Source organism: Lineus longissimus, chromosome 19, assembly GCF_910592395.1.
Source record: "Lineus longissimus chromosome 19, tnLinLong1.2, whole genome shotgun sequence".
NCBI classification, from domain to species: domain Eukaryota; kingdom Metazoa; phylum Nemertea; class Pilidiophora; order Heteronemertea; family Lineidae; genus Lineus; species Lineus longissimus.
Genome location: NC_088326.1, coordinates 3,682,283 through 3,798,710, shown reverse-complemented (window position 1 = coordinate 3,798,710; position 116,428 = coordinate 3,682,283). Strand labels below are relative to the sequence as shown.

Below are 116,428 nucleotides of genomic sequence, written 5' to 3'. Positions count from 1 at the left end.
TGGAAGGAGGAATGCTCATTTCCCAATACCCCTTTTAGCCTCATCAACGTGTGCGCAGATTTTGATCGTGCCCCTGACCATGCCGATCCACCATCTGTAGGGCATGAGGACTTTATGATCGATATGAGCCGCCAGTAAGTCGGCATGACCAATGACCAGAACACGACCATAGGCCTGCTATGAATGTACAATAGAACATGACTCTCTATTCGAAGGACTATTTTCTATTTACACTGACCTCCCCAATACACTACATGTATGTACTACACGGCGTAAATAGAAAATAGTCCTTCGAATAGCGAGTCCTGTTCTTTTGTACATTCCATGGCCTGTGCACGACACTAGGCTGAACTTCCCTACTGCAACCTCATTAACATAAACAGATATTTAAAGGGACTATTTAAAGGCAGCAGCTGGGCAGGCAAGATTGAGTTACTCCAAGTCCAAGTCTAATGCCCGCCCGCCCCCCCCCCCCCCCCCCACTTTACTCTATTCTAGTCGCCAAAATTGGTCTCTCACGTCTCACATAACGTCGAAATGATTCACCCATGTACTGGTACCGTACCTTGCATTTAGTGCTGCATCAGACGGGATTTGTAGGATGATCCTGGTACTTCATGTAAATTGAACACTACAAGGCAAGATGTTGCACTGCACCTTCATTTAAAATAACATGCTGTAGGAATCGAATCGAACCTACCAAAGTACTACACCACCACCTCAAAAGACTTCACCCATATCGTGCCGCCCCCCCCCCCCCCCCCCCCCCCAAGTTGCTCCATGTATCCCCTCAACAACTCTATTGCATTCCGGCTGGCCGCAACCCACCAACCTGAGATTTTACTTTTAAACGACAATAACAACGGATTGGGCAAGGAAAGTATCGGCGTGCCGCTTGATTCCAACTTTTATGAAAACCCGTTTGATTTTCGTTTCTGCGTTTCGTTTCTGCGTTTCTGTGTTTCTGTTTCGTTTCTGTGTTTCTTGTTTTACAACTACCCATTCCATGCTACATGTACACTTTGTTCAGCGTGTACAATCAAATTTATTGGCACAACCTGGCTGGTCTGTAGTGATAAACTGCTCTAAGACTTGGTGCCTCGTACTGTTGTAGCCATGCAGGAAAATAGGGTGCCCGTCGTGCGGTTGGGGGTCAAATTGTCGCAATGACGACAACTGCCAAAGCAGCGCAGAGGTGCAGGAAGAAGTACATGTAGACGTGATGTGTCAACAAAGTGGAACTAGCATGATTTATAATGTCCAACCACGGCCACAGGGATATCCATGAGACAGTGACCCAACGCTGTCCTAAGAACTTCTTGCAGTGCAATTTTACACCAAGAAAGTGAAACACTGACTAAGTTTACTACATCCGGCATTTTCTATGCCATTTGACATTCTTGTCCCAGGACATGCTATGTCGCCGTCTCAGACTTGACGTTACTGTAGTTGAGAGATTAATCGGAAACTGCCATTTGTTGTAATGTTCACTTTTTCTGTATTTCAACTCTCGTGTGATAAACTTCTCCTCAGTCTTAGTAGATTTAGAGTAAGAAACTATGCTTGTCAAGTCGGCCTACCAGACTGCAAGTTTCCAGCATTATGCAAGAAGTAAACCAGGACGCATTTAGAATGTTTGATATTACGTGTATTAATGTATAACATATATGATTCAAATTGGAGGACTTCTAACATGATAAGTTCCAAGTGATCATACAGTGGTTCAGTATTAGGGGAAATCCATCTGACATTTGATACCTTATGTAGGTGTCTTCTAAGTTTGAAATCTTAGTTGCGATTGCAATATTTTAGTGTTTCAGAGAAAGTAGAAATAGGAAATTAGGAGTACTCTTGAGCCCGCAGCACACTCGCCGCCAACTCCGGCGTTCACTGGCGTTTTTTGCCGCAAGAGTCTATCTATTGTCTATTGCTGGTCATCCGACTCTTGCCCTGATGTGGCTTCTTGTCTAGGACATTATAGTGAATAAACTTATAACATGATAAGAGGATATTCTTAGTCCATTCGAATTCTGTTGACGATCCCAACATGACAGTACATGTGCAACCAATTCAAGGGGTCAGGGATCATGTTTTTCCCCCACCAACATGTTGCCGAATGGTAAATGCATAAAAAAATGGTTGGAAAGGGTTTTTGCAGGCCAAGAGACTGGAAGACACTTGACTCTTGAGGAACACCGGACTGATGAACAAAGAACCTGAGAACATTCGCGCGTTTATCTCTTTTGGCGGCCATTTTAAGTCAAATTTAAGGTCTCATTAGGGAGGTTTTTTTGTATTCTTGCGCGGCCAAGCCCTAACCGTAGTTCCTAAAATCATTGATTTCTCGGTCCTCATAGTATGTCAGTGTTGATTTAGCAGTTGTTTTGGCAAACACATGTTTTTTTGAAATTTCTGAAACCTAGAGCGCTACTCAATAGGCGGCTAACAAGAAACTACGCATTTACTGTTAGTGCCGACGTATGTGTACACTGAACTTGGGATGTGCGTCGGCCCCGTGTTGAAATGCCGTCCAGTGCCAGTTGGTGCGTTTTTCGCTGATTTGTGCAAAATTCAACATATCTCAAAAGTTCAATGGTTGACCCTCGATTTTATTGCCATTTGGGATGGTGAACAGAGCTAGGAGCAAATGCGACGCTTATGATTAATTTAAAGAAATAAAATGCCCGATTTAACATCCTGCAGAATCAGGGGAATCGGGCATTTCCAGTGACATACGTCGATACGACTCATATAAATGGGTTGTCCTCATGCAATCACTTTGGAAACGCATTTTAAAATAGATGTTACGTACTGTTAACGGGGCACGTCATTATCGCGTACATTTGGGGAAAACTCCTAACGAGACCTAAGCCATTTGAATCGAATCCATGGACATGAGAAACATTCTTTACATTGGATACGTATGCACGTTAACTACAGTAGCGCTTCGCAGAAAAGCCGAAGGTTTATCATAAGTTACTCAACACTCGAGAAAAAATGATGGACATTAATTCCTGCGGGGCGATAATTAACACGATGATTATAATCCTAGTCCGAGGTACCGTACAGATCATGCGAACGTTGAACGGTTATAGTACAGCGCATGCGCGATCCGTCGTAGCTGCACTACAGCATTGCGTATAACTGCATTTCTATTTCTCCTGGACCACCAGTGATAGGAATAATAGTACTGGGTTAAAACAATAGACGACACCACCATTTTTGAATACTCGCGGTAAGCTACCAATTCATTCTCCAAAGCAGAGGTGATATTCAAGCTTACTATCTTGTCCGCCCATAGCGCGTTGTCTGGAAGCTGAGCAATGTCAATACATTGAGGGTCAAGATGGCTGCCAATTAGGGGAGCGTCATTTTAGCTGTGGGTATTTTATTCAGATGCGCACAGAAAAATATTCTGTTGTGGTATATATACGGAGATCAATCCGAGTACTTTAGGTGTTGAAAATAATTCATCTTAGTGCTTCCAGGTGGCGTATCAGTTGATACGTTTTGCATTGAAACCAGCAGAAATCTTTAGAAATCCTTGATTTTCGCATCGAGGCCCATGAAATCCAGGTTGTGATGAGCTATTTTACTTTCTATTTCTGAATAGCCCGGATTATCAGATATATAATGAATCTATGGGCGCAGAGCACTCAGGAACGCATATCAGCTTACTCCTTTGGTCGAATGACGTGATTTTTCCACTGTGAGTTACTGTCATTGCTATCTTGCGGCTGCACCACCGAAACTAGGAATATTTGGGGATCTTCCCGAGTTTTTAAGTGTTTTTTGCTCAGATATTGGTGATTCTGTGACAACTCCATTTGACATGGTAAACCACCCCGTGTTCATTTCCGAATCAGTCGTTGATCGTGCATCTATATCTGTCTTCGGTCATTTGGATATGTGTTCGGTGAGAAGTCTCGGGGTGTGTGACAATCAGCAGACCTTGGGCTAACATGACGTCTTGGGTAGTGAGAGTGGGTGTTCAAAGAAATACTCCATTGACAACGCCCGTACCAGTACAACCCGTCCAACAACATCTGTAACCATGCGTAATATAATGAGCAATATTTCAAGTATTCTGATCGACAGTGTCCACAGTATATGGACAGTCTTCTTAGGAAACCTCACGCATTATACGCCCTGGATATCTCATATCATACCAGTCTATTTCATTATCAGGAAGTCAGTAATACTGGACGTGGCGGTGAGGGCAAGGAATTTACTCGTATTCAGAATTGCTGACAAATATTGACTAGTTATCCTGCAGTATGATGGAGATTATTCCAATTTCCTTTTATTAGTAAAATGAATTAATTTGGATACATCTCGGTATAAAGTCTGGTTTCGTCGCGATATCTCGTTAAATTTTATTGCAGTTGTATATCTGGAAAGTGTATTCCATTGATAGTGGTGATTTATTTTTAATGTAATAATATCTCCGTATCTTTATGGAGTATGATGCAGGGATAAATACCGGTCGTTGACGTAGAGCGGCACTCTCTTCGTCGATACTCACCGGCTGTTTCCCGAACATGCGTATCAAAATGATATCAAAAGAACTAAAACATTTACATAAATAATTTTATTGCATTTCATTGTAATAAGAAAGTACAAAAATGTCTTGGACGGAATAGTACATGGTATACATAGTATTTTCCTCATTATTGTATATATGTTTATTCGTCAAGAAAATATTCTGACACATTCTGACAAAAATGTCTTGGACGGAATAGTACATGGTATACATAGTCAACGCGGTGCATTAACAGAGTTGTGCAAGGTGCTAGGTGCAGGTTTACAATAATCTATTTACATGACAATGAAACAAACAGTCCCTCCATATAAGGCTTCGATAAGTGTGCCCTCAAATAAAATCGCTCTAGGTAGATCTAGGTGGATCTTCCGACCCAAAAACTAAAAACTTACTTTTTGACCCATTGAAAGAAATATTAAAATCAATTGAAAAGTAACTTGCTATATTCAACACTTTCTTCAAGCCACGTAATGAGGGTGCAAGCAAGATAAGGTCGTCTGCGTAGGCAAATACACCGCAAAAAAGGTCTTCAACATGGCACCCAAAACCAGCCTTTTTTAAATTCAACACGAACTCATCAATATATATGCCAAAGAGTATAGGAGACAATACCCCTCCTTGTTTTACAACATTAGAAACAGCAAATTCAGCTGAAACACATTCCCCCCATTGGACTCTCACACGCTGTTGGGTATAAAGAGATGCCAGGAACCTTGCCGCCAAAGGGCACAACCCCTTTTTAGTCAAAAGACGGAATAATTTAACCAAATGCACACAATCAAAAGCCCGGCTAGCGTCCAGCAAGACACAATACACTGCGGTGTTACAGCTTTTATAATAATTGATAACCTCATTTACAATTGAATTGCACGACGCCGTAGACACACCAGCCTTAAAACCAAATTGGGCATCCGAGGTCTGTAAAACCGTTTCATACTTTTTAAGAAAAATGTTATCCACAATTTTTCCGATAATACTACTCAAAGAGATACCTCGATAATTATCTGAGGCATTTAAAGACTTTCTGTTATTCTTTGGAATAGGTATAACCCTAGTCTGAAGGAAACCACGGGGACAATAACCATGTCTCATCATAGAACTCAATAAAAGTGACAGATACACATTCAACCTTTGACCCCCATTGATAAAAAGATCTGACATTATTATAGGATTACTGTCCACCTTTCCGCGCTTTAATCGCCGGATCCCACCAACAACTTCTTGGTATGAAATACCATGAGTTGCTTCGCAATGACCATCCTGACAATCGCTAGCGATTCCTAAATCCAGATCCCTCTTCAAGTCATTCATCTCATTTACATTGGGTGAGGTCAGAACTCCGTGTATGTTATGTGTTACGTGTTAGTGTTACAGATCTGTCACAGGCCTGTATCCCCTTATGACATCACTATTTCCCCATCACTCAGCGCCCCATTTCTGGAAATTTCTGGTGTTTACAGCGCTCAGGACTAACATTCATAGTTTGTCATCTCTGCCAGCTAGGTACCCATCTACTCCTGGGTGGAGAGAAGCAAGTAGGGTTAAGTGCCTTACCCCTCCGAGAATCGAACCCACGACCTCCTGATTATGAGCCCGGTGCTCTAACCACTGCGCCACTGACCTTCCTGTACTGACAGGAACCTAGAAATATCTGAGTTGTGTGATTTCTACGAAATTTCCTGAGGGTGTTATTCGGGGAGATGAATATAGCCATGAACAAGGTCATTTTTATTTGAGAACATGTCTGCCCACATCGTGACATAACCAGTGGTTTTCAATATACCGGTACCGCCTGCCGCCCAACACTGATCGAAGAAATAAAAGTGACTTTCAGGTTCCATTTATCAGAGGGATCAGTGGCAGGGCGGTTAGAGCGCCGAGCTTATAACCAGGAAGTCGTGAAAACTGTTAATAAATTAAAAGCACATTTGACGAGACAAGACCACTAATGAATATTCATAGGTTGGAGCAATTAGACGAGTGCATGTTTTTATCTCTCAAGTACATATTTGGAGAGGTATTGAAAAAATATTTGTTGTGGCAAGTCTAAAGATATAAAGAAATTATTTGATGAAAAAATTAATTTCGAATTTTGCTAATTGGGTAATAGGGGGCGTGTTTTGAGTTTTTTCTGCCAGTTGGCTGAAAAGAGTGGAAATATCCAAGTCTGTCTAATTTGTCGATTATCAAAAAATTTCCGTGGTCAATCACCATTTTATTTTTCACCATTTACTTGCCCGACTGTCCGGAATAACATAATCTAAATTTCAGATTCACAACACCACGCGTTCTTTGATGCGTCGCGGTCAAACATTGACAATTTAACTGCTAAAAGGCTTAAAAAATCAATTGTGGTCTTGTCTCTGCACAAGTGTCACTGTGCTGAGAATAATGAAATGGCCAGGGCCATTGTGCTCACCTCATGTGGAGGAAAGATGGATAAAGAGCATGGTATTGTGTCATGTAGTGTTAGGTTTGATGTAGGTCCAAGCAATTACAATTTCCCCAAAATGGCCAATTTACAGTACATTCGACCTCTGTGACCTTGAAAAGTAGGTCAAATCAAAGAAGACCCGGGTGACACATTGAATGGTTGTTAGAATTAGATGTACCTATGATATAAAATTGATGCCAATCGGGCAAGTCATTACTAGGAATAATGGCATTTTGAAGAATTTAGGATTTGGCCCCCTCCCTGGAGGCCAAACGGCAAATCAGATCGCACCAAACTTCGGTACCTGAGATCACCTGACCAAGGGGTACATGTGTACTTAATTTGTGATCAATAGTCATTGCAGTTAAGAAACGTGCCATAGTTACGGCCTGACGGCGAATTTACGTCATTTGACCTCTGTGACCTTGACAAGAAGGTCAAATTGAAAACCTGTGTGACATATACTGTATGGTGGTTAGATGTACCCATGATATCAAATTGGTGGCAATCGGGCAAGAAGTTAAGGAATAATCACATTTTTAAGGTTTTTGGATTTTGCCCCCTGGTGGTCAAGTGGTGAATCATATTGGACCAAACTTTGGTCCCTGAGATCACCTGACTAAGGGGTAAATGTGTACCAAATTTGGTATCAATAGTCATTGCAGTTTAGAAACGTGCCATCGTTACATCCTAACGGCTAATTTACACCATTTGACCTCTGTGACCTTGAAAAGGAGGTCAAATCAAAAACCCGGAGGAGATATGATGCACCTTTGCTAGAAGTACCTACCATATTTTTTTCAAAATTTCCCGACTACTATTAAAGGAGATATTGCAAAGCATGAAACGATTCGGACCGAAACTTGGTCTCCCAGGTGTCATTACATAAGGGTACATGTGTACCAAGTTTCAACTCAATAGCTTTAACTATTACGAAATGTGCCCTGCTAACGGACGACGGACGACGACGACGACGACGACGACGACGACGGACGACGGACGCCACGGTATGGGATAAGCTCACCTCTGCTAAGAGGTGAGCTAAAAATATTAGAGCGACCAGTTGGTTAGTTATTAAATAACTAACCAACTGGTCACACTGTGCTTGTTTTATAATATCCCAAACGATGACTAACATCACATGAAAGCACTACAGTCCAGAACATTACATGACATTTTACAGGAGTATGACATTCGCAAGGGCACCATGATCTTTATATTCACATCACCAGAAGAAGGAATGATATTTACATGTACATCAACATTATTTAATACAAATCCCTTGAGAAGCAACTGTACATATTTTTATATTTTTTGGGCATTTTAATTTTTTTTGTAAGGAGTACAATATCCACACAAGAGTTGAGATATTGGACCACTTTTTTTTCATATTATACACCTCTTAGTGAAAACGCTTTATTAGGACATCTACAGGTTTATGATTGGTCATACTCCAATAACTAAAGTCTAAAACTACTTCAGTGTTATCTCATCACCTTAACAGGAAATGGTGCAAGTTTTCAAGATGCGACCACCAAGTTTCTGGTGTGTGACCCACTCTGGCAAATAAGTGCTCGGGGCCAAAGACAGACATTGAGTTATTGGCAAGGTCGGGTTGTGCACAAAATGACCATGACGCATATAGCAGAGCACACTTCACATCCATGTGATACAATCATACCATTTCCTATTAAGTGATGCGATAAAAGAAGAGTTTTAAAAGATTGACAATATACAAATAATAGGATTAGTGACAGGATAAATAAAGCATACAAATTAAACCTCAACAAAACACTTTGTTCCATAATCTACCAAGTGTGACCAATTAGAAATGTCGATCTTTACAAGTTGGAGTTGAACAGTTGTTGACATCGGTTCAAACCGTGAAGAACATGGCAGCAACTCTACCAAGTTTGTGGGAATGTATACTTTTGATCTTCATTACAGTACTTGCAGATCTCACATCGGAATGGAGCACATCACGTGTCTTCACAACATAACCAATAGCAGCTTCTTCACCAATTTAATGGTGCAGTCCCCCATGTCATTTTGATGAGAAGTCACCATTTCAAAATTTCGTTATGAGTTCAACACAATTGGCACTAACATAAAAACTAACATAACTAAACAGAGCACATAACTGAATTAAATAGAAACTATAACAGAACTTTTAGTCGTGACCAGACACTTTCACACTTGCAAACAATTGCACAAATGAGTAGGACTATTTTCCACATCTATACAAGGCCAAGTTGCAACAAAAATATACAAATATTTACAAGGCCGCAAGTGGCCAGTATTTACAGGTAAGTTGGCAATGAATACATACACATGATTAGGACAGTTGCAAAAGGAGCCAAGTGAATCATCTTCAATTTTTTTTCCCAACAACCATCACAATAGTTACTGTCCTTATTTATGAAGGGCAAGACTGTTAGACACAGTGTTACCACTACTTCTTGCAGACTAATAGTTTAGGATGAATTGCTGTTCTCCTTTTGTACACATAGAGTACTGTTGTGACCATGGTCAGTATATTACCAGACTTCTCCTTTAATGTTTATCAGTCTCGCAGATTAAGACCTTTAATGACTGTTCGTCTTGGCGCCATGCCAGACAATCGACAGGCAATGATTGGTGCATGTCTACAGAATGACTGAACTACACAACCACAACAAATCAGGGTTTTTCACACATGTCCACACGGTGCCACAAGTCACTTCAAAACTGATGCATGAAATATCAAGAAATGTTTTGTTTCTTCAGGCCAGAAAGACAGATTTCCTATTGAGCCATACCAACTCAAGAGGGAAATCTTAGAATCTCCATGTTCAGGGAAATGAATGAATCCCTACTTGTTCAGGCGACAGAGGGAGATCATGGATTCCTGAGCCACAGAGGGAAGATCTACTGATTTACTGAAAAAGCTACCGGACATTCCATTTCTTAGACAAATATTGGAAGAATATGTTAGCCATCATAAGCAGCACATTCATTGGAATCCGTTCACGTATGAACAAAACATCAACGGACGGAGCTTTTCCGATTCGAACATTATAAGGAACTTTCATTTTCTGCTAAAACCAGAGGTCTTTCAATTCAATGCACCAAAAGGGGCTACAGAACTAAAGGACGCACTCTTGGAGATTGGTGTTCCAAGTGCATGGATAGCCTACAAATCCCCAGTTCCAGGAGCTAGTTATCTTCCTCGGACTAAACATAGAGTTGAATATGTAGACGCCTCATCAGGTCATAAAAGAAAGCATAGTTTGCATCTGAGCAAGCATTTACTTATACCAGATCAAATGAAATGGCCAGGGCCATTGTGCTCACCTCATGTGGAGGAAAGATGGATAAAGAGCATGGTATTGTGTCATTGTAGTGTTAGGTTTGATGTAGGTCCAAGCAATTACAATTTCCCCAAAATGGCCAATTTACAGTACATTCGACCTCTGTGACCTTGAAAAGTAGGTCAAATCAAAGAAGACCCGGTTGACACATTGAATGGTTGTTAGAATTAGATGTACCTATGATATAAAATTGGTGCCAATCGGGCAAGTCATTACTAGGAATAATGGCATTTTGATGAATTTAGGATTTGGCCCCCTCCCTGGAAGCCAAACGGCAAATCAGATCGCACCAAACTTCGGTACCTGAGATCACCTGACCAAGGGGTACATGTGTACTTAATTTGTGATCAATAGTCATTGCAGTTAAGAAACGTGCCATAGTTACGGCCTGACGGCGAATTTACGTCATTTGACCTCTGTGACCTTGACAAGAAGGTCAAATTGAAAACCTGTGTGACATATACTGTATGGTGGTTAGATGTACCCATGATATCAAATTGGTGGCAATCGGGCAAGAAGTTAAGGAATAATCACATTTTTAAGGTTTTTGGATTTTGCCCCCTGGTGGTCAAGTGGTGAATCATATTGGACCAAACTTCGGTCCCTGAGATCACCTGACTAAGGGGTAAATGTGTACCAAATTTGGTATCAATAGTCATTGCAGTTTAGAAACGTGCCATCGTTACATCCTAACGGCCAATTTACACCATTTGACCTCTGTGACCTTGAAAAGGAGGTCAAATCAAAAACCCGGAGGATATATGATGCACCTTTGCTAGAAGTACCTACCATATTTTTTTCAAAATTTCCCGACTACTATTGAGGGAGATATTGCATATTTTCACTTTTAACGTTTGGCCCCCTGGTGGCCAAACCATGAAACAAATCGGACTGAAACTTGGTCTCCAAGGTGTCATTACATAAGGGTACATGTGTACCAAGTTTCAACTCAATAGCTCCAACAGTTACGAAACGTGCCCTGCTAACGGACGACGGACGACGACGACGACGACGACGACGACGACGACGACGACGACGGACGACGGACGCCACGGTATGGGATAAGCTCACCTCTGCTAAGAGGTGAGCTAAAAAGGAATTCTGCATGCTAAAGCATTGAAACCAATGATGGTTCACTTCTCCCACAATACTATCAAGTGCATGTCACTGCAGTTTCTGATTGAAAACAATGATGTTATTCAAATGCATGAAAACCTACATTCCTACATGTACATAGGGCCTACATGTACATGGAGTGGACACAGTCACAGGAATGAAACATGACGAAAACATGTAAAATTATTTGTCTATTATGTGGAACCTAGGAAATTGAGGTCCAAAATTATAAAATAAAAATGCCTACCTACCTACCCTAATTTTGGGAATGATGTTACAGGAAACACAAGATTTTTTTTGTTAGGCCTAATAGGCAGGTTTCGCAAGCTTACATTTTACGTTTACGATGACGATTTGACGTCATCCTGTTGCAAAATTTGCCGCCGAAAGAGAACTTGACGTAATAACGTCATCGACTGACGTGAGGCTTCGCATACGGCTGGAAATCATTTGATCTATCATTCTAAAATACCTTGGTACCGTAAAGTCAACTTTTAAATGGAAAATGCATAAGCCTCGTTCTGAGAGCGGAGTGTTTTGGACACGCAACCAAGATGCTCTACCAAAGTTCCCTCGGGTTGCACTAAAATGTGGAACCATGCACACGTCACGTCAATGGAATTTCAGCTCACTTCAGAAGTTTGAGGCTCTTAAAACACTGCTTCCAACACAAATCAGTCAAGGAAGCATCAACCACCCTAAGTTTTTTAATGAGCACTACACATATTTGCCGAGAAAAACGCTCCAAATAGCCCATTTGCGTGGATTTTAGCATCACTTGAGCGAGCCGATGCGGACTTCCTATGCGCGCTGTACAAAATGTACATGTCTCATTTTCTGTAACGTTGCCGTAACATAATGTAAACAATGGCGCTACCGGCGCTCCGGCCGGGCCGGCGATGGATGGAATTTGCCAAATTCGCACATATTCAAGTTATTTTCGTGGCCTATCTTTTTAAGTTTGAGGTTTTTTAGAATAGAAATTGAACCCTCGGCTTCGGACCTTGGTTGAGTTACCAAGACACTCTCGGGTGGAGCTAAAATTTCGTCCAAACCCTCGCCTGTCGGCTCGGGTTTGGACTGTATTTTAGCTCCACCCTCGAGTGTCTTGGTAACTCAACCAAGGTCCTCCGCCTCGGGTTCAATTCCTTAACTCAAGTTTAACCACCGCTGAATAATATATGCGCTATGCATTCCTCTTGACATGATAGGACCGTATAGATAATATACTCATCTAAGAGTGTCTAAAATTCCAATTGTCCACAAGATTATACAGATTTTTCATCGATTCTATAATAGATATATTTATATCATACTATATAGATTCTAGCGAGACGATAGATGTCGCCGAGCATGTGTCCACACCCAAACTATAGGCTAAATTCTGCTCAGCTTCCACGCTCACACGGTCACATAAATGGTCGGATCGAAATCTGAAATCAAATAATACCGTGATAAAAATACAAAATTGAATACATGGCTTGGTTCAGATACTGCGATTATAACAATCACAATTTCTGGCTAGGCCTACTGTATTTCTGATGAGGAATGGACAGAAATGCATCCTACCAAGGAAATTTCATAGAAACTTCTTGATAATATCATGAAGCTATGTTCCCTTCATGATCATACCCAGGCCTTAAAAACACAGTTGTTGATGGAAAGGGGAAAATTAAACTTCAACTTCTATGAATTCATCGGACCTTGTTTTGAATCAATCCAGAAAAGGACACTCTGTTGTAGTTATCGGCATTTTCCGTCCTGCCATCTTTTTGACAATCAGCGATCAATCTAGCTTCTTCTGTGATATGGTTGGCTCAATCAGAATCTTTCAATAAACCCCCTTCTTTCTACAGTCTTTGGTTCAAAAATCATTAAATGTTTTCTTCGTAGGCGCTGTTAGTTGAGAAACCAAACCTACCAGTTGCTTCGATGTCGCTGCCAGAGTTCTTTACTTACATGTTTGTTTCATCCATTCCCTCCATACTGATAGTCGTAGTGTCCCTAAAGCAGCGCCGAGTTGACTGTTCATTATTCCTCAGTAAACTCTTTTCCTCCTTTTTGGACTTTTCGTTTAAGTGATTCTCACGCATGTATTTCTTTCCTGGAGTGCAAATTGATATCAAAGTATTGTTAGACTTGCAAAACCTAAAATATTGAAAATGAAGAATAATGCGGTGGCAAACTAATGACCTTTTATGCTTCCATGATGACCCGGTCATCTTTGACCTTAGCATTAGCATTACTGCGCCTATTGTGTCCCATACCCTCGGTCTTGCGATGGCTGTCCGATCACTATCTTACCATCTTAATTAGTTTACACTACATTTTATAGAGAAATCAATGACGCACTCTGACTCTCATTCTCACTTTCAATGAAAAGCGTTAATGGATAACAGTTACCTCTAGAAAGCCGTATCAGCCAGATTGCGAGAATGATAACAACGCAAAACAACAGCACTAACGCTCCACCAGTCCCACCGATTATGTAATTGAAGTTGAACTGATTATTTGCTGCCATTTTTCCAACCTCGGTGCTGCTTTTGGTACTGGCTAGCATTGTTCCAACCTCGGTGCTGCTACTGGTACTGGCTAAGGTGGTCGTTGTTTGGTAACTTTTGTAACCTATCGAAAAAGGAAAATATCACCGCACTGCTCAAGAACGACTTGCAACAATAATGCGATGAAACTTAAATGCGTGGAATGTCACTTTAACGTTAATACACTGTGTGCACTCGTTCTAGTATTCATCAACTATAAAAAAATGCCTCAAATCCTGCATCCTGATCCTCATGTTCTTTACTCCCTTTAAACGTATTGCCAGCCTCACCTGAAATGGCTATGAGACAAGACCACTAATGAATATTCATAGGTTGGAGGGTCCAGGCCTATCTATTAGACGAGTGCATGTTTTTTACTCTCAAGTACATATTTGGAGAGGTATTGAAAAAATATTTGTTGTGGCAAGTCTACAGATATAAAGAAATTATTTGATGAAAAAATTAATTTCGAATTTTGCTAATTGGGTAATAGGGGGCGTGTTTTGAGTTTTTTCTGCCAGTTGGCTGAAAAGAGTGGAAATATCAAAGTCTGTCTAATTTGTCGATTAAAAAAAAAATTCCGTGGTCAATCACCATTTTATTTTTCACCATTTACTTGCCCGACTGTCCGGAATAACATAATCTAAATTTCAGATTCACAACACCACGCGTTCTTTGATGCGTCGCGGTCAAACATTGACAATTTAACTGCTAAAAGGCTTAAAAAATCAATTGTGGTCTTGTCTCCTATACATGCTTTGTCAAGTTTCAATCGCAATATCTCCCTTATCATTCAGTTCATTCAATCAAAGTAATACTTGATAGAGTTTGAGATAGTGATCTTCTGTCGAGGATGTGGCCTTGCAAAAAGATATAGGCCACAGGAGTTTCGCCGACAAGACGACAAAGGTCCTACAGCTTATCATTATGAGATCCAGGTTTTTGATACTCCTACGTCGCATGAAATATCGAGGAGGGGAGTAAATTGAAAACCACTGTTTATACCTAGTCTATTGCAGTGTTGGTGGTGTGTACTGCTCGAGAGCAGAAAACAGGTTAAAGGGGCCATCGGGTGATCTAAAAAACGTCCCGCTTTTTGATACGAATAACTTAAAGCAAAGATTAATCTATGCTTGATGTTATAACTCGATCCGTTATTTCCCGATTACTGTCATCCTGAGATCAGGCTTTTTTACACCTACGTCATAAACAAAATATCGGGCGGGGTATATATTCATTGAAAACCACTTAACTGGTTATGCCAGGATGGATTACTGTATGGTGTTAGCTGTCAAAAAATCCACATGTATCATATCATTAAAACTTACCATCGCACCCCATGACATGGCAAACTCTACTACTGAGGCTGCAAGGGATACTGCAGGACCGACACTGCTCTATGGCTGCTTCATAATATTCCCCTCGTTCGCAACGCCCTTTGCCTCGTTTTCGTCTCTGCCGCATAGGAAGTTCATCGACGTTGACATCATTTACATGTACTGCCTCACGGTTGCTTCTGGTACTTGCAGCAGTTGTTGCTTCGTAATCTATCGAACGGGGAAATCTTTACACCTCGCGGCACTGCTAGACGACTTGCAAATTAACAATGTAGGCCTACTGATAATTTAATGGGTTGAATGTCACTTCAGTGTTACCAAGCATCCTCTTGCAAGCACGGCCTACAACACGACTTCTCCTACGCATCTTTCCATGAGGGAGTATAAGTATGTATCGAATGAAATTGCCTGATATTTCCAGGATGGTTACAAAGCAAAGATTACTCTATGCTTGATGTTATTACTTGATCCGTTATTTCCCGATTACTGTCATCCTGAGATCAGGCTTTTTTACACCTTCGACATCTACAAAATATCGGGCGGGGTATATATTCATTGAAAACAACTTAACTGATTTTGCCAGGATGGATTACTGTATGATGTTAGCTGTCCAAAAAGTCACATGTGTCATATTATTAAAACTTACCATCACAACCCATGACGTGGCAAACTCTCCTGCTGAGCGCACAAGGGATACTGCAGGACCGACACTGCTCTATGGCTGCTTCATAATATTCCCCTCGTTCGCAACGCCCTTTGCCTCGTTTTCGACTCTGCCGCATAGGATGTTCATCGACGTTGACATCATTTACATGTACTGCCTCACGGTTGCTTCTGGTACTTGCAGCAGTTGTTGCTTCGTAATCTATCGAACGGGGAAATCTTTACACCTCGCGGCACTGCTAGACGACTTGCAAATTAACAATGTAGGCCTACTGATAATTTAATGGGTTGAATGTCACTGCAGTGTTACCAAGCATCCTCTTGCAAGCAGGGCCTACAACACGACTTCTCCTTACGCATGTTTCCATGAGGGAGAATAAGTATGTATGGATTGAAATGGCCTGATATTTTCAGGATGGTTACCCAGAAGTATTAATGTAGCAGGAAGGGGTGGGCGTTGGTGGTTTCTGAGCGTGAGGGGGTATAGTGGTGTCTGTTGATTGTTCTTTATGAGAGACTAGGCATGATGCTTTAAGAGAGACTAGGCATGATGCCAGTCTAGGCATGATGCCAGTCTCTCTTAAAGTACAGTCAACAGACATGTGGTTTCAGTATTAGGTCTTTCATTGTAGCAATGAGAAAATGTAAGCAATTTTGGTTAGGTCCGTCATTCGTTATCACCAAGTAGCTTCTAGAGTGACACCACTCTCTTGATAACAGCGGCCGCCTCAGCGCCACCACGCGGAGCATACTTCCTCATCGAGTTTTCCCAGAATGGTGCATATCGCGCGAAGCTACTCAACCTAAGACCATTAGGCCCCTCGAGTCATTAGCATAATCTAATCTTAACTCCAGCTCGAGGTAATCTTGCGCAGTGTTTCTTCGGCCCAGATACATTGTGGTGGAAAACGTTGGGTGACCTTGCGTAAATTGCCTGAAGTTGCTTCCAGGGTATCTTAAGTATGATCTACTGCACTTCAGAATTGGATCTCCCAAAATACCTTTTATACGCATTGCGAGGAAAACGTGACGTCATTTTGGCCATTCTTCAAACCGCACGCCCTCCCTCTCCGTAAAACTTCCTGAGATGGTGTGAAGTGGGAGGGCGCACAATGGGAACCACACTGCCGCGATGTTAATAGTTTCTATTTATAGAATTCAGCGGTAGAGATTTTAAGCACGGAAAGGTACTCAATGGATTTTACCCAGGAATGTTTTCAAGCCGAGAGAAACATCTGATTTAAGTACTGCGCTTATTAGATTTCATGTTCATGACGAAGATTGGCCTAAAACGTGGACGAAAAAGTGCATTATCGAGTGTTGGAGAGGTCACGTGATTGGACGAGAAACCTGAGCGAAAACAATACTTATAATTACAATACTCATAATTACAAACTGGAACTATGCCTTCTGAAGCATACAAAATAGAACAATAAATGTAATGTTTTACTATCCATTATAGCCTAGTCTCAGTCACAGTCAACAGACACCACTATACCCCCTCACGCTCAGAAACCACAAACGCCCACCCCTTCCTGCTACCTTAATACATGTACTTCTGGATGTTATAATTCATTGTGCCGTCTGGTTAATCAACAAGTGTCGATCGTATGAGCCGATGTTAAATGAGTGTAAATCTATCGATCCGTTCCTTCCCGATTATAATGTTAGCTGTATCAAAAATCGACATAGTCATATCATAAAAACTTACCAGCACATCCCATGGCACGGCAGGCTTTTCTGTCAATTCTGCAGGGGTATACGCATGAACGGCATTGCTTTATAGCCATTGCGTAATATTGCCCTGGTGGGCAATGAGTAGGCCTATTGAGTCCGTCTTCTTCCTCGCAGCTTACGATGTTCGCCGACGTTGTTATTAGAATTATAAATAGCATTACTGTGGCTATTATATCCATGCTTGATAACCTCGCAGCCCGGTCTCAAAAAAGGATATGATTGTTTCCTCGCCCTGTCATCATCTTATAAACACTGGCAAATGGCATCGACATCCTAATATTATACTGTTTCGGCCTCTACCCAGGCAATATTTCACAGGCCGACAACAACGGAATTCACCTAGGTTAAGCCTACTGAAACGAGGCCGGCACTACGAGCCAGAGTTATGCCAAGATAGATAATTATCTATCTAGATAATTATCATAGGCATAACATTAGATAATTATCTATCTAGATAATTATCTAGATAATTATCTAGATAATAACATTAGATAATTATCTAACACTAGATAATTGACATCCTAACACTTGGCATAACATTAGATAATTATCTAACACTAGATAATTATCTAACACTAGATAATTATCTATCTTGGCATAACATTAGATAATTATCTATCTAGACTAATTATCTATGATTATTTGGGTCAAGAGACAAATTCATGAAATCATAACACTGGAATAACAACATCAAGGAGGAGCCAAAGACTATGATTGATTACCCAAATATCTTGACGCTCTCTCGACCAATCATAGATTCATCATAATTATGATATATAGCTTAATATTATTAACCCTAGCTATTGGCCTGTACATTCTTGCTTTACTCTCTGGGAGTATTACAGGTACGAGCTGCAGCTATTCAGCTCAGGACTAATATTCATAGTTTGCCATCTCTGCCAGCTAGGTACCCATTTACTGGGTGGAGAGAAGCAAGTAGGGTTAAGTGCCTTGCTCAAAGACACAAAGACGAAACAGCAGTGACCCTTCCGAGAATCGAACCTACGACCTACTGATTATGAGCCGGGTGCTCTAACCACTGCGCCACTGATCTTCCCTGAAACCGTGAAAGATCTAAGTTGTGTAATTTCTACGAAATTTCCCGACGGTGTTATTCAGGGAGATGAATATAGCCATGAACAAGGTCATTTTTTGAGAACATGTCTGCCCACATCGTGACATAACCAGTGGTTTTCAATATACCGGTAACGCCTACCGCCCAACACTTATCGAAGAAATAAAACTGACATTCAGGTTCCATTTATCAGAGGGATCAGTGGCAGGGTGGTTAGAGCGCCGAGCTTATAACCAGGAGGTCGTGAAAACTGTTAATAAATTAAAAGCACCTTTGACTCATTACCCGATAGGTGATTTTTTTCTCCAACATGCCGAGTGCCTTTCTGTGACCTTTGTTAACGTATTGGTCGCTTTCGGCAGAGGAGGACAAGCAGGTCTGCCTCTTCCTTGCACCGGAAATCATCGTTTTTTCATACTAAAATAAAAAGGATATTTCTGAAACCTAAAAGACTGATTCATTTTAAACATTATTTGTGGTTAAAGTCTCATGGCACTGATTTCTTGAATTTGCAACCACACTCATCTTGGGCTGCCTTATAGGATCTTACTGTTCCATTGTTCATGGCAGACCCCGAATCGATAATAATGAATAGTAGGCCTATCTGTGAAAAACAATTTCGTTTTCACGATCTTTTTCGACTTAATCTAACTTTTAACTTGTGACACTTCAGTAAGTACCTCTTCATCTTAAGTGTATCATATTTCGAGATTGTTGCCCTAGGCCTATTTGACCTGATTGGATTGGTCTTCCACGTGACCCCAAAACCGGCACAACCAGATGGGCAAAATGCCATGATTGTCATACTCGAATAATCCATATCTTTATTTTGCCGTCTGACCCAAACCAGACAAAACCACAACAGATCAGGTGATCTGGATGAAATTGGCAACCTCTTTAATACTGCTCTGCTGGCTACCACATCATGCTCATCAAAGCCCACGGGCCCGCCAATACCCCAATACTGCAACCAGGAAAGTTTTTGCAGGCGTTTTAATTTTGCGGTCCGACCTAAATCACAAAATTGACGAGCACAAAATTTCACGTAGCTCTCGTACATGGCTCAACAAAATATACATCCGCAAAATATTAAGTTTTGCGGTGAAATCTTGGCAACCGCAAATATCTTCCAGGTTACAGTAGTCCTTCCTGATGTAAAAATGTTGTCTCGGTTCAAACAGGAACAATCCTTTCGCTAAAATTGGGACATCGGTTGTTTTGTGTCCTCAAATTCTAGCAAAACAGAATTGTGACCATGACCAGAACTGAACAGAATAACACCAAACAATTGCAGTACAGTTTAAAACAATCTTGTTAACTTTTTTTTCGTAATGAATAACTTAAACACACTTGCATGACTATGACAAGTGGACAATGACAATGATAAAGCACCTACATCTCGTACAAAAAAACTCTCCTAACAATGACCTGTCTTACAAAGCAAAATTACAATATTAGGCATCTTATATTACAATGATTCAGAATTTGGGCAAAACTACTTTACACATTTTCCAAATAGTATACAATAACTAAACATAAAGCTCCAAAGTTTAAAGGGACACCTTGGGCATGAGGTATGTTGGTTTTTCATACAAGAATGACTTCCAGCAGGACCGAAATGTCGCCAAACAGGATCATTGAAAAATCTTTGAACTGCAATAAACAATGCTAGAATGGGGTGTATAAACCAAAGGCCTGCCTGAAATTCACAATCCACGTTCAAAACTGCCTCGCAACACCGGCAAAGATCAGTTTTAGTGATCATCATTGCTGTGATACTTTAAGTGGCGGCGCATGGTGGCAAGCAAAGGCATTATCCTCCAGGCCAGGTAAATCCCACGCCCAAGTTGTCCCTTCAAGCATATTCACCCCAAACTGAAAGGACTCGTGATTTCCTTTCCTATGGCACAAAACTGCAGTTTTACACCGCATGATTCTTACTCGTTGTCTAAGGGTTGAAGGCAAAAACCCTTTAGTTGAAGTAATCCTGTCAGTGGCATCACACCCAAATGTCAATCTTCAGGCACCAAACTTTTCAACGTAGAGCTGTGTGCTGAATTTTTGCATTGTTTGGGGCACTACAGACTGTCTCAACACCATTAAGTACTTAGCTCGTTTTGGCGCGTCTCTTTCAAATAGGCCTATTACACGTAAGGCGACCCTCAACCGGTTAAATAGCATTGATACAGTATTATCAATATTTTTTATCACCAGCAGGTCCAGTGGAGCCTCCTTTAGAAGACACCTCTTAATTAAGGACACTAGTTTTGTTCACAAAGTGGTTGTTTCCATTCAATTTGACCCCTCTAATCAGAACAACTCTCTATAAAGGACAGCACTTGCCAGGCCCATTAGTATTCTTAATAGAGAGGTTCTGCTGTACATCTGAATTGTTCAAATTGATTCAAAACAAAAAGCTGCACACAATGCATCCCTCAGAGATCTTCAACATCCAACGACGAACATCACTGCACAAGCGGATGAAGGAAAACTAGGATAAGACACTCAATCACCGACGGTCCTAGGTTCCATTTTGCCTTTTACAGGACGTCGCCATCTGAACTCTCCGCATCAGTGGAGGTGACATTCACGCCCTCCATTTCGTATACACTCTCGTGTTTCGCCAGGATTCGGAGGAGGGGCCGCAATTTCAACCACCACTGCTCCAGTGGGAGACGATGCCTAAAAAAGAGATCAGTTCACCAATCTTAAAGGGGTACGCCATTCGTAATTACTTGTGGTCCAGTTAAATAGAAATCCACTAATACACAATGCCGTAGTACAGTCATTGTGAATACAAATTTGTTTAAACTTGGTATTCATAGTATTTGTATATCAGTCTACACAATGGCAATGTTGTAATTTATATCTAGTATGCATTTCCGCAATTGGAAGTTTTTACAAATTCAAAATTTTTAATGAACGGCGTAGGCCTTTAACAAAAATTCTTCGACGGCCCGTCAAATTTATTATGGATTCCATCCATGGATCGATGATGGGCCCAAAGTAGATACGACCATGGGTTCCATCCATGGATCTATGATGGGGATTCTCCATCATAGAACGTCGATGATAAATTGCCGTCATAGATCCACATCCATGGATACTTTTGCCTGTGTTTATGAGAACAGTGGAACTTACTTCCAATCTGTCTGCTTCTTTAGTTCTTTCATTGGGGTGAATTTTGACGCCCTACGCACCAACCCGAGAAGACAGGCAGTTTCCTCATCATCACAGAATACAGAACCTAAAGCAGCAAATACATGTAAGACATCGATATTCATCTCTTCAAGGAAAGAGCATCTTGACCAACAAGGTTAATACAACGAAACAGATAATGCATGCCTCTCGACTCCAAGGGCTATGACGATGTATGCAATCTCCAGGCATCTTTCATGTCCTCACAAGCACGGAGCATGATTCCTTATCCATCAAAGCTATGGTGCTTGACATACATTCTCCCCATGTTTTAACCAGGGGTAGTGGTATTGTCTCCAAGTGTTCAGGGGTGGTGGAAGGAGAGACTGTTGATTGATCGATAACCGGCACCAAGAATTTGGAATGCCTTAAAATTGAACATGTTGTTCCATTTTTAAATGGAACAAACGTCGATGACTCACTCACCATCCATATTTTAAATGGAACAATTTATTTTAAGTGAAGTCAAGTCGAGTCAGTATAATTTTGATGACACACTAACACATAATGGTCAGGCACTAGGCCTACCTAGAACCTCGCATAAGCAGAAATGATGTCATACATCTGGGATTTCACTATAAATCATCCGGAATAATAGCTTAACACGGCTTTTGAACGTAAAGATTGACACATGACACACTCACCATCTGGCTTCTCGTACTGCTGAATTTGTGTCATGACACGCTCCACCGCCTTGGCCGCCAGTTTCGTGCCCATGTTACGATCGAACGGCGTCGGCACTCCGCCCTGGAAAAAAGAGAAGATGTACTCATACAGGGACACTATAGGCGGCTGCTAAGTAGGCAAGATAAAGTTACACAATGTCGCCAATAGGGGTCTTTCCAATCTTAAAGTGCGTCAAAACTATTCCCGCTTGTACAATGATTGTATTTAGTGCTGAATCTAACATGACCCAGTGCCCTTACTGTGTATGTCAGTCACCTGAAGATTGCCAATTTAACCCCTCTGCTCCTGCCTATAGTCCCACTTTTCCCTAACTCAGTGTAGCGGCAGAATGAGCTATAGGCCCATATAATAGCCACCTGGTAGGCGTGAACGAGCTGCCATCTTGAAGCGTCATCAACATGATCAACCAACGCTTGGATCCAACTTTAGTCTGCACCCATGCCTAAGATCTGTCTGGCACAGTTGGATCTCCAGGGGTCAGAGCTCCAGCCAGCGTAGCCCTTAGGGTCACAGGGAGGACACCAGGTGGCGTGCGTAAATCACAAATTCTACAATTTACGCAGTGGCATTGTATTGTTTATTTTCATTATGATATCAAACTACAAAACGTTAAAGATGTCACTGCGTCTTTGAGGCACGAACCTGTTGCATGTGGCCCAGAACGTTCTTTCTACAACTGAAAACACCTTTTCCCTCCTCTGAGTAAAGTTGCTGGATAAAGTCGGTGGTATAGTTGTCGTTAGCATACTCATTTCTGAAATCACAACAGGTTATGTCAAGAATTGAAAAAGACTAGTCGTTACTAATTCTTAGTTATGGACCATTTAGAGGAAGAAATGTGTAACTTTATGATGGAGTCGAAGTCTTTGTGGAATTCGTACACCTAAGTATGCACGGTAGACTAACATATCAGTCTGACGTCCGGACGACGCAAGGTGCTATGATGCATCAAACATTACGACATTGCCGAAAAAGACGCCATAGAGATTTACCCCGTAGGCATAATCCCAAGTTTAGAGGATTGAAAGTCCCTTTTTCAAGAAATTCAAGTTTTCTTTAGTGAATAAGCCAAATCAAAGAAGTTCTAGAAATTCAAGGAAGCCAGCTTACCTCAAAATGAGACCTCTCTGTACTCCATCCTCTATCTTGGCCTTCAAATGCACTACATCGCCCTGAAGAAATTAGAATAAATACTTTGTAAACAATGGAAAAGTACATACTTATTTTTAAGACTACGACAATCTCTTTAGAAGGGACAGTAGTTTTGGTCCCAAAGAATAAATACTTTGTAAACAATGGAAAAGTACATACTTATCTTTAAGACTACGACAATCTCTTTAGAAGGGACAGTAGTTTCAGTCCCAAATGGGTCAACTCTATACCATGTGACTTCTGTAATCGAGATTTCTTCTTATAAAGGGCATCATTTCTCGCTCGCAAGGGTGTCCTTGATAGAGAGGTTCTACTCTAACTGTAGTATCCGGTGAGAACACTGAAAACCAAAAACCTACGCACCTGCATGTCCTTGATAGAGAAATGTTCCTCGAAGATGTAGGCCTGGTCAGCCCCTCCAGCGAGTCCAGAGAGGGTGGCTAAATAGCCACAGTAGCCCCCCATGGTCTCCACGATGAACACACGTCGCTTCGATCCGGTGGCCGATTGTTTGATTCGGTCGCAAATCTGAAATGAAGATGAACATTTAGATTTCGGCCAACGGGGTATCATATTCATGGTCTCGACGACATACAAGTGATTTGTTTGCCGCAGGTCATATTTTCATTGTAAACGGTTGAATTTTCCTGCCACGAAACTTTGACGATTTGCTCATTTCCACACAGTGACAGATTATCGTCGCATTTGCTGCCAAAATTTCATGGTTAATGCACTCCATGTAAATAGGGTTGAAATTTTGCGCGTTCATTTCTGCGTTCGATGATGCATGTTTACTTCATAATTGTCTTAAATCGATTTTCTCGAAACACAGGTGTCATGAAAGATACAGAAATTGACAAGGTGTTCAAACACAGCTGTGACTCAAGACATTTTTCGATGTGATTCGTCACATGTTCCGCTGTCTAAAATAAAGTAGCAAGACTGACTTAGTGCAAAGTATCGGTCGTATGGTTCAATTTGACCTCTCGAATCAGGACACCTCTCTATTAAGAACAGAACTTGTCAGTCCCAAGGATGTCCTTAATAAAGAGGTTCTATTGTACTTACGTCGGTGATTTCATTGAGAGCTGTATCCGCGCCGACGGAGAAATCAGATCCTGGCACATTGTTGCTGATCGTCGACGGGACGACGACCATCGGGATACAGAATTCTTCAAAGTCTTTACGGAATTCATACATTTCCAGTACGGATTTGTATGCCTGTAGAGAGAAGAAAAATCATTTTCATTTCACAATTTAAATTTACCGGTACCTTATTTTATTTATTTATTCATCTATTTATTTATTAACTTTCTCTACAGGGCAGGGTTTTGGCAGGGTATAGTTACCCTGGCCAACACTCCGAATAGACCGGGCGGCCTGGATCCCATCTTGGCTGGGGAAAAGTTTAACTGCAAAATAGCTAGCATTACCCATCCTGGACTTGGACAGAGTGCAGACTGCAGTGCTGCCATCTCATTTTTTCAGGCATAACTAACAAATTTCTTTTTAATTAGGGACCGAGGTGAATGATAGAACTTGGGACAAATTTGACATTAGGGATTACTGCAACACCCGGTAAATACTGGCTACAGTAGGTAAAGAGTTAAAACCAAAAGGCCCTGCATGTACTTTATTGACCTTAAAAGTGCAAAATAATGGTTTGAGCAACCAAAAGTGCTAGGGACCTTTGCCATTGTCTTATGTCACTGGGAGATTCCATCAAGTTTTCACCAAGGCCAGCTGTCGTAAGCCACTGCATGTAAAGAACCCTAAAATGGCTGTGAAATTTTGTACCTCGAAACCACCGACCACAATCAACGCATGGATATTGTGCTTTTTGATATGCTCTGCTACTTTCTCTGCTCCCAGATCTTTGACCGTTGTCCTAGACGTGCCCATCATGGAGCCTCCCTTGCTTGCCCACATGTGTACTGTCGACCACCCCAGAGGCTTGACCTGGAAAAGCAACAAGACATTTTCGTTAATTATGTGCATTATCGTTTAAAAAAGTAAAGTTTAATTATTTGTCATTGAGAATCAAGTCCCATGCAAAAAAATGGCCAGGGCCATTGTGCTCACCTCATGTGGAGGAAAGATGGATAAAGAGCATGGTATTGTGTCATGTAGTGTTAGGTTTGATGTAGGTCCAAGCAATTACAATTTCCCCAAAATGGCCAATTTACAGTACATTCGACCTCTGTGATCTTGAAAAGTAGGTCAAATCAAAGAAGACCCGGGTGACACATTGAATGGTTGTTAGAATTAGATGTACCTATGATATAAAATTGGTGCCAATCGGGCAAGTCATTACTAGGAATAATGGCATTTTGAAGAATTTAGGATTTGGCCCCCTCCCTGGAGGTCAAACGGCAAATCAGATGGCACCAAACTTCAGTACCTGAGATCACCTGACCAAGGGGTACATGTGTACTTAATTTGTGATCAATAGTCATTGCAGTTAAGAAACGTGCCATAGTTACGGCCTGACGGCGAATTTACGCCATTTGACCTCTGTGACCTTTACAAGAAGGTCAAATTAAAAACCTGTGTGACATATACTGTATGGTGGTTAGATGTACCCATGATATCAAATTGGTGGCAATCGGGCAAGAAGTTAAGGAATAATCACATTTTTAAGGTTTTTGGATTTTGCCCCCTGGTGGTCAAGTGGTGAATCATATTGGACCAAACTTCGGTCCCTGAGATCACCTGACTAAGGGGTAAATGTGTACCAAATTTGGTATCAATAGTCATTGCAGTTTAGAAACGTGCCATCGTTACATCCTAACGGCCAATTTACACCATTTGACCTCTGTGACCTTGAAAAGGAGGTCAAATCAAAAACCCGGAGGATATATGATGCACCTTTGCTAGAAGTACCTACCATATTTTTTTCAAAATTTCCTGACTACTATTAAGGGAGATATTGCATATTTTCACTTTTAACGTTTGGCCCCCTGGTGGCCAAACCATGAAACGAATCGGATTGAAACTTGGTCTCCAAGGTGTCATTACATAAGGGTACATGTGTACCAAGTTTCAACTCAATAGCTCTAACAGTTACGAAACGTGCCCTGCTAACGGACGACGGACGACGACGACGACGACGACGACGACGACGACGACGACGACGACGACGACGACGACGGACGACGGACGCCACGGTATGGGATAAGCTCACCTCTGCTAAGAGGTGAGCTAAAAACCATCTCCCTGGCCATATCAGACAGTATCAGTTCCATAGCCTTCACGAACAAGTCGTATTGATCAAATGCAATATTAGTTTCATCGTATCATTTCTGGCACAAGAGTTTGATTTCGTATCCCTTGCAGTCAAAATCAAACATGACAACTTCCTAAGGGCACAGATAGTTTGGCACTCGCTCTTCTATAGGCACTACCATTGAAACTTGTAAACATAAATAAAGGGACCCCCTCCTTTGAGCACTGGTATGCTAAAGAGTAAGCAGATTAGAGCTGCACTGCTCTACATTAAATACTGTGGCGCAGTGAGCATTCAAAAGACCAAGAAACAGAGTGGACATCGGGTCTCATATGGCTATATGGACCTATTCATGTTTGGCTGGCCATTCATGGGCCCATTTCCTAAACTTACATTGTCACTGACAAGCCCGTCCAAGCCTCCGTAGATCCCCTTCATTCCATAACCTTCGAACAATCCAACCCTGACAGCGGCCCGGATGACTGCGTTCATACCGCAAGCTGGAGCACCGATGTTCATAAGCCCAATATTGTGTTTGTACTGAAAAGAATTCAAGAGATGTTGAAAATAGGTTTCAGGTTGCTGGCTCAATGACAACTGACATGCTAAGACCAGGGTGAAATTCTAAAACACCTCAGTTACAATGTTTCATTTCTATAATGGATTTTGTAATTTTTAGCTTTATTTTGACCACAGAGGTTTTGGTGAGGCAACCTTGAAGTATAAGTACCTCTAGAGTCCGAATTTTGGGAGCAGTTTGGAATGACTCGTCAAGAACTGATGTATGCAAAACACTGTGCACATTTCGTAAGAAACAGACCCCTTTGACATTTCAGAAAATTCACGGCAACCACATTCCATGCTACATGTACACTTTGTTCAGTCTTTACAATCAAATTTATTGGCACAACCTGGCTGGTTTGAAGTGATAAACTGCTCTAAGACTTGGTGCCTCGTACTGTTGTAGCCATGCAGGAAAATAGGGTGCCCGTTGCGCGGTTGGGGGTCAAATTGTCACAATGACGACGACTGCCATAGCAGCGCAGAGGTGCAGGAAGAAGTACATGTAGACGTGATGTGTCAACAAAGAGGAACTAGCATGATTTACAATGTCCAACCACTGCCACAGGGATATCCATGAGACAGTGACCCAACACTGACCTAAGAACTTCTTGCAGTGCAAAACTACACCAAGAAAGTGAAACGCTGACTAAGTTTACTACATCCGGCACTCCGGAACACAACAGACCTCACACTGTGAACCGTGAAATTTTCACAAGGGTAAACGTTGGCTTTTTTGCTCACTTTCAATAGGCAGTAGGCCAACTATCATGATTGTAGTCAAAACTTTTAAATAGGCATTACAGTTGAGATTTTGGCACTTTTAAAGTTCACATTGAAGGCGCATTTGCAAAAGAAAACATTGCGAAAAATTCATCGTTCACAGTTTGCAAATTCTAAACAAATTGATAATGCAATAACAACAAAGTCAAACAAAATAAGAACATTAACCCCCCCCCCCCCCCCCCACCCATGCATGAAGCGGAAACAAAATCTAAATCTTTCTCAATTGTCAACTTCACTAAGTTTCTAATACAACATTCTGGCCGCTGATCTAAGTAAAAGGACAACAAGGGTTCTGCTTATTCATGCAACTAGTTACATCTGTAGAGTAGTTCTGGGAAGGGGGATGCAGAGCTCTTCTGGGAAGGAGATGCGTCAAAATGTATATACACAAACTTCCTTCCAAACTTTTTTTGTACAGTCACCCTGTTATAATGAGAATTCATAAGTTTAGGCTCCCCCCCCCCGCAGTCATACAAGAAATGTGAATATTACAACTTAGAAAGCCAACACTGCTGTCTATTTTCATACTATTATGTGTGTCTATCAAGCAAGAATATCTAACATGTCTAAAAGATCATCACAAATGCCATGTTATCATTAGGATTACCTTCATATTCAGTGACGCATTCTGAATGTGGAAATGAAATTGTAAGACTCGTTTGTAAGGCTATTTTCTCCAAAGAAATGCATCTCGAAAATGGCCTATCGGCAACACTGTACGCTGTCATACTCGAGCACAAGATGAACACTTATCAAAACCAGATTCCACCAAAAGTCCACGTTGATGAAGACGCATCCTCCCTATATAGATAGAGGGCTTTAGAATAAGTCAGATCAGATGGAGTGCTTTTCCTAAAGTTGTAGTAGGCTGATGTGCTAGGTACATTATTAGGGACGACCCCACAGGACTTTCAGACATCACAGAATTTATACACAATCAAATACAACAAAATGACTTTGACGTTGGAAAGTCCTGACTGAGAAACTACTGCGTCACTCTTTCCATTTCATGACAATTTTCTTGACAACACAACACTCGTCTTTAGACTGAGAAGACTAAGTGACCTGCTCTGGCAAAAGTTGGCTCCAGCTCAATATTGAGAAAACATTTGAACTAACGCACAAGCTGCACTTTGAAATGATACATATGACAACGTGATATTGAAGTCGCCAAATTCAATTTGACAAAAGTTTGCTTGAAGGCATGTTACCTTTGTCGGAAAATCGTGAAATACCGCGCACACGAGCGTTCTAAATCGCTGCGACAAAACATCTCATCTGCAGATAATCACTGGGTTCCACAATGACTGTAAGTCGCAGCAATTTAACCGCTCGTCAGCAGGCCACCTCAGAGAAACCAAGTCGCTAAAATGGCTTACAAACCAGATGAGATTGTGTAAAAAGATCGACTTTGAATTCTTAAGACAATCACTTTACAATTTCCCTCTATCATTTTTTCCACTTTTTGTTACTTTTCCCGATTGCGACACGCTCCTACTTTTGCCAGAGGTCATAACGAGGCACAGCAAGCGAAGATGTCTTAAAGTGAAAATCACCCGCTAGGCAGGTCTCAATATGGAGGTCGAGATCAGTGCCTTCCCACAGATCCTTATACCTATACAGATAGAAATGTACACAAAGTGTGTCGTCTTCTACAGAGGTTTATCCGAACAAGGTTTTTATGAACAAGGATCTGTGACAAGTTGCTATTCTCAACCTCCCTAGTTTTATGCCCATTCATTTCCCGCACCTCAGTCAGTATCAGAGGGAGCATGAATGAAACTCCTAAGTTGATGCATGAGTCATTATTGTGGAATGTTGTGTTTCTGAATGGATTGGATCACTATTTGCGCACATGTTTAGCAGACAGAATCCAGCCAACTACTACATGTATAAGCATTCTTCTGCACTGGCATTTTGAACAGCGCGCTTGAACAGAAATCATTCTTGTGATAAGTTTGCCAAACTTAGGTATTTACATTACATTACTCTACATTACGTTACATTGAACAGGAAATGAGAGGACAATTTCCTGGGCGGTTAAAAATGTAGACTAAAAGCTGGCCAAGCGAAATTCACTTTAAGAGAAAACTGGTAAAGATATAATAGAATACTAAATATGACGAACTATAACGAGGTTATACCTGAAATCCCTGCAGAAAATGGAAAGAGGAAATTTTAAATATCGACAGATTTCAGATTTCGCAGGGTCCATTCACCACCTTTGCAAAAATTTGGACCATAGACGGCAAAATGATGGCCTCACGACAGTGCAACACCACTGACTCACACTGAGTCACACATTCATTCTATATTGCGTCATTTGGTATGTGACGTCACTGAGCGTAATGAGGTTGAACTGATGTCGACGTCATCAATTTGAGTCAAGGCCACACATTTTTCATGTCCAATATGGCAGCGATGACGTCATCTGCATGTCATGTAAAATGTATACATGATTTCTTCTTGTCATTGAGAACAAAGTGGCAAAGGTTAAGCCAGATAATTATTGAAAGATCGTTTTTAGTGAGTGCATCAAGAAATTTCTTTGGCCGTTTCTAATAAACATTTTAATTGAAAACCTTTTAATGAAAGAAGTCACTTACATTTAGTTTGACACAGTCCCCTTTTTTCTCTTGGGGACACTGTGTCTCTGGCAAGCAGAATGACCAGCGCATCATGCTTTCAGTGAAAAGAAATGGGCAACACCGGTAGGGAGGAACAATGGCTAAAAATTAATGGAAGTGCTCACCCGAGTCAAAACCAGAGCCTAAGTAAGTGTGCTGTTGACATAATATAGAATACAGTGGAACCTCCCTCAGTAGACACCTCTCTATCAAGGACACCCTCTCTATTAAGGACACTAGTTTTGGTCCAAAGTTAGTTGTTTCCAGTCAATTTCACCCCTCTAATCAAGACCCCTCTCTTTTAAATACAGTACTTGTCAGTCCCGAAGGTGTCCTTGATGGAAAAGTTCTACTCTGTAAGCAAAAGAAAGATACTGAGTTCTGCTTGAACTTGATACGTACCGGACAAACTGTTCCATCTGGGTTACACCCAGTTTCTGGTGGTTTGACCTTGGACAACTTCCGGTAGGTCTCAAGGTTGTTCATGAATGACTTTCCTCGAAGTTTCCAGGCCTTTTCAAACTCCTTCGCATCCATGGCCAGCTGGACAGCCTTAGTCTGGACAAAGATAGAAAGCAATAATCACAAATTGTAACTTTTAAAATACGCCTCACAAATATGGTAAACCTAGTGAACTTTCCAAAACTATGTTCAGATTTGCGTTCAGACTATTCATGGTGATATGTGTCAGGTTTGGCATTTGTCAAAGAGGTCTGCTCTTTGTGTTGACTCGTGGCTCATTATGATAGAAATGCCGTTATACACAATGGCGTAATGCATCACATATGCAAATTTGCTGAAACTTATAATTCATGGTATTTGTGTATCACTCTATGCAATAGCAATATTGAAACTTACATTCTTGGAAATTTTCAAATTCAATTATAAATTTTTAACAAACTGCAGGGCTTTTAAGGCCAGGACTACCTCAGAGTACTCGTTCAACAACCCTAGTTAATAGTTTACCTTCTCCACGCACTGCATGAGAGGTACCCTGACCGCCTGGTTCCCTTCGAGTGAGACTACACAAGCTGGGGTGTCCGGTTTGGCATCCATCAGAGCCAGGACTGCTTCAGCTCCCATTCGACAACCCTGTAATATCAAAATGATAAGATTTACATATCAACCAACCCGGGGAGCTTTTTACAATCAAGGTTAAACGCAAAGAAAAACAACCTGAGCACCCCAAGATGAGCACCACTTGTCTGGATGTGACCAAGGACTGTCACCCGAGTGTCATACTTACCAAGACACGGTCAAAGGCTGAAGGAGCACCACTTGTCTGGATGTGACCAAGGACAGTCACCCGAGTGCCATACTTACCAAGACACGGTCAAAGGCTGAAGGAGCACCACTTGTCTGGATGTGACCAAGGACAGTCACCCGAGTGTCATACTTACCAAGACACGGTCAAAGGCTGAAGGAGCACCACCCCTCTGGACGTGACCAAGGACAGTCACCCGAGTGTCGTATTTCAAACGTTTGGTTATCAGCTGAAAATGATGAAGTTACGTTTACAACTCCAAAAGAATACTAAGTTTTCCTACAATGAGATATCAGTCTATCAGTCACGCCTTCAGTTTACTATTTTAGACGCTCAAAGCAAAAAAGAAACATTTTGATGTAGTTCTTAGAAATGACCATTCCTTGCAAAATCATCCTCTAAAATGTTTATTTTTGGTCAAATTTCGAAAATGTAAATTTCTACAGAGAACTCAGGAATAGATCTTTCAATATCTGCCATTGAGATACGACCTTTTTACTATTTTAGGAGGAGAAAAATGTTCACATCCCGATTACTGCGGATACTAACCTCTTTCACATGGTCAGCAGTGATGGGTTTACACTCCCTGTCTATGGCACCCTCAGCTACAATGATGATGTTTAGCCTTTGACCCATTTTACGTTCCTAGAAAATCATAGAGTTGGGATAAGTTAGGTTATGAATTTATAATCAAGTTTTAAAACGAAAGAACTATGGTACTACATCATCTGCTTTTGATTACTATACTCATTTGGTTAACACTTTCAGCGCCATCCGACGTCATTTTACGTCTTGCAAGTTCACAGGGTTGAGCCATCCGACGTAATATTACGTCGCATTTTTAAATTTCCCGCTTTGTCTTCGAGGCGACTAGCAGCGCAGTATAGGGGAAAATAATTTAACTATACAGCGCTTGAGGTGATAGTATGATGTTCAGCCAATGTGCTATTTATAGCCAAGATCGTCTGCATTCGAATAGGCGCAATGGCGGGTCGAAGATTGATGACGGGGGCAGATGTAGCCGAGAGTATGCCAAAAAGCGGGCATTCGGAAAGACACCAGATATTACTGTTCTATGTGTGGGGTACCATTGTGCAAAATCAAGTGCTTTGCTGACTATCATTCATTCCTTCTATTGTTTTCATAATTTTGAAAAAGGGTAAAAAGGGGCGTAACCTTGGCCCCTGGGGGAAGTACGCTAAATATGGCTGGGCGCTGAAAGTGTTAAAGGCACACTAAGGTGCTGGAGTGCAATTCAGCACTTTAAATGGGCAAGGCCTACCTGCACCAAACTATGCCAAATACTATTTGGAGACCACCGATCCAACTCCCCAGCTCCTGTCATCACCTTCAAAATTGCGTCCCACGAAAACCCCGAATTTCCGTCACCTATTAGAACGTCTGTTTCTTCATGAAGAACTTGATTCAGATTCGGGGCTACATTCTTACCGTGGATAACTTGTTACAGAGGTCGTCTTCCCAGTCAACTGATGGCGGGCACTCGGGGATGAAGACATAGTCAGCTTCGGTGGCAATGGCGCCCACAAGTGCCAAATAACTGAAAAACAAAACGACGATACACTAAATAAAAGATCTTCAAATCAAAACCCGATCAGATCACTGCCTTGGTTTCTGATCCCCAGGATTTGATCCAAGTCACAAGATCGAACAAGTTGATTTTCTCCACCCGCAGAGAGCTCCAGACTGCAGGTTTAATCAATCATTCATCAATCAAAATGAAAGTGTTTATAGTGCCAGCATCCACGAAAGTGATCAGTGACACTTTACATTATACCCAGCAAAGAGATAGGTTTTTAAGTGACCCGCAAAGACAGGGGTGCCGTTTAGCGTCCGCAAGCTGATTGGCAGTCGCTTCCACAGCTTGAGAGTGACGCAAGAAAAGGCTCAGTCTCCAAAGGTCACCAACCTAGTCAGTGGCTGGTCAAAAAGGTTGAGATTTTCTACAAAAAAAAGTCTCGTGAGGCCGACATGGACGATGTGACTTCCGAGCTAGGGACAGCCTAAAAAGAAAATCATTCTCAGCATGAAATACCAAAGTCACATCCCAATTCCCCTCCATTGCCCAACACTTCCAACACTAATCCCCAGTGATGGCTAAAAGCTGCAGCAGATACAGTTAACCACTTTGACGATTGAATACAATGTACATACCCACAATGTCGGCCCATAACCTCCAGTACAAACGCCCGCTGATGGCTAGAAGCTGTTGTTGATATACAGTCCACCGCCTCGACGATGCGATGGAGGGCTGAGTCTGTGCCGATTGTCATGTCTGTCCCGCAGAAATCGTTGTCAATGGAGCCGACCAGACCGGCGATGTTCAAATGGCCACAGAGTTCACGCTTTTCCTTGTTAATATCACCTCAAAGAAATATATAATACACCCTTTTATCTACTACAAACCACCAAATTTTCATGGGATTTTATTTTTGCTAATTTTGGGAACAATTTCTATAAACGAAACATGGAAAAACTGAAAAAAATTGCACAATTGGCCAAAATAAAAATTATGAAATTTAATTTTTTAAGATATCTGACTCAAATTACAGCAGAACCTCTCTAATAAGGACACCCATAAAACTGAGAACTGCTGTGTGTTATGACGAGGTGTTCGGATTACCGAGGTCAAACTGAATGAAAGCTACCAATCTGTGACCAAAATCAGACAGTGTTCTTAAGGGGGTGTCCTTATAGAGAGGTGTCTGTTAAGACAGTTTCTTCTGTACCATTAACCAGCTACTGAGCGATATTACGCAACATAGAACTCGTTGGAGCCAGACAAGTAGTGTGGTGATTGCTGTCAATCATCTGTGGTAATTGATGTCAATCATCTGACATACCTCTGTTGAAAAGCTCGTCAAGGAGGTCGCCCCACTCCTGCCTAAACAAGTTTGCGCCAGTCAAACTTCCATCGCCGCCAATGACCACTAAGTTAGTGATGTTGTGATTGACGAGGTTCAGGGCAGCCTTCAGACGACCTTCCCGTTCGCGGAAATCTTTACACCTGGCACTGCCGATGACGGTTCCGCCCTGGAGTGAAAATTAAAGAAATATTTTTTAGTCTTTGGAAATTACTGTTTTGACTTAAAGGTGTAGGTAGTTCGTGTTCAGTGTCTTTACAGGTGGCTCAGGAAAATAGAGATACACAATGCACTAGTGCATTTATTATGCATGCAATTCCGCTGAAACTTGGTGTTTATGATAGTAGTACGGGTGTACCAGGAATTGATAAAGACTATCTTGATAGTACAGTACTCATATCTGTCTGCACAACAGCAATCAGTGTGTATTAACACAACAGAAATTTTCAAATTTTATTTATTTATTTTATTATTATTTTGAACATACAGAATAGGTCATCAAGATTTTTCAAAGTCAGTCAACAATATCTTGAGATCACTGAACATGACAGTGCCATGAATTGTAGAAATGAAAATGAATCTTCAACAAGGAAGTGAATTTTTTTGAGTTTTCTCTATTTATATAACGAAACCTTTGATGCTGAAAAAACATGACCTATTTTACAATCTAATGAGTGCATGTATATGACCAAACAAGGAACCAACTGAAGAGTTCTTTATTGTACTTTCTGTCGACGTGCAACCCTGGGACAATTTTGCTTTCATTTTAGCAGAAGGAAAACAAAAGTTGTCACCCGTACAGATGCATGGAGTTGGTAATGGTTTCAGTGTTAGAGCACCGGACAAGTTTTTCGGCCAACCGGAACGACACTGCTCAAATTAAGTCTAAAATGTGCCAAAATATGGTTGTGGCACTAGGGGAAAGAAGGTCAGCGGGGAGAACACAGCTGAAGTGTATACAGTATTTTTCTGTAAACAGGGCCGAGTCATGATATTCAAAATCAAGTTCAATTTCAAATTTCTGAATTAAGAACAGACACGAGAGAGAAGACCGGCCTTGGAGTTTATAGTATAGATTCAGAAACTTTCTGTCAGTCATACCCTCTGCATGATTCCTGAGACACTGGGCCAGCTGGCTTCCACAATGTTTTCTCCTCCATCAACCATACCCTGGTAGCCCTGTGAAAGAAAGAAGGTTGTTTTCGTTTAACCATTTTGTGCCACCGTTTTGAAGTTCGTAAACTGAATTTCTGCCCAGACATCGTTACATCATGACATGTGGTACTACAAAACTAATAACATTTACCTCAGAAAAAAACATCTGATATGTTTTGGGATACAAGGTAGGTCTTGCAACCTCCCTTCAGGAATGGAATTGACCCAATAACTGGAATACCACTACCAGGCCTCACAACCTTGGTTCAACAGATATAACATATGTGCAAGCATGCAGCATCACAGGTAGCATATCAGGGTTGTACAGTAGAACCTCTCTATTAAGGACACCCTTGGGACTGACAAGTGCTGTTCTTATTAGAGAGGTGTCCTAATTACAGAGGTCAAATTGAAAACAACCAATTTGGGACCAAAACTAGTGTCCTTAATAGAGAGGTTGTCCTTAAGAGAGAGGTTGTCCTTAATAGAGAGGTGTCCGCTATCAGACGTTCCACTGTATTTGGTTCAGACAAGTATAATTAGCATACACTTATTGTCCTAATCTTTAAGATACATGAATTTGGGGATGCCTTTTTTAGAATTGTGTCTGTCAAAGATACTGACAAAGTAGAAGTACTAAGCGAATGCTGAAGAATAAGAAAACTGCTTTACCAAAACATTTTGAGATGATCCCTTACCATAACATTAACGAGTGACCACCAACTGACCAAGTGATTTCTTACCTCTTTAATGAAGTAGACTCTACAACCGACGTAGATTCCAACTCTCACCACAGCCCGAACAGCAGAGTTCATGCCTGGAAAAGGTAAACATCACGACATCGTCAGAGCAATATAATTTTGATTAGTTGACAAAACAAACATGACAAGCAGGACATGTTTTTGTTAGTGGTTAAGAAGAGGATGTCTTCCCTCTGTCATGACACATGGTTGTTCTTCTCTCAATTTGACACTGACACAGTCGACAGGTGGATGTCATCATTTGACACTGAAAACTGACATTTCAGACAATGGGTGATATGAATAAAGACTAGCAAATGCTTTTACTCTGGTTTTGTACAGGAAGGCCTAGTGTAAATGTACATGGAGATTTAGATAAAAGCATTTGCTAGTCTTTATTCATATCACCCAATGTCATCCCTCTGTCATTTGACTTGTAGTTATTTTCTCCCACATCATTTGACCCCCGACATAACTGACAGTTGACAGTGACACATGTTGACATGTCAATGTCTTCTCCCTTGAACTGTGACAGCTGACAGGTGGATATCGTCTCCCCAAGGTCTGTCCAATCCAAATATCAGCCACGTGACAGGCAAATTTGACACGTTATTGTCTTTTCCTTTATCATTTGTCACTGGGCACTGATATTGCTGCCAGTTCACACTCCTCATTCGACACCAGCATAGTTGACATGATGTCTTCTCGCTCATCTTTGACACTGACAGTTGTCATACAGATGTTATTCTCTTAGCTCACATCATTTGACGCTGTCACTGACAAATGACACGTGGATATCTATTCTCCATTGTCGTACTTCGCTTCATCTTTGACTTCTACCTCCTCATACAACATGGGCTCATCCAACCCCCATCATCATTTGGCAATCTTGATTCTCAATCTGGAATCTGACAGCACGCCAGAGGCAGACTGAGTGACAGTTAAATCTTAGATCCCTAGGCCTATAACCTTAACAAGCATAAGGCCAAGCTACAGACTGCACATGAACGCATTAGCTCCTTACCGCAAAATAGAGGTCAAAGATAGCAATATGATAGAGCATTCTATCACGAAAACACAAGAAATCTAAAGAAATTGATGCAGATGTCAAAACTGTACAAAATGTACACAAACCTTGTGCATCACCACCGCTTGTGAAAACGGCGATGGCCTTCCCAGAATGGGTGCCTTTGGCAAGATATTTGCCCTCTCTTCCCGGGATAGACATGTTTGTTTCTGTGAATCTTCGCTGAAACACTCTCTGGTGAGGCTCAGTACACCCCGTACTTGCCATTTTTGGGTTGTAGGAGGGACTTTTGCAAGCCGATCAGAAAACGCTATCCACTCAACTTCTTCGACCTCTGCAGTTCCAGGTCAGCTGTGAGGTTCGGTGATTTCCGTGACCGGTTCCCGAACTTTACCGACTCAGTTGGCACTACTTTCACTCTGGAGAATTTCATAAAATACCTCAAAGTACATGTTTACCTTACAACGATGAATGATATTCCTCTGAAAAGAAAAAAATAATAAAAACATTCCGGGGTTTGGAAGTGTTGTAATTCTCCACAGAAGTCATGTACAAAAAGAATTTTTAGAACTATATTCTTCGAACACTGCACTGGCCTCTTTCCCGCAGTTGTGATAATCGCCAGCCATGAGGTTCGTGATCGTGTATAAAACACTGAATTTATTGTATTTTCAAATTGAGATTTGTCAGGTTCTTTCGATAAATTAAAATAATATGATATAAAATCTTGATATACCTTGTCTTTGGTTTGGTATTTGATATGTGTCGTTTGAAATAGCGTTATAAAGTTCATTCTTTTTTCCAGCATGGCTGCCCCGTGGCCAATGCACGGGCAGTTTTGTGTACAGTTTGTGTAGGTTGTATGCATATACATTGTATTGATTGATACACACTTGGGTACTGTACATTTTGTCATGCATTGTCGTGTACTTGTTGTGCAATGATAAAAATGCTGTACTGTAACTGTTGCGGTCTGGTTACTTGGTCAAAATTCAAAATTGTGCAGAAAAAACTAGGCCTACTCTTCTTAAGTTTTAACCTCAGGAAAGTTGTTTTCATGGCATGGCCGCTATGCCATGGCATGGCATATCTTGGGGCATGTCGTGGAACAAAATTGCTACTCTCCTATCAATGACAATGTTGTCACCACCATATAATTTCATCATTTATATAGGCCTACTTATTCATAGGAAGTAGATTCTAAGCCGGCAGCTTCGAATACAGAATAGGCCTCTATTACTTCTAGTCAGATTCAGATACGCAAACACAACCTAGAGTTGGAGAAAACAAACCTTCATGTCAGGTCTACATGGTCAAAAGTCTGGCATCTTTGAACGCGATTTGCTACATTGATGTCCATTTAGCCTCTTTAGCTTGGCCTATAGCCTACATAGCCATGGGGGACGCTGAAAATTGTCATGACTTAAGTGTGCATGATACGAAGAAGTGATTGATTAAGACGGATTTCTAGCACATAATTTTCATTGTCATTTGCATTTCTCTCTTTCAGTACCCTCAGGCTACAAAAGCGGTTGGCTTCGGCCGTGTTGAAATGCGGCAAAAATAAAGTCTGGTTGGACCCTAATGAAACAAACGAGATCGCCAATGCCAACTCGAGTAAGTAAAGAAGAAAATGAGGTTGTGTTTCTCGCTGAACTGTGGGTTAAGGAAGTCTCGCAAAAAAAATTCAGTCGTGCGTGGAGAGTGACAATTTTGTGACGTTGTGACTAAAGTTGACATCCAAAAGTTAACCTCAACCGACAAAGTTTAAATATTGGCAGAAGTTGACCAAGTGAGTCAGCACAATGGGATGAAATAGTGCAAGTTTCCTCGGCCCAAAGCTTACATCGCCTTGAAAGTTAAAAAATTATCATATCATGCGATGTCCATTTGCTCGGCTGTTTGGCTTCAAGATTAAAATAGTCATTGCTTCAGAACATTGTTCTTTTGGTTGCCAATCTGAAAACAATAGCGACAACTTTTAAAATGTTTTTTTTCATTCCTCTTCAGGGCAGAATGTCAGAAAGTTGATCAAGGATGGTCTTATTATCAGGAAGCCTGTCGCGGTCCACTCTCGCGCCCGGGTGAGGAAGAACGCAGAGGCTCGTCGCAAGGGACGTCACACTGGTACTGGTAAAAGGAAGGGTACAGCAAATGCACGTATGCCACAGAAAATCGTGTGGATCAGACGGATGAGGGTGTTGAGACGTCTGCTCAAGAAGTATAGGGAGGCCAAGAAGATAGATAAACATCTGTAAGCATGGGGGTTTCTCAGTTGATTTTATGAAATCGACATTTTGGTGATGTTTTCTGTAAATAGACAGTTGTTTGCCATTCGTTACGTGGGCTTTCTTCCCCTGTCAAGCGCGATTCAATCATTTTGTCCTGGAATTCGTGTATTGCAGTTTCAAGGTGTATCAAGTCTTGTCTCAAAGTGGCATTTGTACATGTATGTCTTTGGTGACGCCCACCATTTTGCTCAATTTGGTCTTGACAAAGTGATTTGTCTTTCCAGGTACCATGCTCTATACATGAAGTGCAAGGGAAACGTCTTCAAGAACAAACGTATCCTTATGGAGTACATCCACAAGAAGAAGGCCGAGAAACTACGATCCAAGCAATTGCAGTAAGTAGTCGCAGTGATTATTGTTGTCCAAAGTTGTCCCCACGAATTGATTCCATAGACTGGGTTGACAAAAGTTTGTTAAGGCTCAGACCAGGCATGCGCTTCAGTTGAAGAATGGGTCAGTGGCTTACTACATTGTTTGAAGGAAATAGGTTTGCCTGAAAGGGCCTCTGACTCATTCGAGTTGACGCATTTCGAAGAGGGGGAGGCATTCAGTCGGGACTCGACTAGAGCAGGACTAAGGGCAGACTCGAGCTCCTTATTTTCAACTTTTGAGGTTGTTTTGGGTCTGATGTAGAAAATCGGGGTCACGTCAGAAAATACATGCGCTCATTTGAGAAAGAAAACGGTGTCATATTCTTCGTAAATAAAAACATTGCATAAGTTTCTTGCGTGTTTTAAACGGCGAAGATTACTATGATTTTCATCTTCTTTTCCAGCGACCAAGCTGAGGCGCGTCGTCACAAGGTTAAGGAAGCGAGACGTCGTCGCGAGGAGCGTATTGCCCAGAAGCGTGCCGAGATCCTCAAGTCGTATGCTAAGGAAGAGGAGGCCACCAAGAAGTAACATGTAAATCCTTTTTAATTGTAAAAAGACCATCCAAAAAAAATAAATTATATGAAACAAACTTGGTGTTGAAACGTTTCTTCATATGAAAATGCCACAGTTTTGAATGAGCTTGTGGTGTTCAAAGGCTAATACGGTTGCTATTTTCAGGCACGGCAAATAAAACACAACCTGTTTGGATTGCTGTACCCGGAGATAAAAATCTTCAGAAACAGGTAGGCCATTGGAAGACTTGGTCTGTGCTGTTTGATAAAAATTCCTCCTGGGATGCTAGTAGAAGATTTTTCTGTCTTGAGTCGTCGTTGGGATATCTTCCATTGAAGCTCTCTGGGAGATGACCCGAATAGTTGTATTTGGTAAAGGAATTAATATCTCGCTGGCTACGACCCCAAGCTGGGACGGCCTTGATTGAAACTCTTGTGAAAATGAGAAATTGATCTAAATACTATGAATTTGTTATTTGCACATCTGACAAATTATGATCCTGTACAGTCACAAATAGGCCCAGTCCTACGGGTTTTACACTTAACACCTTCAGCGCCGAACCACGTAGATCTACGTGGCCCAAATCCCCCCTCTTCGAGCTGGTTATCTGAGTCTTCAAGTCGCGCGGTATCGTCTGAGTCGTGGACTTCATGAAAGAACTACGCCATCGCCATCTTGTGGGCAAGGTAGGAACTGAAAAGACAAGAAGAGGTATTTCCAGTTCCTACCTTGCCCTGAAGATGGCGATGGCGTAGTTCTTTCATGAAGTCCATACGACTCCGATAACCAGCTCAAAGGGGAGGAGGATTTCTATCACCGGGTTGCTCGTACTAGCATGGAGTCTTGTCAAAATATAGTCCCATGGGGATTGCCAAAGACGGTCACAAGATCTTGTTGCTCTGCAAAAATAGAAGAGAAAAATCGGATTGGAAAAAGTCATGGTTGAGTCTCCAAGGGCAGTCCATTGCGACATCCTAATTGGGCGTCAGGACGCAGAGCATGCTCCGCACAAAACAACGAACTCTTCACTGTCTCCATTTTCAGCTTACACAGTAGACAGTTCCAGGACGAGGTCCAATGCGTCCGGAGTGTAGTCATGGTCAGCATGCAAAGCATGGGTCTTATAAGGAGAGTGATAGGAACAACTATCTAGTGACGGAGGAGTTTGAATTAATCTCGACGCTCTCAGTCTGGACTGAAAATGTCAAATCCTAGGTTAATGTCCCTGTGTAGCAGGAGATGCATGGCATCAATGGATGGGCTACAAAACCAGTTTATATGATACTTGTTCAAAATAATCCGACACAGTTCCTGTTTCCCGCCAAAAAGCGCACTCCTATAAAATGCTGTTTCTCACCTGTTTAATCACCAGTTAATCCCTTTTCGCTAGGCTCTGACAGCAGACGCAGACGAGTTGCACGATTTCGATGTTGTTGCATTCAGTGGTGTAGTCTGTCTGATACCGGTACTCAAGATAAAAGACCGCAACCAGCTGAATTGCGGGGAATCTGGCGAGAAAACAGTGGCGGGAAAACCAACCCGATGCAACAGCGCCGCCAAGTTGACTCCAGAGAGACTAATAAATATTTCCGAGAGATGGCGCCTCGATCAAATATTGATATTTTCGAGAGATGGCGCCTCGATCGAATATTGATATTTCCGAGACATGGCGCCTCGATCGAATATTGATATTTCCGAGATGATATTTTGTGAGTGAAGATTTCTTTTCGATATTTCTCGCCTTTCCTCACGAAAATGAGCCTTCCTGCTCGCAGCGATGTTTGGCTGTATGCTCATCCTTCCATGGATAGGCTTGCCACAACGCTCGTGGAAAGATGTAGGGAGGAATCTATGCCTGTTTCGGAGGAGAGCGGAAAGATGATCAAGGTTTGTATGTTATGTATCATCTGCAAACACTGCTGATGTATACTGTAGTGTAGTACAGTGTAGTACTAAGGATATAATGTATAAAACTACATGATTGGGTTTTTCTTTGACGCCAGGTCCATTTCATATTACTTTGTAACTCTTATATACTTTTAGAAAGAGAGCACAGCTGTAGTGCTAGCTAGTACAGCCTACAGCTTTGAGCTTAGGCCTAGGAGGATATGTGCATATATACGACACTTAAGAACTAACTTCTGTCCCAGATATGCTGATGGTACAGTCTGCGCATAACAGACTAATCAGCTGTCAGAGCCAGCAAATGATGTTGCACACCTGATTATGCATGAGTTAGGCCTAATCATAAATCATTTGCTGGCTCTGTAGCTGATTGGTTAGTTAACTTATACGAAAACCGAACTGTGCCACTGTCTGGTGTCCTCAAAACTGCGCAGTTATAAGCAAGAATCTCTTCCTGCCTTAGTTTTTTTCACTGGGCCATTCAAAGCTCCCCATGTTATAAGCGTTTCGCTGCATGTTTACTTTAAGTTTTATTTCCTGTCCTTTAAGTTTAACCCTTTAAGCTTTTCCATTAATCTTTCATTGTGTGCCTCCTCTTCCTTCCATTAATCCTCACTTCAATCTCCACAGTTCCGGCGACGCACCGGTATTTATCTGTTACAGGATTACCAGCGCCAGGCGTCGACCAAATCCACAGATTTCAGCCGCCATGTCGATTACAAGAGAAACGGTATCCAGTGGAAGAAGTTCCGCGACGGATTCCCAGATTTATTCATCGAAGACGTTAAACATATGGCGGGAAAAGATGGTAGGTATGATGTTAATGTGCCTTTGGCCAGTTTGTATTGTGATAACAGCTTATTGCTCAGTGGTTCAGATTAGATTGAGACTTTGTACTACATGATCTCTTTTGGTCTTAGTTGAAAAGATGGTAGGTATGATGTTAATGTGCCTTTGGCTAGTTTGTATTGTGATAACAGCTTATTGCTCAGTGGTTCAGATTAGATTGAGACTTTGTACTACATGATCTCTTTTGGTCTAAGTTGAAAAGATGGTAGGTATGATGTTAATTTGCCTTTGGCCAGTTTGTATTGTGGTAACAGCTTATTGCTCAGTGGTTCAGATTAGATGGAGACTTTGTACTACATGATCTCTTTTGGTCTAAGTTGACCATTTCAGTACCCTTGACCCAGTAGTACATAATAGAAAGTCACTTATACTGTGGAACCTTTTTTAGCGGACACCTCTCTATTATTATTAACAAGTATTCATGTATACTTGATGTCTTTATGAATACTTGGTGTCAAGAACACTCTAGTTTTGGTCCCAAATCGGTTGTTTCCATTCACTTTGACCTCTCTTAACAGGACACCCCTCTATTAAGGACAGCACTAGTCAGTCCCAAGGGTGTCCTTGATAGTGAGGTTATACTGTACTGCTTTTCTTCCAGAGTGTTATTTATTTACATGTTGTGATCAAGAACTTTAAACCACTTTAAATTGGTACCACTACCATAGACAAGCATTCATAAACGTTGACTCGTTGTCTTGTTTCAGTGATATTTTTAGGCAGCTTTCACAGTCCTGAGGTGATCTTCGAGCAGACGTCGGTCATCTATGCAATACCAAGGTGAGTGGGGGATTTGTTCATTCATCTTGACCAACAATGTATTGACATTGCTCAGCTTCCAGACAGAAGAGGTTGCGGAGGAAATACCACTGGTAGTTCAATATGTCATTCATTTGGCTGAGCGGGTGATTCCCGATTCCCGACACACTCCCCAAACATTCTTGTTTACATGCGATATCCATTGAAAATTTGGAAACACACGCAGTACCTGCTCAATTTAGGACCATATTTGACTTTGGTTGGGGGGGGGGGGGGGAGAAGCACCTTAATCTGCATGAGAAACACGTTTTACAGCAATGCCGGGGGGGCGGGGCAGTTGCCCTCCACCTAATTCGTTACAGAAATTATGCTAAATCTAAAATGACAGGAACAGCTAACTTATTTTCACTGAAGGTTGGTGTATGATGAGTGAACTTTCGGCTCATCGTTTTTCTGTATCTTTTTCCTCCAGGTACCTGGCACGATCCTTCACGGTTATCCTGCCTTACTTTCCAACCGGAACAATGGAGCGTGTCGATACTGAAGGTCAAATAGCTACTGCCAAGGTCAGTTCTGCATCAGTCGTCAAACCTTGATAGGTATTTTTAAGGCCCACTGGCCTCATTTATTCAAAAATTTGAAAATTTAAAATTTGAACTTTAACTGAAAATTCCATTAAAGGGATGTGTCGTTTTTTTGGTGGTCCAGGAAAATAGAAATGCAGTTATACACAATACCGTAGTGCAGTTATCATGCATGCAACTTTGCTGAAACTTGGTATGTATAGTATTTGTATATCTGTCTACACAACGGCAATGTTGATATTCATACTCGGTACATATTAACGCAATTGAAAATTTTCGAATTCAACTACGAATTTCAAATTTCTAACGAACGGCGTAGGCCTTTAAGTGGTGAGTCTTGCTGCTGCAAACTTTATGATGCGCGGCCAAGTGGCACTGCTTGCCGTGGTTAGATTTGAGATTGACGCCTAGGAGGTGGGATATTCACCCACTATTTGCAAATAAACACGAGGGTACCTAGACGCGTGCACCATAGACATACTGCACTCAATCTTTAACCAGTCGAACAGCACAAGTAGACACTCATACATGTTTAGTTTTAGAAGTTTATCCAGAACTAAAAGATTTGCCCATTTCAGACTCTTGCCCACCTTCTGTCTTCCATTGCCCTCACCGCCCGAGGCCCTGCCCAGATTATCATGTTTGATATCCACGCCCTTCAGGAACGGTTTTACTTCAGTGACAGCGTCATACCGAGGTAGGTCTGTCCTTAATAGAAAGGTGTCCGGATTAAAGAGGGAAAATGAATGGAAGCAACCAAGTTGGGTCCAACACTAGCAGGGCTCCAGATAACCTCCAAAATGTGTCTTTTGAAGCATGAAACTTCGCCCAGGACCCTTAACTCTTAACTTAAAAGTCTGAAACAGGACTCCTGAGATTTTTTCAAGACTAGTTTGACTCCTGATCAAGGAAGTCTAGCTCGAACACTGCGCTAGTGTCCTTGGTGGAGAGGTTGTCCTTGATAGAGAGGTTGTCCTTGATAGAGAGGTTGTCCTTGATAGAGAGGTTGTCCTTGATAGAGAGGTTGTCCTTGATAGAGAGGTTGTCCTTGATAGAGAGGTTGTCCTTGATAGAGAGGTTGTCCTTGATAGAGAGGTTGTCCTTGATAGAGAGGTTGTCCTTGATAGATAGGTTGTCCTTGATAGAGAGGTTGTCCTTGGTAGAGATGTGTCCACCATGGGACGTTCAACTGTAGAAAAATGATGAAAACCTGCCAAAATATCAATATCTATTTCAATCTCCAGGTTAGAATCTGCGATACCATTGCTACAGCGTGAACTAAAGGTTCTCGCGGAGAATGAGAAGATCTGTATAGCGTTTCCCGACGACGGAGCGTTCAAACGATTTCACAACATGTTCCCGCAGTCGCAGACGATCATCTGTACCAAAATTAGAGACGGGAATAAGAGGATTGTCAAGGTTAAAGATGGTAAGTTAGGGGTGGCACCTCGGGTAAAGCACTTTATATAGGGTTTTGCAAGTTTCAAATTCAGTTACAAATTTCCAATTTTTAACGAATGTAGGCCTTTAAATGCTTTTTACCGACTGTTTACAGGCGATCCTGAAGGCTATCATGTGGTCATCGTCGACGACCTGGTACAAACCGGTGGCACATTGAAGGAATGTGGAAAGGTGAGTAGACTTGAGCGTCCCGCGACCGAGCGCTTGTAATCACTGCGACTTGCAATATAAATCGGATGTGACAATAATCGTAGTTTGTGGTGATCATCTCAGTTTGAAGTCTCGGCACCATTGTTCTATAGTCTTATGAATCATCACCTATGCAAAAAGTTTACGCTTCTAAATTGATTTTTCGAATTCCATTCCAGGCGTTGCTCGCACAAGGAGCCAAGGCTGTCAGTGCCTTTGTGACGCATCCAGTTTTCCCAGAAGACTCCTGGAAAAGTTTCACGGAAGACGACCCAAAGTTTGAGAACTTTTGGATCACGGACTCCCTCCCGCACGCATACGAAATTGCCAAAAATAAGCCATTCAAGTTGTTATCGCTATGTGACGTGATCGGGGACGTCTTACTTGGGTTCGATTTGTTGCAGTAGGTGGTAGTGATCACACAAAATGTCATTCTTGATGGGTTTAAGTGTCTTGCTCAAGGACACAGTGTTACACAGTGTGTAGATTTGAGTGTTGTAGTTCTGAAGTGGCCATACCTGTCGACGAGAAGAACAGTTAGGTTTGCGAGAAATCTGCTTAACTTCTCCGTCTGACAGGGTATGTGTTTCTGACTGCTGACTGCTAACGTTCCCATCACTCATCTGTATTTTTATGACGTCACATGACCCGTGGTCGCCCACTGTGATCTTGGGAGTTGTTGTAGCCACCTGACTTTTGTGCGAAATCTTTGGGAAATATGTGGCAATATCACAATGTCATGTTTTGCATTGGTAAAATGGACATTTCAGTGTTGACAAATGTTAGAAAGCATGTTAGCTCATAACATCATGTTGACATGTTGTTTCATGTACATCAATGCACATGAAATAACATGTACATCAATGCACATGAAATAACATGTACATCAATGCACATGGAACAACATGTACATCAATGCACATGAAACAACATGTACATCAATGCACATGAAACAACATGTACATCAATGCACATGAAATAACATGTACATCAATGCACATGAAATAACATGTACATCAATGCACATGAAACAACATGTACATCAATGCACATGAAAGAACATGTACATCAATGCACATGAAACAATATGCAAAATATCGAGAGGCAGAGTATATTGAAAATCACTGTTTATGTCAGTATGTCAAATATTAAAGGTTTTCAACAGATCATGTATTAGACTACATTGTAAATGTATATGATAATGTAGGTTAGTTTGACACTGTTAATCATCAAAACCTATAGCTCTCCACATACGGTAAAGTAGGTTACACATTGTGTGTCTTCTTGAAGCTATCTAGATCATTTAGACTGGGTTTGCCTTAGTTGTCCAACGATTATTTACAGGGTAAAGTCTTTATACTATACAGGGTATTCACTCAGTATTACAATTGACTGTAGCCTTTTAGTAGCATGGCTTTCATACTGTTTACTGATGCTAGGGGTGCCGTGTACATGTATCCCCATATCTGCAAAAGAAAAAATGGAAAAAGTTGTTTTTAGACGGGTAACTAACCCCTTCAAAGCATTTTCTGCACCGCAAAATGTCCAGTTCTGCTCCAAAATCCTATAAATTGATGCCTGGAGCCACAAAATGTGTCTTTTCTGGTAGAGATATTTGTGGCGTAATTTTGGCCACTAATGTTCCGAATTAAACTTGAGCAGCTTGCTGTGACATAGTGTCCCCCAATAAGGCCCGGGCCCTGATCGGCCAGGGTAGAAGTCCCCTGGCTGGCTTGACATGTCATGGATGTACAAATACAGACAGATAGTTCACCAGTCGGTTGTTATTTTTAGTTTACTAGGTTTCTGATTCCTATGTTACAACTCATTCAAAAACCTTTAAGGTGACACTTCATAAATACTTAAAGGTACAATGTATGTTCGTTCAAATGTATCGGAAAACCATGACCAGTTTATGTGATTCCTGTCACAGCTTTGACTATTCTATAATTCTTTTAAAGAAATCATGTTTATTATGTTTTACTTTTTATTTTGTAATGATAGATTTAAAATAGAGATTACATATGATGTAACTATTCATTTGTGTTCCTGTCAGTGTGTTCATGAGGCTGTAAAAAAACCCTGTAATGAACCCCCCCCCCCCCCCCCCCACCAGAAGACCCTGGCCCAGTCCATCACGTCATGCCCTTGCAAACTCTGCCTGTTGATTACTAGAGGTTTTGCTGTGATTGAATCAAGGTGAGTACAAAAAATCCCCCCCCCACCATTTCCCACTTGCAGAAACCCCGATTGCAGAAAAAGGGACGCTTAATTTGTGGCATTTTACCTAATGACAGTGTGCTCCGTCACAATGCAGGCATAGCATTCTGGGAAGTTGTGACAGTTCCTGGTCGAGTTTACAGTAACCACGGCAATAAGATCAAAGAAATTCATCTGATATGTTGAAGAGCAATTTATTCTGTAGAATAGTAGAAGGAAGTGATTCTTGATGCTCTGTGTGAGCAATTATACTTGTCATTTCTGCAAGCTTGTATCAATCGCGCAGCATTTTATTGAATATTCTCACTAATTTGAAAAATAGAAAAAACTTCCAAGTTGGAGATTTCAAATAACTTTTAGAAGAGGACACAAAAACATCTCCAAGTCTGCGTTTTCTCCAGCAAATATCTACAACTGTCCTCTCCCTAGTCTAACTTTATATATCCATTAAATCGCCTTGATGAAGTTTTGTTCCATTGTTCCAAGTGCTATTGATTGTCATGCATGTACAATAGAACGTCTCTATTAAGGACACCCTCGGGACTGACAAGTACTGTCCTTAATGGAGAGGTGTCCTGATTAGAGAGGTCAAATTGAATGGAAACCACCAATTTGGGACCAAACCTAGTGTCCTTAAAGGAGAGGTGTCCGCTAAGGGAGGTTCCACTGTATTATGATACCAGATTGATTTCAGCCCATTGAAATGAAATTGTACGAAAATTCCTGAGGTAGCAGAGATGTGTATCCATGAGAGACCGGGGAGGGAGGCTTTGGTTTTGCAGTTCTTGTTTGAAAAAGTCCCTTTCTTCATTCAGTTAAGTATTTATACTGTTGCAAGGGTTTCTCAAGGTTGGTTGGTACCCTTGATATTCAACAAGTTTGCCAGTGTGCAACACAAGGTAGGGTGGCCAGCAATGTAAGGTAGGGTGGCCTTACAGAAACCCTTTTCAGAACTCTAGAGCAAGGTAGGGTGGGCCACCCTGACAAATGGATATGTCGAGAACACTGTATCAGTTCCATTGGTTACTCGAAAGTATCCATTCTTTAAAGCATACATGTGATGTCTGATTATGACATCAAGCATATTTGCAACGTCAATAACCAGTCTAGTATCCTAGAACCTCCTTCCTTTTCTTCAAATAGACCTTCCAGCATTTGAGACAGCCCCTGAAATAAGAGATATTGTGTAAGAAAAACGCCCTATAAGAACTCATTATTATTATCATAAATATTATTTCTACACATCAGCAATTGGACATTTTCGAATTCAATTACAAATCTCAAATTCTTAACTGCACATCAGCAATTGGACATTTTCGAATTCAATTAGGCTACAAATCTCAAATTCTTAACGGGTTTTGCCCCCCCCCTCCCCCATCAACCTTGTCCCATACATACCATGGTATAGATAAAGCATCCTCCTTGCTAACGGTAGGCTTGGCGGCTATCACCAGGAGGATGGGAATGTGAACTAACATTACAATCTGAAATTATCGTGGTATTATTCAAATAGTGAAGAAATGGAACTTTTGAAACATGATATTAATTGTAAAAATGTTGATGATTGGAAAATCTCACGTTCAAATTCCAATTTAAAACATTCGATGAACGAATCTGGTGTCTTAATTGATGCTCGTTAAAATAACACAGAATAACACCCATCGCAATGAAGAGTCCAAAGACTACTGGATGGAAACCCATTCAAAATCAAACTTACCAATATAAATATATCAACATTCTTCCTGAGTTGTTCCACATCGTCGTCTGTGACATCACGTGACCAGTTGTCAAGGCGACTCAGTGTCTGTAGATAATCCCTGAGAAACTCCGTCTGGTATTCGACGGGATGCATTTGAGGAAGTTCTGGTGAAGGACGGTTACCGAGACCTGTATGAACGAAAATGCCAAGTTAGTGCAGCGGTCAATGTAAACCTTGACCCCTCCCCTTACCCCTCGTCAGGCGATCGACGTCATTTTCTTGGCATTTTGGCAAAGATTCGACACAGATCAACCCGGAACTTGAAATAAATTCGCCCAGTTCACAACATTTTCAAATATTTTTCACTTTTACGTTAATATGGAAAATTATCCTAACTTGATGGAAACTCACCCAAATTACATGTGCCTGATGGAAATCCATCCATGCAAAAGCACCCCGATGGAAAATTATCCTAACTGGATGGAAACTCATCCAAAATACATATGCTCAATGAAAATCTATTCACAAATACCTTGATGGAAACATCTTAACTGGATGGAAAGTCATCCAAAATCATTCGATGGAAACCCATCAAAAATATCTTTAAGCAAGCATGGATTAATCTATACTTGCTGTAAGTCATGAACACTGATAGACAGCTACGTAACGAAATTCTTGAAATTTTGGTATGCCTTTTCACGATTTGAATTTTCAAAGGTTCAAATTTGAAAGAAAAAGGTCTTTGATTACTTACCAAATACGGAATAAAAGAGGTAAAAGGCCAGGTCAAATCCTGAGAAGTAGAAGGAGCAGAATTCGAAGTCAACTAATGTTGCTTTGTCTGAAAAATAATTATAGTCAATTAGTGCTGTGTCATTTAAGAGAAATCTCACTAATCGACTCCATCAGAAATGTGTGTACCTCATTGAAACTCAACTAAATGTACCTAGTGGATGAAAACTGCATTAACAGATGGAAATCCGTCAGAAGTGCATGTATATGAAACACAGTCATCAGACATCCAAAATACCTGGTTGGAAACTGTATACGGTAAAAAAGGTACAGGAAAAAAGGTATGGAAAGAAAGGTACAGGAAATAAAAGTACAGGAAATAAAAGTACTGGAAATAAAGGTACCGGAAAAAAAGGTTTGCCATTTAGTGTACCTATTTTTCCAGTACCTTTTTTCCGTTACCTATTTTTCCTTTACTTTTATTTCTTGTACTTTTATTTCCTGTACTCTTATTTCCTGTACTTTTTTTCCTGTACTTTCTTTCCTGTACTTTTTTTCCTGTACTTTTATTTCCTGTACCTTTTTTCCTGTACCTTTTTTCCTGTACCTTTATTACCTAGATTCGGTTGGAAACCTGTCAAAAACTTACCTTTTTCCTCATCATATATTGCATTGCCGGGGTGTAGATCGTTGTGGCAAAACACCAAGGGAAACTTCAAGTCTTCAACCATTTTCTTCAAAGTCTCCAATTCTTTTTGGAGATCACTCTTGCTCGGAAACTCTTCAGATTTCAATCTGGAAATAAAAAATGGCTAACGCAACGTAACAAAAGTTGTACAAACTCGCAAGAGGGAATTTATAAATTTCAGCCTTGTGATGTCAGTACAAATTCAACGTCTCCAATGACAAGATCTGTAGTTGTTCCACAATTATCTGTGATTATTAGAGTCTCCCTTTAAATCCATGCAATATCCTTCTTGGTCCTTTAATTTTACCTGTTCGAGTCCAGTCGTTACAGGTACAGTCCACTCATAACTTACATAGGTACAGTCTCTTCCATATATAGAGTCCACTCATAACTTACATAGGTACAGTCTCTTCCATATATAGAGTCCACTCATAACTTACATAGGTACAGCCTCTTCCATATCTAGAGTCCACTCATAACTTACATAGGTACAGCCTCTTCCATATATAGAGTCCACTCATAACTTACATAGGTATAGCCTCTTCCATATATAGAGTCCACTCATAACTTACATAGGTACAGCCTCTTCCATATATAGAGTCCACTCATAACTTACATAGGTACAGCCTCTTCCATATATAGAGTCCACTCATAACTTACATAGGTACAGCCTCTTCCATATATAGAGTCCACTCATAACTTACATAGGTACAGTCTCTTCCATATATAGAGTCCACTCATAACTTACATAGGTATAGCCTCTTCCATATCTAGAGTCCACTCATAACTTACATAGGTACAGCCTCTTCCATATCTAGAGTCCACTCATAACTTACATAGGTATAGCCTCTTCCATTTCTAGAGTCCAGTCATCCATGCATTGCTGCCATATCCCATACAGTCGGATGTCACCAGATATATTGAATTTTTCCAGCGCTAATTTTGTTGTCTTTTCGCAGTGATAGGCAGCTATTTCTCTTGCAACTGCTCTGAAATGAAAACGGATAGTTCTTGACTACTAGAAATCATAAAAACAAGAACACCGATAAAAATTTTGAAAACGGATAGCCCTTGACTACTAGAAATCATAAAAACATGAACTCCGATAAAAATTTTGAAATTGAACTTGATTGAATACAAGTGTGTATTAAACCGCAGTAGAGTACTTTTGGGTTGATTACCTTGATTGCCATCCCGTATTTTCGGATGTTTTCCCGTCCATGCCGCATTTGCCGCTGTGGAATAATGACGCCTAACCCCATTGTTCCATATCGTGATCAGAAGGTCGGACAATGAGATAGGCGTTCGCGTGGACCAGCAACCTCCTTTTCCTAGTGATTATAATTCTCTCCAATTCTTTCTACTTACTTTGCAAGTTTGATATCCGCCTCTCTCTTCCCAGCCTTTACCACAGAAAAGATTTCCCCATTCACAAACTGCGTGCACATCCCATTCTTGAAGAGGCAGAGCAACTTGGGGGCGGATTCGATGTGTCCAAGCAACCTATAGGCCTTCACCTCCTCCTCTTTGTTCAAGTACTGGCTGAGACCATCCCCGAACACGCGCACCACGATGGCCTCATCGAAACGTGTGTCCCAGTACTTGTAGAGGACGTTGACGGTGCCTTCTTCCAGAGGCTGGAAAAAGTTATGGCCGAAACTGTTAAAGGGACAACTTGGGCGTGGGATTAAACTGACCAGGAGGATAATTCCCCCGCTTGCCACCATGCGCCGCCACTTGAAGTATCACTTGAAGTATCACAGTAGGTATCACACTAATGCTGATCCCTAACATATACATGTAATGATTTTCGCCAGTGTTTCAAGACAGTTATGGACATAGCTTGTGAAATTTAGGCAGGCCAGTTTTCCGTTTGGAGACGTCACGGTCCTGCTGGAAGCCGTTTTCACGAAGAAACAACAAATGTTGATCCAAATAGAGCATACTTTTTACCTTTTTGGTGATTGTCTCCGGCTCCCAGTCGGGTTTTACAGTGGCTATGATCTTGAAAACACCTTCATCCGGGTTATCCGTGTCAACGGTTACGTCAAGTGTGATATCATCAATGGCTTGATCCATTTTACCCGGGTCTCTCCTCTTTTAATTGTACTTTAAATGATGTCTATCTAAATAGGGTTTAAGGGTTGATGGCGGAGTTTCCTGAAAAAGACGAAAATACGTTGCCATTTTGAAACAATTGACCGGCTTAGTTCAAGCAATTTTGAACAAAATGAAAAAACCGGTAGCCTCCAAGAACAGATTGAGAGTTTCGACATCTACCGTACGAACTATGCATTTATAACAGTCTATCCCTTATGTGAATAAGGAATAAGAAATAAGAAGCCAACTTCAGGCTGGTGTGCTTTCACGATCAATGAATGGTTCTCCTGATAGATGGCGACATGGTCTATCTGCTCCTGTCAACAAATGCAACTTTTCTCTCAAAATTGCACTTATTTCTTGTTTGATCTCATGACAACAAAATGAAGGGAATGAAGACGACAATAAGAAAAAAACAAAGACATCAAGAGGTAGAGCGATAGATCGCCATCCAATGGGATGGTATTCCATCAAAACGGATGGAATTCCATCCCAGTGAGATGCCATTCCATCCTACTGACACCATCTGAGATGCCACCAAGTAGAGCTACATGTACAACCTCATCAGATGGAAAAAACAACCTTATAGATTGAGGATGTAATACCATCGGTGTAGCTCTACTTGGTGGCATCTCCGATGGTATCAGTATATGGAATGGCATCTCACTGGGATGGTATTTCGTCCAGTATTACGGTGTGAATGGCCTATACATATGTAGACCAAGCTCAAAGATCGATGAAAAACATTAAGTGTTTACAGGAAAGGCAAAGATTATTGTCAGGTGCCTGACCTTGAGTCATACCCACTCGAAATGATTTTATTGCTTCATGAAATAATCGTCTATTGTCCTTTTTTGAGTGTCCTATTACTCAAGAGTCGAATTCCAAGTCCGGCATACGTAGCTGCTATCATAGACCAGCGTTTTCTTGCAGAGCCATTTGGTCTTTGCGACAAGAACCTACATGATGTTAAAGGAAACTATGACTGGCCGGGAAAACAATCAAGAACTTTTAATAACAATTCCATCTGTCTGTTTGAAAATGTAATCGCAGACTTTCAACGCATGCGTGCGTATCTGAATACTTCTAGATCAAGGTGACCGCATTTTACAAGGGCCGTTCGGGAAAGACTGTCACCGGCCGGTGAGTCCTTATTAAGTTGTTCGCACGACCATTGATTTTTTCAAGTTGAAATACTTGGTTTTATTGATTAGTGTGGACCAGATTATCATTGCAGATGAGGATCGTCCATTCAAAGACAATGCAAAGGCGCCCTCACAGACAAGTTTGATTGAATATTATCATTCATGGTCACGCTTTCAATATGACGTAACGGATTTCCTCTTGATAATTGACAAAGTGAGTGATTGGTCTTGAAGGACCGTGACGTCACAGCTCCATTCGCCAAAGACAGAGAACTAGTACCTATAAATCGGAGGCTGTACTTTATTTGCTGACGGGCGGCACCTCATGTGCAAGGATTTTACCAAAGCTAAGGTAAGCATTTTTCATTTTCTCGTTTCTTGTGGTTGCCTCAAGCGTTTGTATTCTTGCACATACTGTTGAGTGCAAAGTTCATTCATTTGTCCACCGCACTGCCCAGGTCACAACCGGACACGGAGCAATCGCATGTCAAAGACAAAAAATTATAAGATGACCTGTCACATTTTCTTTCTGATTATCCGGCGTAGAAGTAAGTCAGTCCTACCTTAAAAATATATCGGTGTTGCTTTTGTAATTTGGAGCTACCAGTACTTTGAAAATATACATCGTAAGAGAACTGAAAACGCTATATAAAATGCACTCTTAAAATTAAATAGTAAAACTAACTATTTAATAGTAACTTTGTCTACTCTGGTACATGTAGTTACTATTGCACCGACTGTGAAATTAGTTGTAAAGTTTTAACCATCAAAATAGTAATTCTTAGCCATTTTACTGTAGTTTTGACTACTTTTTTGAATTGGAAAAACTAATTAATGGTTGGTTTTTACTAATTTCACATTTGGTAAAATAGCGACTTTATTTTGTTTCACCGCTGAATCGTCAAGTAAAAGCGCATACGTTTGCACCCACACTCAGTGTCCCGGCCGCACCGGCGTTCCCGAATATGAGATTTTATCGCTTTAACTATCGGGAACCGCGGTGGAAACACTGTGCGCTAACCGAAGACCATCGACGAATGACAGACTCAGTTAGCGAAACCATTTTGTATTCTAAAGTACTTCTCTCTCATTTTTCAGCTTGGAAAATAAAGCACAATGATTAGACTAGTGGTCTCGTTCTTTCTCGTCCTACTCACTGTAATCACGCAGTCATATGGTGCTCGGATATTCATCAAAAGGAATGCGGCTGGTAAGTCGTTTTGAGATAGAAAATTTTAGACAAAGTAAAGTAAGGTCAGTGGTACAATTATAGATTTTGTGTGCGTCCTTGATGCGCACGGCCGGCTGTTTCTTCACTGAAAGTGCTACAAATATACCGTGGCAGGAGGCAAAAATGGTATTGCTGCACGCCCGCAGCCCGCCCGTACCATATTACCTTAGGCCTATAAACATTTATAATAATACCAAATTAACTCGATCATGACACAAATCATAAATGGTACAATCGAAAATGGTACCATCATAAGTGCTGCCTGCCAACGAACAGCCATGTCAGTTACAGGTTAGACGTGAAACACAGGCGTAAATAGCGAGCTTTCGCAAAGTCCCCCGAACGCCAACGCGAACACCTTTCCCTTGATTGTTCGACATCATTTTGAGAAGGTCAGTCAATTTCTCCCCCTCGAGATTGACTCCTATCAGTCTCGTGCGCCTCGAGGACCGCGCTCGTAAATTTGTTTTTGTTCTGATCATATGTGATTATCAGGAAATAACTCATAAGCCAGTCGTGATACGGCCATTGACCAACTGCGCAAAGGGGAAAAAATACTTAGTCTGAGCAACATAATGGTACAGTCATGTCAGGGGAATTGTCTTACTCCTTCTTCATACGTGGGTGGACTATAAGAGGCCACCAATCGGAATCTAAGATGGCCGTAAACTCAAATTAGTTTGGCACTTTAGACAAAAAGACGAGGCAAAAACTGTTCCTGCTTTTCATTTTTTTCTAGTAGAAGTAATCATGGATGAAGATACAATTTGCATATATCGTTTATCAATGTATATTTCAAATTCTGTGCGAACTTGGGACTGACATATGCACTGGTTGCTGAGAAATAAGAGCACACAGCTTTTGAAAATATCTTGGAGAAAAAAACGTCAGTTGAACGTTTAAAAAGACACAATGCTGTATACTATCAATGGATGGCTTTTTAAATGATAACACACCTGGCCTAAATTATGGACAAAAAGCCTTTGTTTTGGTGACTTCCGCCCCCCCCCCCCCCCCCCCGCATTCAGGTCATCGGGACAAATGAATAACCGCAGACGATAATTCCGCCCCCGCAACACCTACCGGGTGAAATCAGTAGGACCACCCTCCATCCTTAAAGTCTGTAACTAAATTATTGTTATATCATGTTTGTCTGATAAGCTGCAGCGGTGTAGTGGATCGGGTCTCTGTCTATATAGCGCCAAGGAGGTCCCTGGTTCGAACCCGAATGTCGGCGAGAGGCTCATGGCATGGCTATTTTATTTGCCTTAAGGGTTGAGCATGGGCACCAGACCATTTTGGCTGTAACTTGAAATGAAAGAAACTAGAACTCCTTTAGGTTTTAAAGTTCTCGCCGAAATGGTGGTACCTATAGTTAACCCTTTAAGGGCTGATTTCATTCAGCAGTTGTGTTAAACACCGCTCGGTTTTGCTGTCTAAAACTACGCCGCCGCGGGGGTTTCCCGCAGAGGTGGAATCAGTTCATTACTGCGCCCAGGTTTATCGATGCTTCCCGGTCGTAAATGGTGGCAGCGCCGATTAAACAGCTCATCCCAGTTCTATAGAGAGGTTGTAGGACAGACCGGGTTAAAGTGTGAGGTCGGATAATAATGTTCTTGATATCAGACAATAAACCAAAACTTTAACTTTATTTGTTACGACTCGATAATCGAGCCACTCAAGACGAAATCATTATGCGATGTCATTCACCCTGGCTTTTAACCTGTTACAGCGTACATGTAGAACATGGAATTCGCCTGAAAACGAAAAGGGAGGTGCGCGCCTCATGTGCCACCCCTAAATCCTGCCTCAGTGGCCAAAAAGGGCGCCACGCACTTGACAACTTACCCCAACCATAGGGGCACATGAACGCTCACGAGACCGACGGCAGAATGAAGAAGAGGGAAGCTAACATAGAGCGGGTTAAATTCTTCAGAGCACTATACATCAAATATTTACCCTCGCGTAGCTCAAACCAGACCAAATCCGTTTCCCTGCTTCGGATTGTTGGCAGAGCCCTCATAATGTCGCGTACCATTCGAAATCACTTAAGGACCATCCCGGCAGCATCATATTTTAGCTAACCACTTATTAAACAGAAATTGGGCGCTAATTTGTTTGTACTGTCCCGCGAGCTCTTGGACTCGGAGAGGGGGACGATTGGTTGTGATCGCTAATGATCTCATTGTCGAGTGGGTGAGTGGCATGGCGCGTCTAACCTATCATTATCCTCAAAGTAAGCAGTTCCAATGTATTTCAATCTCATCCTCGGACGTCGATACCGAGCACGCCAATAGGGAGTTTTCGCAAATCCCCCAAAACGCCGACGTGAACGCCTATCGCATTGTTCGACCACATGATAGCGATGTCGGACAATGGGATAGGTGTTCACGTTGACGTTTCGGGGGATTTGCGAAAACTCCCTACCATAGCCACCTTGAACCTTTTTGCATGTGAACCTTGCTTGGGACACATCTCTAGAAATGGCCGCTGCTGTAGAATAATCAAATATACGTCATAGATTCATCTTAAAACGTAGGTCAAGGTCAGAGTTAGTGACATTGACCTACGTTTTTAACCTTAAGCATGGGCACTTACACGGAAGTCCTTTGAAATAGGCTCCGATTCCCTACGCTGTACAGGGACGATATCGGTCTACTACTACGGCTGAGGTTGGAGCGGAAGATCACATCGGGCGCCACTTACCCTTCAGTTTTACCTCCAACAAATATACGGCAGAGATCCATCTAGATGTGAAATGACTTCGATCTACTTTTGTTTTCTTCCAGCCCGGGATTGCTACGACAGTTTGCTAAAGTTGGAACGAAAGATCACAAATCCTGACCAGGGACCTTTTTCATTTAGCATTCCATTAAAACGGGAGGGAAAATATCCGGAGTTTATACGAGTCAGCGTGGATGAGGTGTATGATGGTGCTTATAGGTAAGGGGCCATTTCTAGGGATCAGTGTCATGTGATGACGCATCTTGACCCTCAATATTGCTAAGCTTTACAGACAACGCGGTTCAAATGGGCGGAGGTAACGGAGGCAATACCGCTGGAAGTTCAGTAAAGCCAAATTATTCCCATCCTGAGACTCAGGTTTTTAGCTCACCTCCAGAATGTGAGCTCATCTTATGCCGCAGCGTCAGTCGTCGCCCATCGTCGACGTCCGTTAATAGCAAGGCACGTCTTGTAACTGCTGGAGCTATCGACTTCAAACTTGGTACATATGTTCCCCTATGTAATGACACCTGTGAGACCACTAAATATCGGTCCGGTTCGATTCCAGATTTTGCCACCAGGTGGCTAAAACCGAAAACACGAAAAGTACTATATCTCCCTAACTGAGGCTCGATCATCACCAACTTTTTATCAGCCGCCTCCAATCAGTATACTTTCGAAGTCGATCGGGGCTGTGTTTCGTTTATCCTCAACAATTCTCTTGGTAGATCTACGCAATAACTACTCGCCAGAAAATGCCAATTGTTGACTGGACTGGTGAACCCGTTGAATAATTTACGATTTATATGTACATGTAGCATGCTAACAGTGGCGTATTGTTTTCAGAGTAACAGCAATAACGCCCACGGGGAGAATTCTTTCAGAGGCAACATTCGCGACGAAAGGCGAGATGGTTTTCGACCCCCGGTACACAGTCTCAAGAGTCAGGGTGATGTACCTCCATGATGTGATAGCACTGAGTCCAGAAAGCTTACCAAGGATTAAAATCAGTGTGTTCGGGTGCTACTGATGGCGCTGCGGTCGGTTTTATAGGTCTCAAAAATATGAATCGTTCCAACGAATCGACTGTGATGTGGTCATTTTCCGAACCGAGGAGCCACGGAAATGACCGAGATGACGACTGCGAATTGTCTATTACGAACATACTTCAGTGGTCGTTGTGTCGTTAGGTGTTGTGTTCAAGCGCCCTCTTTTGGGAATTGCAATGTCCAATGTATTATTTTAAAGGGGGACTAGACGCAGAAGCTAGGGTTCTCCGATCGGTGGTTTTACGCTGCAAGGTAAAGTTTGTCCTCTTCGATTTATTTATAAAATTACAACATGCAGATTGAGGATGAACTGAGTTGAGAAACCTATCGGTCATTTCTCTAACAATAATCTGACCCACCGGGATTTTGCTTATAGCCCCGCCTTTAGCCTCCCAACTGGGATATTTTGATCCAACCTTAATGCTGAAACGCCCGTTTTAGTAATGGAATGAACGTGGATTCCTACAATGTTCATCGTCTAAAAGGCACCGTGACCCTGTCTGAGACATCGTCTTCTGACACTTTCTAGATCGATAGATTATTCCAGTTCAGCTTTAAGGATTTTCCTCTGACCACTGTCGATCATTTGCAATCAACTTGGCGAACCAAAATACTCCTAAACCTTAAAGGAGTGCGCCATTCGTGTTCGTTTTATTTATTAGTGGCTCAGGAAATTGAAATACAAAACGCCGAAAAAACTTCATATCTCACTGACTGTAGATTCAAATTGCAACATACGGTATGATCAAGTTTTGAAAAAGTGCTACACGTGTAATGAAGTTTATTAATTCCAGACATAATGAATGGTCCTGAATGAACATTCCTAAGAGTCATTTTGAAATTTCGTATATCAATATGTCTACACGTGGTAGGTTCAACTAGAATATAATTATTAATTAGGCCTATATTTCTTTTGTACGCAGGGATGTCAAGTATGTTTAAGTGTTTTGCACAAGTTACTTGATGAGTGCAGAATGAATTCTTTGAATACGTGTATCATACCCGATTCGCTTTGCACTACATTGTATAGGGTGTCGGACATTGTACCATTTCAATCAAGGCCTGAAATAAGTATATCAGTGGTTCCGCTAACATTCAGGCCCGCATTTAGCAGGGGAGGGAGTTTAGGGATGAAAGTGGTTTTCTGCCCCCCCCCCCTCCCGAGCCCAGTGGGCCTGTAGTAATTAAAAAGAAGGTTTGCGTGGTGGTGACCGAAGCGGGAAAATGTGCCTCACAGCATGGTAGGTTTAGGCCAGGTAACATTAAAAAAATGATTCTCGTTCCCGGCCGCCCCGAAGAGATATTTTATCTTCACAGTATGTCACCACTTTATTACGATTTACATGACGTTTATACATCAATAGAATATAAAAATAAAAATAAAAGGTGTCTTCCGCCCAAATTTCAAGAAAAGACACGGACGAGAATCAAAAATTCCACCGGGCCTTACGGTACAACAGGTATCTTATGTCGGGCAGTATACAGAATGTCCCAAAATGTACTCTGAGTTAGAGGTGGCTTTCATTTTCAATGATTTAGTCAATAAAAATGCAATTCAGAGCTTTTTTGGGACACCATGTAATAGAAAAGTATAATCTTGACAACAGCTTGAATAAGGCTAATCGAATTGTTCTGTTTCGTGTATAGTAATTTATGTTTGTATAGTTCTTTTTTACCCGGACCACAACTGCCGATAAATATATCTCAAAATTGGCAAGAATGTATTAATTTTTTTCAAGGCCGAAATATATATGTTATTTATTGTGTTAAAATATTTGTGTCCGGCGTTTTTCATTAGTATTTCCGGGTCACAGTCATGAGATTAGTTCGAATATGTGGAGAAAATACCAGAGAAAATACAACATTCGATTGTGATGAGGCATGCCGAAAACGAATCTGGACTATTTTCTCTAAATTCCGAGCAACTTGAATAACAAAATAAATAGCATACTGTTATAAAAAGTTCGGCCACCCTGTTGTCAATTGAAGTCTCGAAGAGTTTGCTTCGTTTGAAGGAGGCGGCCCTACATAAAAATCGTCCACAACTACAAGTTCAAAAACCGCGCTTTTGAAAATAGACGTTAACCGCGCCAGCTCGGAGAACGACGAAACAAGATGACCTATTTCCAGGGACGTTGTCGCTGCCGAACGAATCGAGCATTAATAAATGCGGTTTTAGGTTGAATTTGACAGATTTAGGGTTTAAAATATAGCTTGATACTCACCTTAATGATTGAAGACAGTTGTTGTTTTATCTTGCAGAATATATTTTAATGGGTCTATTAGAAATCGGAGGTTTTACCGCGGTGAGCGGGGGAGCCAGTTCAATGACCTGAAATGTATCGATGGCGCTGCCGTCTCTTGGAAGTATAGTTAATCAAAATATCGATCTAGATTGGGCGGATCGGAAGAATTAACCAGGCTGATATGCTAAACTCATTTATTTATTTATATATTCATAATTCCCGATTCTGGAACAATTATGGCTAAGGTAAGCATCCTTTATTGCCATTAAAGAATTGTGCTTAGCCCTTATAATGATTTACTGAATCGGGAATGTATAAGAAAAAATAATTGACAACTTCAGGTTGGTGTGAAAGACCTCCAGGTAGTGGCGCGTTCCTTGTGTCCGCTACGAAATAAACATTTTGACATTATTTTGTGGCCAGTGCGTATGCTACAGAGTTTATATGGGTCTCCGCATAATGTGTCTACTAGAAGTTGAGCCCTTTAGGGACTGGCCGCCCGCCTTTGATATTGTAAGGTCGCACCACAGGTGCTGGAGCTGATACTAAAGTTTCAGCAGTGCTTTGAAGTCTTGTGCTTCCCACGCTTGAAAGAGTCGAAACAGACTTGAAACTTTTGGAAAAGCCCGTTCGATTAGAAACGGGGCGTTTACTCGACATTGTGGAGAACCACGAAGGATCAGTCGGGGTACGCTCAGTGTCCAATAAACTTATTCTGTAGGCCTCCCCCTGTGGCCTTCCCTTGATGGTACCCCGACGGTCCAAAAATACAGGCTTGATGGAATTTCCCGACAGAATTTTTGGTGTCACTGAAACTTCCGGTGAAACTTCGGGCGGTTTCGGTCGATCACGGATCCTGATGCCCGTCCGCCATTCCCCGATTCGGTACACGTCCTGTAAATCGAACCGCCGCTTCGTCCGGTTCTTTTCCCGCCTCAGCAGCTCCACGTCATACCTCAACCCCAAGCGCTCATTTTCATGCGCCTCCTTGTTTAGGTTTGTGAAGTCTAATTCTGTTTCACTTGGCCCACTCTTGGTCAAGCCAGGTGTATACATGCTGGCGAATTCGAGAGACTCCGGCAACATTCCCGCCTGTCGGACAATTGGAAGCGAAGGTATCTCCTTCCCGGCCAGACTCGTAACCTCATTGAAATAAAAACCGTCATGCGAGCGATGAATCGTACTTTCGCCACCTGCTTCGTATGAAGCGCTATACTTGGTCGACGTCGATTGGCTGTTTTTCCTACCCCGTGATTTTGTTCTTCTTCCTGATTGGCTACGCCTAGTACATGTAGATGCAGTTGATTTTTCCGATTGGTTGCACCACCTGTCACGTGAGGCTTCTGTACTACCTGATTGGCTATACCGTGATGACGTCTCCCGCGATTTCGCCGTGGCACTTTCTGATTGGCTCATCCACTCTCCTGATGATGTCACCAAACCACTCGAATTGCTGTGCCGATGAAAACTCCCAGTCGATGATTGGCTAAGGTTGTCATGTCTTTGTCGCGGTCTTTCTGATTGGTTGCTTCTTTCATAAGAAGGACGTTGTTTGCGGTTTGATTGACGAACATGGAGGTCTGAGAATTCCCTTTCCATGGTAGCCTCTCGTACCGTCTCAAGTTGGGACCCCCTTCCACTCCCGGAAGATGTTTGCTTTCGGGTCTGCCGACTGTTGGACGAGCGACTGCTCTGCGGGGCAGGTCGAGTTGACATCTTGGATGTAGAAATGTTGGTCAAACGTCGGCGTTGCAGGCTCCCCTAAGGAAACGAAATGGAAGATGGTCGTACACGATGTATAAACACGACAACGTCGACCTTGTCATGCCATTTTGTGCCCATGTTTCAGTCACTAGGTGGAGGCGCGTTAAAGTGGTCGTTTCCCGCCGTGCATTTATTCCTCAAAAGTCTATTTTTGCTCTGTTTCCCCTGTTGAAAAGTCTACAGCCTTTCCAGCTACTTTTTGTGTGGAAACACTGAAATATGCGAAACAAAAAAAAACGTTTTATCGGTTCAACTCAGATAACCCCCTCATACCAACCAACCTATACAGCTGCCCCAAATTGGGACGAGTCAAAAGAATGGAATAGTCTAATCAGCGGGCAATAGCTTGATCTGGCTACGAATCGCATTTTGGGGTCCTTGCCGAAATGGCTGGTCAGTGCAATACATTTCAGCAGCTGGAAAAAAAATTGAGGTCTTACCTGTTTGTAGCTTAAGCAGGTTCATCACGCTTCGAGGCAAATCATGTCTTCAGAATGCCGCACATTATTTGCATTTGAACCTTTATAACGGAATTCAGTATGTTTTCACGATATTTCTTCTTTTTTCTTCTTTTTCGTCTAAACACAGTCCTCGTCTTTAAAATATTGTTTAATCAACAGCTAGGGAACTGGCGTGGTATCTACCGCAATATCAACTAACCTTGACGGAATCTATGGTAAAAGCATACGCATTAACATTTGAAATTTTATTCAACTCATTTCGTATACCTTTTATTAGAATCTTCAATACACTCATCTCAAGTTTGGCTGTGGACCTCATGGAGTCATGAAAAGTGAATTAAAACTTTTGTGCGCTTGTCTGACGGACGACACTTGCTGATGAATTATAACAGTGAACTAGTAAGAACTAGTAAGTAGGCCTATTTCGCAGTTGCCATTTGGTGAATACGAACACTCTCAATTTTGACCAATTAGAACTACATATTAAAGCTTGAATAAAAGTGTTTTGAAATGTCATTGATATTGACGAGAATGGAGATGTCTTTGACACCAAATGGGCTTTAAATTTTTGATTGTTGCATTCGTGAACATTATTTTGTTATTTTGGTAAAGAAAGTTATGCCGCTTTTACAGGGTTTTTCGTGGTTTTATCAGTAAGCTGATATCAATCTCCCTTTGGTGGTCGTACACAAAAAGGCGATCCCTCTACGTCCAATAATATGATAAAATTACTCAACAATTGCTCAAAGATATACATGTAATGTTGCAAGAATTTAGTTTTAATTTGATATTATAAATCTGAGAGTGGCCGCGAGCCACTCGATAAACAATGCCAAAGTCACTACATACAAAAGAGCAGCTGCAGCTATAAATCTTTTATAATTAGACGTTTTTATTCCCCTTCTCATATAATCGCATCCCACGGCCATTATATCGCTATGAGATACAAGATGAACCCGAGGCCAGGCGCTCCTCAACCTCCATACGTGACCTCTGATGGCATTTGCCTTTATCGTCTGCCCACGGTTTCAATGAATCCATTGCTTGCCAGATTCATCAAGCGTTTCTCGCCCTGGGAACAAAATGACGAGTTAAAGGCATATCTGGGGTAGCACGCTTCTCCAACAATTGTCAGCCCCCACGTGTCTCAATGCAAACACTTCGCGGCCAAACACGGCATTCCGTGGCTGCCATTACTGTTCTGGTGGGAGTGCGGCCATGACACTTGTAGTTCACGCGCAATCCGTTTCCAATTTTCCAAGTGAAGCAGGCGCCGGCGGTGGGTAGACTCCCGGGGCAGTTCATTGCATCATCCTAATTGGGTCCACTGCACCCGAAGTGTAGCGGTGGGAGACGTCGTAAATGAACCTGCTGCTTACTGACCCATTGACACCAAAACCATTTTTATGACAACAAAACGCGCCTGTGCGCCAATACGCCTCTATAGCTGGTCTCGCGCAACATGTTCAATGATGATAGTTCATGCAATTAAAATTACAATGCTCTGTGTCGAATTCCCGGGTAGATAATGGTAGGTAGGTCGAGTGTGCAGAGCCAGTCAACGGCTTCTGTGTACACTTTTGGTGCAGTCGATGTGTATGTGCCCGAGCGATATTCCCGAGGAAATGGTTCCATGAACTTCTCCTGTGCTTCGAGTAACCTCGGAGTAACCAGACTAACTTACTCTAAGGAGTAACCACGCACGCGCATTGGATCGGGATCTCCCGGCTTGAATAGATTACAACCAATCCAATGTGCATGTCTCCGTGTTTCTGAAAGTCACCAGGTCACTGCTGTGACCAATCTACAGGCCTTGATCGAGACCTACGTACAATTACAAATCGACTAGTCATTCCACAGGGATCTCAAAAATGGCTGCGGAAGGGGATGTTCCGAAGTTGGCCATCACCATCAACCCTGAAGACCCGGATGATGACGTCATGGCGATAATCGAAAAACTCCGACCACGATGGAAGCGCTCGGACGTCAAACGCAAGGTTAGTGCGGCCACGTGTTTCTCATAAAGCCGACTCAGTAAAGCTACGGTCAATATCTAGGCCAATTACGAAGCCTTGGCCTATGCTTATATACTCAATGTGGCCTCTGTATTGATTTAAGATTCACTGAAGTCATCATTATAGAATTTGCCCAATCAATTATTCTTTTACGTGTGTTGTCAATGTGTGTATGGGGAGGAGGTGGAGGGGGGGGGGGGGGTGAGTGGCTAATGGGCTCTTATTTTGACGTGCCTGCGCCTAAACTGAAGATTTTTTCTTGACTATTATGTGTACCTGTGTAAGCATTGCCAAAAAGTGGGATGAGAGCTGTTAGTGACGATCATTGCCTGTATAGAACCATAACATAATCCGTCTGAGTACAATAGAGCCGGACACTCTTTCCAGATGGACGTTTTTTACTTCTACACCACAGTTTACGGGTCATTTGGGCCTGGAAATATTATCTATATGCAAGCCTACAGTAGTGTTAGTATACTACTTGCTCTCTAATCAACAAACAAAACACATAATTATGATAGTAGCCCAGAATAACCTGAATTACTAGACAACGTCAGCCTATTGTGATGTAAACCACGGGGTCATAGATTGAGTGACAAGGCCTTGACACTTCAGTTAGAAAATGTCCCTGTTTTTTGTGCTTGATCTCGATACGATGCAGTTGTCAATGAAAACCCTGAACCCCCTACACACACCCATCAGTGGTCGACCGCCAAATCGACGTCGAAATGGGGTCGAGTTTGGTCGACCAATGTTTTTTTCCGTAGGATCCCTGTCGATAAGAAAAGTTGAAAGCCAAGTTACTTTCAATCGATGAAGAGCTAGTCAGAAAATTGTGGCCAACACGGAGCCCTTGACGATTTCGTTTGCGGCTGGTGCATACTTGAATCTTTTTTTTCGTTTCAGACACTCGGCGAAAATGCTTCCATGGTCAACAAAATGTATGCGTACTACGTCACCAAAACGTGCGATGTCGACGCAATCGTGGTACGAATCTACGGCACAGATTTTGTAGAATATTCGGACAGAGACCGAGAAATCAAAGTGACTTTGTTGCTCTCCGAAATCGGGTTGTCTCCCAAGGTTTACTGCACGTTTGAGAATGGGATGTGTTTTGCCTTTGCGAAAGGAAAGCCGTATGACCTAAAGGATAGAGCGACATTTAGTTGTAAGAAGTTGGCGATGTAAGTCCCTGTTTCGATTTATGCCCTCACCTCATGAAAGGGCTGGCCTGACGAGACTCCTCACACTGATCCGTCGCCAGTTGTACCGCTCAAAAAAGCCCCCCAAAAAGCCGGCCCGTCTGCCGCCTTGATTTTGGTACTGCACATACATGTACCAACCTTGAGCGCATGGTTATGGACCTTTCGTTCTGTGGCCGGCTCATTGCAGGTGATTATAGGACGGTTCCCCCTGGTTTTGGTATCTGAGCGCTTTAAAATCTGAAAAAAATGGCCGCTGCGACAGCCATCTTGAATTTGGTGTCTGCACAATAACAAACGGCCAAGATCATTGCGGATCGACAATCGATTCCATATGTTATGCTCATTTGTAACTCCATATATATGTGATGCTCATTATTTGGGTGAAATGTTTGAGGGAAAGTAATGTCTTTGCCGCTCATTAACAGACAGCAGATTTTTTAGCTATCTCTTCAATTTGCAGGGCAGTTGCCAAGGAATTGGCGGGAATCCACTGCAAGAACACCGCCAAATTAGCTGCTGAAAAGTACGGCATTCCGGTTGAGGTGGACACCGCTCACGAGTCATTCCGTGTGGCATTAGGAGCCTGGGGACCTGAGATGGACAAGTTGGACCCATTGTAAGTGATAGAATTTACTTCAAGCGAACCACGTGACCTGGAAAGCTTTCTTCGCCAGAGTTTTTCCTCACCCAACATATCGTATCGTATTCATTTTCTAATCCAGAGTCACCACACCAGAATTTCCAACCAAGGCGATGGTCAAGGAGGAGATAGACCGCGTCGATCAAATTGTACGTGACCTTGGCATGCCAGTGGTCATGAGCCACAATGACCTTCACCCCGCGAACGTCATTTTTGATCAAGAGACGGGAAAATGCGTGATTGTCGACTACGAATACTCCTTCTTCAATCACCAAGGCTGGGATTTGGCTCAGTACTTATTTTATGCGGCTTTTGGTGCGTATAGACCTACGGTAAAGCAAATTAGAGAGATTAAGAAATACGTCGTGTACTTCTACGTTGACGTGGACGTGTAGGAAGCTTCCTTATTTGGTTGTATCAATGTTGTGAACGTTATTTCCCTTATGATTGCCGCATATTGAAGTAGGCCTACAGTATTTATGTCTTGGAGCTCATATCTTAAGCCAATTGCGTACTACATGTACATGATGATTCACAATGTGTCACGTAAATGGAGTGAGTGTACTGTAACCTTAGTTATATGGCACGGCTTAACCCGCGATGTCGTCTCCAGATCTAGGAAGTTAAGCAACGTTGGGTGCGGTCATAATTTGAATGGGTGACCGGCGCGCATGGGACATTGGGCCACCACATACCGGCGTTGTTCATCGGGGTAACGAAACCTGCCTATTGTCTTTGCACATTACTAGTATTGGGTTGGGATTCTCTTTGCTACAATTGAACTGGTATTTCACACGTAATTTTTAAATTTTTGTAGGAGTCGGGGTTGAAAAGAATACGCCTGAAATGCACCAAACAGAATACAGGAAAGATTTTCTGCGGAGCTATCTTAAACGCCTAAGTATCCTTGACAACTGGGGACGAGATGTCACAGAGCTAGATGTTGATGAACTCTTAGAAAAAGTTAACAAGTTTACCATGGTCAGTCAGTTGAAAATGAATACTAGCTTCCATCGTGAAACAGGAGGAGATAGCAAGAAAACTTTTGCTGCTCTACGTCCATTATAGTAGTAATATGAGGAAGAAAATCACCCAAATTTACATAAAGTTTACTTGTAATGACTTTAAAACGGACTTGGTCTTTTCCAAAAGGCGCCCTTCATAGAATTCACGATGTCACTTTTTATGTAATTTTTTTCCAGCCTCGGTCAGTTGAAGGTTTTACTCATAACAAATGCTGTGACACGTGAACTTTGACATGTGACCACATGAATCCGATGAATCTATAGGGTTTTGTTGTCAATGTTCACGTTTAACTTTACGAGAACACGACGTGAGGGTGAAATGTGACATCGTGAATCGTATGTTGCCCGCTCTTTGGAAGTGGCTTGTTCGTTCGTCACGCATGAAAAGTGACTCAGTGACACATTACCTGTGAAAACGTGAATTCGATGAATCTTAATGTGAGCCTGGGCCTCAGACTTTTCATTTCCCGTTTGATTTCCAGTTTGTGATGTTATTCCACATACCAATCTCCCTGATTGTAGCCTCGAAACCACCGGAAAACTTCGCTGACGATACCAATTGGTGCAGGTAAGTCTTACCTCGACGCGACTTGAGCCATTCCTCCACATAAGTGTTTCACGCGGCGTATATCACACATGGCCTTGTTCTGTGGGAAGCGCAGCAAGGCCATAGTCGAATCAATCTATGAAAATTGGCCTAACCTACGACAAATTATCATGATTAGGGATATAATATAGGCCTACGCCATCTGATACGCTTTTGTGGAGAAAGGTTGTTATTATAAATCTCAGTTTGTGCTCTTGTGAGTGTTTTGCTGTGTGCCACTACGATTTGGTGCCACTTGCAAAAAAATTTCTTACATTTTTTGCTACATTTTCAGAGGAGCTTTGAACGCCTGGAAACTGTACCTTGCTACAAGGAAAGAGCTGCTCGGATTCTAGTGCTGCCTCCTGTCATCGTATAGCAACAGTCAAGGGGAATATGGTTGTGCGACAAAAAAGGGAGTTCTTGAGTACTACTACACAGTATGCGAAATCATAGTGTCATATGTTGTCTTCAAAATCTGTGAACAGTCGTTTTCTTTACCTTGTGAAATGTGCGAAATAATTTAGAAAAAACTCCAATACACACCCTCCATTGTTTGATTACAATCAAGAAAGTATTTTGGATGTTGCCAGATTTTTGAGATAGGAAAATTGGGAATCGTCGTATACGGGATTTTCTCTTACTGTCTGGCGAACCAAGTCCGAAATTCCTGAAGGATTACAGGGTCTTGTGATTGATTAAATAAAAGGCCTTTTTATCAAGGCCCAATTTTCTCTCTTTGTCTATGAAAAGAAAAGGGACGACTCAGTGATAATTCTCAGGACAGCAGATATCTGTGTCAAAAACATGTTTGTTGATATGTCTGGGGGCAGTTGGTTACATACGGTCCTGGTTAGAATCGGGCAATCAACTGCCGATAACTGACGTAAAGAGAAACAGTAAGAAAACTATGAAAATATTGCGTTTTCATCTTTTTATTCTAAAGCTTAATATTAGCATTTGGTGTGTGCAGTGTTGCATTTTAATTTGCCTTCTACAGACAAGTAATGAATTATAACATCTACAAATAATAAATCTTTAAAAGAAAAACGATTTGGCACAGCAAAATAAATTCCCTTTTCTGTTGATTATGTGTTTTGGTATATCTTTCTTCGGTGCCGAAACTGTGGCCTAAAGTACCGGCAATAGGCAGGTTTCACAAACCGAACGACGAAGTGCGAATGTCTATGACGTCATCAATTCCCGCTCAAAGTTCGGGCACGACCGCCACATGTTAATCGGAGTCGTATCGCGGAATTCGCACTTGGCTTAAACAGATACGGGGAATCGAGAATGTAGCTTTACACATACGTACATTAATATTACGAAACCTGCCTAACATAAATTACAGCAAATACATAAAGTGGCCTCTATCGTGAATATAGATTACACTACGGGAGACTACCAGAGCCACCTATAGGCAATGAACACTAGTGGTGAAACGATATGCAAGTTGAAAACAACATTAAAACTAAGGGTTGTACAAGTGCAATATAATACCAAGTACGGATGTTTATTTTGTTTTACTGTAAAACCACCAAAACTCATTTCTCATTGGTGCATTTCTTAAAAGATAGGCGCCCACGGCAACTGTTGTTCCTCCGCATTCATATCCTTCTTCAAAATCTTATTGAAAATCTCCTCGAACATCTTCTTCCGATACGCGTCTGACCCGCTGAGGTCACTGCCAGGAAGGCCAAGGTCAAGGTCGGGTTTCGGGTCCGTCAAGTTGAAGCAGCCAACTTGCCTCATCATGACTTTCTTCTTGAAAATGGTTGCCTTGGCCACAAGACAGCCAGTGTTGCCTGTGGCTGTCTTGGTGACTTGAGTAAAAATGAGGCAGAACGGGCCAAACAATGGACACTTAGGCTTTTTGCAGATTGGCTTTATGTTATTGGCTGCAAAGAGAAAGAAGTTAGTTAGTAGCAGCAGCATTTATCTGCCTAAAGGTCGAGCTTTCACCTCGGGGAAGCATTTAACTTATTTGGTCTGGTAGGAGGGGGCAGTGAGGCTCTCTTGGGACAGGAGTTTACGTTGGCGTTTCGAAGGATTTGCAAAAACTCCCTAGTGTCACGAACCATCGGTAAATCCACAAAACCCTGAAGTTTTGTCAGACGCGGATGGTCATCACTCTGCCATACCTCATCAAGTCGCGACATTCATATGAATAATATACTTATAGCAAGGTCTCGACCACACGTGCTAACACCACTTGTGTGCTTAACGTCATCAGAAAGGATGAATGGGTCATCGTAAATTATCATTTAGTCCGACTCACCTGGGGTGCTTCCAGAAAGGACGACTCTCTTGCCTCTGGTAATGACCAAAGTCAGGTTGTTGGCGCGCTTCCCAACGAAAAGACAGACTGCAATTGGGAGAATTCTTTATGCAGTACAGTATTGGACAGGTGTTTTAGAATACCGGTATACCGTACTATATTTTTGACGTTTTGGATATCCCAGGCTGTTATACACTTATGCCCTTTGCTGTGCTCTTACCCTTCAAATGTTGAACTACCTGTATTATCCCGTAGCACTTAATTGTAGCCAATAGCATCCCGCGAAGTTACTATTTATAGCTCACAAGGTCATTTGCATAAGATATTGATGACGTTTTAGTCACGTGACAGTCGGACATCGACACTTATTTCTACGAATTTGAGCTTATTTCAAAGTCAGTTATCTTTGACCCTGCATTGTTTTTAGCATGAATGATACCATAGAGTCAGAGAGAGAAATATTCAGAACAATTATGTAGTATTTCCAACACTCGGACATGTGCCAGACTAAATCTAACTGCCCTAGTTAGAAAGCCTGAATCCATTACGAAACCGCATGTTTGTCCGACATTGCCTGTAATTCAGCGATGGGGAAATAGAGGGCAGCAGCTGCAGTGACGTCATCTTCGCGGAATGCTATTAAACTGAGCCAGTACGTAAGTAAGCAACTGCTCAACCAATGACGGCGATGCCTGGCGATTGCATGGAAGGACTTACTCTTAATTTTGCGTCCACGGCCAAACCTCCTCACGGAGAAACACAAACTGCATTTGTTGTTCTTGCACTTGAACTTTCGTGTTGTGTTCCCTTTGGTGCTCTCAAATTCCAGGTCTTGGCTCTCGCCGATCCCCACAATGTTCAGAGTCTCCTCAAGGGCAGACTGGTAGGGCTCCTCTAATTCTGAAAAAGACAATTGAAGTTAATTCAATTTTCTAGTCATGTTCTCAACGAATAGTCACTATGAAATGTGCCCAGCAGACCGGAACAGGTAAAATCTATCGCAACACCCGGGCGAAAATTCCTACATCATCAGGGTACAACAAAACCGTCCACTAGTTTTTGAACCAGCCAAATCTAGTCGTCAGCTGATATTATATCTACATAAAGATTTCAAAGAAAAGCATATAATTTGTGCATTCTTTCATGTGATATTTAGAGGACGAAGTCGTCAATTAAAATAGGCCCGTGACAGGCACTGTGTGAGGACATGACATGCCTGGATAGCGTTTTTGAAAACTTGGCCTATTTCTACTGAAAAGGCCAGGGTTATTTTATAGGACTATTCTCTATAAGCGTCTTTGAGACGCTCAAGAGCCAAGAGTTTGCTCTTACATTATTTCGTGACATGACAAAAATTTCGAGTAGACTTTCGAAAGCGCACCCATTCTGGAATTAACTACAGTTGTATTAAACGGATTTCGCAATTTCTGATTTCAACATTGCTCGCAAATATCGATTCCACCACAATGGTACCCTCCTCTTCTGCTTTTGATGCAAATCAATTATGAATTGTAGCCGTGAAATGTTCACTTACATAAACGTTGGCGAACAATTTGCCCACTTTCATTTGGCGGTGGACTGAATTCAGCGTTTGGTCCCGAGTGATTCTGTATACAATGAACCACTGTTTGCAGTGTATAATGCACTATGCGCCCACTGCGCCTCGTTTTAACGCATCGGTTATGGTCAGACAAACATAACAGCTTGAATTGGTGCAAAATATGCAAGCAATGAAAAGTCGACTTTACATGGGACCAGTTTGTTGCCGCATGATGTGATAATCTATGTACAAGACAACTAACTCTCGTTTGCGAGAGTCTCCGCAAGACCTGCAACAAGAATCAGTCGTGCCTGCCCTCATGACCATAATGACCGCAGCGGTAATTGCCGTAGGTCGCAGCGATATCTCTCGTTATTTGCGGATCGCTTTAAGGTGAAACTATAGTGACTTAATTTTGTTATTCTAAGAAACACCCGAACTCATGCAAAACCCACAAAATGGTAAAAGTATTACTCCGAGAACATTCTGACCTTTGGACCGCACTATGGCCTCCGGACAATAACTTGCCTGATTTTTGGTGTTTGAAAGAGTTCTGGTGTTCCTAAGATAGGCAAAATGGAGTCACTTTAGTTGCACGTTCATGGACAAATCGAGGGTTCAAATCGACAAAAGGGTTCTACCTACCGGTCCCCTCAGTGAGGTAATGAGAGAAACTCTTCACCCGGTCTGCCTCGGTTCTCTCCTCGGGTGTCAGAAGATCCTCGAAACCCCCGAGCTGGGCCACAGCACCACAGACGAACAGAGTCAAAACGATCGCCAAATACTTCATGTTTCTTGCAAGGCTGTCAGCCGAATGACAGGCGAACCTCGGCGATATTAACGATATTAAAATTCCCGCACGTGATCAGTCGTTCAAAGGACGGATGGAATGAAATCAGTCCTCGTTCCCATCGGCAGCTTGCAATCATGTTGTATAGTTGAAGTCCACGTTAGTTATAAAAGCTGTCACGTTATGCAAGTTTTTGATGCATATATAATTAAACACGATTATTGTATGCCTTTTTAAATTTCATTAATTTATTGATGCATATTTAAACACTAGGAAACTTGTTTTTGTTTACAGTGGTTTGGTAATTTTCGAAATCAATAAAACCGTAATTTCTTACCTGAATGCTTCTTCGAGAAATGTTACGGCGAATAAAATGTTCAAATCATATTTTCAATCCCTCCATACACATACGAACGCATACGCAAAATGGACCTTCAATTTGAAAACGCCGCCCCTTTTTACTAGCGTCATAAAGAACACCCTTAAAGAAACATTGCATCATCACAATATTGCTCGTAACAGATATGAAAACGTTAACGTAAACAAGATAGAATTAGCCCAACTACGGGATTCAATAATATTGCACCATAGAAATAGTAGAATATATCACAGTGGTTAACAAAATAACAAAGATATCGCAGAATATAATAGCATAAAGGAATAAACTTAAAGGTCTCACTATCATTTGATCTTCAGTGAGACTTTTATGTTTCATTTACATGTACGATAAACAGCATTATTACAGTACGTGACTTAATAGGACAGCGGTTTCAAGTGAAAGTCTGACGAACAGCCTGTAGCCTAGAGTATTCCGGCCTTACTAACACTGATATATTTTTTACCATGAATAATGTTAGTGAGAGGTCTACCAAATAATTCAACGTTAGTGCACACAATGAATATAATCTTAATCTGAAAATATATATACAAACACTGTACATTTACTTCAGAGAAAAGGAGGAAAACTGCATGCACAGTTTTATTTTTCAATATTTCGACCAACCTCAATCTGAGCAGGCCTAACATCTTACATCTTAGTGTTTTTTTATATTGCATAACGTCTTCCTACCAAACGTATACTTCGTCGAGCCAAATTGATTAGTCCGACATGGTCCGAACAAACCATACCAAGCTTTTATCATATACCATATCCCTATACCGTGGGTGTCCACGCGCCCCTTCGGAAAAAAATTGGTTCCCAACTCATCCGATAGGGTGGAGAGTGGATGCCGCCATTACCAGTAACGTGTGCAAGTATCAGTTGATCAAAATGGCGGGTGATACCGACGCCTTCTATCGAGAGAGTGAGTAACCAAATGCCGTGATTCCCCTGGCCTACTCCGGCTTATCCACGCGATCCTGGAGTAACTTTCGCTCCAAATATCTCCGTTTCATGAAGTTAGTTTCAATGTTATGTAGCTCCTTTTTATCATCAATGAACTTCATATATTCCTCCACACTCTTGACCGCAGCGTCCCAGTCCGTGACCCTTTCGACACCATTCAAAGCCGTGCTCGACAACACGTTCATTCCGCCTTCGCGTTCGAGTTTGCATTTTATAACATACCGTAGGCACGTGCGGAAGTCTTCACTTTCCATGTTTTGAACCAACCCTGAAGCAAAAAACACATATGGAGCTTTTAAAATACTTCATTTGGCTTCAGTAAATTTTATGTAGGAAGAAACTGAACGTCGATATTTGTATTGGGACACTGAACGTGATTAAAATATGCGCTGGAACCTATGGCCAATGCCCCTGGACGGAACGTAAATCTACGTTTATGGCTTCCACTTCTCATCGGCCAAAGGTCCTCTCGCCTACTCACCCATCCACTTGGCCGCCTCCTCATCATGGACGATTGGCCGCACCCATGTTGACCTTCGAACGTCCTTGAGACCGGTTGCCTTGGGAACGTAGATGGTCCACAGGATGTCCATGACCTCGTTCTTGAAGAGACCACGTGCCTTACTCTTGCACTCGTCCGGCGTCACGTAATGGCACAAGGAACAGTTTCCTGTAAAGAGGCGGTGATCAGGGAGGGTAAGGAAAGTGCGTCACGTCAGGGTTCTACATGTGCAGCACATCTTGACATGTTGTTGAATGTACATGTACATGATGTTAGGTAAATAAACGGGTCCAGACGTCAATTGCGTAAAGACAAAGAATAAGTGTATGTTCTTATATACTGTAGCCCTTAGCACTTTATAACGCTCTCAAAGCGCTTTTCATTCATTTTGAAGTCTTACCCAGAAACCTCCGCCCAGTATATGTGTTATACGTTCACATTCACTATCTTGAATCGTAATCTCTTTATCATTGATTGTGTAACTTACGTAAACAAGACGATCTCGAAACGTCTGTCTTTATCTTCTCAATGACGTGGGTGTCGTATATGGAGCCAATGTAAGTAGGGTCCGTTGCGATGTGATGGAGCTCGGCTCGGTTTGCCACACTGCCTACACCTAGATAAAAAAAAAACTTGAGCAGGCTGGCGATATGTAGTTTATTCTAACTCCAGGGATGGAACTCCCTAAGGAACGGAATGAAAAGATCGAGGGGCACAAACAGTGGTATCATGCTGTGGATAACATGAGTACGCTTATTTCAGTTTCTGTGTTCCTTAAAAATGCACCACCTACTGGTGAAATTTTGCACTCTGATCTGTGACCTTGAAAAGTAGGTCAAATCAAAACCCCGGATGTACCTACCTATTGCGTAGAGTTTACAGCCCTCCAGCTTCGCCTTATCCGCCTGTCTGTGCGTGTGGTGCTCGTAGTAAGATCTTCCGTCTGTCAGGACCACGCCTATCTTCTGGACATCTTTCCGCGCATGCTGTGGGCGAGATGGAATAACATGTATGTTCGTTTGTGACGTCATCCCATTGATAGGCGAGGCGATGATTTCTAAAGGAGAGCTCGTTGTAACCCCGGGGGTCAGTTTTAAAGATGTCTTTCAGGATTAGGGTGTTTTTTTACTTACATCGTTAAATGTGGACCTCATGTGTTCTATTGCCAAGTGTGTATGTGTCAGTCCCCGAATGAAGGGAATCTTTTCTAAAACGAAAGGAAATGATCATCAAAAATACAACGGAAAGGACTAAGACTTGTCAAAATATTATGAGTCACAACTCATATCTCCCTGCAAACTGATGATTATTATCGCTATGCTACCGACAACTTTATCACCGCGATTAACGATGAAAGAATCACCCGCCTGTGTCCCATCCTGGACTACCATGCCATACCAATCGCTACAATAAATAACTCGAATTTTTAGTTCCAGCCTCACCCGAAATCAACCCCATTTTCCATCTTTGTTCGTTTTAAAATGACAATGGCGGGAAAAAAGGAGATCCAAGGGGGACGTCCATGCCGACCGCCAGTCGGGTTTTATATCGATTGCAGATCGCACCGATCATCGATTCTCCTCACAGATTCCAGCAATGACTATATACGCAAACGAGAGCTTTTGGTCACATGATCAAACAGCGTGACTTTCCAACATGGACGCTACTACCGGTAGAGAGAATGTGCTTGAATGTTGTTATGTCTGCTCTGAAGAATGCGTCGGTATACCAGTCCAAAACCGAGGTTCAATATCTACCTACCTAGCGCATCAAACAGCGTATCCTTCGAGTTCCACCGCCCAAGAAGAATCGGCTCCACAAGATCGTCGTTGTAGGGTATCACCCCAACCCTCACGTGTTCTTTACCGATCTGCAGCCGAGTCACAACGCTCTTTATAAAGTCCTTCTGCACCCTGAAGTTGTGCTCTCCGATGCTCGCTGACAGGTCGAGGAGGAAGATGATGTCGGCTTGGGAACCGCAACCTGTGGATAGATGTTATTTTGTACATTTAGTATATACTGGAGAACGATTAAAAACAACCTGCTGCATGTGCGATTTGGGTCTTTTGATGGTCGTTACCGCTCCCCACCAAACGCACCAGCGGGAAATGATAACCATATACCCGCAAGTGTAGTTTGCCCACGGCGACAATAGTAGCGGTAAGCATACTCGTCTAGTGGAGTCAGCCTTGGTGTTATTTCGGTTATGTCCCGTCTTCCGCACGGGGTGTTATGGCTCGTGGTGTTCCGCTACGGCGGCGAAGAGACCATATCCATTCACTCTTCAGCAATTCCTTTGGAACTTGTAGACATTACCGCAGCCGCGATTCCCCCTGCCCTTCGCCCCGATTTCCTTCAAGGAATAAAGGGACAGGTGATAGCCTATTGACATTACCATTCCTTTGAAAGGCATTGCCGAGCAATTTCTGTTTACACCATTCGTTCTGGTGGTCGATCCAATACTTCAGGACAAAGACTTAGCTCACTGAATTTCCCTCAAGGAAGGAAATCTCCGAACCTACATGTTCTGACATAAACATTCGTTGGAAAGCTCTTGATGAGCACTTTCTGACTTTACCATTGATTTTGGTTAAGGACCTAATCGAAAGACTAATCAATTTACCTCTAAATACAGTATCAAATGCGGTTGCGATCTCGTTGTCGGAGGGGTACAGGTCGCACCTGCTGAAGAAGGCCTTCAGCATCTCCCTGGGAAGTTTTCCATTCCCCTGCAGCTTGTCAAACACATCCTCGTACTCTGAAGAAAAGGAGGATTTTTGTTTTAAAAAGATAATCTATTCCCTCTTTCATTTGCCACATATCATCCTCCAGCCTCTTCAAACTGGATAAGTGTCGACCCTTCAGTATATCATTCCACGACAACAACAACAGAAGCAGAGGACAAACGGAACCAGAGGACAAACATAACAAAGGCAGACACTCACTTTTCTTTTTCTTCATGTACTCCTCAACCTCCTCGAATTGGAATGGCGTTGATCCCTTCTGGATGCCGTGCCGCTGTTGAACTCTGGTGCACACTTTCTTGTACTCGTCCACGAAGCCTGACCATGATTTGTTGTGCCACATCATCGTCTGCAATTGAAGAGGAACTGTCACTTTGTAATTTCAATTTCGTCGAATCTTCTTCATCTCATTTTCTTTTTCTTCGGTGTTCCGAAGATTTTGCAAAATGTTTGCTTAGCCACTGAAACTCAGCGGTGACGAGGCCATGGGAACTCAGCGGTGTAGATGCCATTAAAACTCAGTGGTGACGAGACCATTGGAATTCAGCGGTGTAGATGCCATTAAAACTTAGCGGTGACGAGGCCAAGGGAACTCAGCGGTGTAGATGCCATTAAAACTCAGTGGTGACGAGGCCATGGGAATTCAGCGGTGTTGATGCCATTAAAGCTCAGCGGTGACGAGGCCATTGGAACTCAGCGGTGTAGATGCCATTAAAACTCAGTGGTGTAGAGGTGATTGCAACCCAGAGGTGCCAGAGGCCATGCAGGAAAATCAGTGGCGAAGAGGCCATTGAGGAAACTCAGCGACGAAGACAACGCTGAATTGGCGGATTACGTTATGAAACGGAGCAAAGAAAACGGAGGAAACGGAGTCGGCATCGCAAAGGAGGAGAGCGTGAGTGAATGCGTCATTTCGTAGTCTAGCTTACTCTTTCATTCGGTAATACCTCGGTTTAGTATTAATGTGTGCGAGAAGAGCTGCATGCAATTGGCCCTGGTATGACATTCGAGGACGCGAGGAGGGCGGTCATTCTGAAAACTGCATTCATTCATACCTCACGTTTCAGCTTTCTCATCCGTTTCCGTACAAGCCAACCTCGTACCCACTTCTGCAGAATCAATGCCGCATCCTTGCGCTGTAATCTGTTGATTTCATGGCAGTGAAAAGACCTGGAGACAAGAATTTTATATCTTTAACTTCGACATGAGGACCATGCACTTGAAGTGAGTCTTGAGATAGGAACCAGGTCGGCCAAATTAAGTTCCTCGAGGTTGTCAATAGAGGTCCCGCCGATCTCACAGCACATCGAAGCTACGTGTACTAATATTCGTTTTTCGTGCGAGGATGTATCGCTGAATCAAATACGACCCAACTTTGTCAACTGACGACCACCAATTCGACCCCTGTCTGCTGCTGAGTCCCCCTTTTAAACGATCTCATTCTGGCACTCTGATTGTGACTTTGTCCTCAATGGTCCCCAAATGAGATGAAAAGAAATTACACGCAACTACCACGGAATACTTTGCAATACCCATTATAAACTGCAATTGCGAATATAACGGATTCACGGAGTTCATCTAAGAATTTCATGGCGAACTTTCCGAATTATTGGTTTCATCGAATACGAGTTTGGTGATAACAAGTGGATCCTGGGTGATTTAAAGGACCACATTACTTACTCCACTATGTCCCTGTGCGCCCGCGCATGTTTAGTTTTTCCTTTCGGCATAATGTGGCGCTCGTAAATCTTCATCCGCTTGTCCGTCTCTCGGGCAATCTCTTTCTCTTTTACGATTTCTTCTCCGGTTTTCTTCTCATACAACCAAACGTTGTAGTTGTTGTCAAACATATAGCTTTTCGGTGGCGGCCCACCTAACCGGGGGAATTGGGAATTCTCTCTGAAATAAGAAGATATAGTATTTTTAACTGAGTCTATGCTTGTTATTACATGCGTACACCATCGGTCAGAACTTGATTGACTCACCTCACTTCGTACTTGAGTCCATGCTTGTGGTTATGTGCGTACACCATCGGTCGGAACTTGATCCACTTTCCTTTCGGGACGTGTGATTCGTAGTACACCTCTGAAATGAAGGCCGGGGAAAAAATGAAAGCTGTAGAGACGTCTGTGAGTCGTCCAATTCAAAGCTTGAACTGTAATCGGTTGAGCCCTTCAAAGGTAACGCAGGTAACGCAGTGGGGAATCGAATCTTGTTCTTTATCTTCTAGTGAAACATGATGGTTACGCCATTAAAAGTGCGAGGGACCTTCGCCATTGACTTCTGTCACTGGCAGCTTCCAACAAGTCTTCACCAAGACCAGCTGCCGCACCATCTCGCTTCAAATACACATCGGGACAACAAAAAAGGCAACGGAGCAATTCTAGAATTCTCCTCTTTCCCGACAAATGCAGGGCCTCGGTCAGTATTGGCAAATCAGAAGCGATCCTGTGCTTCAGGGCCTTTCCTTACCAAGCGGTTTCTCGTTGTCAGTGGCTCCCGGAGTAGTCTGCCAAGCCTTTGACTGCTTCATATTCTTTGTCCAGGGGCGAGTCCGCGTAGTCCTGGAGTGCCGCCGGTCTGCAATGTACTCGTCCAGGGGCGATGTCCCCACAGAGAGCGCTCGCTTGAGGCCGCGGCCTTTGTAGGCTTTCTTTGCGCGCTTTGAGGTCGTCGAGGTGATGCTCCGGTTGGTCTGGAAGTTGTCCGCACTCGTTGGCGTGCTGCTTCCACTCCCTGACGCTAGGGGGATAACCGTGTATTGGTTTCCGTGCGGGTTGCTACGCCAAGTCTAAAATTGACATGCAAAAAATCTTATTTGAAATCATGACTATCAAACAAAATCTTATTTCTCATAGAGCTTTTTTTGTGGTTAGATCTTGCACTTTCAAAGCACTTTTTGAAACATGAGGTCTGAGCCGCTGAGACAAACAGTTAATTTATGTTTTCGAAAAAGCACTACAGATCTGACCTTTGACAGTGGAACTTTCATGCTATGACGGAGGAGTTACCTCTCAACCATTAAACCATATCTGAATGAACTTTGTCTACTGCAATCGAGTAGATAACTGTATTCGGAGTTACTTACCCTGGCCATTCGACATTTGAATTAACTGGCAACAATCCAAAACACCTTCACTCAGAAACGACCGGCGTCTCTTCAGTAAAACATTAACTAATGATGTAGCCCTTAGTAAAGAGTACCTTTTGCGAAAATTCAGTGTCGATATAGCACTTATCATACATATGAGATAGTATAATGCGATCCCTCACCGACTAGGATTTTGAATGACCACTTCAAGCCCTTACTTCCCGATTTTTTTGTCCAGGATTGATTAGATATCTCTATTCCAATAACATTTACCGAATTCAAATGTCCCAAATGGTAAAACGATGACCCCCCAAAGTTAATCATTACATATAGCGAAATAAAGTTAAAGGGAAGACTAAAGGGAGATTAAACATATCAGGCAATTCATGAGTACAATGACCTTCACCCTGAGCTTGACTTTAAGGCTGACCTTGACCTTGAGATTGCTTACCTTGCCAGACGGTGACCGTGACCTTGCAGAGAGGCGTGACCTTGAACCGCCGTCTGGTTTCTTTTCCGAAATTCGCGCATATTTGTCCAACGCCTCCGCAAGAATCTGTTCATCCATGCTCTTGTTCATCTCGCTGATTGATGGGATTCGCAAGGAACTCGTGTGATCAGGCCACGTGATCTGGCCTGTATAGTTATTTACCAACCCACTAGGCGTCGCCAATCGTCTGGTATCCTCAGTGATTGGCGGGAGTTTTTTAGTCGAGGAGATATGCTTTGCTGTGACGTACTGCGGGCTGTTGCAGCGGTCAGGAAAGAAGACCCCCGAGTTTGTGTCCAAGGACCCCCTGAAATAACAATCAAGCATTTCGGTAATCAGCATCTTGACTCTCAATGTATTGACATTGCTCAGCTTCCCGACAACGCGCGTCGGCGGAGGCTTTGGAGGCTACGGAGGCAATTAGCGGCGTGTACAGAAATCCGCAGCGATCACAAACTCCCCGTTGGAAACACATGGCAGGTGGTGCATGGAATACCGAAATTAGAAAAATTCCAGGTTTAATTAACTCCGGGGCAGACTAGTACTCCGAGTACGGTTTTTTACGTCTCTAAGCTAAAAAAATCTTTCATTGTGAAAGACCGCCTCATATAAGAGACTATAACCTCGAGGACTTCCTTGGGCTCATACGATAGCGCAGCGCGGTCACGCCTCCTTGCGGCATGTTTCGAACCTCTTGGTCTAGACTCTGTTCCGCAATATTGCGTTAAGTTAATCAACTGAGCTTTTGCTATCGACTTGGTTGCTCTGTACATACCCTTTAACTTCTCATTATACATACTTCAACAACAAACCACCATCATCATTTATTTACGTGGACATTTTAGTCGAGATTGCGATGACCTAACGTGACCTACTTTCAGGTCAGCTTACTGCTTCCCCTGCCGGTAATCTATTACTTTTCCAAAATGCGGCTGGGATGAACCGGTTCCCGACCACCTGCCGGGCATTCCCGTAACCAATAGGGAGGTTTCGCAAAGCCCCCGAAACGTCCACGTGAACGCCTATCCCAATGTTCGACTTCGTTATCAGAAGGTCAACCAATGAGATATGCGTTTACGTTGGCGTTCGGGGGATTTGCGAAAACTCCCGGCGCGGCGCGGTGTCGCCATTTTACCAAGACACCCGGCCGCCGATTTGAATTTTTAGTTGGTGTGATGAGGGACTAAATATCGTATTCATTATATCAGTGGTAAATAAAAATGAAATTGACTTGAATGTATAGTTGGTGTGATGAGGTAATAAAGAATCATAGTCATTATATCAGTGGTAACTAAAAGTTAACATTACAATGTCGTTCAAGTTGTTCTCTTAAAGATCATTCACTTGGCACAAGTAATACATGTATATGTGTATTACCACACTGAACCACATTAAATATCGAAGATATGAATATTTAACACGGCTTGACATTGTTAAAGCAACAAACCGAATGAATGGCACATTTTTGACATGGTTGTGATCAATGACGGTGTAGAAGGAGAAAATGTCCTTCTGGAATAAGTGTTCGGCCTTATTAATTCCGATGGATTAAGCATATGGTATGTGGCCGTGACTGTCAATACCTCAGAGTTTAAAAGCGCATAATAGAACCTTTTTGTTGGCCGGACCTTCTATCCTAGGACATTTCAAACTTCTACACCCCTGGAAAAGTGTCCGATCATTGTATTCTGACGGATAATAGCATTGGTTAATGGCCCACCCTGGAAGCTGGTGCGAACAAGTGTCCAAAAACGCGTTATCCTAGTCAATACTACCCTGGATGTTGACGGGTTTAACAGCGTCCCAACACTTGATTAATAATCAAAAGCTATGAGAATCCCGCATCCCACCAAAACATGCTTTTAACCCGAATACTGAACGAAAACGCGTATACCTTTATACATTTTTCATCAGTTTCCATCAGTTTGACAACTTGCGCGATGACAGAAGTAGTACTTCAAATATTAAAGTGCACACTATAATTTATAAACAAACCTACCTCAAAAGTTGTCAATATCTCTTCCTTTGATACTTGAATTGGGACAGGAACAGTATCGCATTTGTCAATTTGGTGTTAGCCCCTATAAACGAGGCTGAGTCCAATATCAGCAACTATGAAATATGTACTCAACGGGTACAAAGCTTGCCGAAAAATTGATCCGTCGTCATTGGCAACGGCGGTTGGTTCTAAAATGTGTCACGGTTGCTTTTATCAACCTCTGGATTAAACACTTTGTTTTTGATTGAGACGTTCACTAATGGGTTGATTACCGTCTGAGAAATAACTGTATAGACGCGGGTTCTAATTAAAGGGGACTGTATAGGCAGGAGCATAGGGTTGAATTTGCCATCTTCAGGTGACTAAGGGCACTGGGTCATGTTGGACTCCGCACCAATTCAAATATTTTCCTCGTACATGCCTGTATTGTTTCGACGTACAGTGAGATGCGAGAGACCCCTATCGTCCACTTGGTGTAACTCTATCTTGTCTTCTTAAATGCTGCCTATAGAGTCACTTTAAGTGGTGCCGGATCATGACTCTATTACTTTAGCTAATACCAAAAAGGTTTTGTTAAAACTAAAGTAATGGCATCACCGGCTACAGTAAAAGCAGTCAGCACTTTGGTGCTATCACGCTTGGACTATTGCAATAATATACTTTACAATGCATCTGAGTCAAACTTGAGGAAACCACAAATAGTACAAAATTCAGCTGCAAGTCTCGCCATGAGAGTGGCTAGAAGAGACCATATCACCCCTGTGCTTCGTGACCTCCACTGGCTGCCTCTGAGGGCGCGCACGGAGTATAGGATCAACGTCATGGTCTTTCGGGAACTGCTCCGTCCGCAGAACCTCGCAGACTGTGTATCGGCTTATGCTCCGGCCCGCACTGTCAGATCAAGTAATAAAAGTCTATGCCGGGAGGTCCGCACTCGCAGGGCGATTGGATCTTCAAGCTTCTCTGTGGCGGGCCCAAAACTTTGGAACCAATTACCAGATGTTTTAAAATCCATAGCTAACATCAAAACTTTTAAGTCACACTTAAAAACATATCTTTTTAGGAAGCACTTTTTCGGTGACAATGCACTCTAGAATGTTTTATATTCATCTTGTCTCTAATTGTCTTACCTAATGTCTTATAGTCTCAGTTTTATCTATTATTGTTTTACAGCAAAATTATTGTATGCATTGAATTTTTTTTTTTTTTAAATTAAATGTAAAGCGCCTTGAAGTGTTTTACAAAAGGCGCTATATGATAATGATAATAATCCTCGCGTCAGGTTGGGTCAGATTAGGTTACACAAAGTCTCCAACAGGGTCTCTCCTATCTCACAGTTCATTGAAGCTATTCATGCGTATGCATATTAGTCCTGAAGACCACCGCCCGCTCAATATATGCCCCTAAAGCGTCTGCCCATGGTCCCCCTTTAATAATTAGCTCTCGGGTCTTACCGAAAAGTGACCTCTGTTCACGGAGTATCAGCCTGAATGATCTTTTGGTAAAGTTATTCATTTAGACAAAGTGACAAGTTCACGAATTGTCTGATTTGAATATTTTTTCCCGCCCTTGCCATTAAGTAATAACACCATAAAGGCTCAAAATTATTATTTTTGAAGGTAATCGATAAAATATGAACATAAATGTAGGTCTTATAGTTTGGTTCGTAAATTATAATCACCGATGTAAGATATACATGTACTCACATTTTATGGCCTCTGTGCTGCTGAACGCCGCAAATCCCTTTACTTCACACGAACGCTGTCCCCTCACCCCTGAACACTTTGAGTGGTGCGGCGGCGCGGGTCGTCAGACAGGCTCTTCGCGAAATTGATCCTTTCGAAAATCCAGAGAAATTTTCCGAGAAACGCCTCCTCCTTGCGGGCGGTTCGTTGTAAAGTGAAAAGCAACTAATCCCAAGGAAGTTGATCCCGAGTAACGCGTCCTCCTTCGCGGACAGTTCGCTGAGAAATTTCCCCTCTTCCTGCCTCCCGGTCCTGCACTATATATTATACCAAATCTAGATCAGCCCGGGGAATCTCCCAGAGTACTCTGGATGACTAAGACTGCCAGGTCCGTAGACGCGAAAGCCGCTTTGCCGGAATTCCTGCCGCCATTTTGTCCCGGACCAGCAAAGGAGTCAAGCCGTGTGTTGAAAAAATTACAAACTCGAGTGTTTTCCCCAAAACTAATATTGCAAAAACAACCGCAACAAAAACGAGGAAGGTGGTCAAATTTACCACTCCAACTTCGGACATGTTCCGGAGTCAGTGCAGGAGAGACGGAGAGGCAAGACTGACTGAAGCGGCAATGTTTTCATCTGCAACAGTTTTTGCCGTGTTCAGTTGGAGCTTGAAAGCCCGCGACGGTTCCTGACCGCGTTTACCGTACAATGGTAGATCAGCAACTGGAGATATTCCTCAAATGACGCCTGCTGATTGGCTCATTCTTGATAACAGCTGCGGTGACGCAGAATTTGGGACACCCGATTGGACAATGTGACCGTCGGCGAATGATTGACGGCTTGTGCGTGTGCCAATTAATAATTACTGGTTATTTTGCCGATTGTGGCTCGGGTCGTGGCTGTTTCTTGTGAATAATTACTTTTACTTGCCCTTATCACTTCAAGCTAATGATGTTGAATAGCTCAGCCCTGATTCTTTGTCACTATATTTATTCTAGCACAGAAGTACATATTTGCCAAATAAAAGTCCGCTAAACTAACTTCTCTTCGCATGATCCTCGTGAATAAGTCAGTTGACTAATAGTAAAACTGGGACCCAACACCAACCATTCGACACCATGGCAACTGAACGAGTCACGTGATCTGTTCAATTTGTCTGGTCTCTTGACCAGACACTTTTTCCGGGGAACATTTTCTTCTTCTACACTGGGCTCGTAATCGTGCAGGTGGTCGTGGGTTCGACTCTCGGAAGGATCACCGCTTTTTTTGTCCTTGAGCAAGGCACATGCTTCTCTCCACCCACTAGTAGCCATTTTTGTTCAGTTTCCTCACGTCTTTCTTTTCACTCTTAACACCTTCAGCGCCGAACCACGTAAATCTAGGTGGCCCAAATCCCACCTCCTCTTTGAGCTGGTTATCGGAGTCTCATGGACTTCATGAAAGAACTACGCCATTGCCATCTTCAGAGCAAGGTAGGAACTGAGACGACCAAACGTTCATTTCAGTTCCTACCTTGCCCTGAAGATGGCGTAGTTCTTTCATGAATTCATTTGAAGTTCTGAACTACGCCATCGCCATCTTCAGGGTACGGTAGGAACTGAAAAGACCGTTTGGTTCCTACCTTGCCCTGAAGATGGCAATGGCGTAGTTCTCTCATGAAGTCCATGAGACTCCGATAACCAGCTCAAAAAGGGGGAATTGGGCCGTAGATCTACGTGGTTCGGCGCTGAAGGTGTTAAAGCTGGTTATTATTGCTCGCCTTTCCCTCTTCCAGCTGGTTATCGCTATGCGGTGGTTGCGATTCAGCCACGGCCCCGGTGGAATTGATCACTTATTGGTTGCATTGATGAAAAACAAAAAAGGGATTTCCCAAAAAAACACAAGAAATTTATACATCTTTTCCTTCGGATTTCTTGAATATATATTTTCTGGTTGATAGATAAAGTGGAGAAAAATGCTAGATACCTTGTGCAAAGTCAAAACCATTGCGGGTGTACTTTCACTGTTAGGAAATGTGATCGTTGGTGAGTTGAATAAAATCTCGAACTGGATTTCTCAACATTCAACTGAACTTTCAAATTCAAGGAAGGAACATTTTATTTTGGCATTGGGATTTGCATTTTGCATGCAAGAGCCAAGACTAAAAGACTATCTCGGCTCCACTCTCTCTCATCTCTCATGCTCTCTCACTGTACTTGTTCATGAATTCTCTGGCTCTGCCACCCCTCTCAGTTTCTGTCCTTCGCACCTCACTCACTCTTCATCTTCATCTTCATCCTTATAATGATCGGGTTCCTTTCGGGACGTAATTGATCATATGGTGCTGTGTGCATGCGGAGCGATAAAACGTCTAGTCGGTGCGGTTTAAAAACTATGTACAATCATCTGAATTCTCTAAAGTCTCGGGAGGGTGGATAGCTGGGACTTGAAGGCCTCAAAGTTATCCACTCGGGCCTAGCACTAACAGCCGGCGGCCCTCGCTATTGACGGTATAACAAGCTTCAGTGGCCTGTGTTCTGACGAGGTCTGATGGATTGTCTGCTATTTTTGAAAAGAATCGCGGGGGGCTGTTTTGAATTGAAGGCCGGGCGGGGATGATCATCACCACTAGGGTTTTTTACCGTCCTTGCGTCATTGAATCATATTCAATACACATTCGCCTTTCACTTTCAGCTGACATATCTGACTCCCTTTCCCACTATGAGACGATGCATATCAATGACGTGAACCATCAGATTGTGAAGAGGAGTCTGGATGGACCGTGGCACATGAAAAAGTTGGACTTTTCAACTCTGGGAAGGTAAAGCTATAGATCCATGCACTTAATTGGGACCAACGTTTACGAAAACGTCGCGTCTCGTCACGTAACAGTAATGTAAAATGCATGGTGACGTGACGACGGCCAACACTACGTCATGTAAACGTTGGTCCCAATCAAGTGCATGGATCTATAGCTACCTGTCCGTTTCATGACAGAACGGCAATCGGATTTTTGATGGTCAAAAAGCAGAGGTTTTTAGCAAAAGTTCTGATTCATCCAGAGGTTCAACGTTCGTAGCATCTAAAAATTCCTACTTTGCCAGACTCCGTACAAAGCATGACCAAGAATGAGCATTTAAAGCCAAATACTTAAAAGTTTCCCAGCCATTTCAACTTTTTTGCATACAGTACTCACTGCTGATAAAATTGGTCCACTTTCGATAAAAGGCCTAGTATGAACTTATCATGAGTCCCTAGTGAAATGCCCAGGGGTAGGAAAATCTACTGCAGACCCAGAAATATTCGAGCTATTTCATTTTGCAGTTGTGTGAAATTGCAACGTAATTTTATTTCTTGCTTGCAGGCATTTCCGTGTCTACCTCCAGCCAGATTCCCATGTCTTGGCACAAGATTTCAAAGCCTACGCTCGTAAGGGTGATGGCACTAAGGAACAGTTTGGGATAGATCCGGGTAATTTCTACAAGGGTCACGTGTCGGGGGAGACACATTCCGAGGTGCACGCATACTGGGAGGATAACGCAATATCTGCCACCATCAAAACACCCGAAGACACGTATGTGATTGAGGTATGTCTGGAGCTGTGGTGGTCCGCTGGTTACATAGTTGAAATTAGTCCCATACCCCTTCCATTAAAGTTGAATTTTAGGGATTAAATAGTAACATGGTCACACACAAAGGTTCAGATGCCAACTCCATCGGGCAATCTAATTCGATCCCCGGGCTAAACTATGATCAAGCACAAAGGTTCAGACATCAAAACTATATTTATGTGTTTCAGCCATCATGGGGACATCTACCTCAGTCTCCCAACTACACCATGATCACGTACAAAGGTTCAGACGTCAAATCTTTGTTTGATAAAAATCAAACCAATGGATTCAAGTAAGTATGATCCATGCATAAGAAATGTTTTCCCTGATTTTTGTCGCCACCAATATGACCCCTCCTGAGACGTTTTTTGGCCTTAAAACCGCTACAATTAGCTCCCAAATGCTCTTATTTTACATATCAAATCATGAAAATTACTCATTTGACAGTAAAACAAACTTGAGTGCTCAAAATTAAGGGGGATATCCCCCCCTTGAAATATTTTAGGGGGGATGAATCCCCTATCCTCCATCCCCCACCCCCCCGCCATCCCCCATCCCCCCTCTGGTGGAAACCCTGGGGTAAGACCATTGTGTAAGAGCTTTGGAACTCTATTGACGTGATGTGAGTAGAACTGCTTTCCGCTAATCAAGTTCAGGTACATGTAGGTAGTGGTGATAAAAAAATATATCCCTCGTCTAAAAAAACTTAAACAGGCTTCTCTCCACCAATATATCAGGAGTCCTAGCGGGCTGAGCATTGTCCTTCACCTCGATGCGTCCCGTATCATAAGAAATTCATTGACATTTTCAGGAAGAAATACTGCGAGTTTGTCCGGCCGCCAGGATCGGCGGAGACGTCCTCCAAATCTAACGACACCGGGACAGAAAAGGACGACGTACATTCACGAGAGAAGCGAGCCTTTATACCTCTGAAGAACACCTGCCCTCTAGGCCTAACGGCCGATTATCGATTCTTTGAAAATATGGGGAAGAAAAATTTAGTGCATACTACAAATTATTTGGTGGGTTTTCATTTTCGGCCGTTGTTGCCAAGATTTTGCAGTTGGGCTGTTAATTTTTGACTTCAAGTGCCTTGATGACCTGTACAGTGAACACGTTGCAGTCTTCCCATTGTTTTCCGGCCGTATCCCGATAAATCATCGCAAAAAAATCCTCAAAAATTAATTCTTGATTTTGCTGAAACTCGTGGAACAGACAAATATACACAGCTTTATAAAGCATGGGCACTGCCCGAAAAGACAGGGTGCAGCGGCCCTGCTTTAAATGGAAATGCATTCGCCACTTGTAAAAAACGGCAGGGCAAAAAGTGAAAATTTTGAAAAACTCGTCAGCTGACATTGAAATATTCCTACACTGTATTTCCAGATTGGACTTATAAGCCGCGTCGATGCACTCTACCGTCGAGTGGAGTTTGATGCGTCGTACAAAAACTTCGGTTTCGAAATCAAGGAGGTAAGATTCGTCTAAAAATGTTGCGTTCAGATGCAAAGCTACTAAATTCAGTCCCAGTAATGCAACCCTTCAACTATTATGGTTTTTGCATTAAAAGCGATGTCTTATTACTTGAGTTTCAATGAAATTTTGGGGATTTGCAATTAAGCAACTAGTATTCAGGTCGAGGGTTCTGTCAATGTCAGGTTCATTTTACCGTATTTATCTCAATTTTTTCGGCATGGCTTTTAGCAACTTTTGCAAGTTTTCAAATGCTCTTGTCTGCACCATTGAGAAGATTTCAGTGCACTGCTTCTGTCAGGACCTGTATTAACTGATAAGTTGAAACTCTTTTCTTACCAGTTTTACCCCCAGACAAGAGATCTTTTTGTTGCACGTAGCAGCAATTTGAATTGCTTGTGTGCGCGGGGATGAACCTGCGAGATCTACAGCCCAATTGAGCACGACCAATGAACTGGAAATTCTAAATACTTTCCCCTTATCCAGTTTTGTTCCCCTTTAGATCACAGTCCACACAGAACCCGAGAAGGTCGCTCCTGGAGACGTGCATTATAACATGGAGAAGGCTTGGGAGACAAAGGATTTATTGAAGGTAAAATAGAAGGCTGGCCATCCTGCTACCTATACGTTTCCTAGCGTAAGGACCCCTACATGATGTGTTTCATGGGGGTTGGTGTTATCAAGTTTGCTCTGATGGCCCTTGGGATTAGCCGTTCAGTTTGTGTATCTTCGGACTTTAACCTACCCGCTAAAGAATGAACAAGTACAGCATTCTGCTGCGATGATTTTGGGAACTAGACAATTCGTCCAAAAATGTATTTTTCGTAACGAGTGGCTTTTTGAAATTTTAAAATTGACTGAAAAAGAACGATTTGAGGACAGCTTTGTACCACCTGTTTTATTTTTGTCAGATGTCGGTGCCATTTGATGATTGGCCAGGTAATGACATATTTCAGCTCCAAAGTCATTGCCAAGCAGTGGCTTGAGTCAGCAGATTAGGCTGGACACAGAAGCTGTACTAGTCTGTCTGCTAGAAAGATCGGAACATGTACCCTAACTGGCGACAAGACAGCAGGCCTTTCAATTACGTGGAGACCTCTACACCCTGTATTTTTTTAGCCTAATTTAGGGGACATGTTTTTTTGCTTTTTGGCTTAATTTGGGGACATTTCATCGCGCCAATTTGCCTGAACAGCGACGTCATAAATCAAAGTTAGTGACTGATATCACCACATACACCTGAAAAATCATAATTTTAGGGTAAAACTATAAAATTAGGCCATTTGGATGAGATTTGGTTATGTTGGGGGTCAAAAAACGCTTCAGGGGGTCATATTATTTTTTAAAAAAAAGAAAAAAAGACTTAATTTGGGGACATCCTGTACGGCCTACACCGTTGTACGGTGTAGGAATCATGTAACTGAGAGGCCTGAACAGAGCAAAAGCCCCCTGGCCATTTCATTTTGACTGAAACTAAAATCTTTTTGATTGCGTTCCAGGCGTTCAGTAAGGGGGAACAGTACAAGACGTTCTGTCTTCATCATCTGTTTACGTTTTACGCCTTCGAGGGTGGCGTCCTGGGCCTGGCGTATATTGCCTCGCCGAGACGTTACAGCGTCGGTGGAATCTGCTCATCTTGTAAGTTGCCGCACGCATGGCGCAAACTAGCGATTTTAATCACAGCGACCTGCGACAGAAGGATCTCTCATTGCATTGATATGTATAGGCAGGAGCAGGGGGTCAAATTGGCCATCTTCAGGTGACTAATATACACAGTAAGGGTCCTGGGTCATATCAGATTCAGCACTAAATATATCCCTCGTACAAGCGTGAATCAATTCGACGTACTGTGAGATGTGAGAGACCCCTTTGTGTAACTTTCTCTTGCCTGCCTAGCTACTGCCTCTATTGTCCCTTTAACATCAGTTCATCGCTCTTCCAGCATATTATGAGGACGGCGAGACCTTCTCGCTCAACTCAGGTTGGAGCAGCGGCAAGAATCGCTACGGCAACCGCATCCTTACGTCGGAAGCCGATCTGGTCAGCGCCCATGAACTTGGTAAGTTCGTCTACAATGCCAATAATCAACAAAGGGAGGGGCAGATCATGCAGCAGTCAATGTACACCCTGTACCCCCTCATTCAGGCTATTGACACTTGGTATTTTTCTCCGGACAGGCTTAAATCAGGCCCCAATGGACTATAGAGCTTCCTCACTGACGTCACATGATGACGTTGCCAATTGTTTTGCACTGCCATATTGGCCGTCACACGTGGTCACGACGTAAAGGAAATGCATTGGCAGGTGGCCGTCAAAACGTCACGTTGTGACGTCACGTTAAGAACCTCTATTGTGGGTTTTTTGCAGGAATATGGCCAACTAGGCAAAGATTGACCCAGAGTAGCCATAAGTGAACTGAGGTCTCCTCGGAGTCAGAAGTGTCCGAGTCGTTTTGAATGCCTGCTGTGATTACAGTTATGAAGAACAGAGCAGCTCCAATCAATTTATTTCTTAATGAAAATGATTTTTTGGCTGACAGATTTCACAAAGGAAAACGCATAAAAATTTCACTTTGGATGTTGGTAGAAATCATGAGAATTATCATAATTTGGGAAAATTTGGCTGAAAATACTCAAAAACCATTTGAAATACTACTTGGAAATTCCTGGGGTTGGCCGGTCTTTTGAGGGGATGAATAAATCACGTGCCCTTACTATTTCAGGACATAGCTGGGGCAGTATGCATGACCCTCCAGAAGGTGACGGCTACCCGTCCACCCCTGGTTCCGTTGGGCGGTCGCTCGACTGAACCTTGGGCAAATTTTTTTTTCAAACATAACAATTTGATTGGTAATGGTGACGTCAGTTAAAAACACGTAACCTGAAAATGGTGTTTTAGAACAGGGACACATGGCATGCTTAATTAGGACTAGGTGGTGATGATGGTTTCACATACTCCTCTTCCCTTGGGTGGGACTTTCTTGTTGACTTGTCCTAATAAATAAGACGAAACTTTAGTGACGCCATTTCGCGAATCTCAGACACACAGAACTCGTTCAAACACTTAAAGTGATACTATGATGTGATTTACAACTTTGCGGAAATACGTCCGTTTTTAATTGTGGATCACAAATGTAAAGCTCAAATTTTCCATTTTTGATTAGATTTATTATAAAATCGCTGAATGTAAACCACCACGACCGCGAAAATGTTCATGTTGTGACGTCATCAACGAAAACAGCATCGAAGCGCGCCGCCCGGGCGGGATTAAACCATCAATTTCTAGAAAATGTGCATTTCGATTCGAAAACCTTACCGATTTATGAGAAAGTGACGTAGTCATTTGTCAAAAACAGCTGAAATATTATATGGTGAAATTTGACACGAGTTACCCTTTAAATTTGGACAAGATACTGTTTCGGAGGCCATACAGACCAAAGGTGACAATGTCCTTCGAGTAATACTTTCACCATTTTGTGGATTTCGGATGAATTTTGAGTGTCTTAGATCATCAAAATGGAGTCACACTATTTTCAACTCAACATACTCACTCACTCCTGCAACTTGACTGTTCTATGTCAACTCTGCCACACATCTCTCCAGGCATTACAGTCAGAGCCGTCAGCGTCAACACCTCACTTGCAACTTCAGCACTCTGCATCACAGGGTACAACATCCAGCCAGGGAGTCCGGCATTGTCCCCATTGCCAATTTCCTCTAATATTCTCCCATTGGCAGCGGTAGCGCAGTGGAAGAGAGTCGGCCTCATGATCAGGAGGTCGTGGGTTCGACTCCCGGCCGAGTCACTCCTTGGTTCCCCGACTGGTCAAGTTCAAGTTAGCGCCTTCTGGTTGCTCCTTGAAACCTCTGATTGATTTCTGTGGAGACCGGGGTAATAATATGATATCCCACAGCGCTTTAACAGTTACGTTACTGAGGAGCGCTATATAAATGCGTCACACTATTATATATACATGTATTATTATATTGCCACTCTATCACTATCTTGGGAAGTCTTGCTGACTCCATTCGACACACACATATCCAAACCATTGAATATGCTCCTTTTCACCCGTAGCGAAACTGGCGGCTGACCTGTTCTTCTCGTGATCTCAGTGTTGCTGACACGATCGAACCACCTGGTCTTAAGATGAAGGCTTAGACAGCACATGTCAAACTCAAAGGCACCCAGCCTTTTTCCTGTCAGTGTTGTGGCCCAGGTTTCTGTACCATGAGAATTGTTTTCAGAAATTTTCGCAAATTGCCCCAAAAAAAGTACGGGAAAATTTGGTGGTTTACAGTCTAATGTTCCCATACTATTTCAGGTCACAACTGGGGCAGTGAACACGACCCGGAGGGAGACTGCTCCCCCTCAGCATTCAAGGGCGGAAAATACATCATGTTCCCGTACTCGGTGTCGGGATATGAAGCAAATAACAAGGTATGGTGGTCACTGAGTTGGTCAAATTTCGTTTCTCCTCGCCGTGTTCTAATGTCCTTACACTGGAATCTCCATCAGCGGACACCTCTCTATTAAGAACACCTCTCTATCAAGGACAACCTCTCTATCAAGGACAACCTCTCTATCAAGGACAACCTCTCTATAAGGACAACCTCTCTATTATGGACAACCTCTCTATTAAGGACAACCTCTCTATTGAGGACACCCACTCTATTAAGGACAACCTATCTATTAAGGACACAAGTTTTGGTCCCAAATTGGTTGATTCCATTCAATTTGACCTCTCTAATCCGGACACCTCTCTATAATGGACAGCATTTGTCAGTCCAGAGGGCATCCTTAGTAGAGATGTTCTACTGTATTGCCATTGACTTCACGTTAATCAATTTAAAATAGCTCTAAAATAATTCACAAAAAACTTCGATTCCATGATTAATTTGGTGATTTTCTTTCCAGCATTTTTCGCCATGCAGCAGAAGAAATATAGCCGCCGTCCTGAGGTCGAAATCTAACCAGTGTTTTTCACAATATAGTGAGTATGAAACTTGCCTTTGAAGAAATACTGTATGCTTGGAAATGTTTGCGAGACTTTTTTTTTGCACATTTACAAATTACCGCTGAAAAATATGGCCGCAAAAATTAAAATTTGATCAAAATTCCCGTTATGGGTTGTCAAAGTGCAGAATTCAAAAAGTGTGTGAACTTAGCTTTTTCACAAAACCGTCAAATAATGTGGCTGCGTATATTTTTTGGGTTTACAGTATATACGTTTGTGGTACCCGTCTTGATTCCAAGTCTTCCAAACCTTATTTTTCGTTTTAAGTGTAGAAATGGACTTATAAGGCATGCCAGATGATATTTATGCATTAAGACCTCAAAATATGAATTCTAGCTCTGTATTAAATTTCAGTTCCGGGTAAAGCGTTCTGTGGTAACAACAAGATAGAAACCGGAGAGGAATGTGACGGAGGTATCGCGGGCCAGCAAGATCAAGATCCTTGTTGTGATAGCGAGTGTAAGCTCAGAAGTGGTGCCACCTGCAGGTGAGATGCTTAGGCCATATAAAATGGTACAATTGTTGATTGTCCTTTTTTCCAAAAACTTTCGGTGATTTGCCAGAACTGCAGGCTTGCTCCGAGTTATGAGATCTACCATCAGATGAAGCGTCCCCACTTGGCGAACGTAAATCTACGTCACTGGCAACCAACCGTTCACTCTTCAAAACGTAAATTAACATCATTGCGGTCAAACAGTCGCTACAACTCCCTTTGTCTCTGATTTCAGTGATTCCAATCACGTCTGCTGCCAGAATTGCAAACTTGCTCCGCGCGGTTTCATCTGCAATGAAGCATCACCACTCGGAGAGGGCATCACCTGTACTGGGAACGCCGAGTGCAAATATCCTTTTTCAAGTCGTGATGTTTGTTCGACAAATTTGTTATTTGATAAAAACTAGTTGATGATGCTGGCTCATATCAAGAAAGAATGAAACTAGCGGGGCTCTTATGACTAAGGCCGCTGCTGCCATGGAAGTCGGTGTCCTCTAAGGCCGCGTATCCATAGGGTATGCCCTTGTGTAGTGTGGCGTTATGGCGTAACAGCCTTGTGACCCTATGCCCTGCGTCTCCATTGGATATTCCTTTTTGGTCATGTAGGCCTTTGTAGTCCTCATTTCGCAGCGGTCAATCGGTACGGACGGAGGTGCGAGAAGAAAGGTAGGCGTTTATCTGCACGCTGTCATTATTTCAGAAGACAATTTCTTATGAATATTGAAAATGAAAATACAAGTAACTTTTATTTTCACTTGCAACATCAAATTGACATGTACATGTATATAAAACTTGACTTTTAAGCAACAAATTACAGGTTCGTGCTTGTTATGATAATCATCAGTTTCGGGGTCCCAGAGTAGTTCCCGTTGATGAACCTCTTGAATTAATTTGCGCCTCAGACATTGCTTCCGTGTTGTTCACTCGCAAAAGAATGGACATGTTCAATCCCAATATGGGCCTATATTCCCAATCCACAGTGCATATATGCCCGCAATGTGACACGGCATAACATATGGGAACGATCAATAACACCAACGAAGGTTCATTGTCCGTGTGGCGCGCCAGGCGGTAAAAGGGAATGTTGTGCAGGGCACAGAACAGCCTATGGATACGCAGCCTAAGATGGCCCTCTTTGGGCCTAAGAAGCTGATCAGAAGTACAGTACCTTTCAACCTTACAACTCATTTTCGCCAGCCGACAATAAATTCCGGTGTGTCTGTTGTCAATTTCTGGTGGCTCGTAACCAGTTTATTGTTTATTCGAATTGCCTCACTATATATCATACAGAAAAAAACAAGCTAGGATTAGGCTGGCAAACCCAAGGGTCATGGGGGTCGCGGGTCATAACTCTCCAGTGGCCTTGTTTCGAAGACCTTGGGTGATATGAATAAAGACTAGCAAATGCTTTTATCTAAAACTCCATGTACATTTACACTAGGCCTTTCTGTACAAAATTGAAGTAAAAGCATTTGCTAGTCTTTATTCATATCACCCCTTGTCACTTCTTGATTACTACCGCAGTGCTGGAGAATCGGGACATTGCCACGAGTTGTCGAGACAAGGATATAGGCAGCTTTGGTAGTTACAACGATAATTTTGCGTTGCACGTTAATCATTGATAAAAGTTGTTGGTGTGTATTCGAATCGATGATATCAAGACACAAAGCGTTGTGATAATGCACACAGTTACCGAGGTTATCCTTTAGAGTTGAATTCCTTAACTCTTTTCTCACTGGGACGAGCGTGGAATGTCCAGAGCCCAATCCTAAGCCTGATTATACAAGATGTGTGGATTTGTAAGTACAATGGAGCCTCCCTTAGCGGACACCTCTCTATTAAGGACAGCCTCTCTATTAAGGACAACCTCTTTATTAAGGACACTAGTTTTGGTCCCAAATTGGTTGTTTCCATTCAATTTGACCCCTCTAATCAGGACACCTCTCTAATAAGGACACCACTCGTCAGTCCCAAGGGTGTCCTCAATAGAGATGCTGGCAATTGTGAATTTACTTCCAAACTCTTATCTTTTCAATGTTGTTATATTTCAGCGGGTCTTGTTTCAAAGGGGTGTGTCGACCCTTTTGTAAGGTGATAGGGCAAGGGTATGAACCCTGCGCTTGTGATACTGGTAAGTAACTTTCTTAAAGGGGTAGTACACTGTTCGTATTTACTGGTGGTCAAGGAAAATATCAGTGCAGTTATACACAATGCCGTGGTACTGTTATTATGCATACAAATTAGCTGAAACTTGGTATTTATAGTAAAGTGGAACCTCCTTAGCAGACACCTCTCTATTAAGGACCCTAGTTTTGGTCCCAAATTGGTTGTTACCATTCTATTTGACCTCTCTAATCAGGACACCACTTGTCAATCCCGAGGTTGTCCTCAATAGAGAGGTTCTACTGTATTTGTATATCCGTCTACACAACGGCAATGCTGAAATTTATATTCAGTTTGTACTCATTTATTTGTGTTGCATTTTCCCGGGGCAGGCTGCTCGGTAAGTTGGAGAGCCTACCACTGAATCACTTGATTCTCGGTAAGATGGAAAACGGACTCAATGTTGTATTTTTTCGTTCCAGTTGAGCAGTCCTGCCAGATCTGCTGTATGCAAAAGAACACTAACGCCTCCTGTGCACCAAAAATGAATCGAGAAGGAAAATATATGAATCTGTCCAACGGTCGTCCGTGTGTCTTTGGATACTGCGAAGAGGTGAGGAAAAATTCAATTCAAAGTCAAATTTTATGAGTCCCTATAGGTTGCACTGCGACCTGTGTACATTTCATGTCCTGTACGGACGTGTGACGACAATGCTGCGCCTGTCAAAAGTAACCTTGACACGGATGCGAACGTCAGAACTGTTGTACACACTCATGAAAACGCATGCAGCTAGGATGACGTTGTGTCATGTGTTGTTAATTTCAGATGCACGTTTTTTTGCAGCAGTCGTTTCATCTCATTGGTTGTTCTCATAGTGTCTCTGAGACGGACACATTGCATGTTATCTTGGACAAGTCACTTTTACCTTTGATTGTCTCGTACCTTGAAATTGAATGAGAAACAAAACTAACACGTGTTGTACAATGTGCTATTTATTGAAATATCGAAAGGTAAAGAGAATATTTGGTGCCCAACTGTAGTTGCACGCAAGAAATATGTATAATATATTGTGATATTGTATAATGATAGAAAAATACCTTGCATCTCTCTTGTTCTTCCCCTATAGGGTGTCTGTCGGGTGCAGGTTGAAGATATGATACAACGTTTTTGGAATATCATAGAAGATTTATCAATAGACACTGTCGGTAAGGGTCTAGTCTCATTCTTTCCTTTTCCTTTTTTAGCGTTCAAGTTTCAAGTAACCATCATATCCTCAGCTGGTGCAAGGGGAAATTTCAAGTAAACATCATATCCTCGGCTTGTGCAAGGGGAAATTTCAAATAACCATCATATCCTCAGCTTGTGCAAGGGGAAATTTTAAGTAACCATCATATCCTCAGCTTGTGCAAGGGGAAATTTCAAGTAACCATCATATCCTCAGCTTGTGCAAGGGGAAATTTCAAATAACCATCATATCCTCAGCTTGTGCAAGGGGAAATTTTAAGTAACCATCATATCCTCAGCTTGTGCAAGGGGAAATTTCAAGTAACCATCATATCCTCAGCTTGTGCAAGGGGAAATTTCAAGTAACCATCATATCCTCAGCTTGTGCAAGGGAAAATTTCAAGTAACCATCATATCCTCAGCTTGTGCAAGGGGAAATTTCAAGTAACCATCATATCCTCAGCTTGTGCAAGGGGAAATTTCAAGTGACCATCATATCCTCAGCTTGTGCAAGGGGAAATTTCAAGTAACCATCATATCCTCAGCTTGTGCAAGGGGAAATTTCAAGTAACCATCATATCCTCAGCTTGTGCAAGGGGAAATTTCAAGTAACCATCATATCCTCAGCTTGTACAAGGGGAAATTTCAAGTAACCATCATATCCTCAGCTTGTGCAAGGGGAAATTTCAAGTAACCATCATATCCTCAGCTTGTGCAAGGGGAAATTTCAAGTGACCATCATATCCTCAGCTTGTGCAAGGGGAAATTTCAAGTAACCATCATATCCTCAGCTTGTGCAAGGGGAAATTTCAAGTAACCATCATATCCTCAGCTTGTGCAAGGGGAAATTTCAAGTAACCATCATATCCTCAGCTGGTGCAAGGGGAAATTTCAAGTAACCATCATATCCTCAGCTTGTGCAAGGGGAAATTTCAAGTAACCATCATATCCTCAGCTGGTGCAAGGGGAAATTTCAAGTAACCATCATATCTTCAGCTGGTGCAAGGGGAATTTTCAAGTAACCATCATATCCTCAGCCGGTGCAAGGGGAAATTTCAAGTAACCATCATATCTTCAGCTGGTGCGAGGGGAAAATTCGCTGCAGGTCTTCCCCACAGGCTCTGGCAAGAGTTCTGTCTTCTATTCATCAGGGGACAATCCTGCAAAAGTTACCTAGTTGCCAAGTCCGCGTTTGCAGGAGGCAGTTGTATCGAGCTGCAGACGCTTTGGGTACTGGAGGAGTCTGCAGTGCAGTTGTCGTTATGCAGTTCATATATTGAGACTTGAACTTTTCTATCAAGTTGATGAAAGTGTTTTTTTCCATGACTGGTATCAGTTCTTGGTGTAAGCGTCAATGAATGAGGCCCATTTCCTAATGATCTATTGCTTCCATTTCAGTGAAATTCATGCGAGATAATTTAGTTGGGACGATCCTGGTTTTGTCCGTCATCCTTTGGATTCCTGCCAGTTGTGTATTTAGTCATTTTGTGAGTATCATTGATCAGCCTTTCATAAATAAGTTCTTTTCTTTATTCTCCACAGACATATGTGACCCGTCACAGCAAAACCAGGTGCATGGCCCTCTAAGTTTGGCAGGTTGAGACGGCCTGGTTGTTTATTTCACTGTTGTCTGCCGATCATGAAATCTGAGTACATCAATTTCTTCCATTATCTCCTGGTGACATGTTGGCTTATCTTCTATTTAATGCGCCCGGTCTTGCTGTGATGATGAGGTCAATATTTGAATTGAAATATTAATTTTGATTTAATAATTATAATATTAATTTTAATTCAATAATTAAAATATTGATTTTAATTTAATAATTAAAATTTGATTTTAATTTAATAATTAAAATTTTAATTTTAATTTAATAATTAAAATTTTAATTTTAATTTAATAATTAGAATATTAATTTTAATTTAATAATTAAAATATTAATTTTAATTTAATAATTAAAAATATTAATTGTAAATTAATATTTATTAAATATTAATTTTGTTTGAATTTCATGCACTTCTATTGACCACTTTGACACCGTGATTTGTAAGTATCCTATTAGCCATAACTGGTTCCACGAGAAAATTGCATTGATACACACTCATATTCTGATCGGCTTCATTATTTCAGGATAAAAAACGTCAGAAAGAAGAAGAGAATATAGTCGACTGGCACAGTGGAAAGGTAAACACGTTTTTCATCTCAAAATAAATATAATAACAAAATAAAATAATCATTTATTTCATTGCTTCAACTTCATTTAAAACAGTCAAGAAAAATTTTCCATTTTTCCATTTTTCCATTGTTCAGACTTGATGCAGACTTTGATTTTGGATTGTACGATTTGAAATCAAAACAGCGAGCGTGAGGTTATATTTCTTTACATTTTAGATTGGGATCCTTGTGGCATCCATGTCAGTCATTGAGGGGCCAAATTTACTGTGTATGTCGTAATCCTTTTTCACCACTTATCGTTAATTCCTTAATAACTAAACTACGTGTCTTGGTATAAGGTAAAACAACGGGCCCTTTATCCATTCGTTGAATAATTATTAATCACTGATGGTGCTGGTGGATGATTTGACGAAGTTGTTATCGCCAAAGTTTTGCCAACACCTAGCCTTTAAGCAGTTTGAAGAAATTTAAAGGGTAACTCGTGCCAAATTTCACCATATAATGTTTTAGCTGTTTTCGACAAATGACTATGTCACTTTCTCATAAATCGGTAAGGTTTTCGAATCGAAATGCACATTTTCTAGAAATTGATGGTTTAATCCCGCCCTGACGGCTCGCTTCGATGCCGTTTTCGTTGATGACGTCACAACATGAACTTTTTCGCGGTCGCGGTGGTTTACATTCTGCGATTTTATAATAAATCTAATCAAAAATGGAAAATTTGAGCTTTACATTTGTGATCAACAATTAAAAACGGACGTATTTCCGCAAAGTTGTAAATCACATCATAGTATCACTTTAACATAGTTTACATTTGCAACAAAGGGAAAATGAAAGTTTAGCTTCTTAACATCAAATATATTTTATCTAATGTAGAAGGTATTGCTCTTTTGAGAACTAAAAAAAAGAGTTTTCAGACAGTCTCCTCAAAGAGTTCTCTATAAATTTACTTTGAATTTATCAGGAATACTGGTGGTCACATCTAGTAAAACCGGGACCAGCTAGTATTGCTAGTAGCATGGGTAAGCCGTCAGCCGTTTGCTGGTGCACAATAGCATTCCGCGAAGTTACTATTTATAGCTCACAAGGTCATTTGCATAAGATATTGATGACGTTTTAGTCACGTGACAGTCGGACATCGACACTTATTTCTACGCATTTGAGCTTATTTCAAAGTCAATTATCTTTGACCCTGCATTGTTTTTAGCATGAATGATACTATAGAGTCAGAAAGAGAAATATTCAGAACAATTATGTAGTATTTCCAACACTCGGACATGTGCCAGATTGAATCTAACTGCCCCAGTTAGAAAGCCTGAATCCATTACGAAACCGCATGTTTGTCCAACATTGCCTGTAATTCAGCGATGGGGAAATAGAGGGCAGCAGCTGCAGTGACGTCATCTTCGCGGAATGCTATTTATACTAACCCCCTCGTTTCACTGAATTGTCAGTTCCGAATCACAACCAATAACAAACTGGTGTGGATTGATTTTTTTACCTCTGCGTTCTAATTTGTGAAGACAGTAACACTCTCTGTGGTGGTTCCCTATCAGGTAAAAGGTAACTTGTCTTCCAACTGTTTAAAACGACATTTTAACATGGAAATTTTAATTCTGTCTTCTGATATGTCAGTGTTTTTAATCTAAGGTAACTTAAGTCTCTTATATAGAATACCATGATGAGTTATTGTGGACAAATTAACGAGATGTCCTTTCATTTTCCTGTTTCAGGTTTATAATAAACTAATCAACATTGCTGTATCATATTTTAGTAATCATCTAACATGTCTAATGAATATTGTAATCACCTTATTTTTCAGAATGCTGGCCTCATCCCAGCTAGGGACAGAAACAAAATCAGAATCAGAAATGTAACTAATAATGTCTAGTGATTTTCTCGTGAAACAGTTTGTAGATTATCAATTCGATTTTGTCTGCTTATGATGCGTGTTTCCACTGGATGTGTTTTGTGATTTGTATGTGATTTGCACAGCAATTGTGTGTGTTCAATAAAACACTTGATAAGAGCAGGTCTGTTAATTTTTTGGAACACACTGTACATTTAGCGCGTTGTCTTCTTTGGACATCAACACAGGGAGCGCAGTGGCATAAACTCTCAAATGGCCTGAAATGTCCTCGTGTGTGCTGGATTAAGGCTGCCCTTGGTTCTTCAGAGAGGTTACTGGATAGGCAGGGTAACGATGTCTGCGATTGTAAAGCGCTTTGAGACAGTAGACAATACAGTGAAAAGCGCTTTATAAGAACTCTCCATAAAGACCTCATCAAACTATTGTTAGCCAGATTCCAATGTCTGGCAATCACAAAACAAATCGTAAACCGTATCCAATGGTAACAGGCTTTTATTCTGTCTAGTGTTACACAGTTTTCAAGATTTTATCACAAGTTTTGCACAGGCTGGCTTCACTTGCAAATTAAGCAACAGTTTTCACAAAAGTCACCATTTTCCAAAATTGTTCACATTACTTATAAAGTTTTGCCAACTTTTCATAAAGTTTCTTGAGAATTTTCTTGTAGTCCTCGTAGCTGTAGCTTCCTTTAGCCTCTTGCCTCAAAAAGACAAGCACTTTTCGTAAAATCAAGAACAGGTTAGGTCGTGGACCCTTGAGACATCCTGGGATGGCTCGAGGAAGTTGTTTGTATGCAACAGTCTGTCACAGCCTTCGTCTCTATTCATGGCGTTGCTGGCATACATGTATCTATCTGGTCTTTCAGAAAATGTCGCCCTCCAACATCCCTGGCTGCGTCTCTTTTCCACGTCACGATAGAACAGCGCTCCAATGTTCCGTAATATCCAACTGAAATGTAGCAGTTGAACAAAATGTCTTCTTTCATGTGAAACTTCAAAGTCTGGCTTATCTAAAAACACTTGCTTTGCCAAAATTGGCCATATGCCTCACCAAGATCAAGCAAATTTAGGGAATTTTTACATATTGCTCTGCGTGTTTACACTTTGCTAGGGCTTTTGAGACTCAATCCAATCCAAATGCTTTTAAAATCATGCAGATATCATCACAAAGCCTAATTATCACACTTCCTGTGACTGATCTACCCTTTGCAAAGTATTTTACGAATTGCCAGACTCCAGCAGTTGCTAACGCCCGCTATTTCTGAAGAGGCTCTCCCAAAATAGCGAAGCTCGTCAGATCTGAAGAGTAGCCACTAAAATCAGCCCAATCCAAGGAGTTTTCTTACTCTAAACACAAGTTTGATTTCCTGATATCATTACATTTTTGAAATTCGAATCTTCAAATGTCTCGCCTCTTATCATTTCAGAACACTGGCCTTATCCCAGATAACCAACGCAATAAAGTGAGACTAAAACCAGCGCCCGAGGTCCGACGGGCAACGGGCAGTATCGTGCGGGCGCCGCACAAGTACACAGCGGGTGGTTCGACGGATAGGATGACGTACGTTTAACATTCCTGGCCAAAGAGATGTTGTTCTTTCCGGCAGTCGTTGCAGAACAATCCCCCTCAGCTAGGCCTTTGGGTCGTTAAAAAAAATATGGACCTTCTTTAGTTCCTCCTTATGCCCGGAGTGGATGTCTGAATTATTGAACCATGCGGAGTGCTGCAGAAAAGCACTTTGGGGCAATGGAAATCTACAGAAGGTCCACATTTTGGTTACTTGGCAGCCATTTTGGATTTTGGCAGCCATCTTGGATTTGAGGCAAATCAGAGTTGCCATAAGTTTTTTAATTGGGTGAATTTAGTAACCAGAAAGTCATTTCAACTGCTTTAACAGAAAGGATGATTTTAGTTTGTGAGTTGCCTCCTAGGTGGCAGGACTGAAAGAAGCAGGTCCGGCCACCTAGGAGTGAAATATTGAACTAGATTAACTGGGTATTGGGTATTCTGTGATTAAAGTTGGTATATCCGTTAAACGTGCAACTATCTTTGTGGGAACTTTTAGAACATGATATTTTTATTACTTTGCCCCTGAAATGTTGTCAGGAATGACTGAGCTTTTGGGATTTGGTCCACGACCTATTTCATGACAAAAGTGATCTCAGTAGCGTAACTCTTATGCAATTCATTGAAAACAGTCCCACCTTCAGAGTTCTCCGCTCAGTTTTCTTCTGGTAAGGGTAAGCTAATTAGCTATATTTTGTCAAAGTTCAAGTTTTCCTCAACTTAATGGTCTGGCGGTAAGAAATTTTAAGTCTGGTGGTGTAATAATTTTTAATTGAAAAACTGTAAAAAACTGAAAAAATTCCAAAGCGATCACAATTTTATGTAACTTTTGGATTATTCTGTTGAAATACTTGACAAATTAATGCTCCCATGGTTATGTGCATGATACTGTAAACCCCTAGATTTTTGCTGACGTTTCATTTTTGCATATTTCGCAAACAACCACAATTGGTGAAAATAAGAATCTTTAAACAAAGCTTTTGATTGGAAAAAACAAGAAATTTTGGAATCGTCCAAAATATTGTGATTATTTGAGAAATCTTCGCAAATCACAAAAATAAATAGGTGCAAGAATTTCATGGTTTACAGTATTGTATTTAGGAATGAGTTGACAATCCCTGCTCATGTCCCAAACAAATCCATTGACGAAATAAGTCCTCGGATATTGTAAATTTTACCTTGTATTTATATTTTCATGTATGTACTTGTATATATATCCTCGATCATGTCCCTGGAAAAGAAATTAGAATATATGTTTGTAGGTTAAGAATTAGATTACGCGTTTGCAAACACTGGAACTACAGGGTGGCCCAGAATTATTTTCCCTCACACAATGGATACACAATAGAATTCTATTTTGCAAGGGAAAATAATTTGTGGCCACCCTGTAGAATGTGACAGTGTTCGCAGATAATGGAAAGTAGAAAAAGTAAATGTGGTTAAACATCTGCAGATAATGTAAAGGAGATGAACAAATATTTTTAAACATCTGCAGATATTGGAAAGGAGATGAAGTAAATGTGGTTAAACATCTGCAGATAATGTAAAGTAGATGAAGTAAATGTTGTTAAACATCTGCAGATAATGGAAAGTAGATGAAGAAAATGTGGTTAAACATCTGCAGATAATGTAAAGTAGATGAAGAAAATGTTTTAAACATCTCCAGATAATGGAATTGGAAAGTAGATGAAGAAAATGTGGTTAAACATCTGCAGATAATTGAAAGTAGATGAAGTAAATGTGGTTAAACATCTGCAGATAATGGAAAGGATATGAAGAAAATATGGATAAATATCTGCAGATAGTGGAAAGGATATGAAGAAAATGTGGTTAAACATCTGCAGATAATTTAAAGTAGATGAAGGAAATGTGGTTTGAACACCTGCAGATTAAATGAAAAGTAGTTAAATGGTGTGGTTTGATCATCATGCCATATTTATACAATTTTTACAATAATTTTCCCCAACCTGTAAATTTTTCGATGGTTTTGTATTCCTTAGCTTTTGTGCTTTCACGAAATATTCATATTTTGTTGTTGGTTTTTGCTTCAAGCCATAAAATAATGTTACACAATGTGCGTTTTGGTGCACTCAAATACAGCTGACTAGAATTTAATCTTGAGTCAATATTTCGGGAGTTTGATTTCTAATTTTTGCAGCTGATGGTCAACCACGCTTTCTTAGGAATTGCATCAAAAACGCTTGAAAAATGCTGGAATTGGCATCAAGAATCTAATCATCATGCACAGATGACCTCGTCTCTGCAATATTGTTTCTTGTTGCATCACTCAATGCTGATTTCTTTTAATTTTTACTAGTTTTATACTCTGTTTCAATTATGCTCTTTTTGATAAAATAAAAATGTTATGTCAAAATTTTTTGTTCTCATGTCTGTTTGATCAAGGATAGATTACTCATGATCATTCACAAACCACGTAGTGGATTTGGGTGCGTATCTATGTTCCCCAATTTCTATAATCCCCCCTTTCTAGGTTCTCCGCGTTCGGTGTTCCCCAGTTCACAGTCTCCCCATATATAGAGGGTTCTATGTTCCATGTGTTCCATTTTCCCCCCAGCCAGGTCTGATGTTCTCCCATTTTCAACAAACTGTTAATGCATTGACTGTTTAGGGACACCAGGGCCCGGTTGTTCAAAAGAAGTTAAATTTCATTGATGTTAAGTTAAATATCAACGTTAAATTCCTTAACTTGGCGTTAGCTAACTTGGCGTTAAATTTGGGTTGTTCAAAACAACGTTAGGGTAAACTAACGCTGATGTTAGTAAATATTGCATCTTGGTTCACTGATGTTAGTTGCCATGGTAGGTATAGGTAATCAAGTTAAAGATAACGTTAGATTTAACTTAGGGTTTTAGGTAAGCTAAATCTAACGTTAAAGATAACGCCAATGTTAGGCTAATATTGTTTGAACAACTCAAAATAAAACTTGACGTTATCTTAACGCCAAGTCAGGAATTTTAACGTTAAGTTATCTTTAAAAATGTATTTCTTCTTTTGAACAACCGGGCTCTGGTCATCGAAGTTGGAATGCAACGAAGGTGGCTGTGTAGAAGTGTTACTGTCATTGAGTGAGTGCATTGCTGTCAATCGTAGTCCAAGCCATCTGAACGCTTAACTCATCCAGCTGGTTATTTTTCCCCTCTTCCAGCTGCCTATCCCACCATGTCCTCCAACTGGTTATCCAAAATCCTGCCAGGTGCTGTCAAATTTTAGGCATGCTTTAATCAATAAATATGTGGCACATCGGCAGGTCAATGGCTTTACAGTTGACAGTGCATTGCATAGGGCTATTATAGTACATGCACTTGAGTATTATGTTGGCCGGTAGGCCCATAATGATATGTTCTGTTGGCCAGTATATCAGGGACCGGTAGTTGTAGCTTCCTCTCTTGGCTTTGATTGTGCCTGGTAGTTTGCACAGATATGGTAAGTTTAAGCATTGTCTCTTTGTATCATGGTCACACTGGTCTTAATTTTATTGTCGTCATACCCACACTACATGTACATACATGTACGTCGATTTACGCCGATTTTAAGGTCGATGTAGGCCTTTCTTGCGGACTTCCGTGTTGTCTAAATACACTACAGGACGGGTCGGAGCCGGTTTTACTGTTCATGTATTTGGACATTTCAAGACAAATACAGGACGGGGCCGGACCGATTTTACAGTACTTAACATGCTTCCCGAAATTGGTGGCTTGCATTGGAACTAACTTTTTCCCCCTTGTCCGTCATTAAAGGCATTCAAGTGTGTTGGTCAACCATGAATATCTCCTTTGTCCCTCCACCATAAGGCCTAGTTTCCCCTTATGATATCACTATTTCGGACACTCAGCGCCCCATTTCTGGAGAGGTGTATCTGTCCTCCGATTCTATCCACATATAGGACAGAGCCGACTTTACAGTAGTCCTTATGCATTTCCATTCCACAGGTCGAAGTTGAAACAGTCATCAAGAATGCCGTTCCCGGACTCGGGGAGGGTCCATTCTGGGAGGAGAAGACGCAGTCCCTGCTCTTCGTCGACCTGACTGGGGGGATCGTCCATAGGTGGCACTCCAAGACGAACCAGATGGAGAAAGTATCATTTGGTAGGTTTATGGTAGGCCCGATTTAGTTCCTGAAAAAGAGTGATTTCGTCCTCGTCATTTGGTTTAAAAGAACTATCAAGTTCCCAGCCCGGGTGGAGTAGCTGGTGTCTAACCTTTCAAGGGGTTCGTTCCCACTATCCAATTCTTCCTCCAAAACCTTTTCTCGGTAGTAAGTGGGATTGCGTTGATAACCATCATTTATTTGGGTACATCCGGCTTCGCCATGCCGCACTCCAGAGGCGGCTCAGAACTTGGCGGGCGTCGGCAACGAATTCATTCACGTTTAATCGGGTGTCCCTGATATAAAGACGGGAAGGTGTTGATGATTATTCCATCACATTTTTAGGGGCATAACGGCTTCGCCGGTACTCTAATAAGGGCGGCTACCACGCGGTTTAAGCCGCACACAAGGTCCAGTGGGAAGCTTGCCTGGTTCTCCAGCCTCGGTTACGACAGTGAGAGTAAGATCAGACTCCTAGACTCTTGTCTTGGAGGCTCCTGAAGACGGGAAAGGTCTGTACGCCGGGAGCCCTGTCCGAGGTCGAGAAAACTCATCATAATCCCTCACCTTTTTAGGTACCTACACCGGCTTCGCCATCCCGCACTCTCGGGGCGGCTACGTGGCGGGCGTCGGCAACAAGATCCTTCACTTTCAATGGGATGCTCCAAAAGACGGCAAGGTTCTGGCGGAGGTCGAGAAAGGTTTACCAAACAGGCTCAATGACGCGAAGTGTGACCCCAAAGGAAGGCTGTTTGCAGGTAAGAATATTGATGCATCAATCCGACAATTTCGTTCAAGAGCACAAAATACTTTTGGCGCCGACTTTAGTTAATTCAGGTTCCGCGAAAAATCTTGTCCGTCATCATGACGGGCCCTGCACAACTGATATCGTGTCGGCTTGCTTTGACAGCCAATGGTCTCTGCAACGTCGTTGTTTTGGTCGAAAAGTCCAGTCATTTTGATCGAAAAGTCCTGTCATTTTGATCGAAAAGTCTAGTCGTTTGCGGCTATCATATATTCCCTTCAAGGGTTGACCATAGGCAGAGCCATCCTGACTCTCATGCGTTTGCGTCACCATTTAGCGATATCAAAACATTGCGGGTCAAGCTGTCCAACCATTGAAATGGGCATTCACTTCGGTTTGAAAGAGTTCCAATTTCTTTAGGCTTTAGAGTTCTTGCCAAAATGGTGGTGCCTATATATTCAATCCTTAAGCCGGCCTGTCCTATCACTTCCAGGATCGATGAAAATAGACACCAACCCGGCAACCTTGATCCCAGGCCAAGGCAATCTCTACCGCCTTGACGCAGACGGCACGATATCACGGTGCAGGGAGAAGTGCACAATCAGTAACGGCCTTGGCTGGAGCCCCGACAACAAAACAATGTATTTCATTGACTCAAGACCAGGGGTCGTTTACGCTTACGATTATGACGTCACGACGGGTGATATATGTAAGTAAAGGGTATTCATTACGTTCGCAGTTAAAATAATTCTGCCCTAGCCAAATACACGGTCTATTGTCTTTGAACAAAGCCCGGTCGCACGTACGTAAAATTCCCATTGTTCTGCTGTTTTATCAATGGGTTATCGGGGCAAATCTTCATAACATCGACCTCCACGAATTGACAGCTTCATGGGAGTTGATAGGCCGAAGCTGACAAGGGGAAATCAAAGTGATGTCCTTTTTTTCTAAATTCAGCAAGTTCGTAAGTGCACTGCGGCATTGTGTATAACTTTATTTCTATTTTCCTGGAGCACCAGTAATTACAAACGTCGCGGCGAATATCCCTCTAACATTACGATATATCAAGATGTAGGTCTTTATACCTACTTGGTTATATCAAAGTGGTTATATTACACCTATTTTCGGGCATCTTTCAATATTTCCAGGCAATGAGAGGACTATCTTTGACATGAGTGGGGAAGAGGTAGGCCCCAGCGGCCTGAAGCCATGTCCTGACGGGATGACTGTGGACACCGATGGGAACCTCTGGGTCGCCGTGTTCGAGGGGAGTCGACTGATAAACCTGGACCCATCTGGTGGGTTCATACTGATTTTGCCAAAATCCTCTACCATCCCCCATTTCATTTTCCTTCCTCAACTGTCTTTTCATTCGATTTCTAATATCTTCTATTGTCCTCACTCTAATCGCATGCTGCAAGTAATCAGCCATTTTTCTTTTAGGGAAGATCCTGCGAGAAATTGCACTGCCAGCCAGGCGGATAACATCATGTTGTTTCGGCGGAGAAAATTATGATGAGCTCTACGTGACAAGTGCAATGTTTGGACTGAATTTAGAACAGGATCCACTGGCTGGGTCTGTGTTCCGGATCAAGGGGCTTGGGTGTAAAGGCGGTCCGGCAGTTTCATACCAAGGCGTTTAAGGCCAGGCCCATGAAGACCTCTAAAACTTGTGCGTCAAGGTGGGCCGCGTTTTATAATCAATTCATATCAGGAACAGGAGACCTGACAATATACAAGACGTCATGATGGCCGAACACTTTTCTAGGGGACATTTTCTACCTCTACACCAGCTATCATCAAAAGACGCCGTACTCATAATTACCAAATTCTCACTTGGTGGAATCATGCCAATATGTTTGTAATTTTTTTGGCGGGATATTCTAGAGACAATCATGTTGCAAGGCATTTGACCCAATGGGTGGTGGCAATCGGCGTCCTATTTGAAATATTTTAGGATCACGAGGGAACGCGTCTCACCGCATGGGGGCGCGGCAATATCAAACCTCGTGGAACAAGATGAACGTACCACCCGGTGGCGAGTTTTTTTACAGGTAGGTTCGTACCATTGTGTAAAATTTCCGAAGACAAATTTATTATTAAAATAATTAAGTAAATGAAAAAAAAGCAATAAAAACAAAAAGTGCATAACTTTTTGGGTCCTTCCGAGATTCGCACCATTTGTCAATTTGCATCTTGTTTACTGGCTAATAACACGTGCGTTTCTTACTTGATGACGTCAGGCGAAGTAACTGAGCTCTGATTGGCTGTCATTGTACACAATAGTACGAACCTACCTGTAAAAAAACCTGGCGACCCGGTGCTACGACGGCTTCGCGAGACATTACTGGTTCGGTGCTTAGGTTGAATTTGAATAAATAATGATTTTACCAAAATTGAGGTTTGCTTTTATTCAAGAGGTGGCATGGCATTCGACTTTTTTGGCAAGCCGCGGTTGTGTCCGTAGCGTTCAAATCGGTCACTCTTCAGGTCCCAGTCATTGTTTTGGATCGAGTTATGGTCAGAGACCTCTATTAGCCAGCGTGTACATTCTGTGTACATTTTAATGAACATAGGTTGGTGAAAAAAGTACACCAAGGGTGCTTTAATTCCCACCAAATTTTATATGCGTTATGAAGAGGCTTTTATCAAAATAATAGTAAATATTCAAAACATTCCAATACCGATTGCCTGAGAAAAATTGATTTGATTTGTGTACAGGATTGCCATCAAATCGTCACTCGCGGACTGATATGGGCCTATTAGAATACAAGTTGTAAACTGGCCACTGACACAATATTTCCATAAATTAATTATCAAAAAGTATATCCCTGTTATGGCCTGGCTCTGTAGATTAAGAATCCACCAAAGATTGAAGAATAAATCCACTTTCACCCATCACAGTCATGTATTTACCACAGCTTCACAGTTCAGTACGGACTATGCCACACTTCCGCCTGTGGATGAATACATGTCTCTGCCCTTAAGTATTCAGTCTATTTTTTTCTTCTTCTTCTTTCTCTTCCCCTCCCCCTCCTCCCCTACTCTGCTTTGCTACTATGCAGGCAAAATGAGGAAAGTCAACTGAACATCCGCCTCGAATCGTAATTCGGAACAAGGGAGGGTTACGTAATTCCCCCGAAACGCCAAGGTGAACGCCCATCTCAATATTCGTCGTCAATAATGGGAGATGGCCGTTCACGTTGGCGTTTCGGGGGCTTTGCAAAACTCTCTATTATTCCAATCCAGCGCGCATATTTCCCAAACGTGACGTCAATGGCATAGCGCGAGGAATGAGGACAAAAGTTATTGGCCGGGCCCGGTGAATGAAATATTTCTCATTTATTGTGGTTTATTTTATAAATACTCTTTTCCTTTATTCATGAATTCTGATATGAGTGGGACAACAATTTCACGCGTGAATACCCGCTTACGGTCATTCCGCCCTATCCTGAAATAGTTTTGCAAAACGCTGCAATTCATGTAAAATGTCAGCGGTTAGATAAATATTCGGAAGCAAAATTTTCTTTCAAAAAGGCAACTTATTCCGAAAGAATGAATAGAATCACCGAGTTAAATATAGGTCCGTGATAGAATGAGCTTGTGTCAGGCTCAACCTCAGTGAAATTAAAGGTCGCTGGTGATGAAGCCCAAATTGTCCCAATCGTAAAAGAGTCCTTCCGCGTTGTACATGGTGACGGATTAAGGTATGCTTTTATAAAGACCATGGTCGTCAATATCCCAAAGATGCAACAGCGCACAATAACAGTCCTTTTCCCCGTACACTCTATCCTAAAGTCCGAGTCACAATTGACATCCCTTAATTCGGGTCAGTTGTGCGCAACCTATACGCGCTCGTGATTTGGACTGCAGGTCATTTCAAACGGCCCGTTTATATCGGGTGGTTTATGGTATATAGTTTATATATTATGTCACTGTCTGTGGAGGATGTGCCTTTAAATTGGCGTAAAGTACACTCGACGTCCTCCCGCCGGGATTCCTAAAATAAACTCGTCTTTTGACTCCACCCAAGTGCCGCGTCATTTCCATCCAAAGGTTGCCAGCATTGTCGCATTCTCACATCATGAACGGCCTTTTTAAAAAGGGCCTTCGTGAGGTCAGGGATAACAGAAACACATAGGTTAATAGCTGGGCGTTAATGTATCATTAAATGATGTTTAATTTTTTTAGATGACTGAATAAACACTCATGTATGAATATATTTGAAATCTTTGTTTGATTTCGGACGGCATGCTGCGCAGTCATGCGACCACCCGCATTCGTGTCCACACTTTTGATTGCATTGCTGTTTCTGGTTGGGGCCAATTATGACTTCGATGGTTTTCGTCGTTGAGCCCGCTTCGGACTTGGTGGTAACAGAAATACTTTCGGAACAGGCAAATACGAAATTTAACATGTGATTTCCATGAGATTTTGTTTGAAAAAAAGGTGAATTTAGCGGATTTCGTCTTCATACATAAGTTATCTTTACATTATAGTTTTTTTCTTTTAGTATTCAATTATACACATCATGAAGATGACACTAAGCCTTACAAACGACAAGTGCAGCGGTTTATTTGTGTAATTCGCAGTACAAAAAAAGCGTAACGGACTTATATGAAAATGAAACGCGTACAGGGTGTTAGATAAAACATGATCGCATTGAAAAAACGAATAACTTCTGTTGAAAACGTTCAAATGACGTATAGCCTTTAAAAAATTTTTATTGAGGCCATAAAAAAATGGTTATTTGGTGCGTCCCCTAGATGGGTCATTTTTAAGGAATTACATATACGTTGGAACCCCCCTTAGCGGACGCCTCTCTCTTGAAGCCACCTTCGCTTTTAAGGTCACTAGTTTTTGTCCATTTTTTTGAACATTTAGTTTGACCCCTCTACTCACGACATTTCTTTCTTAGGGACAGCACTTGTCCGTCCGACAGTGTCCCTAATAGAGAAGTTGGTACTTGCCTTTATTAAAACCGAAAGAAGGGGAGTGGTATCATCCCTTATCCTGGAATTTACCGGAATACGCCGGCCTAGCATGC

At 41.9% G+C, this 116,428-nt stretch overlaps 11 protein-coding genes across 14 annotated transcripts; 6 read left to right on the top strand and 5 right to left on the bottom strand.

Annotated features, from left to right (window-relative positions):
- Window positions 1-12,758: 12,758 nt before the first annotated feature.
- Window positions 12,759-17,936, bottom strand: LOC135503411 (uncharacterized). The gene is made up of 6 exons (XM_064796971.1): window positions 17,695-17,936; window positions 15,967-16,185; window positions 15,312-15,530; window positions 13,847-14,068; window positions 13,403-13,547; window positions 12,759-12,876 (listed from the first exon to the last, which is right to left on the bottom strand). The coding sequence occupies exons 1-6, from the start codon at window positions 17,897-17,899 to the stop codon at window positions 12,759-12,761; spliced, it is 1,128 nt and encodes a 375-aa protein (XP_064653041.1). The 5' UTR covers window positions 17,900-17,936.
- Window positions 17,937-20,089: 2,153 nt separating this feature from the next.
- Window positions 20,090-38,448, bottom strand: LOC135502863 (ATP-dependent 6-phosphofructokinase-like). Of its 2 annotated transcripts, XM_064796014.1 has the most exons (20): window positions 38,208-38,448; window positions 37,077-37,150; window positions 36,280-36,357; window positions 35,158-35,347; window positions 34,469-34,679; window positions 33,746-33,854; window positions 32,846-32,941; window positions 32,433-32,525; window positions 31,999-32,124; window positions 31,435-31,590; window positions 29,013-29,033; window positions 27,452-27,598; window positions 25,630-25,791; window positions 24,901-25,053; window positions 24,196-24,360; window positions 23,791-23,852; window positions 23,323-23,434; window positions 22,638-22,740; window positions 21,937-22,042; window positions 20,090-21,477 (listed from the first exon to the last, which is right to left on the bottom strand). In XM_064796014.1, the coding sequence occupies exons 1-20, from the start codon at window positions 38,365-38,367 to the stop codon at window positions 21,336-21,338; spliced, it is 2,466 nt and encodes an 821-aa protein (XP_064652084.1). In that variant the 5' UTR covers window positions 38,368-38,448; the 3' UTR covers window positions 20,090-21,335. The 2 variants fall into 2 exon arrangements, with proteins under 2 accessions (XP_064652084.1, XP_064652085.1); XM_064796015.1 differs by lacking the exon at window positions 29,013-29,033.
- A 138-nt stretch (window positions 38,449-38,586) lies between these two features.
- LOC135502960 (large ribosomal subunit protein eL19-like) lies at window positions 38,587-41,354 on the top strand. Its single transcript, XM_064796189.1, has 5 exons — window positions 38,587-38,732; window positions 39,611-39,717; window positions 40,111-40,354; window positions 40,616-40,726; window positions 41,167-41,354. Exons 1-5 carry the CDS (start codon window positions 38,728-38,730, stop codon window positions 41,291-41,293), a joined length of 594 nt encoding a protein of 197 aa, XP_064652259.1. The 5' UTR covers window positions 38,587-38,727; the 3' UTR covers window positions 41,294-41,354.
- A 1,598-nt stretch (window positions 41,355-42,952) lies between these two features.
- Window positions 42,953-49,059, top strand: LOC135503122 (uncharacterized). Of its 2 annotated transcripts, none has more exons than XM_064796486.1 (8): window positions 42,953-43,165; window positions 43,847-43,991; window positions 44,740-44,812; window positions 45,264-45,357; window positions 45,954-46,072; window positions 46,620-46,804; window positions 46,931-47,007; window positions 47,205-49,059. In XM_064796486.1, exons 1-8 carry the CDS (start codon window positions 43,034-43,036, stop codon window positions 47,430-47,432), a joined length of 1,053 nt encoding a protein of 350 aa, XP_064652556.1. In that variant the 5' UTR covers window positions 42,953-43,033; the 3' UTR covers window positions 47,433-49,059. The 2 variants fall into 2 exon arrangements, with proteins under 2 accessions (XP_064652556.1, XP_064652555.1); XM_064796485.1 differs by having other exon boundaries at window positions 43,814-43,991.
- A 357-nt stretch (window positions 49,060-49,416) lies between these two features.
- Window positions 49,417-63,021, bottom strand: LOC135502777 (ethanolamine kinase 2-like). The gene is made up of 9 exons (XM_064795875.1): window positions 62,839-63,021; window positions 54,318-54,524; window positions 53,733-54,001; window positions 53,201-53,353; window positions 52,326-52,471; window positions 51,699-51,785; window positions 50,963-51,132; window positions 50,644-50,729; window positions 49,417-50,412 (listed from the first exon to the last, which is right to left on the bottom strand). Exons 2-9 carry the CDS (start codon window positions 54,441-54,443, stop codon window positions 50,352-50,354), a joined length of 1,098 nt encoding a protein of 365 aa, XP_064651945.1. The 5' UTR covers window positions 54,444-54,524; window positions 62,839-63,021; the 3' UTR covers window positions 49,417-50,351.
- Window positions 55,774-62,402, top strand: LOC135502967 (uncharacterized). The gene is made up of 4 exons (XM_064796198.1): window positions 55,774-55,961; window positions 56,708-56,819; window positions 59,630-59,783; window positions 60,411-62,402. The coding sequence occupies exons 2-4, from the start codon at window positions 56,726-56,728 to the stop codon at window positions 60,592-60,594; spliced, it is 432 nt and encodes a 143-aa protein (XP_064652268.1). The 5' UTR covers window positions 55,774-55,961; window positions 56,708-56,725; the 3' UTR covers window positions 60,595-62,402.
- Window positions 63,022-66,549: 3,528 nt separating the features above from the next.
- Window positions 66,550-71,643, top strand: LOC135502776 (ethanolamine kinase 1-like). The gene is made up of 7 exons (XM_064795874.1): window positions 66,550-67,081; window positions 68,006-68,283; window positions 68,765-68,920; window positions 69,027-69,259; window positions 69,762-69,925; window positions 70,452-70,537; window positions 70,851-71,643. Exons 1-7 carry the CDS (start codon window positions 66,956-66,958, stop codon window positions 70,909-70,911), a joined length of 1,104 nt encoding a protein of 367 aa, XP_064651944.1. The 5' UTR covers window positions 66,550-66,955; the 3' UTR covers window positions 70,912-71,643.
- On the bottom strand, window positions 71,475-75,208 carry LOC135502778 (uncharacterized). The gene is made up of 4 exons (XM_064795876.1): window positions 75,019-75,208; window positions 73,551-73,733; window positions 72,834-72,920; window positions 71,475-72,453 (listed from the first exon to the last, which is right to left on the bottom strand). Exons 1-4 carry the CDS (start codon window positions 75,161-75,163, stop codon window positions 72,122-72,124), a joined length of 747 nt encoding a protein of 248 aa, XP_064651946.1. The 5' UTR covers window positions 75,164-75,208; the 3' UTR covers window positions 71,475-72,121.
- A 1,281-nt stretch (window positions 75,209-76,489) lies between these two features.
- Window positions 76,490-88,331, bottom strand: LOC135503409 (uncharacterized). The gene is made up of 14 exons (XM_064796970.1): window positions 88,126-88,331; window positions 83,297-83,642; window positions 82,227-82,545; window positions 81,740-81,839; window positions 81,435-81,653; window positions 80,810-80,924; window positions 79,956-80,103; window positions 79,634-79,768; window positions 78,772-78,993; window positions 78,144-78,217; window positions 77,873-77,996; window positions 77,498-77,626; window positions 76,990-77,178; window positions 76,490-76,776 (listed from the first exon to the last, which is right to left on the bottom strand). Exons 1-14 carry the CDS (start codon window positions 88,329-88,331, stop codon window positions 76,499-76,501), a joined length of 2,604 nt encoding a protein of 867 aa, XP_064653040.1. The 3' UTR covers window positions 76,490-76,498.
- A 547-nt stretch (window positions 88,332-88,878) lies between these two features.
- On the top strand, window positions 88,879-106,627 carry LOC135502975 (ADAM 17-like protease). Of its 2 annotated transcripts, none has more exons than XM_064796208.1 (20): window positions 88,879-89,042; window positions 89,692-89,818; window positions 90,362-90,584; window positions 90,797-90,900; window positions 91,420-91,630; window positions 91,995-92,081; window positions 92,584-92,673; window positions 93,581-93,719; window positions 94,024-94,140; window positions 96,406-96,521; window positions 96,999-97,074; window positions 97,453-97,585; window positions 97,827-97,940; window positions 99,328-99,390; window positions 99,643-99,722; window positions 100,177-100,307; window positions 100,822-100,900; window positions 102,318-102,406; window positions 103,048-103,101; window positions 106,389-106,627. In XM_064796208.1, exons 1-20 carry the CDS (start codon window positions 88,973-88,975, stop codon window positions 106,530-106,532), a joined length of 2,247 nt encoding a protein of 748 aa, XP_064652278.1. In that variant the 5' UTR covers window positions 88,879-88,972; the 3' UTR covers window positions 106,533-106,627. The 2 variants fall into 2 exon arrangements, with proteins under 2 accessions (XP_064652278.1, XP_064652280.1); XM_064796210.1 differs by lacking the exon at window positions 106,389-106,627 and adding an exon at window positions 104,915-106,377.
- Window positions 106,628-109,837: 3,210 nt separating this feature from the next.
- Window positions 109,838-113,804, top strand: LOC135502901 (regucalcin-like). Its single transcript, XM_064796088.1, has 6 exons — window positions 109,838-109,972; window positions 110,479-110,635; window positions 111,212-111,394; window positions 111,875-112,090; window positions 112,530-112,679; window positions 112,825-113,804. The coding sequence occupies exons 1-6, from the start codon at window positions 109,970-109,972 to the stop codon at window positions 113,022-113,024; spliced, it is 909 nt and encodes a 302-aa protein (XP_064652158.1). The 5' UTR covers window positions 109,838-109,969; the 3' UTR covers window positions 113,025-113,804.
- The last annotated feature ends 2,624 nt before the right edge of the window (window positions 113,805-116,428 follow it).

Excerpts from the sequence above, each read along its gene's own strand:
- LOC135503411 (XM_064796971.1), bottom strand. The coding sequence starts at position 17,899 with ATGGATATAATAGCCACAGTAATGCTATTTATAATTCTAATAACAACG. Across the intron at positions 15,531-15,966 it reads CCACGTCATGGGTTGTGATG|ATTACGAAGCAACAACTGCT; the intron begins GTAAGTTTTAAT and ends CCCGTTCGATAG. Across the intron at positions 14,069-15,311 it reads CCATGTCATGGGGTGCGATG|GTTACAAAAGTTACCAAACA; the intron begins GTAAGTTTTAAT and ends CTTTTTCGATAG.
- LOC135502863 (XM_064796014.1), bottom strand. The coding sequence starts at position 38,367 with ATGGCAAGTACGGGGTGTACTGAGCCTCACCAGAGAGTGTTTCAGCGA. Across the intron at positions 33,855-34,468 it reads GTTATGGGCCGACATTGTGG|TTATTTGGCACTTGTGGGCG; the intron begins GTATGTACATTG and ends TTTGTTTTTCAG. Across the intron at positions 27,599-29,012 it reads ATGCGTCACTGAATATGAAG|TACAAACACAATATTGGGCT; the intron begins GTAATCCTAATG and ends AATTCTTTTCAG.
- LOC135502960 (XM_064796189.1), top strand. Across the intron at positions 39,718-40,110 it reads GATCGCCAATGCCAACTCGA|GGCAGAATGTCAGAAAGTTG; the intron begins GTAAGTAAAGAA and ends ATTCCTCTTCAG. Across the intron at positions 40,355-40,615 it reads AAGAAGATAGATAAACATCT|GTACCATGCTCTATACATGA; the intron begins GTAAGCATGGGG and ends TTGTCTTTCCAG.
- LOC135503122 (XM_064796485.1), top strand. The coding sequence starts at position 43,034 with ATGAGCCTTCCTGCTCGCAGCGATGTTTGGCTGTATGCTCATCCTTCC. Across the intron at positions 44,813-45,263 it reads GTCATCTATGCAATACCAAG|GTACCTGGCACGATCCTTCA; the intron begins GTGAGTGGGGGA and ends TTTTTCCTCCAG. Across the intron at positions 47,008-47,204 it reads CATTGAAGGAATGTGGAAAG|GCGTTGCTCGCACAAGGAGC; the intron begins GTGAGTAGACTT and ends ATTCCATTCCAG.
- LOC135502777 (XM_064795875.1), bottom strand. The coding sequence starts at position 54,443 with ATGGATCAAGCCATTGATGATATCACACTTGACGTAACCGTTGACACG. Across the intron at positions 54,002-54,317 it reads CGGAGACAATCACCAAAAAG|CCTCTGGAAGAAGGCACCGT; the intron begins GTAAAAAGTATG and ends AACTTTTTCCAG. Across the intron at positions 50,730-50,962 it reads ATGTTGATATATTTATATTG|ATTGTAATGTTAGTTCACAT; the intron begins GTAAGTTTGATT and ends CGATAATTTCAG.
- LOC135502967 (XM_064796198.1), top strand. The coding sequence starts at position 56,726 with ATGATTAGACTAGTGGTCTCGTTCTTTCTCGTCCTACTCACTGTAATC. Across the intron at positions 56,820-59,629 it reads CATCAAAAGGAATGCGGCTG|CCCGGGATTGCTACGACAGT; the intron begins GTAAGTCGTTTT and ends GTTTTCTTCCAG. Across the intron at positions 59,784-60,410 it reads GTGTATGATGGTGCTTATAG|AGTAACAGCAATAACGCCCA; the intron begins GTAAGGGGCCAT and ends TATTGTTTTCAG.
- LOC135502776 (XM_064795874.1), top strand. The coding sequence starts at position 66,956 with ATGGCTGCGGAAGGGGATGTTCCGAAGTTGGCCATCACCATCAACCCT. Across the intron at positions 67,082-68,005 it reads GCTCGGACGTCAAACGCAAG|ACACTCGGCGAAAATGCTTC; the intron begins GTTAGTGCGGCC and ends TTTTCGTTTCAG. Across the intron at positions 68,921-69,026 it reads ATGGACAAGTTGGACCCATT|AGTCACCACACCAGAATTTC; the intron begins GTAAGTGATAGA and ends TTTCTAATCCAG.
- LOC135502778 (XM_064795876.1), bottom strand. The coding sequence starts at position 75,163 with ATGAAGTATTTGGCGATCGTTTTGACTCTGTTCGTCTGTGGTGCTGTG. Across the intron at positions 73,734-75,018 it reads TTACCTCACTGAGGGGACCG|AATTAGAGGAGCCCTACCAG; the intron begins GTAGGTAGAACC and ends TGTCTTTTTCAG. Across the intron at positions 72,921-73,550 it reads CCGTGGACGCAAAATTAAGA|TCTGTCTTTTCGTTGGGAAG; the intron begins GTAAGTCCTTCC and ends TCCCAATTGCAG.
- LOC135503409 (XM_064796970.1), bottom strand. The coding sequence starts at position 88,331 with ATGGCTACTAGTGGGTGGAGAGAAGCATGTGCCTTGCTCAAGGACAAA. Across the intron at positions 82,546-83,296 it reads CACGGTCACCGTCTGGCAAG|ACTTGGCGTAGCAACCCGCA; the intron begins GTAAGCAATCTC and ends TGTCAATTTTAG. Across the intron at positions 81,654-81,739 it reads GGACTCAAGTACGAAGTGAG|AGAGAATTCCCAATTCCCCC; the intron begins GTGAGTCAATCA and ends TTCTTATTTCAG.
- LOC135502975 (XM_064796208.1), top strand. The coding sequence starts at position 88,973 with ATGCTAGATACCTTGTGCAAAGTCAAAACCATTGCGGGTGTACTTTCA. Across the intron at positions 89,043-89,691 it reads GTTAGGAAATGTGATCGTTG|CTGACATATCTGACTCCCTT; the intron begins GTGAGTTGAATA and ends TTTCACTTTCAG. Across the intron at positions 90,901-91,419 it reads AATCAAACCAATGGATTCAA|GAAGAAATACTGCGAGTTTG; the intron begins GTAAGTATGATC and ends TGACATTTTCAG.
- LOC135502901 (XM_064796088.1), top strand. Across the intron at positions 111,395-111,874 it reads CAAAGGAAGGCTGTTTGCAG|GATCGATGAAAATAGACACC; the intron begins GTAAGAATATTG and ends TATCACTTCCAG. Across the intron at positions 112,091-112,529 it reads CGTCACGACGGGTGATATAT|GCAATGAGAGGACTATCTTT; the intron begins GTAAGTAAAGGG and ends CAATATTTCCAG.